At 43.2% G+C, this 114,400-nt stretch overlaps 4 protein-coding genes across 5 annotated transcripts; 1 reads left to right on the forward strand and 3 right to left on the reverse strand.

The window, feature by feature from the left end:
• Window positions 1-8,870: 8,870 nt before the first annotated feature.
• Window positions 8,871-37,017, reverse strand: LOC110501632 (MORC family CW-type zinc finger protein 3). Its single transcript, XM_036959588.1, has 18 exons — window positions 36,940-37,017; window positions 27,104-27,176; window positions 25,250-25,382; window positions 24,606-24,844; window positions 24,263-24,410; window positions 23,827-23,986; window positions 19,192-19,320; window positions 18,707-18,826; window positions 17,550-17,647; window positions 17,260-17,367; window positions 17,047-17,175; window positions 13,793-13,867; window positions 13,022-13,064; window positions 11,633-11,735; window positions 11,025-11,265; window positions 9,956-10,760; window positions 9,533-9,729; window positions 8,871-9,281 (listed from the first exon to the last, which is right to left on the reverse strand). The coding sequence occupies exons 1-18, from the start codon at window positions 36,970-36,972 to the stop codon at window positions 9,134-9,136; spliced, it is 2,982 nt and encodes a 993-aa protein (XP_036815483.1). The 5' UTR covers window positions 36,973-37,017; the 3' UTR covers window positions 8,871-9,133.
• A 1,528-nt stretch (window positions 37,018-38,545) lies between these two features.
• Window positions 38,546-85,215, reverse strand: LOC110501633 (protein dopey-2). The gene is given in 37 exon segments (XM_021579331.2): window positions 38,546-40,014; window positions 41,351-41,483; window positions 41,608-41,748; window positions 41,904-41,959; window positions 42,114-42,250; window positions 46,559-46,687; window positions 46,766-46,827; window positions 46,936-47,195; window positions 47,275-47,357; window positions 48,197-48,353; window positions 48,589-48,655; window positions 50,708-50,812; window positions 50,939-50,994; window positions 51,105-51,239; window positions 52,565-52,690; window positions 52,810-53,001; window positions 53,133-53,434; window positions 53,437-54,807; window positions 54,938-55,128; window positions 55,352-55,452; window positions 57,491-57,643; window positions 57,947-58,218; window positions 60,023-60,438; window positions 61,139-61,482; window positions 62,027-62,254; window positions 62,340-62,451; window positions 62,577-62,696; window positions 65,033-65,153; window positions 72,922-73,033; window positions 73,250-73,359; window positions 74,849-74,972; window positions 75,181-75,279; window positions 75,628-75,817; window positions 75,962-76,132; window positions 76,306-76,487; window positions 79,228-79,402; window positions 84,944-85,215. Coding segments are annotated over 36 exon segments (6,948 nt in total). The 5' UTR covers window positions 79,366-79,402; window positions 84,944-85,215; the 3' UTR covers window positions 38,546-39,762.
• A 6,594-nt stretch (window positions 85,216-91,809) lies between these two features.
• On the reverse strand, window positions 91,810-98,444 carry LOC110501636 (ATP synthase subunit O, mitochondrial). The gene is made up of 7 exons (XM_021579335.2): window positions 98,329-98,444; window positions 97,834-97,878; window positions 97,527-97,637; window positions 97,223-97,352; window positions 96,448-96,560; window positions 95,592-95,678; window positions 91,810-92,042 (listed from the first exon to the last, which is right to left on the reverse strand). Exons 1-7 carry the CDS (start codon window positions 98,353-98,355, stop codon window positions 91,932-91,934), a joined length of 624 nt encoding a protein of 207 aa, XP_021435010.1. The 5' UTR covers window positions 98,356-98,444; the 3' UTR covers window positions 91,810-91,931.
• A 3,448-nt stretch (window positions 98,445-101,892) lies between these two features.
• LOC110501634 (sodium/myo-inositol cotransporter) lies at window positions 101,893-108,156 on the forward strand. Of its 2 annotated transcripts, none has more exons than XM_021579333.2 (2): window positions 101,893-102,162; window positions 104,189-108,156. In XM_021579333.2, exon 2 carries the CDS (start codon window positions 104,461-104,463, stop codon window positions 106,609-106,611), a length of 2,151 nt encoding a protein of 716 aa, XP_021435008.1. In that variant the 5' UTR covers window positions 101,893-102,162; window positions 104,189-104,460; the 3' UTR covers window positions 106,612-108,156. The 2 variants fall into 2 exon arrangements, with proteins under 2 accessions (XP_021435008.1, XP_021435007.1); XM_021579332.2 differs by having other exon boundaries at window positions 101,900-102,162; window positions 104,406-108,156.
• The last annotated feature ends 6,244 nt before the right edge of the window (window positions 108,157-114,400 follow it).

Genomic DNA, 114,400 nt, shown 5'->3' on the forward strand with positions numbered 1-114,400 from the left:
TGCCCTTATATCCACTTTCCTCTTCCATTTTTGCGGTAATGCTGCAATTAGTTGGTTGTAATTTTGGATAGAGCAGACATTTCCATATATCTTTTGTGAAAACCTGTATCTTTGTAGTGACTGGGTGTATTTTTACAACATCCAAAGTATAATTAATAACTCCACCATGCTCAAAGGGATATTCAATGTCTGTTTTTTTGTTTTACCAATAGGTACCCTTCATTGGAAAACCTCTGGTGTTTGTGGTTGAATCTGTTTGAAATTCACTGCTCAACTGAAACGACCTTACAGATTCTTGTATATGTGGGGTGCATAGATTTTTGTGGGGTGCAGTCATTTAAAAATAATATTATACACTATTATTGCACAGAGTCCATGCAACTTATGTGACTTAAGCACATTTTAACTCCTGAAATTAGGCTTGCCATAAAAAAGTGGTTGAATACTTATTGACTCAAGACATTTCAGCTTTTCATTTTTTATTCATTTGTAAAAATGACAAAAAACACAATTGCACTTTGACATTATGGGGTATTGTGTGTAGGCCAGTCAAAAATCTAAATGTAATCCATTTAATCCAAATTCAGTCTAACACAAAACAAATGTGGAAAAGTCAAAAGGTGTGAATACTTTCTGATGGCACTATGTATTGCAGGAGTCAGGGATGAGCATGTGGTTGTGGTTTGATTCCACCCCCCCCTCCCTAAAGTGCATCAGGCAAAGAGTAGGTATTTTCTATTACCCTGCCAATCATCAAATATGCACTTGCTTTGATACTATGTGCTCTTCTAACGCACTGAATGACATTTCTGCTTCCATTTTGTTTTTGATGCCTTCCCAAACAAATAAATTATTACTAATTGTGTATGGAATTGTGAAAGTGACATATTGAGGATTCCTTAGTCAGTAAATGTTATTGGGTATTCTATGTCTATTGTATTTTCTGTAGGTTGACATTTATTGTCATAAGTCTTGCCCTGCTGGCAGAACTGAGCAGTTTCCAAAAGATTGGCTGTACAGTCAAAATTGTCCACAGTATATCGCAAAAATGAATGTAAACAACATTTCGCTTTTTGGTCTTAATTTAAGGTTAGGCATTAAGGATAGGTTGAAAATCAGATTTTATGACTTTGTGGTTGTGCCAGCTAGTGAGCACTATGCAGAGCTGCCTCCAGTACACGAGTCATCTCAATAAATGACAACCTGCATATTTTCTTCTCAAATACTTTAAGAAGCTGTTGGTAATGCATTACAGCATTAATATGTGTATCTTTTGTTGCCAGTGATATATGAAGCAAGGAGTTATTTCTATTAATTGAGAGAAATAAAATCACAACACAGAACAGTGATATGTTTTGAATTTGAATAAATATAAAAAATTCCCAAATAAATAATACATTCAAAACAGTTGCATTGTAAACATAGCTGTTAATTGCAGAGCTTACATCCCTACACTAATCTGAGAACTCCTGTTCCTGACGGCATTCCAGGAAAGTTCACTGTGGTCCCCTGTAATCAAAGAGAAAATCATCATCCCGGGAAAAAACTAACACGATTCCAGAGCCTCCATCCACATTGGAGTAGTAAGTCTGTGTGAGAACGAGGTGTTAAACTCAGTAGTGAGAATACAGTAGACAGCACAGGTCAAAAAGTGATTGAGGACCTATTTTATGTGTCACGTGCTTATGCCCATATACAGTGCCTTGCGAAAGTATTCGGTCCCCTTGAACGCCCAATTTTTCAGTTTTTGATTTGTTAAAAAAGTTTGAAATATCCAATAAATGTTGTTCCACTTCATGATTGTGTCACACTTGTTGTTGATTCTTCACAAAAAAATACAGTTTTATATCTTTATGTTTGAAGCCTGAAATGTGGCAAAAGGTCGCAAAGTTCAAGGGGGCCGAATACTTTCGCAAGGCACTGTATGTATGTACATCATGTCCTTCCATTCTCCTATGAGTGAGTGCTTATGTAACCTGATAGTGCATCTGTTTATGGTAAAGCATGTGTTTGCACACACACATCTTCCCTGAACCACTTCTCTTGTGTAGAGAGGAACATATCGGGGGACAGACAGAGAGAGCCAGAGATTTCATTCATTGAAGATAAATACACTTTAGTTTTTTTTTTTTAAACTTCATATTATTATAAAATGTTAATACATAAATGCTATTTATATCCTTTCAATGTTTACATGTATAATTATTCTTCCTTTATTAAAAAATTATGTTATCAGCATTGTTCTTTGCTTGTAACCATATGTCATTAGCCCCACCCCTGACGCGACAGATCCTTGTCAACACACACACACACACACACACACACACACACACACACACACACACACACACACACACACACACACACACACACACACACACACACACACACACACACACACACACACACACACACAGCAGGAGACAGAGATTAAATTAAATATCAGGCTATGTAAATTACATTTTAAAATCTTTAGTACCTAAATGCATACACGTTATTATTGAACAATCCTTCATATACATGTTTTATAAGTAATTCCTTTCTTCAAGAAAAAAAGGCATTGGGAATTATCTATGGTAAACCAACACCTCGATCTGTCTCTAAATCCCCATCATCAAGATGTGGCTGGTTCAGACACGGTCTCTTCCCCCCATGATCTCCAGCGCCTTCCAGGTTTCGCATGTTTTCATTCCCTGGATAGATCAGCCTTCTTGACTTTAGACCCAGGTTATGTCTTGAGGACAGAAGCGCCAATCGATGCAAAAGTTCACGGTTTTGGAAAAGGGCACAAAATAGTTGACCTCTGTGTAGGCTTTTGAAAAAACATACGAACTAACTGATTTGGTGGCATTTAAACTATTGAATTCGGGACTACCTAAAATTGTAATTTTGGAGTCTGGACTATATGCCACTGAAGAGATTCTTATGGCTTTCAAATCATCTCATCTGCAGACTTCCTCTTCCAATGCGTACCCCGGCAGGTTGTTCCCCTGAGGGCCTGTTCGATCTGACATTGGCTTAAGACTTGCTCTTTCTCTCATCCGCAACGCAGGAGAAAAACACCCTGTTTTTGGTTGAAAAGGGGTGTTGAGGCTGTCGTTTTGTGAAAATCTTCACAGTTGAATCATTGGGTTGGAAAATGTAACCCATATGTCTGTCACTCATATCCACCACACCATTAACACAATCAGGGGCCTCACAAAGAATGGCTTCGAGGGTTTTGTCATTGTGTTCATGACAGGGACACAACACACTGACAATTGGTCTAGGAGACAGGTTTTATTTATTTAGAGTCTTCTGTGGATTATCTCTCGAGGTTTCTTGTCACTCGTAGTGTCCCCCCCCCCCACCCGGAAATTACTGTTTCATATACATTATTACTAAATAGCAGAGACTCACTACTCTACTCTTTAAAATGTTCAAACACATTCCACAGTTCACTACACAATCATATTGACAGCTTTAATGCAAACACATGCTTTACCATAAACAGATGCACTATCAGGTTACATAAGCACTCACTCGATAGTGTGAGAACGGAAGGACAGGATGTACATACAGTGGGGCAAAAAAGTATTTAGTCAGCCACCAATTGTGCAAATTCTCCCACAAAAAGATGAGAGAGGCCTGTAATTTTCATCATAGGTACACTTCAACTATGACAGACAAAATTAGAAAAAAAATCCAGAAAATCACATTGTAGGATTTGTAATGAATTTATTTGCAAATTATGGTGGAAAATAAGTATTTGGTCAATATCAAAAGTTTCTCAATACTTTGTTATATACCCTTTGTTGGCAATGACAGAGGTCAAACGTTTTCTGTAAGTCTTCACAAGGTTTTCACACACTGTTGCTGGTATTTTGGCCCATTCCTCCATGCAGATCTCCTCTAGAGCAGTGATGTTTTGGGGCTGTTGCTGGGCAACACAGACTTTCAACTCCCTCCAAAGATTTTCTAGGGGTTTAGAACTGGAGACTGGCTAGGCACTCCAGGAACTTGAAATGCTTCTTACGAAGCCACTCCTTCGTTGCCCGGGCGGTGTGTTTGGGATCATTGTCATGCTGAAAGACCCAGCCACGTTTCATCTTCAATGCCCTTGCTGATGGAAGGTTTTCACTCAAAATCTCACGATACATGGCCCCATTCATTCTTTCCTTTACACCGATCAGTCGTCCTGGTCCCTTCGAAGAAAAACAGCCCCAAAGCATGATGTTTCCACCCCCATGCTTCACAGTAGGTATGGTGTTCTTTGGATGCAACTCAGCATTCTTTGTCCTCCAAACACGACGAGTTGAGTTTTTACCAAAAAGTAATATTTTGGTTTCATCTGACCATATGACATTCTCCCAATCTTCTTCTGGATCATCCAAATGCTCTCTAGCAAACTTCAGACTGGCCTGGACATGTACTGGCTTAAGCAGGGGGACACGTCTGGCACTGCAGGATTTGAGTCCCTGGCGACGTGGTGTGTTACTGATGGTAAGCTTTGTTACTTTGGTCCCAGCTCTCTGCAGGTCATTCACTAGAACGGTTTGGTTCTGGGATTTTTGCTCACCGTTCTTGTGATCATTTTGACCCCACAGGGTGAGATCTTGCATGGAGCCCCAGATCAAGGGAGATTATCAGTGGTCTTGTATGTCTTCCATTTCCTAATAATTGCTCCCACAGTTGATTTCTTCAAACCAAACTGCTTACCTATTGCAGATTCAGTCTTCCCAGCCTGGTGCAGGTCTACAATTTTGTTTCTGGTGTCCTTTGACAGCTCTTTGGTCTTGGCCATAGTGGAGTTTGGAGTGTGACTGTTTGAGGTTGTAGACAGGTGTCTTTTATACTGATAACAAGTTCAAACAGGTGCCATTAATACAGGTAACGAGTGGAGGACAGAGGAGCCTCTTAATAAAGAAGTTACAGGTCTGTGAGAGCCAGATATCTTGCTTGTTTGTAGGTGACCAAATACTTATTTTCCACCATAATTTGCAAATAAATTCATTAAAAATCCTACAATGTGATTTTCTGGATTTTTTTTCTCATTTTGTCTGTCATAGTTGAAGTGTACCTATGATGAAAATTACAGGCCTCTCTCATCTTTTTAAGTGGGAGAACTTGCACAATTGGTGGCTGAATAAATACTTTTTTGCCCCACTGTATATGGGCATAATCACGAGACACATAAAATAGGTCAAAAATCACTTTTTGACCCGTGCCGTCTACTGTATTCTCTCTCTCAGTAGCCCCACAGTTTAAACCTTTTCCTGCAGTGGGCTAAATCAGGGTCACAGTGTTTCTTAGTAGTCTTAAACAAATCTACTTTGAGACAAAAGTATACACCTCATACACATGGTTATAGCCTTATAAAAACAGAACACCTGTACCGTGTCAGAGTTAAAATGTATTTTATTTTGAGTTTGCATCCCAAAATTACACTTATAATAACATTCCACCCATAACTTCTTGAGTGTAGGGGGCAGTATTTTGAAACTGCCTATTTCTGCCTATCGGTACCCATTTGAAACTGCCTATTTCTCAGGCCAAGAAACTAGAATATGCATATAATTGTCAGATTAGGATAGAAAACACTCTAAAGTTTCCAAAACTGTCCAAATATTGTCTGTGAGTATAACAGAACTGATATTGCAGGCGAAAACCTGAGGAAAATCCAACAAGGAAGTGCTGTTTTTCCTGAAAGCTCTCTGTTCCATTGGATGCCTTACCTCCATTTAAAGGTATATCAACCAGATTCCTTTTCCTATGGCTTCCTCAAGGTGTGAACAGTCTTTAGACATAGTTTCAGGCTTTTATTTTGAAAAATGAGCGAGAAAGAACCCATCACGTCGGAACCCCTCGAGCCTGTGGATTTCTGAACATAACGCGCCAAACAAATGGAGGTATTTTGGATATAAAATAATCTTTATGGAACAAAAGGAACATTTATTGTGTAACTGGGAGTCTGGTGAGTGCAAACATCCGAAGTTCATCCAAGGTAAGTGATTTAATTTATTGCTCTTCTGACTTTCGTGACCAATCTACTTGGCTGCTAGCTGTTTGTAATATTTTGTCTACTGAGAGAGATGTTCTTACATAAACGCTTGGTATGCTTTCACCGAAAAGCTTTATTGAAATCTGACACACCAGGGGGATTAACAACAAGCTAATCTGTGTTTTGCTATATTGCACTTGTGATTTCATGAAAATGAAATATTTTTATAATTTAATTTGAATTTGGCTGTGAGCTGCCCAGGAGGAGACACATTATTTACAAACAATTGAGGGACGGCAACTGGTAAGTCAATTTAAATAAATTAGTATAAAAATAAATGATGAAGAATAAAATCAAGGCGAGTAACACATAAAAAAGGTACCCAGTCTTATAGAGAGGAGGCTATTTACAAGTCTTATGAGAACTAGGACGAGGGCGTGACGGTACCATGGAAAGCCCCGCTGACAGCTGACTCTAGGCATTTAGAAGAAATGTCTATGTGGTCAGCAGCCACTACAAAATAACACAAGGCATTTTTGAATATAGGGTGTTATTTATATGTAAAGCAAGTAGTGGCAAGAGAACCGTTGACGATACATAAGGTGTATAGCAAGTAATGACAAGAGAATCGTTGAAGATGCACATGGGTAATAGTACTAGGTGAATGTGAAAGTTGTGTGATTTTGAGAAATTACATATTAAACTGAAATTTGGATAATAAGTTTGAAATTTGATATCAAGCTGATAGAAATGTGGATAAGAAATATATTGAAATGATTAGTATTAAGATTGACATCTGGATAATAAGCTGATTGAAATTTGGACAATAAGAGGATTGAAATTGAGCTATTAAGTATTTAGTGAATGAGAGCTGTCAGGGGACTAGTAAGTGTGAATATGGAGTGAATGTGAGCTGAGTTTGCCAGTTCTGTGTGAGCTGATCTATAACGTTATCTACAGTAGAGGTTAACATGTGTCAGAAATCTCTTAAGAGACATCATGTCTCAGGGGATGTCTCGATTAGTAACAAGGAAAACATGTTTAGATTACATGTCTCGATTTGTAACAAGGATAACACCTCTGAGGGTAACATGACTCATTTTGATTATATGACGATAACATGTCTCATCAGTGGAGTTTCATGTACACTACCGGTCAAAAGTTTTAGAACACCTACTCATTCTGGGGTTTTTCTTTATTTTTACTATTTTCTACATTGTAGAATAATAGTGAAGACATCAAAACTATGAAATAACACATATGGAATCATGTTGTAACCAAAAAAGTGTTAAACAAATCAAAATATATTTTATATTTGAGATTCTTCTAATAGCCACCCTTTGCCTTGATGACAGCCTTGCACGCTCTAGGCGTTCTCTCAACCAGCTACCAGATTGACCTAGAGTGTCCCTGTGCAAGAATTTCCACAACACCACCATGGTCATGGAACAAAATAAACGTTTTTAAAAAGTATACAAAACATTAGGAATACCTTCCTAATAGGAACACCCCCCCCCCCCTCTCTCTGAATGGCACACATACACAATCTATATCTCAATTGTCTCAAGGCTAAAAATCCTTCTTTAACCTGTCTTCTCCCCTTCATCTACAATAAACAAAGTGGATTTAACAACTGAAATCAAGAAGGGATCATACCTTACACCTAGATTCACCTGGACAGTCTATGTAACGGAAAGAGCAGATGTTCTTAATGTTTTGTATACTCAGTGCATTCGGAAAGTATTCAGACCCCTTGACTTTTCCCACATTTTGTTACGTTACAGCCTTATTCTATAATTGATTAAATAGTCCCCCCCCCCCCCCCACATCAACCTACACACAATACCCCATAATGACTATGAAAAAACAGGTTTTTAGAAATGTGTACAAACTTATATGAAAAAAAAGGAAATATCACATTTACATAAGTATTCATACCCTTTACTCAGTATTTTGTTGACAGCAATTACAGCCTCTCAAACTCTGTCAGGTTGAATGTGGAGCATCGCTGCACAGCTATTTTCAGGTCTCTCTAGAGATGTTTGATCAGGTTCAAGTCCGGGCTCTGGCTGGGCCACTCAAGGACATTCAGAGACTTGTCCCGAAGCCACTCCTGCGTTGTCTTGGCTTTGTGCCTAGGGTCATTGTCCTGTTGGAAGGTGAACCTTCGCCCCAGTCTGAGATCCCGAGGGCTCTGGAGCAGGTTTTCATCAAGGATCTCTCTGTACTTTGTTTCAGCTCATCTTTGCCTCGATCCTGACTAGTCTCCAAGTCCCTGCCACTGAAAAACATCCCCACAACATGTTGCTGCCACCACCATACTTCACCGTAGGGATGGTGCCAAGTGTCCTGCAGACGTGACCTTTGGCATTCAGGCCAAAGAGTTCAATCTTGGTTTCATCAGACCATGGTCTGAGAGTCCTTGGAGTGCCTTTTGGCAAACTCCAAGCGGGTTGTCATGTGCCTTTTAATTGGGAGTGGCTTCCGTCCAGTCACTCTACCATAAAGGCCTGATTGATGGAGTGCTGCAGAGATGGTTGTCCTTCTGGAAGGTTTTCCCATCTCCACAGAGGAACTCTGGACTTGTGCCAGAGTGACCATCAGGTTCTTGGTCACGTCACTGACCAAGGCCCTTCTCCCCCGATTGCTCAGTTTGAACGGGCAGGCAGCTCTAGGAAGAGTTTTGGTGGTTCCAAACTTCATCCATTTAAGAATGATGGAGGCCACTGTATTCTTGGGGACCTTCAAAGTTGTGTGCCTTTCCAAATCATGTCCAATCAATTTAAAATACTACAGGTGGACTCTAATCAAGGATGATCAATCTCAAGGATGATCAACGGAAACAGGATGCACCTGAGCTTATTTTCGAGTCTCATAGCAAAGGGTCTGAATACTTATGTAAATAAGGTATCTGTTTTTTATTTTTAATAGATTTGCAAAAATTACTACAAACCTGTTGTTACTTTGTCATTATGGGGTATTATGTGTTCATTTCCTTTTTTTGTTTGTAAAAAAAATCCCTATAAAACAAGTTTAAAAAGTGTAAAAAGGTAAACGGTAGGCAGGAATTATCTGTGACTATCCCCAAGTCTGCCTCACCTTACAGAGTAAGATGGATGACAACCCCTCCATCCATATCCCGCCCACAGGCCCCTACACAGGCCCCATGGACTCCACGTCAGTAAGAACCTGGTCGAGGATTTCGTCAATGACTGAACAGTCATAGTTTACTTGTTCGAGGTCCAGTGCTGGGACAAACGTGACCAGGAGACGACCAACGCTCCTCCGAAGCTCCCTCAGTCTGCGAGAGAGAGAGAGAGAGAGAGAGAGAGAGAGAGAGAGAGAGAGAGAGAGAGAGAGAGAGAGAGAGAGAGAGAGAGAGAGAGAGAGAGAGAGAGAGAGAGAGACAGACAGACAGACAGACAGACAGAAAAACTGATTGTCAACATGTACACTGTCAGAAATGAATACTGAAGGAAACAATCTTATCCTCACGTCTGGGGCGTATCCGAGGTTGAGACATTAGCAGCACTAGTGGCCTCTCCGTCTCACCTCTCTGCCTGGTCAGCTGATGTCTGAGCGCCCTCGCTCTCCTGTTTCTCTCTCAGCTGTTTCTCTTTCTCCTGTTTCTCTCTCTCCTGTTTCTCTCTCTCCCACTCTTGTTTCTCCCTCTTCAGCTCCACCACGTCCTGCTGCAGTGTCTCACAAAGAGACCAGAGGTTGCCCCTCTCCTCCTCTATAATCTCAACCTGTAAATTGGGGAGCAGGCAGGGTCACAGAGGGGATGGATGACAAAAGATTATGGGGAGAGGAAGGAGATATCAGATAGACACCCTGGCAATGTTCTTTTGCACACTGCATTGTCCATTTAACAAATACTAACTGTACCGACAGCTGCTGGGCAAATCTTACTCATTAAATATTAACAGCATACAAATATATATGAGGCTACAAGATGGCCAGCTGGTGACTGACCTTAATCCTCTCCGACTGCTCTCCTTCTTCCCCTCCTCCAGTCTGACAGGCCTGGTGGCAGTGCTCTCTCTTCACAGTGGCCTGGGAGAGCTCCTGCATGCTGCCCTCCAGGTTATGGAGCTGCGAGGTCAACTTGTTGACTTGCTCCTTGAACTGGTCCCTCTCGTGGGCTGCAGCCTGCATGAGCTCCAGCAGCTGGTCCTGCTGCTCCTGGGCCTCTGACAGGTTACGGAAGTCAATCATAGGATGGTCTGATGGGTTTGGGGCGGATGGACCAGAAGAGGATGGGCCAGCAGAGGGTGGGTTGTGTGTGGAAAGGCCTGGTTCGGTTCTGTCCCTACCTTTTTCCTCCTTCTCCCTTTTCTCCTTGTGCTCCTCATCTTCATCCTTCACTTTTCTCCTGATCTCTGTCTGGGTGGTGATGCTCACCTGCTCTGAAGAAGGTGGTGGAGGGAAGTAGCTGGTCGCCGCAGTTCCCGTCTCCACAGAGCTTGTTCCTGTGCAGCTAGTTTTAACGTTGCCAGTGCCAGAAGATGTCTCCATGGCCCTGCTCTCTGATTTTACCATGGCAAGGTCAAAGGTTGCCTTCTTTTGAATAGGGGTGCTGTTGATCTCCAAGATCATAATGTCATCGTCATCCATGATGTTATCGTCGTCATCGTCAACAGGGATGACGACTGATGTGGATGACATGGTTGTTTCAGCAGCCGGTGATACAGTCTCCATGGGGGTGTTGTTGTGGAAACCATTCAACCTGGGTTTTTTTGTCTCAATTTCAGGGGTCATGGCCAGGGTTCTCTTCATTCTGTAGAGAGGGTATGGGGGCTTATCACTTGATGCACTATTGAATGAATAATGATGATTATTGACAGAAATTATCTGTCCCCTGTGGCAATGATATGAACTACAAACACTATGAGAGAGAGAGAGAGAGAGAGAGAGAGAGAGAGAGATAGAGATAGAGATAGAGATAGAGATAGAGATAGAGAGAGAGAGAGAGAGAGAGAGAGAGAGAGAGAGAGAGAGAGCGAGCATTCAAGGGAGGAGAGACCCTACCTAGTGGGCCTACCTTGGGTTTGAAGGGGTTGACGCGGCCGTAGAGGTTGAAGGGGCTGGAGGGGTTGACGGGGGCGGAGGGGTTGACGGGGCCCGAGGGGTTGACGGGGCCCGAGGGGTTGACGGGGCCCGAGGGGTTGACGGGGCCGGAGGGGTTGACGGGGCCGGAGGGGTTGACGGGGCCGGAGGGGTTGACGGGGCCGGAGGGGTTGACGGGGCCGGCGGGGTTGACGGGGTCGGAGGGGTTGAAGGGGCTGGAGGGGTTGACAGAAAGGGAAATGTTTTTGGAGGAAGGGCTGGTCCCTACATCTTAGCCATGTTCTGTTATAATCTCCACCCGGCACAGCCAGAAGAGGACTGGCCACCCTTCATAGCCTGGTTCCTCTCTAGGTTTCTTCCTAGGGAGTTTTTCCTAGCCACCGTGCTTCTACACCTGCATTGCTTGCTGTTTGGGGTTTTAGGCTGGGTTTCTGTACAGCACTTTGAGACATCAGCTGATGTAAGACGGGCTTTATAAATACATTTGATATGAAGAGACGCACATGTATATCAATACCGACATCATTCAAAACATCCCCATCAACATAACACATGCACACACAGCTCGTACAGTAGACTTACATGCTTTGGCGAGGCAAGAGATCCTCTGGTGCTTCAGAGTCTTGTTCTTCTGAGCCAGAGCCTTAATCTGCATCTGCTCTGCCTTCTTCTGCTCATCTTCATTCTGACACACACACACCAGGGTAGTTTGGGTAGGGTACACAACATATTAGGGAGAACAAAACATTTGTGGGCATAACATTATCATCAACCAGGGTGTGACATACACTACATGACTAAAAGCATGTGGACACCTGCTTGTCGAACATCTCATTCCAAAGTCATGGGCATTCATATGGAGTTGGTCCCCCCTTTGCGGCTATAACAGCCTCCGCTCTTCTGGGAAGGCTTTCCACTAGATGTTGGAACATTCCTGCTGGGACTTGCTTCCATTCTAGCCACAAGAGCATTAGTGATGTTGGGCGATTAGGCCTGGTTCGCAGTCAGCTTTCCAATTTATCCCAAAGGTGTTTAATGGTGTTGAGGTCAGGGCTCTGGACCTCACTTTGTGAACAGGGCATTGTCATGTTGAAACAGGAAAGGACCTTCCCCAAACTGTTGCCACAAAGTTGGAAGCACAGAATAGACTAGAATGTCATTGTATGCAGTAGCGTTAAGATTTTCCTTCACTTGAACTAAGGGGCCTAGCCCGAACCATAAAAAACAGCCCCAGACCATTATTCCTCCTCCACCAAATTTTACAGTTGGCACTATGCATTTAGGAAGGTTGCATTCTCCTGGCATCTGCCAAACCCAGATTTGTCCGTCGGACTACCAGATGGTGAAGCGTGATTTGTCACTTCAGAGAAAGTGTTTCCACTGCTCCAGAGTCCAATGGCGGTGAGCTTTACACCACTCCAGCCGACGCTTGGCATTGTGTATGGTGATCTTAGGCTGGTATGCCGCTGATCGGCCATGGAAACCAATTTCATGAAGCTCCCGTAGAACAGTTATTGTGCTGACGTTGCTTCCAGAGTCAGTTTGGAACTCGGTAGTGAGTGTTGCAACCGAGGACAGACTTCAGCACTCGACGGTCCCGCTCTGTGAGTTTGTGTGGCCTACCACTTCGCTGCTGAGCCATTGTTGCCCCTAGACATTTCCACTTCACAATAAGAGCAATACAGTTGACCGGGACAGCTCTTGCAAGGCAGAAATTTGACAAACTTACATTTTTTTGTAAAGGTGGCATCCTATGACAGTGCCACATTGAAAGTCACTGAGCTCTTCCGTATGAGCCATTTTACTACTAATTTTTGTCTATGGAGATTGCATGGCTGTGTGCTCGATTTGATACACCTGTCAACAATGGATGTGGCTGAACTATCCAAATCCACTAACTTGATGGGGTTTCCACATACTTTTGCTTATGTAGTGTATACACTGACGGACAGACACACACAGACAGCTAACCTGTTGTCGTTTCTTATCCTGCTTCATTTTGGTGTTCCTTTCACTGTGAAACAGAACACAGATTGACTGACATATAAAAAAAAACTGGCACCATCTAGATTTGATTGAACATGAAAATCAGTAATTGCATTCATCTTACCTCCTATACATTCTATAAAATAGCCTATATACAATGTTAATGCCTTGCCTACTGTGCTGCTAAATGAAGGCAAAATCTCACTTGCATATGAATCTGTCAAGTCAACCGTTTTCTTTGGGTTTTACACTTTTCTAGTCTAAACACCAGCTCATTTGTCCTCATAAATATGCAAATGCCATTTGACATGTGACTGCAAGCATGCAGTTGACTATGCCAGCTAGCTATTTTGCGTTTGATAGTAAGCCATTTTTTTGTCTAACATGTTACACAAAAAAATGTTTTACCTGCGTCGAGTAAAACGTAAACGGCCCAGCTTCTACCAAATGCAAGTATTGTGGTGGGAAAACTCTCAGCATCATGAAAACTCAAGCAACTTGTGCCGCGAGCCAGCATGGCAAACATGTCACGATTATTTTGCCTACATCAATAAATCATACAAAGCACTTTATTGTCAATCTTAACACATTTTGTGCAAGGCCTAACGTTGTTTTTTCACTCCATGCATAGACAAAATAACGATGCATGTTTCAGCCTCAAGGTTCATTATCTGCAAATAGCCTACATGTTCAGTTATGCATTACAAATATATTTAGATGCAGCATCCTTGATACAGTATATGGTTGGGTTCTCACTATTGCTTGTAGGTTTTCTGGTATGAAGGTTGGTCATCATCGGAGTCTTCAGGTTCTTCCTCTACCGTGCAGCTCCTGGAATAGGGGATACTGAATGTCTATATACTGTAGTGGCAACGTCAACACACACAAATGCATGCACACTGGTTGGCAAGTAGGCATGCACAGACAATATACACTGAGTATACAAAACATTAAGAACACTTGCTCTTTCCTTGACATAGGCTGACCGGGTGAAAGCTATCACCCCTTACTGTTGTTACTTGTTAAATCCACTTCATCAGTGTAGATGAAGGGGAGAAGACAGGTTAAAGAAGGATTTTTAAGCCTTGAGGATTATGTATGTGTGCCAGTCAGCGGGTGAATGGTCAAGACATACGATTTAGGTGCCTTTGAACAGGGCATGGTAGTAGTTGCCAGGCAACTAAGAACTGTAACGCTGCTGGGTTTTTTACACTCAACAGTTTTGTCATGACTGTCCTGTGAGAATCCAAATAGGTCAGATCAGCTTTGCAATTAATAACTTCAACCAGACTACCTCTCACCCGCAGAGGGGGAGACTGGTGGGGGTTAACACCTCACACCCTGTTGTAAATCAAGGACAGAACACTCAGACCTTCCCTATCCAAATCACCCAAGGAATGTGCTTTGTTTCAAGAATACTTTTTCCCACCAAAACTCTTAACTCGTTCAAAAGTAACTACTGGAACAATATTTCTAACATAGAAAGTTGGGAATGATCTGAGGCAACTTAACTTCATTGGGATAGGGGGCAGCAACTTTTGGATGAAAAGCGTGCCCAGAGTAAACTACCTCCTACTCAGTCCCAGATGCTAATATATGCTAATATATGCATATTGGATAGAAAACACTCTGAAGTTTCTAAAACTGTTTGAATGATGTCTGTGAGTATAACAGAACTCATATGGCAGAAAAAAACCAGAGAAAAAATCCAAACAGGAAATCTGAGGTTTGTCGTTTTTCAACTCAGCCCCTATTGAAGATACAGTGGGATATTGGTTATGTTGCACTTCCTAAGGCTTCCACTAGATGTCAACCATCTTTAGAACGTTGTTTGAGGCTTCTACTATGAAGGGGGGCTGAATGAGAGGGGAATGAGTCATAGGTCTGCCTGAGTCCCACGAGCTGACCATGCGCGGTCATGAGAGAGTTAGCTCTCGTTCCATTGCTTTTCTACAGATAATGGAATTCTCCGGTTGGAACATTATTGAACATTTATGATAAAAACATCCTAAAGATTGATTCTATACATTGTTTGATATGTATCTACGACCAGTAATATACGTTTTTTGAATTTTCGTCCGACCTTTCTGCTGGAAGTTGCACGCGCTTTTCGATTTGTTTACCAAACGCCCTAACAAAAGGAGGTATATGGACATAAATTATGAACTTTATCGAACAAATCAAACATTTACTGTGGAACTGGGATTCCTGGGAGTGCATTCTGATGAAGATCATCAAAGGTAAGTGAATATTTATAATGCTATTTCTGACTAATGTTGACTGCGCAACATGGCAGATATTTATTTTGGCTGGTTTGGGCTCTGAGCTCCGTATTCAGATTATTGCATGGTATGCTTTTTCCATGTTCAAAGGCACCTAAGTGTTTTTGAAATCTGACACAGCGGTTGCATTAAGGAGAAGTTTATCTAAAGTTCCATGCATAACACTTGTATTTTCATCCACATTTATAATGAGTGTTTCTGTAAATTGATGTGGCTCTCTGCAAAATCACTGCATGTTTTGGAACTGAACATAACATGCCAATGTAAAATGAGATTTTTAGATATAAATATGCACTTTATCGAACAAAACATACATGCATTGTGTAACATGAAGTCCTATGAGTGTCATCTGATGAAGATCATCAAAGGTTATTGATTCATTTTATCTCTATTTGTGATTTTTGTGACTCCTCTCTTTGGCTGGAAAAATGGCTAGGTTTATTCTGTGACTTAGTCGTGACCTAACATAATCATTTGTGGAGCTTTTGCTGTAAAGCATTTTTTAAATCAACACTGTGGCTGGATTCATGATAATTGTATCTTTAAAATGGTGCCTAATACTTGTATGTTTGAGAAATTTGATTTATGAGATTTCTGTTGATTTGTATTTGGTGCCCTGCAATTTTATTGGCTGTTGGCGAGGGGTTCCGCTAGCAGAACGGGGTTAGCGGAACCCCATTCCCAGACAGGTTACCACTAATATATTTTTTGGTAGTACTTTTTGTGATGTCATTAAATATGTTATAAAGGAAATACTGTAACTTAAAGTATACACACTACATGTATGAAGTTTCCATCCTCTGTGTTGTGCATGCTATATGAAAATGATGAAAGTGTTTTTGTTATGAAAGGGATGTGATTTGAGAAACTATAGGAGGAAATTGTTTCTATAACTGTCCACAGTAAGTAGTCACCACCCCCTTGAGTGAGGTCAGAGAGCGTGTCAAGTTGATGGAACCGCTCATTTTGAACAAACTGTATAAAATTATGGGTTAAGAATTAACATACCAGACCAGAGAGACTGCAGCTTTACGTTTAAAGTGGTTTGAACTCTGAATCTCAACACGAGGTAGAGACAATAAAGTCCCCTCCCGGACAATCACTGGTACGGCTGATTAGCTGTCCTAAGTAAAGTATCTAGAAACGCAAATTGAAGTGGAACCATTCTACTACTCTGCTCAAACCACTGTAGTACACTACTCTCATCACCCCACTGGGAACCATCGACACGGCTGGCTAGCCTATCTTCAAAGAAGCATCTTCCAGAGCGAATGGAAGGAGAATACATTTGTAGGTCTGTTCAGGACTACACGACAAGTCACCGGATACCAGACGACTGCAGAGGAGAACAACAGAGAAACCCCTTTTGGACAATCAGAGACTTACAAATGTGCCGTGAAAAGGCCCTGTCCACTGAGAGAAACCAAGGATTTTCACGTTAAAAAAATGTGGGAAGCATTGGAGTCAACATGGGTTAGCATCCCTGTGGAATGCTTTCGACACGTAGTCCATACCATAACGAATTGAAGATGTTCTGAGGGCAAAATGGGCGGGTGCAACTCTTAAATCAAATCAAATTGTATTTGTCACATGTGCCAAATAAAACAGGTGTAGACCTTACCGTGAAATGGTAAATTACAAGCCTGTGGTGTTCCTAATGTTTGGCATACTCAGTGTATTTTATAACACCTGTTATAAGTATTATTGTTTGATCTAGGTGGGACTCACCTGAACTGGGGGTCAGGGTTCATGTGGCAGAACCACTCCTTTGGGAGCCGTTTGCAATCAATTCCATCTGGCAGCTTCCTCCAGCGCAGGCAGGTGTCACACTGCACCCAGTTCTGGTCTGGACGTTTCCTATGGATGTAGAGATACACAGAATAACCAGTTAGAGGAGGGATGGAGAGAGGAGAAAGGAAAACAGAGGAGTGTTTTACTTACATGGTGTCTTCCACTGGTGTGGTGCTGCTAGGATCTTCTTTATTTCTCTTAAAGCGCATCTCTTTCCAGTAGTCCTCCAGCTTTACCCCCAAGTTGTTGATGGTTTTCCTGCACATAGAAAATAAGAAATAAACAGACAGTTCACCTAGTGCTGATTTATTCAACTAGATTATTGAAAGTACACCATCTTTAAAGTGAGTGTGGGCAGATTGACGATAAATAGTTTTGTTTTATTGAGTGGAAAACAGTTCCTCAGGACATGTTCTTGAATGGAGCACTCTCCTCATTACCTGTATTTGTCAGTATTGTCAAAATCCTGCTTGTTGTGGGTGGGCTCCAGAAAGTTACACTCGATGACCCCAATAACCCCGAGACCTTGGTTGTTGGCCTGAGGGAGGGGGGTAGAGGTGGTTATGGGGTCAGTGACAGGATATACAGTGCATTCGGAAAGTATTCAGACTGCTTCGCCTTTTCCACATTTTGTTACGTTACAGCCTTATTCTAAAATTGATTGAATTGTTTCCCTTAGCAATCTACAGCGAAAACAGGGTTGTATAATTTTTTTGCACATTTATTACAAATAAAATATATCTTATTTACATAAGTATTCAGATCCTTCGCTAGAGACTCGAAATTGAGCTCAGGTGCATCATGTTTCCATTGATCATCCTTGAGATGTTTCTACAACTTGATTGGAGTCCACCTATGGTAAATTCAATTCAATTGGACATGATTTGGTAAGGCACAAAACCAAGCCATGAGGTTGAAGGAATTGTCCGTTGAGGATCGAGGGAAAGATGAACGGAGGAAAGTACAGAGAGATCCTTGATGAAAACTTGCTGCGGAGCACTCAGGACGTCAGACTGGGGCAACTTCCAACAGGACAACGACTCTAAGCACAAAGCCAAGACAACGCAGGAGTGGCTTCGGGACAAGTCTCTAAATGTCCTTGAGTGGCGCAGCCAGAGCCCGGACTTGAACCCGATATAATCTCTGGAGAGACCTGAAAATAGCTGTGCAGTGACGCTCCCCATCCATCCTAACAAAGCTTGAGAGGATCTGCAGAGAAGACACTCCCCAAATACAGGTGTGCCAAGCTTGTAGCGTCATACCCAAGAAGACTCAATAATGTGATCGCTGCCAAAGGTGCTTCAACAAAGTACTAAGTAAAGGGTCTGAATACTTATGTAAAATGTGATATTTCATTATTTCTTTGGAAAAAATAAAAACCTGTGTTTTCTTTGTCATTATTATTGTGTATTGTGTGTAGATTTATGAGGGGAAAAACAATTTAATCCATTTTAGAATAAGGCTGTAACATATTTTTGGGGGAAAAAGTCAAGGGGATCTGAAAACTTTCTGAATACAAGTCCCACAATAGAAGCATCTGAGTACCACAATGGATGGCAGTCATTTTTCTTATGCACATGCACATACACTATTATACCTTGAGTTGAATGCCCACTCGCTCATAGGCTTTGATAAGGCGGTTTTTGTGGTACATCATGATGCCGTATTGGTCCTTGCACTTGGTGTTGTACCCAAAGGTCACGGGGATGCGTCTGTTCTGGTATAGGACTTAAGGACAACTCAAACAGAAAGGAGAGCAGTGGCATATATATATATATCCTTTTCCCCTTTTTGAAAAATATCATATTGTATCACTATGTTGAACATGAACATCCAACTATGGAATACATTTAACTTATAATTAGCTAACGATAGGTAACTGATTATTGCAAGCTTATAATGTATTGCGTCTATAGCAGTGACTGATGGTATGTCTTGTATATAGAGCATACTACCCATATTTTCCTATTTCTAATTTCCCTCCAAATGCAAACAAAAGTTGTGTCGTCTCGAGGATATGACAACATGCGCACGCACACAGACTAAATCCATCCAGAGAGGCCCCGGGGTGAGGAAGGATACCACAAAGTTGGGCTTGTAATGGTCCTTAGCAATGCAAGCCAGGCTCTTGGAGATGAGCTCAGTCTTCACTTTCTGACCTCGAATTATGATCTGCATCCGGGGCTTCAGGTACAGAATACTGCAGTATGCCTGAGAACACAACAACACTTTGATAAACAATCAAAATATGAAATATTTCACACATACAAAATTATAAAACTAGTCAAAGGACGAGGTTCACACATCTTGCATAGTCTTCACATTTTGCTGCCTTAGAATTAAATAAAATGGGATTAAATTAGATATTTCTTGCTACACAACCTACACTACATTTTCAAAGTGAAAGAAAAATTATAGAAAATGATTGTCACGACTCCTACCGAAGGTAGCTCCCCTTCCTGTTCGGGTGGCGCTCGGCGGTCGTCGTCACCGGCCTACTAGCTGCCACTGATCCCTTTTCCCCTTTTCTGTTTATTGGTTTCACCTGTGTTTGTTTTAGGCTGATTGGTCAGGCTTTATTTACCAGCAGGCTTGCCTGGTTGTGCGGGATTGTTTGATGTACGTGTGTACACGTCTGTGGGTCATGGTTTTCCCATTTGCTTGGGTTTTTGCTGGACTGTTCAAGTCCCCCGTGTTTGGGGCATTTGTTTTGGTGGGCGCCCCGTGTTTTGTGGGGTTGGCGTATGTTCACCGTTGTTGTGCATTAAACGGTATTAGCACTAACCTGAACTCTGCTTCCTGTGCCTGACTTCTCACCCACTACACCCCGGACATTACAATTTTCCAAATGAATAATAGATTGCATATGTCTTCACACCCCAGAGTTAATACTTGGTGGAAGCACCTTTAGCAGCCATTACAAGCTGTGAACAATTTTAGATAAGATTCTACATCCGAAAGCACATCCGAAAGTATTCAGACCCCTTGACTTTTTCCACATTTTGTTACGTTACAGCCTTATTTTAAAATTGATTAAATATATTTTTTCCTCATCAATCTACACACAATACACCATAATGACAAAGCAAAAACAGGTTGACATTTTAGCAAGTTTATAAAAAATAAAAAGCTGAAATATCACATTTACATAGGTATTCAGAGCCTTTACTAAGTACTTTGTTAAATTACCTTTGGCCACGATTACAGCCTTGAGTATTCTTGGGTATGACGCTACAGGCTTGGCACACCTATATTTGGGGAGTTTCTCCCATTCTTCTCTGCAGATCATCTCAAGCTCTGTTAGGATGGATGGGGAGCGTCGCTGCACAGCTATTTTCAGGTCTCTCCAGAGATGTTCGATCGGGTTCAAGTCTGGGCTCTGGCTGGGCCACTCAAGGACATTTAGAGACTTGTCCCGAAGCCACTAATGCGTTGTTTTGGCTTTGTGCTTAGGGTTGTTGTCCTGTTGGAAGGAGAACCTTTGCCCCAGTCTAAGGTTCTGAGGGCTCTGGAGCAGGTTTTCATCAAGGATCTGTCTCTACTTTGCTCCGTTCATCTTTCCTTAGATCCTGATTAGTCTCCAAGTCCCTACCACCGAAAAACATCCCCTCAGCATGATGCCGTCACCACAATGCTTCACCGTTGGGATGGTGCCAGGTTTCCTCCAGACGTCATGCTTGGCATTCAGGCCAAATAATTCAATCTGGGTTTCATCAGACCAGAGAATCTTGTTTCTCATGTTTGAGAGTCCTTTGGGTGGCTTTTGGCAAACTCCAAGCAGGCTGTTGTGACAGGTTAAAGGAAATATTCATAGCGTAACACTGTCATGTGTATTTTACTGAGGAGTGGCTTCCGTCTGGCCACTCTACCATAAAGGCCTGATTGTTGGAGTGCTTCAGAGATGGTTGTCCTTCTGGAAGGTTCTCCCATCTCCACAGAGGAACTCTGGAGGTCTGTCGGAGTGACCTTCGGGTTCTTGGTCACCTCTCTGACCAAGGCCCCTCCTCCCTGATTGCTCAGTTTGGCCGGGTGGCCAGCTCTAAAAAGTCTTGGTGGTTCCAAACTTCATACATTTGAGAATGATGGAGACCACTGTGTTCTTGGGGACCTTCAATGTTGCCAACATTTTTTGGTACCCTTCCCCAGATCTGTGCCTCGACACAATTCTGTCTCGGAACTCTACGGACAATTCCTTTGACCTCATGGCTTGGTTTTTGCTCTGACATGCACTGTCAATTGTGGGACCTTATATAAACAGGAGTGTGCCTTTCCAAATCATGTCCAATCAATTTAAGTACCACAGGTGGACTCCAATCAAGTTGTAGAAACATCTCAAGGGTGATCAATGGAAACAGGATGCACATGAGCTCAATTTCAAGTCTCATAGCAAAGGGTCTGAATACTTATGTAAATAAGGTATTCCTGTTTTTGACTTGTAATACATTTGCAAAAAAATGTCAACTTGTTTTCGCTTTGTAATTATGGGATATTGTTTGTAGATTGATAAGGGAAAACATTTATTTAATCCATTTTAGAATAAGGCTGTAACGTAACAAAATGTGGAAAAAGTCAAGGTCTGAATACCTCCCGAATGCACTGTATAAGTACATACAGTTGAAGTCAGACGTTTACATACACTTAGGTTGGAGTCATTAAAACTCGTTTTTCAACCACTCCACACATTTCTTGTTAACAAACTATAGTTTTGGCAAGTCTGGTTAAGACATCTACTTTGTGCATGACACAAGCGATTTTTCCAACAATTGTTTACAGACAGATTATTTCACTTATAATTCACCGTATCAGAATTCCAGTGGGTCAGAAGTTTACATACACTAAGTTGACTGCCTTTAAACAGCTTGGAAAATTCCAGAAAAGTATGTCATGGCTTAGAAGCTTCTGATAGGCTAATTGACATAATTTGAGTCAATTGAAGGTGTTCCTGTGGATGTATTTCAAAGCCTACCTTCAAACTCAGTTCCTCTTTGCTTGACATCATGGGAAAATCAAAAGAAATCAGATAAGACCTCAGAAAAAAAATTGTAGACCTCCACAAGTCTGGTTTATCCTTGGGAGCAATTTCCAAAACACCTAAAAGCACCACGTTCATCTGTACAAACAATAGTTTGACCCCAAAGTTGTGGCAAAATGGCTTAAAGACAACAAAGTCAAGGTATTGGAGTGGCCATCACAAAGCGCTGACCTAAATCCCATAGAAAATTTGTGGGCAGAACTGAAAAAGCGTGTGCGAGCAAGGAGGCCAACAAACCTGACTCAGTTACACCAGCTCTGTCAGGAGGAATGGGCCAAAATTCACCCAACTTATTGTGGGACGCTTGTGGAAGGGTACCCGAAACGTTTGACCCAAGTTAAACAATTTAAAGGCAATGCTACAAAATACTTACTGAGTGTATGTAAACTTCGGACCCACTGGGAATGGGATGAAAGAAATTAAATCTGAAATAAATATTTATCTTTACTATTATTCTGACATTTCACATTCTTAAAATAAAGTGGTGATCCTAACTGATCTAAGAGAGGGGATTTTTACTAGGATTAAATGTCAGGAATTGTGAAAAACTGAGTTTAAATGTATTTGGCTAAGGTGTATGTAAACTTCCGACTTCAACTGTATGTATATGTATATATGTATATATATATATATATATATATATATATCAGTTTATTCATTGTTTTTGTCCTCTCACTCAAACCCTCATCATTTTTTTTGTCTTTTGCACCTACCCCAGATTTTCCAGGAATTTTCTTATCATGTTACTAAATGTATGATTTGGTTTTCAACGAATGCGGCGAAAAGTACAGTAAATGTAAATGTAGTAAATGTAAGTGTATTGATATGATATTTAAGTGTCATACACCTACCGGTTCCCAGCCCAAATGGGCTTCCAAGACACTACAGAACAAAATGTCATTTTACAAATGATATGAATAGTACAGCTATCATCTAGCCACACTTCACAAACAGTACATTTATCATTCTCCTCCAGGCATTGTTAACAAACTGAGCAATCTCAAGCACGCCTTGTCTGAAACAAAATTCAAGCCTCTGCTCGTCTCGTAACGAGAATCCTTCAGGGTTATCAACAACTAAAAACATGTCTCAGATCGTTATACAGAGGGCAATAAAACACTAAATGGACTTTGTTTTCGAATTTTCCCAAGATCACACAGCAGGCAAAGTCTTTCCTCTTCAGGCACTCTGTTAAATCTACCCATCTCTACAGCCAGAGGGAGGGTGACGGATCGGCACAAACTGACCTTTAGATTTTTGTTAGGTTCAGGCAAACATATGGTTCAGGGGTGTCGTTCTCTTTGATGAGAGTGTACGTTCTAAGTTTAGGTTTAAAGCGCAATGTTTGGATTCAGTCTTGTGTCAGGTGAAATGTTGTGTCCTCAACATTGGTCTAATAGTTTTCCCATAATCTCCTAACTTTTCCCTTTCAATTGCTAGCATGGTTATGCATATAGGGTTAATCTGGGAAAGTTTCTAGAATTTTCTTTACACTGAGAAAATCTGGAGTGGGTTGTGAAGATCAGTCAGATTGAATTTTAAGGCAGCAAAATGTGAAGACTGTACAAGGGGTGTGTAGACTCACTGTATTTGAAGCAGTCTTAGAAGTTCTAAGGTTGACAAAATGCAAAATGCTGTATGGTAAATCAATAACATTATAATCAGTGTACTCAGTCATCACTTACACGTAGCGAGTAGTAACTCTCTGGTTTTGTGAGCAGCTCTGACTGTATTGCTCTGTATTGCTCACTGGTGCTCTCCAACCCATCCAATGGGACATCTAATGGGATTTTGATGTCGTCGCTGAATGACGTGAAATCAAATTCTGTCGGTCGTGCTATCGTCCTGTGGACAATAACAAACACTTACTGTATAGACTCTTACTCAACAGCTGACCTTGCTCCACACTTGCTCCACACTTCAAAAAAGGCCTCTCTGCCGACCCCTAATGGTGGAATTTTAGGTTTTGATTATGGAGAAAACAGAAGTGAAACTGAAAATTCGACCAAGGGCATTCATAGAGGCAGAGGGAGAAGTGATATTTGAAAGTAAAATCCCACATAGCAAAACCCAATAGATGTGGGAGAAGGAAAAGGAAGAGAATGCGTGTGTGTGTCTGACCTGCGCAGGTTCCAGACGATAATGCGTGTTCCCGAGGAGCCTGTGGAGCTGATGGCTTTGAGCTCTTCGAGTAGCTCGTTCTCTGTATTAAAGATAGAGTAGTGCAGGATGTCCTGCAGACTAGCCTTGTGCTTCTCATTCACATTGAGTGCACCGGAAGTCAAGGACAACACACACAGGGACAACACAAAAGGTCGATAGACAAATAGCTAACAGTATTTAAGGTTGGCACTATAAAATAACGTATATGCACATCTATAGAGGGATCTAAATCCAACCTGTTTGGAGGTGATGACAGTTTGGGCACTATGTGTATGTGTATAGTCTCTCTATAAAAGGATATACTTATACTGGCTGTGTGGGACACATTGGAAGGAGATGATGGGCACAATGATCTCGTCTGCTTTGATCTGTGCCAGGTAGCTCTGGGAGAGCATGCCTACTTGCATGGTGTCTCCGTCTTGCGACTTCGAGAACACAATGGCATCTTTCCCCAGACGCATGGACCCGGACTTGAAGCCGTTACCATAGAGACCAATCGGGTGCTTGCCATTTATGACTCTCTTATCACTGTAACCGAAGCTGAAAGAGAAAAAGAGAGAAACATGCTATTTTTGTGTACATCAATCGTAAACGTGCATTCTTATAGTACAGCATAAGACTTGTCCCTGGTTTGTTCCAGGGACATCCCTTAGGATGTTTTAAGGACGTGCTCTGAACATCTGTTTTTCCAGTCTTTAAAACATAAAATAATGGTCCTAAAGGAACATTCTCTAGGGGACTTTTGCCTAGTTCCCTGTAAGTTCCCCTGACATTATGGAGGACCGTGTCAGAGCGTTTTTAGGACATTCTCAGAACATTCATCAATATACCAGTTGTCAGGATGTCTTGTGATGGTCCCAAGGAAGGTCTCTGCAGGACTTTTGTCTAGATCGAACCTGATTTACCCTGCTATAGTAGTGGTAGTCGTTGAAAAACTGTCCATACCTGAGCATCTTGTGCATCTTTTCATAGTCCAATCCATTTCCATTGTCCATGAAGATGAGGCAGTCTTGCTTTTTGATCTGGGTCTTATCAATCCAGAACTGCTTGGCGTTAACATCAGGATCATAGGCATTGTCTGGTGAAAGATATAGAGATAGAGGATGTAAGCATAGGTGCATACACAGAATACACTGAAAATTACTTTGGCACATAAAGAGTATTGTTATTACAGTATGTTGCTATGCAAATAACCAGTCCATTTCATAGTGTAGATGATAAAACCCCATACTAGACTACCCATGCCACCTTCTTATTGCTTTTCAATGAGAACAAGACTATGGCCAAGCCTGCACATCCACGCCAAACCCGCCTAGCAGTCCAAGCCAAACCATCCACCTACCAGCTGTGTTGCTACTGCTGTGGAAAACTACCACACCACGAGGGGTTTAGACCCCCCCCCAGAAATTCAACATTCAAAATGGTGTCATGTAAAGTGTGATAGATAGAACATGTCCCCCTTTGTTGATTGTGCAATGTGAACCATTAAGGCTTGGACACACCGGTAGCGTTTGCAGACCAAGAGTACATACTGCTGAACAAAGTGACAGCCTTCATTTGCATATTGACTGCAAATCAATTCGTTATCTAGAAATGTTGACGCCTACTGGGGGTTGGTCCCAACATCACAAAAAGATTAAAGAAACTGGGAAACGAAAGGCAAACCGTCATTCGGTGGAATGTGTTTTCTCCTTTAGAACAGCCTGTCTGGGACAGCTGTCACGGAGGATGCAACCCCAGCCTCTTATACTGATGCTATATCCTCAAGACACCACTGTAACATCAGGCTAACACAAACATGTGGTCTGGTCTCCCACTCTCCCCAACTATTTTCAAATCAATCCCTCTATTAATCCAGCCATCTCCTTTTCACATTTCCTCCCTACTGCAATTTTTGTACTACTATGTTTTATTGCAGAGCCCACCCTCTCTCCATTATTCTGTCTGGAGTAGTAGGCTTGAATCCAAAGGCCTGTCCAAAGCCATAATGGTAGGGGTGGGGAGGGTTGTCAATGTGTGTGTGTGTGTGTGTGTGTGTGTGTATACTGAATAGATGGGAGACACTGGCTGATGAAATATATGAATATATCCAAAGCATTTATTGCTCCAGGTAGAGGTAAAAAGACAGAGAAATAGTGTGATGGGTTAAGAATAGTGAGGATATGGAAGGAAATCAAGAGTGTGAGATACAGGGACACAGAGAAAGATGGAGATAAGAGAAGGAGAGATTGATGGACACATTTATTAATCTCTGCATTTAGCAAAAGAGTGCCATCTGCACTGCTATTTTAGTTATCAATTAATCTGAGTATTTGCTCATTGATTTCATTTTTGCGACCATCAGGTGACATCCCTGGGACAAACCGGAAACTAGTCAAAAACCTCCAGGGGTCCATGACAACGTCTAAATAACATTCGGTGGACCTTCAGGGGACAATGACACAACATCCCAAGAACGTCCTCGGTGACATACTCAGGACCAACCGGGAACTAGACAAATCCACCAGGGGACCATGACACAACGTCCCAAGAACATCCTAAAAAGTCCTTGGGGACATCCCCAGGACCAAGCTAGAAATAAACTAAACCTCCAAGGGACCCTGACACAACATCCTGACGATTTTAGGTGACCATTTCCCAACGACTCATTATTGTTTGCAGGGAGGGCATTACCACTAAATAAATGAATAGGGACATTTTAGGTGTGCCTTAGAATGTTTTATCCCATCAATGCATATCAGGGTTAAAAAAGGTAGGAAAACACTGGTTTTGTGATTGGACAATATGCCGATGACTCACCTATTAGTTCAGCGATGGCGCTGAAGGGCCAGGTGTGGCTGGTGGAGTTTGTGTGGAGGAACATTGGACATAGCTGTAAAGGAAGGGGCAGAGGATTAGAGTTACACTATACAAATGCTGACAACATGAAATGGGATATTATTGTTGCGTATTACCACCTCCTGGGTTAAGTTAGGCCTACTCTTGCCCTTAGTTTTATTGTATTTTTATTTAACCTTTATAAAACTAGGCAAGTCAGTTAACAACAAATTCTTATTTTCAATGACGGGGACGGGAGCCTGGGATAAAAAATGTATGCAATATAAATAAATATAGGACAAAACACACATCAACAATAGAGAAAACACTACATAAAGAGAGACCTAAGGCAACAACATAGCAAGGCAGCAACACATGATAACACAGCATGGTAGCAACACAACAGAACAACATGGTAGCACACAACATGGTAGCAGCACAAAACATGGTACAAACATTATTGGGCACAGACAACAGCACAAAGAGCAAGAAGGTAGAGACAACAATACATCACACAAAACAGCCACAACTGTCAGTAAGAGTGTCCATGAGAGACGGAGATAAAACTGTCCAGTTTGAGTGTTTGTTGCAGCTCGTTCCAGTCGCTAGCTGCAGCGAACTGAAAAGAGGAGCGACCCAGGGATGTGTGTGCTTTGGGGACCTTTAACAGAATGTGACTAGCAGAACGGGTGTTCTATGTGGAGGATGATGGCTGCAGTAGATATCTCAGATAAGGGGAATGATGCCTAAGTGGGTTTTATAAATTAGCATCAACCAGTGGGTCTTGCAACGGGTCTACAGAGATGAACAGTTTACAGAGGAGTATAGAGTGCAGTGATGTGTCCTATAAGGAGCAATGGTGGAAAATCTGATGGCCGAATGGTGAAGAACATCTAGCCGCTGAGAGCACCCTTACCTGCCGATCTATAAATGATGTCTCCGTAATCTAGCATGGTCATCTGAATCAGGGTTAGTTTGGCAGCTGGGTGAAAGAGGAGCGATTACGATAGAGGAAACCAAGACTAGATTTAACTTTAGCCTGCAGCTTTAATATGTGCTGAGAGAAGGACATGGCACCGTCTAGCTATGCTCCCAAGTACTTGTATAAGGTGACTACCTCAAGCTCTAAACCCTCAGAGCTAGTAATCACACCTGTGGGGAGAGAGGCATTCTTCTTACCAAACCACATGACCTTTGTTTTCGAGGTGTTCAGAACAAGGTTAACTTCTTGGTGACAGGGGGCAGTATTTTCACGTCCGGATGAAATGCATGCCCAAATTCAACTGCCTGCTACTCATCCCCAGAAGATAGGATATGCATATTGTTAGATTTGGATAGAAAACACTCTGAAGTTTCTAAACCTGTTTGAATCATGTCTGTGAGTATAACAGAACTTATTTAGCAGGTGAAACCCCGAGGACAAACCATTCAGATTTTTTTTTGAGGTCACTCTCTTTTCAATGTATTTCATTGGTAATCCAGATTTCTAAGGGACCTTCTTGCAGTTCCTATCGCTTCCACTGGATGTCAACAGTCTTTAGAAATTGTTTGAGGTTTTTCCTTTGTGTAATGAAGAGGTACGGCCATCTTGAATGAGGGTCACTTGAAGTGTACTGTTAGATAGCGCGTGACCAGAAAGCTAGCTACAGTGTGTTTTCCTCCTGTATTGAACACAGATCATCCCGTCTTCAATTTTATCGATTATTTACGTAAAAATATACCTAAAGTTGTATTACAAAAGTAGTTTGAAATGTTTTGGCAAAGTTTACAGGTACAGTAACTTTTGAGATATTTTGTAGTCACGTTGCGCAAGTTGGAACTGGTGTTTTTCTGGATCAAACGTGCCAAATAAATGGACATTTTGGATATATATCGACGGAATTAATCGAACAAAAGGACCATTTGTGATGTTTATGGGACATATTGGAGTGCCAACAAAAGAAGCTCGTCAAAGGTAAGGCATGGATTATATTTTTATTTCTGCGTTTTGTGTCATGCCTGCAGGGTTCAAATATGCTTTTCTCTCTTTGTTTACAGAGGTGCTATCCTCAGATAATAGCATCGTTTGCTTTCGCCAAAAATACTTTTTGAAATCTGCCATGTTGGCTGGATTCACAACAAGTGTAGCTTTCATTTGCTATCTTGCATGTGTGATTTAATGAAAGTTAGATTTTTATAGTAATTTATTTGAATTTGGCGCTCTGCATTTTCCCTGGCTTTTGGCCAGGTGGGAGGCTAGCGTCCCACATATCCCAGAGAGGTTAAGGGTAGAGAAAACGTGTTGGACACTAAGAAAGTACTTAATACAAAATCCGGAGAGAGGCCAGCTGAGTATAAGACTGTATTATCTGCATATAAATGGATGAGAGAGCTTCCTACTGCCTGAGCTATGTTGTTGATGTAAACTGAGAAGAGCGTGGGGCTTACGATTGAGCCTTGTGGTACTCCCTTGGTGACAGGCAGTGGCTGAGACAGCAGATTTTCTGACTTTATACACTGCACTCTTTGAGAGAGGAAGTTAGCAAACCAGTCCAAAGACCCCTCAGAGACACCAATACTCCTTAGCCGGCCCACAAGAATGGAATGGTCTACCGTATCAAAAGCTTTGGCCAAGTCAATACAAATAGCAACACAATATTGCTTAGAATCAAGGGCAATGGTGACATCAAGAGGACCTTTAAGGTTGCAGTGACAGATCCATAACCGGAGCGGAAAGCAGATTGCATACCAGAGAGAATACTATAAACATCAAGAAAGCCAGTCAGTTGATTATTGACAAGTGTTTCCAACACTTTTGATAATCAGGGCAAAATAGAAATAGGCCTATAACATTTAGGATCAGCTTGATCTCCCCCTTTAAATAAAGGATGAACCGTGGTTGGCTTCCAAGCAATGGGAACCTCCCCAGAAAGGAGAGACAGGTTAAAAAGGTTGGAGATAGGCTTGGCGATGATAGGGGCAGCAACCTTAAAGAAGAAAGGGTCTTAACCATCTGACCCAGATGTTTTTTGGGGGTCAAGTTTAAGGAGCTTCTTTAGCACCTAGGACTCAGTGACTGCCTGCAGGGAGAAACTTTGTAGGGAGGCAGGAGAAAAAGAGGGAGAAGCATCGGGGATAGTCGCATTAGAAGGGGTGGGATGGGAAATGTTGGACGGGCAAGGAGGCATGGCTGAGACAAATAGGATTCCTGACTTAATGAAGTGGTGATTAAGGAGCTCAGCCAAGTGCTTCTTGTCAGTAACAACCACATCATCAACATTAAGGGACATGGGCAGCTGTGAGGAGGAGGGTTTATTCTCCAGGTCTTTAACCGTTTTCCAGAACTAGGGGTTAGACCAACAGAGAGACTGCTCCTCAAAGTAACTAACTTTGGCCTTCCGGATAGCCTGAGTGCACTTATTTCATATTTGCCTAAACGATAGCCAGTCAGCCTGAGTATGCGTGTGCCGAGCCTCTCGCCAAATGCAATTATTAAGTAACTCTGCAAGATCACTGTTGAACCAGGGGCTGAACCTGTTTTTAATTCTCATTTTCTTTAGCGGGCATGTTTGTTAACAATTACCACTGAAAATATCAAAAAGGAAGGTCCATTGTCTTCGACAGAGGGGATCAAGCTGATTCTATACCATTTTACAGATGCCAGTTCATGAAGGAAGGCTTGCTCATAAAAGTTTTTTAGCAAGCGTCTATGACAAATCAGGACAGGTAATTTCACTGAGCAGCCATTACGAGCACAGGCTGTAAAATAGTGATTGCTAAGGTCATTACAGAAAACACCAGACTGATACCTATCAGAATTATTTGAAAAGGATTACATTGAGGAGAGTAGCCTTTTCTGGGTGTTTGGAGTCATACCTTGTGGGATTGGTAATAATATGAGAAAGATTTAGGGAGTCCCATTGTGGTTTAAGCATGTCCCAGTTAAGGTCACCAAGCAGAACAAATTCAGACTTTGTGTAAGGGGCCAGGAGAGAGCTTAGGGCATGTAGGGTACAGGCCGGTGCTGATGGAGGACAATAGCACCCAGCAATAGCCAACAAAGAGCTATTTTAATGCTTAAAATCAGAAAATCAAATTGTCTGGGGACAGACTTGGTGGAGACAACCGAGCACTGAAGGTGATCCTTGGTAAAGATTGCAACTCCACCACCTTTGGAAGATCCATCTTGCCGAAAAAGGTTATAACCAGAAAGGTTAACATCAGTGTTCAAAACAGTCTTCCTTAACCACGTCTCAGTAATGACCAACATCTGGATTGGAGTTGTAAACCCACACTTTCATTTGATCCATTTTAGGTAATAAGCTTCTAGTGTTAACGTGCAGAAAACCCAGGATTTTATGAGAGCAGAAATCAGTGAATCAGATATCAGAGCACAAGTCAGAATTGGGGCTAGCAACATGAGGTGGGCCAGGGTTAGGTGGGCCAGGGTGTACATGCACATTTCCAACAGTAATACAATCAAGGCACGGCATAGGACAGGGAGAGCTCTGCATTGCTGATGTATGTTACGTTCCCCAGTTCTTGTGTTGTGGTTTTGTTTGTATGTGTGTGTTTCAGGATGGCTTCCTGAAATTCCCCCAAGCAGCTGATTGGTCGGCCCCATTGCTAATTGGAGCTGACCCCGCCCTCTCGTCAGAGGATACAGCTGTATCCAATTACAGACTCCTTCTCCAGCTGGAAAAAGCCAGTGTTCCTTTGTTAGAGAGAGATTATTAATATGTCCTGTGTTGGTTGCTGCTGAGAGACTAGAGCTGGTTGGTATGTCCTGTGTTGGTTGCTGCTGAGAGACTAGAGCTGATTGGTATGTCCTATGTTGGTTGTTGCTGAGAGACTAGAGCTGATTAGTATATCCTGTGTGGGTTGTTGCTGAGGGAGCGCTGATTAGTATATCCTGTGTTGATTGTTTCTCAGAGCTAATTGTTATATCATGTGTTGGTTGTTGCAGAGGTATCATTTGTTGGCAGTATTTTAGTCGGTCCTGCTAAGGTATATCTATGACAAAAGGACTGTTTTTGATTATAGTAATTGTTTGTATTCTGTTTCATTTGTTCCCAGGGTGGAAGGCACCTAGGGAGTGCATAGGCAAGAGGCCTGCGGGCATGCATAACCTGTAGTATTTACTGTCTATACACACTAGGTAAGACCTGGGCAGACCACCCCCTGTATTTTGGTTAGTGCACCAGGTGGTGCAAAGTTAGGTAAGTAGTGGGTAGGCAGTTAAGGTAGGAGAGGGGACTTTGACATTTTACTTTCTTTGCTTTGGTTCTGTTCACCAAGTGAAATCCAAGCAGCAGGCAACGGGAGTAGGTGGGAGAAGCTTTAATTTCTGGAGGCAGATTTCTTGTAGAAAATGCCAGTGAATGGTCTTTGAACAGTAGGAGAGGGCTTCAGAGGACGCTTTAAAGGCCTTGACACCATTTACTTCACACCTTAGTGCTAATTGGATTTGTATCTGGTCTGTCCTTGCAAGCCTGGGAGCCTTAACTCGGCAGTCAGTTTTGACCTGGAGCGAAGACCATGCTGAGGAGGGTAGCATCCTGCACATGTGTCTGCTGAAAAATCCAAGTTTATCTAACTTTAAATCTATCCTTTTGTAAAAAAAACTTGTTGAAAAATGTGAGAGCTCATATGCAGCTCTGTCACGCTCTCTGATGGGGACGTGCCTATCATGACTCCAACTGCATTGCATTACATCATTCCATGTTCCTACATGCCGTCAGATGCAAATAACCAGACGCTTCCCAAACGCTCTACGCTTGCGATACGGTTTTGGAAATAGGAAAGATACACTGGCAATATTCGTGTCCAATCTGTGTAAAAATCTAGAAATCAAATACAATCATCGTACCAATAGTTGCTTCTATTACATTAATGTCCTTAAATCAATATTACTCCACAAAAGCTTTACAGAGGAACGGAAACAACTACTTCAAGGTCTGAGCCAGTGAAGTCACTGATTGAAATGCTCCTATCATGCACTGCTAACTAGCTAGCCATTTCACACTGGTTACACCCACCCCCCCTTCCCCCCTTTTAACCTCCTAGTTCTCCGCAACAACCAGTAATCCGGGTCAACAACACCAATGTAACAGTCTTGCTTCTGTCCTTCGCCCCAACCTGGGTTTGTACCACGGACTCTCTGAACACGACTGCCTCTGACAAAACATCATTACCTATCGCTCCACAAAAGCTGTGGCCCTTGCAGAGTAAGGGAAACAACCACTTCAAGGTCTCAGGGTGAGTGAAGTCACTGATTGAAATACTACTAGCGTGCACCGCTAACTAGCTAGGAATTTCACACCAGTACACTCAGACATTGCATGCATCAACCAATGGTTGTGTGTCACATCATAGACTGTGCCGTTGGGAACCAGATTGCTATAGCATATGATGTGGTTAGCTGACATATAAAATACCTATCCAGACATTGTTTAAATCTGGCATGTGTCAGCAACTCCTGGGCAGAGGAACGTGACCTATGTCTCTATGAGACGCCATCATTGCTGACTGACTCCCTTGGCTTCAAATGCATTCAAAGATGGTGGATAATTGAAGATGTCTTACACTGTCCGTTTACCATTGTAAAAAATGGTCACAGTTCCGGTCTACTAAAAGGGATACTTCGGATTTAGTCAATTAAGCCATTTTTCCAACTTACCCAAAGTCACACAATGATACCATTTTTATGTCTCTGTGTGTAGTTTTAGCTGAGCACAATTGCTAGAAGTCTCCAGGAACTACTAGCTAGCTCCTTTCAAGCAGGGAAATATACCTAACTACTCCAAAGTTGGGTGGTTGATCCATCGTTCAGAAACATATCTTTTCCATAAAATATATTTCAATTTTCAAACTAGATAAAGAGTTATCAAAAGCAATCACTTTTGCATGTGAAAAATCCTGAATCCTACTCATTACTCCATGTGCTTAACCTACATCATTTTTGTTTTGAGTTGAATTTCACCAGGTTCATATATCAATATGTTGTGTTGATTTGTTATGCATGCCTGCATCCTGGGAGAAGGGGAGTGTGTACTTACGTTTTGCCCTGCGTGCTCAAATCATTTCTGATGCACTGAGAGAGGTAGGCATGCTTTTTCTGTCTTCAGAAAAGTTTGATTCTTTTAAGTACAAAGTCATACACAGTGTTTTGTTCATGAATAATGATGTATATTTAGAGGCTACTCATAAGTGTATGGTATTGTTAAGATGCACTTGTAATTGTACTTTTTAGGATGATATCAACATTCTGAATTCAACATGTGGTTAATAGCTAGCTAAGGTATTAGCAGGATATTGTATGTGTGAACGATGGCTAGCTCCTCGAATGATCCCAGTCCCTCCTATTGTGTATCTGTTGTAGAAAGAGGTGACGATTCTCAGAACATATGTTCTCTACAAATGTTTTATTTCCTTTTGGATGCAGGTATGTGGTTTTATCAATGTAAAATATGTTATGTATAATAAGGAGAGAGTGTATTAATTTTTGTATTCGAAAATCATTTTTGATGCACTGAGAGAGAAAGAGGCGACGATTCTCAGAACATATGTGCTCTACAAATGTTTTATTTCCTTTTGGATGCAGATGCAGGATGCAGAGAGTCAGTTCTGCTTGATTAAAACTACCTGATCTCCAAAGTCCACGTTTATTGTCTCAATCAACCACACACAACGCAGAGTTACAGCGGTGCAGTATAGCACCGGTTACACTAGCTAGCTAAGAAGTGTGCACTAGCTAGCTGCACAATCAACAGTAACGCCCTGGACCAGAGCTTGTACGCCGACTGGTAGCACACTGACGCCCTGGAACAAAGCTACCGACTAAAGCAAAACACTCCACCAACAAATATCTGCAGGTTGCGTGTGCACATACCATTTGAGATGCAAAAATACCATCTGAGAAGCACCTGCATGCACTTTGAAGTTCGCAGACCAAGCAGCGTCAGCATGCATAATCTGTAGCTGGATGCTTCGCCAATCTGGAGGTTTGTCACTATCTGCGCAAGCAGAAAATCTGTAAATACCGCCTATTTCTACAATTTATCTCTTCAAATACGAATTTAAACCTAACCTCAACCGCAATACTAACCTTTACCTTGAATTAAGACCAAAAAGGAACATTTTGTATTCATCAATTTTGACTTTGCCTCTGGACTGTCTAGTAGTGGGAACAAATCTGGCACTTTGATTTGGAGAAGTGAGTGTTGGAGCTAGAAACACACGCATTTCGCTACACACGCAATACCATCTGCTAAACATGTGTATGTGACCAATAACATTTGATTTGATTATTCTATATTATGCTAATTTCCCTATAGTAGTCAGAACGTGTTACTACATTACAAAGATGAACGTTTTCACCACACACAAATGAAAGGAAATACACATCCCCTTTACCTTAGATTGGTGATCTAATACAACTTTAATACAACCTTACCGCGAAATGCTTACTTACAAGCCCGTAACCAACAGTGCAGTTCAAGAAGAGTTAAGAAAATATTTATCAAATAAAGTTTCATAAAAAAATGTTTTAACACAAAATAACAATAACAAGGTTATATACAGGGGGCGATGTTGTTAGTATTACTGTTTATAGTCATCACGATCTCACAAAATCGATTGCTTAAAATATATCAATATCTTTGGTTTAGTACCACTGTTTTTGTCATTCGAACCAGTTCAAACTGGGACAGAATACGCTTTCAAGACAACTGGGAACTCGGAAAAAAAAACGAGGTCGAATCATGATGTCAGTGATCTTCAGGTCGGAAAGAAGGAGTTCCAGAAAGAGGCCCGTGTTCCCGACTTGGAATTCCGAGTTTTTACGATTTTTCCCAGTCGGAGCTCGTTTTTTCCCGACTTCCCAGTTGTCTTGAACGCACTGAATTCGGAAGTCGGAAATGTTCCAGTTCAGAGTTCCCAGTTGTTTTGAATGCGGCATTGGAAATGGAGCTGTCATTTTCAGACCACCGTGGCTAGAAAAACAAAATCGGGCGATCCTCCCGTAATGTGATCCGAGGACTTTTAAGTCATGGACTTAAAGGTTTATCATTGAAATGAATGCCAACCCCTGTCGCTATCTAGAAACCATTATGAGGTGGTGATTTGTTTAAATTATCCAGTAAAAAACGTGTTGTTTCCTTGCCATCTATCGACATAACGTTCTCACAGAAATATAAGTTGATACATGGCTACGACAGGTTGTCATATCTTGACAGACAGAAGTAGTAGCCTATACCAAAGTTCTTTGCGTTTGTCTGTTAGATGTGTGCAAACCGTACATGTCCCAGCGGTTATTGTCCCAGTTCTATTGACTTAAACAATATCGACGTGACTGGTATATTTGCGCGCATGATTTATTACAGTAGAACAAGCGAGTGCAGGTTAGAAGGTAGGCTACGAATTTGCCAAATACAAATAATCTAAACACAAGTGTGATACGTGTGTGTGTGTAGGCAGTAACTTTTACGTATTCGTCTTCAAAAGATCACAATTTATTTCAACATATTGATTATTAATTTGGATATTTAAAACCGGCGCTTGGACAGTGGGCCATAAATAAAAAAGCAACAGTATAAAAAAGCAACAGTATCATTTTATATATGTTTTAAGAATATAAACGGTACTTTACATACTTTTTCAACAGGATTCTACTTTATCAGGTAAAAACTACTGATCGAGACCAAAAACGTGCTATGATTTCGATGATTAGTTTAATCACTATAATCAGAAGCAACTGCACATCATTTACTTCTACATAGCACAATGTCAACAGGTTGTGGCTAGATACTGTAAAAGTAAAATATCATGTTAACGCCTACCTTACTTATAGGGACTCCTCTCTGCGACGCCATCTTCTCCGAAATGCAGAAGGGAAAACATGCACAAGTCTAGCGCGAGGGAACCACCCAGCTGGGCCAAGTGGGTGTGTTGAATAATAATGCTGCGTTCATAACCAAGTGGGGAGGTGGTAATTACAAGTTAAATGTAGACATGAACAAGTCTAGAGCGAGGGCACCATCCAGCTGGGCGAGCGGGTGTTTTGAATAATAATGCTGCATTCATAGCCAAGTGGGAAGGTGATAATTACCAGTTAAATGTATTCACTTCCTTTGAACGCGTTGAAAAATGCCGATTCACACAAGCTCAACCATAAACTAAAAGTACAGATATCATGATTGTAAACAACATATAGTGTTACAAAAACATATTCATATTGCTTTTTATAAATAATGTTTTGTTGTATTTAACTGACTAAAATGCTATTATCTAGGTAATTTCTTTAGTAGATGTCAGAGGTCAGCTTGTGGGACAAGTCAGGGGTGCTTTTAGTTCGATGGAACAATTGCTACGTTGCGGAACAGTTTGTACTGAACTACATGTTTCCCCAAAATGTTCTGGAACAGACTTTGAGGTACGTTTGCTCCATTTGGTGGGTGTAACTGGACACTCCTTGGAGTGTTGAAGAATAACTTAATTTATCTGTTTATTCATGAACCAATTGATATTAATTTAAAAGAGAGACGCTGGTATTGACCCGGAACACAAACACCTGCCTCCCTAGATTATTAATTTTTTTCCCACCTTTATTTAACCAGGTAGGCTAGTTGAGAACAAGTTCTCAATTGCAGCTGCAATTGGCCAAGATGGCCAAGATAAAGTAAAGCAGTTTGACACATACAACAACACAGAGTTACACATGGAATAAACAAACAAGTCAATAATACAGTAGAAAAGGTCTATATATACAGTGTGTGCAAATGAGGTAGGATGAGGGAAGTAAAGTAATAAATAGGCCATGGTGGCGAAGTAATTACAATATAGCAATTAAACACTGGAACGTTAGATGTGTAGAAGATGAATGTGCAAGTAGAGATACTGGGGTGCAAAGGAGCAAGATAAATAAATAAATACAGTATGGGGATGGAGTAGTTGGATGGGCTGTTTACAGATGGGCTATGTACAGGTCCAGTGATCTGTGAGCTGCTCTGATTGCTGGTGCTTAAAGCTATTTAGGGAGATATGAGTCTCCAGCTTCAGTGATTTTTGCAGTTCGTTCCAGTCATTGGCAGCAGAGAACTGGAAGGAAAGCCGGCCAAAGGAATCATTGGCTTTGATAAAGTTATAAAACCTGCATACATTATGCTATTGGGATCCTGAGTGGCGCATCAGTCTAAGGCATTGCATCATAGTGCTAGAGGCATCACTACAGACCTGGGTTCGATCCTGGGCTGTATCACAACCGGCCGTGATCAGGAATCCCATAGGTCGGCGCACAATTGGCCCAGAGTCATCCGGGTTAGGGGATACAGGTTAGTTGAGGTAGTTTGTACGTAGGGGTAAAGTGACTATACATAGATAATAAATAGTGAGTAGCAGCAGTGTAAAATCAAAGGGGGGTAGGGTGTCAATGTAAATAGTCTGGTGGACATTTTTAAATGTTTTTATTTGCAGACCATGATATATTAATTTGGATATTAACAAGTAATCATTTTCAGGAGGTCAAACATTTACATAGTTTAGTTAAGCATTCACATTTGAAGAATAAAATTGTGTTGAGTGGTAATGGTGTATTCATGACAAGTGGTAAACTGAACCTCTGAGTTAATTTACATTTGTTTGCATAGAGCTTCCTATTGGTTGACTCTAGAAACTTGGGCCTCATCATTCTACAACTAGTTTCCAAGTCAAATTTCAGAGATTCTGATTTGCTTTGAAAGCACCATATGTCCAAACATTCCACAAAACACCTAAAAATAGAGACTCCCCATGAACAGATACCACACATTATTTAACTTATTAGATATCTAGAGGTATTACTGTGCACACAAATCACATTAAAGAATTTACCCACAAATAAAAAACTGTGACATGATTGATGACAAGCAGAGCTTTTTAAACATAAAAAAATCAACCATCCTCTATTAAAAGCCTTAGAGGTCCCATAGTCACTGACCAGCAGGTATACTCATCTACTCCTGTCTCATTGGAATATATTACAACATATGCTAATAGTAGGGAGCAGCTTTGCAGAGCAATTAGTAGTCAGTACTGCTGTCCCACTCTTTGGTTACAGTGGTGCTTCTTTTATGACCAGTGTCACCTCAAAAAGCTAGCTAGTATCAGTACTACTCTTATTTTAAGTCAGCACATTCAGACTTGTACTCAGAGAGAGCCTAATTTTCAAAATGTATTTTTAACTAGACAAGACAGTTAAGAACACATTCTTATTTTCAATGACGGCCTAGGCACAGTGGGTTAACTGCCTTGTTTAGTGGCAGAGCGACAGATTTTTACCTCGTCAGCTCGGTGATTCGATCTCGCAACCTTTCGGTTACAAGTCCAACGCTCTAACCACTAGGCTACCTGCCGCCCCAACTGCCATTCCAGTTTGTGTCAGTTAATTCTAGATTATTTTAGAGTATCTCAAAATGTAGAATATCCTATATAGACGTGTTAAATCTCAACCAAGTAAGGTAAACAATTCAAAATTCAAAAGAACATCCCAAAAGATGACCATTTAGCTGGCATATGCCTACAATACAACATCGCTTTCAGTGGTTGTGCCCATTCTACACATTCAATTTCTATGGTTCTAGTTCTCATTTCCTCTACGTTCTAAGATCTAGATCCTTGGTGGAGTACTAACTCTCCATGGAGTCTAGGAACTCTTCCTCAGTGATGTGCTCCAGTCTCTTCAGGACTTGGTCAGCGTTGGCTAGAGGGTAGTCTGTCACAGGGTAATCTGGAGGGCTGCTGGGTGAAGTGCCCTGGAAGGAACAGCAGAGTGTATGGAGGAAGGGAGCAAGCTGGGTGATGGAGGTGAGAAAGCGACGGGTGAGGAGGGGGAACTCCAGATGCTCCGTAGAGGACTCCTCGCTCAGCCCGTTCAGCATCTGGAATGAAAAGACGTGCTCATCAGAAAGGGACGATGGGACCGCATGATTGAGTCAGCTCGTTATCACAGTGTATATAAGGACGTGATATTTTTCTCGATAACAGTGTGTGTGTTCAAATCCAATTATAATTGTCACATGCACCCGAATACAATGGGTGTAGACTTGTCCATGAAATGCTTGCTTACAAACCCTTCAACGATGCATAGTTAAGAAATAATAATAAATAATAAAATAGTAACACATGAATAATATACACAAGAATGGAGGTATATCCAGTGAGTACCAGAACCAGATCAATGTGCAGAGGTGAGAGGTGACCAAAAGTATGTTGACACCTGCTCGTTGCTTCCAGACACAGTTTGGAAGTCGGTAGTGAGTGCTGCAACTGAGGAAAAAAACATAGCACCCGGCAGTCCCATTCTGTGAGCTTGTGTGGCCTAACACTTTGCGGCTGAGCTGTTGTTGCTCCTAGACATTTCCACTTCACATTAACAGCAATTAAGAGTTGACTGGGGCAGCTCTAGCAGGGCAGACATTTTACAAACTGACTTGTTGGAAAGGTGGCATCCTATGACAGTGCCACGTTGAAAGTCACTGAGCTCTTCAGTAAGGCCATTCTACTGCTAATGTTTGTCTATGGAGATTGTATGGCTGTGTGCTTGACTTTATACACCTGTCAGCAACAGGTGTGGCTGAAATAGCCAAATCCACAAATTTGAAGGGGTGTCCACATACTTTTGTATATAGAGTGTTTTTGAGGTAGATACTGTATGTACATGAAGGCAGGGTAAAGTTACTAGGCATCAGGATAGATAAGAGTCAAATAAAGAATAGAGTAGCAGCAGCATATGATGAGTGTAAAAGTATGTGTGTGTGCGTATGTGCGTTTGTGTTGGTATGTGTGTGTGTGTGTGTGTGCGTATGTGCGTTTGTGTTGGTATGTTTGTATGTGTTTGCGTTGTCGATATGCATGTGTGTGTGAGTTTTGTGTGAGAGTGTCTGTGTGTGTGTGGACATGTTTAACTATACTTGTGGGGATCAGAAGTCCCCACAAGAATAGTAAATTAACAAACATTTCACCAACTGGGGACATTTTGTTGGTCCCCACAAGGTCAAATGCTATTTCTAGGGGGTTAAGGATAGAATTAGGTTTAGGAGCTCGGGTTCGTTTTAGGGTTAGGAACTAGGGTTAGGGTTATGTTTTCAGGTTAAGGTAAGGGCACTGGTTAGGGAAAATATGATTTTGAATTGTACTGAATTGTGTCCCCACAAGGTTAGTCGTACAAGAATGTGTGTGTGAGTGTGCATAGTGCAAGATAGGGTGTTCCCTTACTCCGTAGCGTTGGTGTAGTGCCTCTAGTACTTTGACAATATGGGGTTTGCACTCCTGCTCTCCCTCCAGGATACTATTCTCTGGGCCACTGTAGCAGCTCATATCCACTTCTGGAACAAAGGCCCAGCGATACCTAGACACACACGCACACACCAGACACACACACACAAGAGCAGAGAGAATGAAATGCAATTGTAATCATTCTAAGCACACCCTACATACATGCTAAGCAGATACTAAGCCGGTGAGGCTCTTACATCTGAAAGAGGGGCATCTTCTCTGTGGGGAAGGCCAGGGCGGTGTCCAGGAACTTGCAGGCAGACAGGTACATGTCCAACTCTGGCTGGGGGAAAGCCAATGGCCCATTCCCCATGGCCCCACGTACAACTTTAGTCAACCTGACAGAGAAAGACAGTAGAAGGAGAACAGATAAAAAGCAAGAGACAACACAATAAGTCTGAATGAAACATAGTCAAGATATTCACATGATACACTGCCTGATACATTGACGTTATATATGTAGATAAAATAATGGATGGGTAGACTGACTCACTTTGACACCTCTTTTTCTTCCAACAAGGCTTTTTCCAGCCGAACAAATATTCGGATCTGACAAACGGAGAAAAGAGACACCATTAGAAGACAGGACTGGACAAACACTAACAAACACTTTCTTTTTACATGCCACAATGCATGTAGGTGTACATGTCAGGAAATCAACAGTGACCGGAAGTGATGTCATCAGTGTGGGGTTGTTCCTCACCAGTTCTGTGACCATGATTGGCCAGAGGGAGGTGAGGTGCTGGGGGGAGATCCGCAGCACAAGAACACGGAATGTCAGAAACATCTGAGCAGAGACGGAGGGCGTCTGACCCATACGCAGAGCCTCTGTCAGCCGCTCTGAGTGAGGATGGGAGGAGAGATCATCATTACATTTAGGGATGGGTACAGTTATTTGAATATTCATATATCTGAACAAACATAGGTATTTGATTACTTGAGTAAGAGAGTATTCATTTTTTAAATTGGCTTTTTTTTTTAAAGGCCTTGTCTGAAATGTAAATAAAATCAGTGGAAGCTACCCAGAGGAGGAAGGGGAGATCCATAAAACATAAAAATAAATTGTTGAACATTTAAAAAGTTATCCTTTTTGATAAAACTATTCACACCACCAAATAATTGATTAAAATACACATTTTTGCAATGAAGGTCTAAAGTAGCCTCAACATCACTCTGTAGGGTAGCACCATGGTGTAACCGGAAGACAGCTAGCTTCCGTCCTCCTCTGGGTACATTGACTTCAATACAAAACCTAGGAGGCTCATGGTTCTCACCCCCTTCCATTGACTTACACAGTAATTATGACAACTTCCAGATAACGTTCTCCAATCTATCAGAGCTCTTGTAGCATGAACTGACATGTTGTCCACCCAATCAAAGGATCAGAGAATGAATCTAGTACTGAAAGCATAAGGTACAGAGCTAGCACTGCAGAGCATAAAATATGGCGACTAGTTGACTCAGAGAGAGAAAGAAAATAGTTGAACAGTGTTCCAAAATGAAGAAGCCATAGAGAGATCGAGAGCGATTTCATAAAAAAATAAAAAAACATTTTCAGTTTCACCTATTTAGCTAGCAAATGCAGCTAGCTAGGTTAGCCTACTCAAACACCCTTCTCAAAAAGAGCGATGCTATGTTAGCTAGCTGGCTATGCAACACAACACTGAAAATCTTCGAAGTCAAGGTAAGCTTTTGGTTTGACAAATTAATTTCCCAGTGGCCCGCTGGTGTCAGTGCTAAACTGCTTACTGACTGTACACCAACGATACTGCATGATGGTATTGGGTTTACTAAATCAAATCAAATTTGATTTGTCACATGAGCCAAATACAACAGGTGTAGTAGACCTTAGTGAAATGCTTACTTACAAGCCCTTAACCAACAATGCAGTTAAGAAAAAACCTTCATTTAAGAGCAGCAGTAAATAACAAGAGTGGGGCTATATAAAGGGGGTACCGGTACAGAGTTAATGTCAATGTACGGGTGCACCTGTGTCGAGGTAATTATGTACATGTGGGTAATAACAGAGTAGTTCCGGGGGGGGGGGGGGGGGGGGGGGCAATGCAAATACTCTGGGTAGGCATTTGCTTAGCTGTTCAGGAGTCTTATGGCTTGGGGGTAGAAGCTATTTAGGAGCCTATTGGACCTAGACTTGGCGCTCCGGTACTGCTTGCTGTGCGGTAGCAGAGAGAACAGTCTATGACTAGCGTGGCTGGAGTCTCTGAAATTTTAGGGCCTTCCTCCGACACCGCCTGGTGTAGAGGTTCTGGATGGCAGAAAGCTTGGCCCCGGTGATGTACTGGGCCGTATGCACTACCCTCTGTAGTGCCTTGCGTTTGGATGCCGAGCAATTGCCATACCAGGAAGTGATGCAACCCGTCAGGATGCTCTCGAAGGTGCAGCTGTAAAACCTTTTGAGGATCTGAGGACCCATGCACATCTTTTCAGTCTCCTGAGGGTGACTGTATTGGTGTGCTTGGTCCATGTTAGTTTGTTGGTGATATGGACGCCAAGGAACTTGAAGCTCCCAACCTGCAGCCCATCGATGAGAATGGGGGCGTGCTCAGTCCTCCTTTTCCTGTAGTCCACAATCATCTCCTTTGTCTTGATCATGTTGAGGGAGAGGTTGTTGTCCTTGCACCACACGGTCAGGTCTCTGACCTCCTTCCCATAGTCTCATCGTAGTTGGTGATCAGGCCTGACCGTGCCTGACCGTGCAGTCAAGAGTGAAGAGGGAGTACAGGAGGGGGCTGAGCACGCACCCCTGAGGGGCCCCCGTGTTGAGGATCAGAGTGGTGATGTGTTGTTACCTACCCTTACCACCTGGGGGCGGCCAGTCAGGAAGTCCAGGATCCAGTTTCAGAGGGAGGTGCTTAGTCCCATGGTCCTTAGCATAGTGATGAGCTTTGAGGGCACTATGGTGTTGGATTTTGAGTTGTAGTCAATGAATAGCATTCTCACATACTGTAAGTGTTCATTTTATCCAGGTGTGAAAGGGCAGTGTGGAGTGCAATAGAGATTGCATCATCTGTTGGTGCGTTATGCAGATTGGAGTGGGTCTAGCATTCTCACATACAGTTGAAGTCGGAAGTTTACATACACTTATGTTGGAGTCATTAAAATTCATTTTTCAACCACTCCACAAATTTCTTGTTAACAAACTGTAGTTTTGGCAAATCGGTTAGGACATCTACTTTGTGCATGACACAAGTAATTCTTCCAACAATTATTTACAGACAGATTATTTTACTGCATCACAATTCCCGTGGGTCAGAAGCTTATATACACACAATTTTACTAGGCAAGTCAGTTAAGAACAAATTCTTATTTTCAATGACGGCCTAGGAACAGTGGGTTAACTGCCTGTTCAGGGGCAGAACGACAGATTTTGTATCTTGTCAGCTTGGGGGTTTGAACTTGCAACCTTACTAGACCAACGCTCTAACCACTAGGCTATCCTGCCGCCCCAAATTGACAAGAGTATTAGTGAGGACTGGCACTGATGTTGGACGATTAGGCCAGGCTCGCAGTCGGAGTTCCAATTCATCCCAAAGGTGTTCGATGGGGTGGAGGTCAGGGCTTTGTGCAGGCCAGTCAAGTTCTTCCTCACCGATCTTGACAAATCATTTCTGTATGGACCGCACTTTGTCCATGAGGGCATTGTCAAGCTGAAACAGGAAAGGCCCTTCCCCAAACTGTTGCCACAAAGTTGGAAGCACAGAATCGTCTAGAATGCCATTGTATGCTGTAGCGTTAAGCTTTCCCTTCACTAGAACTAAGGGGCCTAGCCCGAACCATGAAAAACAGCCCCAGACCATTATTCCTTCTCCACCAAACTTTACAGTTGGCACTATGCATTGGGGCAGGTAGCGTTCTCCTGGCATCCTCCAAACACAGATTTGTCTGTCGGACTGCCAGATGGTGAAGCGTGATTCATCACTCCAGAGAACACGTTTCCACTGCTCCAGAATCCAATGGCGGCAAGCTTTACACCACTCCAGCCGATGCTTGGCATTGCGCATGGTGATCTTAGGCTTGTGTGCGGCTGCTCGGACATGGAAACCCATTTAATGAAGCTCCCGATGAACAGTTATTGTGCTAATGTTGCTTCCAGAGGCAGTTTGGAACTCGTAGTAGTGTAGTGAATGTTAAAACTGAGGACAGACCATTTTTACGTGTGACGCGCTTCAGCGGTCCCATTTTGTGAGCTTGTGTGGCCTACCACTTCGCGGCTGAGCCGATGTTGCTCCAAGATGTTTCCACTTCACAATAACAGCACTTATTGTTGACCGGGGCAGCTCTAGCAGGGCAGAAATATGATAAACTGATTTCTTGGAAAGGTTGCATCCTATGACGGTGCCACGTTGTTGAAAGTCACTGAGCTCTTCAGTAAGAACATTCTACTGCCAATGTTTGTCTATGGAGATTGCATGGCTGTGTGTTGATTTTATACACTTGTCAGCAACGGGTGTGGCTGAAATAGCCAAATCCATTAATTTCAAGCGGTGTCCACATACTTTTGAGTGTATATATAGTGTAGCTGGCTAATGTAGCTAGCTTCTTTACAACTATTTGATGTAGTCAAGACAGGCACTACCAGCTGGTATGATAGGTAATCTATGGCAGCAACAAGTTTGTCAAACTAGTGCAAGTCGGTTTGGAACACACCCGCTGAAATCTGTCCAAAATAAGCCCAATGCGTTTCTATGGGCTTATTTTGGACCTAAGCTTGGTCGCCCACCTTTGGGACAACGAGCATGAGCATCTCGTCATTATATACAGATCTCTGCTGTCACACACACTGGCCCCTGCTCCTCTCTCGCCCTACCCTTCTGCTGAAACAAGCAGAGCACAGCAAACCGGCTCTATCGAGTTGCACGAGCAAGTCTTAATTAATTTATTTTTGTCAAGTTAACAAAATTGTACATGTATTTGGACTGTCCGGAAATCTGAAAAAATAAAGATATTAGAATACTGAAATCATTTAAAATGCCCATCCCTAATCATATTGACCGTATAACATTTCACACACACACACACACACACACTCACATTCTCTACACACTCAGACACACAGCAGCAATGTTCATGCAAAGCATTCAGTCACACACACAAAGAAATGCCTAAATACACAAAAAGCACACCCACCTTGGATGAGGGGCAGGTAGAGGTGGTACTGGTCTAACTCTCCACTGAACATAGCAAAGGCCTGACGCTTCAGTAACATGGGCTTCTGCTCTACACTGGGAAACAGCTTCAGAGAACTGCTCTGCATGCCTGCAATACACACACAAAGTTAACACGCACGTGCGTACACACACACACACACACACAGGGTTGGGTGGCTCTACTTACTCATGAGGTCTTTGAACATGGTCTTCTCATGGGTCAGCAGGTGGTCGATGATAGACCTCCAGCTATAGAAACAGGTCAAACAGTCAATTTCTTGATCTGATGATAATAATGTCAATATTTACATGTAATGTACATGTAATGTACACACGCACACACAAATCCAATCTTACTGGGGGGTGCAGGAGACGTCCATGGTGAAGAAGAGGGGGTCCATGTAGAGTTCGAAGGCCTCTTTCCTCCAGGCCCTCTTGGTGTAGGCGTACCCACTCAGATTGCTCAGAAGCTGGGCACCTGCACCAAAACTGGGCATGTTGTAGGCACTGTGGTTCTTCAGGTAGGGGAAGACGTAGTACATGAGGCGAGAGATGAGAGGGACGGCTTTCTCCTTCTCATCACTGCGATACACCATGTCCAGGAGAGGGGCTAGAACCTGCAGAGGAGGAGGGTCTGTCATATACAGAAACACATACATAGGCGTGAAAACCATAGTTGCACACAAACATACTTACCTCTGCCAATAGCACTAGGGCTTGCACACTGTACACAGAAGGGGCTGAGGAAGAGACCATGGTGCTGGCCTGAGCCTCAGAGTCTGGAGAAGAGAAGACAATTGAGGAGAAAGGGAAAGAAGGAGATGGGGACAGAAGTGTTGTTACTCATAAATATTTATGACTTTCTTCTTTAGTGCGTGCCGAGGACAGACCCAAGGCTTAACCTTCTCAGGGTATCAGGAAGGAACTCTATCTCATACTTTAGACCACATCCTGAGTCTACCCATGAAGTACCGATGCCAGTGAAGCTGCAGTGCTCTTACGTCACTGGAGGAACTAGTCTGGTTGCCATGGTAACAGCAGAGGAGAGAAGTACTTCTCCCAATGCACTTTTGGGAGAAGTGTCCTTCTTCCTCCCTCGATCACTACACTGAGGGACTAAGAGGGGAAGTGCTGTATTTCCATGGTTACAGTATGGGTCTGTGGACTCTCTCAGTCCACTCTAATGTAGACCTGAAGAGAGATGAGGACAGAAAAGGTTCAATTAAAAAAACAAAACAATGAGGAGAGAAGAGAGGAAAGGAGACCGTTGGTTGAGGTGGGCCCTATCTCAGCTAATGTGGAACGTGCATAAGGGGGTCAGAGTTTGGTTGCCACAGTTACAGAGGAGTGTCATGCCCTGAGGGTTTAGGATGTGAGCATCTCTGAGCCAGTTTGAAGCCTAATCTTCTGCTTCAATCAAAGGTCAATTGAATGTCCGCTCCAGTCCGCACCTTCTTGGAAAAGTGTGGACATATAGAGACAGGAGTGGACATTTGATATTGCATCATTTCTTTAGAGCGGACCAATCAGACCCCAAGGTGTAAACTAGACTTGAGTCTGTACTTGGTAGAAACCAGGGATGACTACAGGTGAGTGGGTGTGTGGTATCCATGGTTACCATAGAGGTCCAGGTCCAGCTCGTCGGATGGCTCCTCTGTCTCAGGACACACCTGAGGCTGGTTCTTGACCTCCAGGTTACGGCTGAGCCAGCTGGTCTGCTCCAGAGACGACCCCGCCACCCCGCCCACAGCCTCTAGGATCTTCTGGGTCACCTCCTACATGGCATCACCATCATTACCACCATCATCATGCATCTCACACTGTACCCTTTCAATCTCACACTGAAGCCTAATTTACACCTTTCACTTCAATCAAATGTCCGCTCCCTTTCGCACAGGTGTGCAAAGTGGGGTTTCTGAATCCGTGAGGACAGACCTCACGGATGATGCGGAAGAGAAAGGTGAAAATTAGGCTGAAGCCAGGATGGTGATACTGTGACCTATGTCTTACCTGCATATCCCTAGTGTACTTCTTATTGTCTAGGTTGGGGAGCCGGTTTACAAAGTCATTGAGGATTCTGTGGTAGGAGAGAATTAAAATAACAGTACAATTATAGATTGGTAGACCAGAGTGCAATAATATCTTATTGATTATGATACAGTATCAAACCAAAGCACATCTGAGAGATGTGTGACGTTCTACTTATGTTTGCTAAAAACATATAGGAGAAACATTGTTTCCAACAGGGAGTGTTATGCTAGGAACAATATCTATAGTAATAAATCAGTATGACCAGAGATGAATGACTGATAACCAGTGGTGTAAAGTACTTCTGTAAAAATAATTGTAAGTACTACTTAAGTAGTTTGTATGGGTATCTGTACTATACCCATACAAACTATGATTTATAGTATGATTTATACTTTAACTTAAGTATATTAAGTATATTAAGTATATTTTAGCAATTACTTTTCCATTTGATACTTAAGTATAAACTCAGCAAAAAAAGAAACGTCCTCTCACTGTCAACTGCGTTTATTTTCAGCAAACTTAACATGTGTAAATATTTGTATGAACATAAGATTCAACAACTGAGACATAAACTGAACAAGTTCCACAGACATGTGACTAACAGAAATGGAATAATGTGTCCCTGAACAAAGGGGGGGGGGGTTCAAAATCAAAAGTAACAGTCAGTATCTGGTGTGGCCACCAGCTGCAGTGCACCTCCTTCTCATGGACTGCACCAGATTTGCCAGTTCATGCTGTGAGATTATACCCCACTCGTCCACCAAGGCACCTACAAGTTCCCGGACATTTCTGGGGGGAATGGCCCTAGCCCTCACCCTCCGATCCAACAGGTCCCAGATGTGCTCAATGGGATTGAGATCTGGGCTCTTCGCTGGCCATGGCAGAACACTGGAGGAAATCACGCACAGAACAAGCAGTATGGCTGGTGGAATTGTCATGCTGGAGGGTCATGTCAGGATGAGCCTGCAAGAAGGGTACCACATGAGGGAGGACGATGTCTTCCCTGTAATGCACAGCATTGAGATTGCCTGCAATGACAACAAGCGCAGTCCGATGATGCTGTGACACACCGCCTCAGACCATGATGGACCCTCCACCTCCAAATCGATCTCGCTCCAGAGTACAGGCCTCGGTGTAACACTCATTCCTTCGACGATAAACGAGAATCCGACCATCACCCCATGTGAGACAAAACCGCGACTCGTCAGTGAAGAGCACTTTTTGCCAGTCCTGTCCGGTCCAGCGATGGTGGGTTTGTGCCCATAAGCGACGTTGTTGCCGGTGATGTCTGGTGAGGAACCCTACTTACAACAGGCCTACAAGCCCTCAGTCCAGCCTCTCTCAGCCTATTGAGGACAGTCTGAGCACTGATGGAGAGATGGTGCGTTCCCGTTGTAACTCGGGCAGTTGTTGTTGCAATTCTGTACCTGTCCCGCAGGTGTGATGTTTGGATGTACCGATCCTGTGCAGTTGTTGTTACACGTGGTCTGCCACTGCGAGGACAAGGAGCTGTCCGTCCTGTCTTAGGCATCTCACAGTATGGACATTGCAATTTATTGCCCTGCAGTCCTCATGCCTCCTTGCAGCATGCCTAAGGCACATTCACGCAGATGAGCAGGGACCCTGGTCATCTTTATTTTGGTGTTTTTCAGAGTCAGTAGAAAGGTCTCTTTAGTGTCCTAAGTTTTCATAACTGTGACCTTAATTGTCTACCGTCTGTAAGCTGTTAGTGTCTTAATGACCGTTCCATAGGTGCATGTTCATTAATTGTTTATGGTTCATTGAAAAGCATGGGAAAAAGTGTTTAAACCCTTTATAATTAAGATCTGTGAAGTTACTTGGATATTTTTTATGAATTATCTTTGAAAGACAGGGTCCTGAAAAAGGGACATTTATTTTTTTGCTGAATTTATTTAACCAAATACTTTTACTCAAGTAATATTTTACTGAATGACTTTCACTTTTACTTGAAGGTATCTTTACTTTTACTCAAGTATGACAGTTGGGTACTTTTCCCACCACTGCTGATAACGGTTTATGGACATTGGACAACAAATAACAGTACATGTGTCAGACAGACAGGAAGTTGCTGACTCACCCCAGCAGCAGGAAGTGTCCGGGCGGGGCCAGGTTGAGCTGCACAGACTCTCTGAGAAGAGTGAGGAGGGGCGCCATGTTCTCCTGGAGCGCCTGTGCCGGAATACTACCACACACAGGGAGAGGAGGAAGGTGAAACACTTTTAAATGCTATCGCATATAGGCAAGAACTAAAGTGTATTACTAACTACATGACACTGTGAATCTCTGTGTTGTTGTTGTAGTTTGTTACCTCTGAATGTAGGCATAGCTGAACTGTAGCATGGGGATGTCTACCAGGGTGGACTTCTGCCACACAGAGGAAGGAAACAAAAGGGACTTGCATCAACTATGACCTTCACATTACCACCGTGTCATTTATCTCTGGGTTAAACAGTCAAATGTTTAGGTGTATGTACCTGGTCTCGTTTGATCTGGTGGGGTTTTTTCACCACCTCTTTGACCATTTGCAGGATATGTTCTGTACTGAGAGTGCCCAGGGACTTCACCAGATCCACGATGGTCAGACGAGACTCACTGGCCACAGGTAAGATCTAGATTGAGATAGAGGGGGGGGAGAAGGAGGGAGAGAGAGTGAGAGGGAGAGAGAGAGGAATGACTATGTGTGTCACCTTCTTGTTGTCATGTAAACCGGGGTGCGTGATGGAATGTACACTATATGTACAAAAATATGTGGACACCCCTTCAAATTAGTGGATTCTGAAATTTCAAAATCGAGCACACAGCCATGCAATCTCCAAATAGAAACATTGACAGTAGAATGGCCTTACTGAAAAGCTCAGTGAATTTCAATGTCCGTCATAGGATGCAACCTTTCCAGCAAGTCCGTTCGTTCAATTTCTGCTCTACTAGAGCTGACCTGGTCAACTGTAAGTATTGTTATTGTGAAGTGGAAATGTCTTTGAGCAACAACGGCTCTGCCGAGAAGTCCACACAAGCTCACAGGACGGGACCGCCGAGTGCTGAAGAAAAAAAATTGTCTGTCGTCATTTGCAACACTCACTACCAAGTACCAAACTGCCACTGGAAGTAACGTCAGCACAAGAACTGTTCGGTGGGAGCTTAATTAAATGGGTTTCCATGGCCGAGCAGCCGCACACAAGCCTAAGATCATCATGTGCAATGCCAAGAGTCAGCTTGCCGCCAGTGGACTCTGGAGCAGGGGAAAAGCATTCTCTGAGTGATGAATCACGCTTCACCATGTGGCAAACGGAAGAATGTGGGTTTGGCGGATCCAGGGGAACTCTACCTTCCTGAATGCATTGGTGTAAAGTCTAGGGCGGTTTTTCTTGGTTCAGGCTAGACCCCTTAGTTCCAGTGAAGGGAAATCTTAACGCTACAAAATCCAATTACACTCTAGACAATTCTGTGCTTCCAACTTTGTGGCAACAGTTTGGGGAAGGCCCTTTCCTGTTTCAGCATGACAATGCCCCTGTGCACAAAGCAAAGTTTATACAGAAATGGTTTGTCGAGATCGGTGTGGAAGAATTTGACTGGCCTGCACAGAGCCCTGACCTCAACCCCATCGAACATCTTTGGGATGAATTGGAACGCCGACTGCGAGCCAGGCCTAATCGCCCAACATCAGTGACGACCTCACCAATGCTCTTGTGGCTGAATTGAAGCAAGTCTCCGCAGCAATGTTCCAACATCTAGTGGAAAGCCTTCCCAGAAGAGTGAAGGCTGTTATAGCGGCAAAGCGGTGACCAACTCCATATTAATGCCCATGATTTTGGAATGCGATGTTTGATGAGCAGGTGTCCACATACTTTTAGCCATGTAGTGTATGTGTGTGTGTGTAGCCTACATGTCCCACCCGCTTATTGCTAAATAAATAATGATGTTTTAAAGCACTCACTTTGTTTTTGGTGTGTCTCCTCCTGTTCCTCCGGCTGCTCCACACAGCTCCCACTGAGGCCATTAGCTGCACCCCGTACTGCCCCGTCAGAGGAGTCAGGAACTCCAACACACGCTGTCTCAGGGTCTACACACACACACAATGAGTAGTACCATCAGAGAGTGACACACAAATGCACATGCAAAACATATCATAGCACTAGTGTCCATAAGAATGCACACACACACAAACACACACATACATACCTTGGAGCTCCTGAAGTAGACAGAAGTAGAGGTGTGTCTGGCGGTCTGGGAATAGTCCGAGCCCCTACTCTGGGACTCCTCCCTCTTGACCACACCCCACAGCAGAGCCATGCTACTGAGCATGTGCGGCAGCTCCTCAATCACAGCGTTGCGGGCGTTCCGGACGTCTGCAGGGTCACAAGCCACCAGGGACTGAGAGGGCGGGAGAGAAACATTTAAAAGTTTTCTGCATTCAACTCTGTGTCTCTAAGTGTGTGGCACAGTAATCCACCTACATGTAGCCAAACCAGCAGACTGCATGGATATGTGTGAGTGTGCCTCACCTTCTTGTTGTCCAGTAGACAGTGGTGAGTGAGTGTGGTCAGTCCCTCCAGTAGGGTGAGAGGATAATCAGGAGCGATGTTCTCCTTCCTGCCAATCAGACTCTGTGTAGCCTTCCCCCCGTCGTGATCGTACTGTTTGACCAGCTCGTCCAGGTTCCTGCACATCTGAGTGATGAGAGGAGCCACGATGATGCCCAGCGAGCGCCCCAGGTAGGGCAGAGACGAGCAAAGCAGCGCCACCCAGTGGGGGTGCATGGCATAGCCGTACTGCGGCTGCAAAGCCCGGGCTGCAGCAGACAAAACATCCCCTGGGCTGTGATGGGCTGGGTTTGGACGTACTGAGCTGCCTTGATGGACTGTTGGAACAGAACCGCTGTCTGCCATTCCCGTGCTAGTGCTGAGGAGGCAGGGGAGTCACGGGGCTCATCGGAGTGCAGGGTCGAACCAGACTCCCCTGGCCACACGTGGTACTCCAGGACGATGAGGGCCTGTAGGAGCTTGAGCAGCTCCATCTGTAAGGGGTACTGCTCTTGTCCCCCTCCCCCTCCCAGATTCACCAGGCTCTCCTCAGACAGACCCACCTGTTCATCTAACAGATCTACACCCCCCATGGCAGAGCCCTTCTCCGTTCCTCTCTGGCTAATGTACATGGAGGCTGAGAGGGTGAGGAGGGCGTACTGCTGCACCTTACACCTGGCCAGCAGCTTACAGATGGGCTCTGGGCTGACGCCAGCCTCCCCCTGCGTGGAGGTGTCTCCCTGGCCCCGCGCCACGATCCCCAGCTGGGTCACCAGGCGGGTCAGCACCCCCACGCTCTTCACCTGGACCTCCCTGTTCCCCTGCAGCTCCCTGGGGTCCAGAGTGAGGTAGGATGGGTAGTGGGAGCGCAGGAACTTCAGGCACAGGGACACCATCAGCTCGATGAGCAGGGAGAGGGGACTGGAGGGCGAGAGTAGGCGTCCGTAGAAGCCTCTTCCGTCCTGGGCCTGCTGGTGGCGCTGGAGCAGGTTGGAGACCAGATTGAGGTGTGCAGCTGAGCTGGTGTCCAGGGAGGTGGAGGAGAGGGCATTCACTAGAGGCTGCTGGGCACTGCTCCTCAACAGGCTGTCCAGCAGGGCCAGGCCGTGGAGCAGACGGGGCCAGCCGCCGGCCACAGAGTACAGCAGAACATGGCGGAACATAGAGTCGATGGCTTCCCGCTTCTCACGCTCCTGTTTGAGGAGACGTGACCGAGCCATGGCTTCAAGCTCCAAGTCCTCCTCCTCCTCGCTCGACAGCGAATCGGATGCCTGCGTGTGTTCCGATTCCATCCTCCTCAGGCCGTTGACCATGCTTCCTTCTTCTACACTACTACCGTAAGGGGCGGAGCCAGAGCTAGAGTTCTCAGTGGAGACCTGGACGCCGCTCGACTCGGTGTGTACACTCTCCTCCTCCTCCACTTCCTCCGGTTCGTCTTCTTCCTCTGTAGCTTCGCTATCGCTGCGAGACACCCCCGTGGAGTCGGCCGGCGGTTGGGTTGTCTCCGGGTCATGTTCTAGCTCCCCCCACAGGGCCTCCCGGTCCACCAGGATCATGTGACCCAGTGTACCTTCATCTGTTTGGGTGCTGGTTGTTATGGCGTTCGCGTAACCGTTGGTAGTGCTTTGAATTCTGCTCTTTAAATCTTTCAGAATACCTACAGAGAGAAAGATATTTCTGAGCATATCAAAACACACACACACACACAAACAAACAAACACACTAGGAGAGCAACATCCCTAATCACTCCAACAATCTCCACTTCACCCATCAAAACACACACATACCTGCGGTGAGGTTCTGTTTGACACTCTGGATGGTGCAGCGCTGGGTGGAGGGGTGGAGCAGCAGCAGCAGAACAGGCTCCAGGATGCGGACCACGTCCTGCATGGAGAGAGCCCTGACCAGCCAGCACTGGGCTGCAGCACTCACAGAACCATCTGGGCTGTTCAGACAGTCCACCACCACACACAGAGACCTGGGACAGAGATACACAGTCAGTCATAGAGAGCTGAGAGACACACGCACAATCTTAAATGGTGACCAGAGAGAGAGAGAGAGAGAGAGAGAGAGGAGAGAGAGATAAGGAGATAGATACACATCCCATCTCCGCAATCTGAGGAAAAGGAGAACAGGTTCACCATTGTAGTAAAGAGTGATGTTGTAGTAAACCACTGACCGCACTTCAGCTCTGTACTCACCGGTCAAATGAGCGGTTCATAGACATGGTCCGGTTTGACTGGATGTCCCTGGTCAGGTGCCACAGCACTGAGAACCTGTGTAGGGCCTCCAACCGTACAGCCTGAGGGACACACACATCATTTACATGTTAGTTAAACACACAGGATAACTTGCTCTTAGTCATATCATATGAGCATGGCTTCGTGTATTTGTTCCTAGTCAATGTAAGGTGGATATGTGTAAAACTGGGTTTCTTAGTTACAGGGCCTTGTTTAAATATGTTAGGGATCCTGTAGGGCAGGGGTAGGCAACTCGATTTCTGTCGGAGTGGATGGTTGGGGGGCCGGAACAAAATTCTAAATGATACACTACAAATTGACCACAACAGAGCCCAAAATGAGATTGTATTTGAAAATCTATTCAACCCTAGTTCCCAAAATGAGATTTTATTTCACACCTTGATTACATTGATCACGTCTCTCTTTTTTGGGGGAGGGGGAATCTTGGGAACTAGGGTTGAATAGCGGGAACCGGGTTACCTTTTCAAAGAATAAATAACTGCGAGAAACTGGTAAATTATACCCTACGTGCTGCTGCCATGTTGCGTTATTACCATGTTGCTGCTATGTTGTGTTGCTACCATGTTGTTGCCATGTTGTGTTGCTACCATGTTGCTGCCATGTTGTGTTGCTACCATGTTGTTGCCATGTTGTGTTGCTACCATGTTGTTGCCATGTTGTGTTGCTACCATGTTGTTGCCATGTTGTTGTCATGTTGTGTTGCTACCATGTTGTTGTCATGTTGTGTTGCTACCGTGTTGTTGTCATGTTGTGTTGCTACCGTGTTGCTACCATGTTGCTACCATGTTGTTGCCATGTTGTGTTGCTACCATGTTGCTGCCATGTCGTGTTGCTACCATGTTGTTGCCATGTTGTGTTGCTACAATGCCATGTTGTTGTCTTAGGTAGTGTTGTGGTGTCTCTCGTCGTGATGTGTGTTAATGTTCTATATTTTGTATTTTATTTTGTATTTTTAAATAAAGTTAAATTAATGAAAATAATCATCTGCATTATCGATCATCAACGCTCAGGGTGGGGACAGACAGTGCATCTCATTAAGCTATGGAGCGCAGTTCACAAAACATGTATCATCTTCTCATAGTAACTTATTTTCTTGTGACAAGCCTACATTTGCTACAGCAAAGCCTATGCTACAGTATATAATATAAGGACTCATTTACACATCACCAAGGGGTCACCTTACTTTTTAATTGTAGCCTAAAGATAATTTTGGGATATTTGCATCTGCAGAGTTTTAAAACAGCCTAACACTCTAATATAATTGCTTTAAATCAGAGCGCCCTTGAGCACTCTCTGTCGTTTTCTCTCTCCTTCAATTCCAATCAAAATACAAAATAGATATTCCTGTTCACGATAGAAAGATAAATATATAGATGTCCTAGCCTACCTCTTTCAGGTAATAAATTCATGAAGCCTTATATTTAGCTCATGAATGAAAGGTTATGCATACAGTTATAACTTATTGCTCCTGCTCAATACGCACCTGCGCTCTGCTGGCCTCTCCTTAAAAAAAACACTCCTTAGCTCGGAGTCCCGGGAAAAGCTAGACTAAGCACCATGGGCTATGTATTGGATGACGGCACAATAATTTGGGCTTCTTTGGGCTCATAAAATGTCTAATGTAGGGTACATAAAATGTCTTTAGTGTATGACTCATCAGGCTCAGGCTTGAATTTTCATGCTGATCAAAGCTTGAATGAAATCCAGACATATTTATATGCTTTAGAATGGCACTTCCGGTTTTGGCAGGAAATACCAGATTACCTGGAAGAAAACTGATTTATCCCCGGGATGGAACATTTGTAAAACACCGGGAAAACTCTATTGGGAAAATATTTCCTAAATTAAACACATTTTTAGATGAATTCCAGGATATTTTACAGTATCTTACCAAAACATATATATTATTTGTTTAACAAAAAACTTTGGAGGGCCTAAACAATTCACTTGTGGGCGGGTTTTGGCCCGTGGGCTGCCTTTTGCCGACCCCTGCTATAGCGGTATAGGATGGATCTTTGCTGTAGGCGTGTAGTGCACAGTTTGTCTTGATAGTACAGTAAAATCTTGTGTGCTCTGTACCTTGTCTCTGTGCAATAAAGCCTGGCAGATGATGTCCTCACAGATGGATGCGGAGGGGGCCAGGCAGTGGAGCCGATAGAAGAGCTCTACACAGGAGGTGTGCTGCTCTCGACGCTCCATGTCCAGCTGACACCACAGCACCTGGGCCACCCGCTGCATGGGGTCACAGAGTTCTAAGGTTAGAGGTGAGGATGATTGGTGTTCATTTGGATCAACTGAAGGCAGCAGCATCATATGACGAACATTCTTGATCTGGTGAGGTAATAGGCAGTGGACATAAAAGGTGATGATGCTGTTGTACAAGTGAGTTTTACAGATGTCATCTTCAGTAAGGAAATTGACATATTTCATCATATCATATAGTAACACGTCGGACCAGCAAGGCCCCCTTATATGTTCCCTCTTCACGTGGCAGTAATACAAGCCACCTGCCATGGCAGACAATTGTTTCCTGACCTGGTAGAAGTCTGTGCCCTGCTCGATGGTGCTTAGCAGACCTGGGTAGATGGGGGGCATAGTGACCATCTGCAGCCGCCCACTGAGAGGGTTAGCGTCGCTGGCCTGGTAGCGCCTGGTCTTGTCCTGAATGACCAGGGCCAGGGACCGTGAGTGGTTGATGAGCTCCAGCAGAGACGACATGGCCGTGTGCTGCACGTGGTAGTCCCTCGACAGGCAACACAGAGTCATCAAGGACCTCAGCCACACAGGCAGGCTGTCTACGTCACTGCCTGAAGAGAAACACATTCCGTTTAAGTCGGAGGTTTACATACACTTAGTTTGGAGTCATTAAAACTAGTTTTTCAACCACTTAACAAACTATAGTTTTGGCAAGTCGGTTAGGACATCTATTTTGTGCATGACAAGTAATTTTTCCAACAATTGAAAACAGACAGATTATTTCACAGAATTCACTGTATCACAATTCCAGTGGGTCAGAAGTTTACATACACAAAGTTGACTGTGCCTTTAAACAGCTTGGAAAATTCCAGAAAATGATGTCATGGCTTTAGAAGCTTCTGATAGGCCAATTGACATCATTTGAGTCAATTGGAGGTGAACTTGTGGATGTATTTCAAGGCCTACCTTCAAGCTCAGTGCCTCTTTGCTTGACATCAAGGGAAAATCAAAAGAAATCAGCCAAGACCCCAGAAGAAAAGTTGTAGACCTCCATAAGTCTGGTTCATCCTTGGGAGCAATTTCCAAATGCCTGAAGGTACTACGTTCATCTGTACAAACAATAGTGTGCAAGTATAAACACCATGGGACCACGCAGCCGTCATACCGCTCAGGAAAGAGACGCATTCTGTCTCCTAGAGATTAACGTACTTTGGTGCGAAAAGTGCAAATCAATCCCAGAACAACTGCAAAGGACCTTGTGAAGATGCTGGAGGAAACCGGTACAAAAGTATCTATATCCACAGTAAAACGAGTTCTATATCGACATAACCTGAAAGGCCACTCAGCAAGGAAGAATCCACTGCTCCAAAACCACCATAAAAAAGCCAGACTACAGTTTGCAACTGCACATGGGGACAAAGATGGTACTTTTTGGAGAAATGTCCTCTGGTCTGATGAAACAAAAATAGAACTGTTTGGCCATAATGACCATTGTTATGTTCGGAGGAAAAAGGGGAGGCTTGCAAGCCAAAGATCACCATTCCAACTGTGAAGCACGGGAGTGGCAGCATCATGTTGTGGGGGTGCTTTGCTGCAGGAGGGACTGGTGCACTTCACAAACTAGATGGCATCATGAGAAAGTAAAATTATGTGGATATATTGAAGCAACATCTCAAGACATCAGTCAGGAAGTTAAAGCTTGGTCGTAAATGGGTCTTCCAAATGGACAATGACCCCAAGCGTACTTCCAAAGTCGTGGCAAAATGGCTTAAGGACAACAAAGTCAAGATATTGGAGTGGCCATCACAAAGCCCTGACCTTAATCCTATAGGAAATGTGTGGGCAGAACTGAAAAAGCATGTGCAAGCAAGGAGGCCTACAACCTGACTCAGTTACACCAGCTCTGTCAGGAGGAATGGGCCAAAATTCACCCAACTTATTGTGGGAAGGTTATGGAGGGCTACCTGAAACATTTTACCCAAGTTAAACAATTTAAAGGCAATGTTACCAAATACTAATTGAGTGTATGTAAACTTCTGACCCACTGAGAATGGGATGAAAGAAATAAAAGCTGAAATAAATCATTCTCTCTACTATTATTCTGACATTTCAAATTCTTAAAATAAAGTGGTGATTCTAACTGACCTAAGAGAGGGATTTTTTACTAGGATTAAATGTCAGGAATTGTGAAAAACTGTGTTTAAATGTATTTGACTCAGGTGTATGTAAACTTCCGATTTCAACTGTAAGATAAAAACAAAAAACATGTTGGTGACTTCACATTCAAAATGTTTAACGATTAGGAAAGTATATCAGGGCGCATCATAAAGTAGTCAAATCAACCCTATTAGTAAAGCCGTATTCGGGTATGGCTAAACAACTATTATTGGGTAAAAGTTCATACAGTGACCTCACCTGTATGGTTGAACATGTCATTATAGAGCCCATGGCTCTCCCCCTCACTCAGGTACAGGGGGAAGGTGGTAGACTCCAACAGAAGGTGGCACGCTGCCGTGAACGCCTGTCGACACTCCTCCGAAATCTCCGCTCTGCTCCGGGGCATGTACCCTGCCCCCCAGTCCACCCCTCCTCCCGCACACCTTCGCCCCTTCTTCCTCTCTGTAGGGGGGTCTGGGACAGGGGGGTCTGAGGTGGCACGTGGTTTGTGTTTGTTGGGGGTGAAGAGCTCGGCTAGCTTGTCTTTGATCTGGGTGGTGGTGATCTGAGGGCCCTCCCGGAACGAGGACTTCCGACCAGGGGAGAGGGCAGCGGGGTCGGATTGTACAGCCTCCTCCTGCCCCCTGACATCCTCCACCTGAACGAGCAGGTACCTGGGAGGGGAGAGAAGGTGGGAGGGCAGAGAGAGAAAGAGAGTTGGAGAGAGAGCAAGGTAGACAGCGAGATAGAGAGGGAGTGTTCTGGACCTGTTAGTTGTTTAGCACCCCATAGTGGCAGTTTAAGTTCAGCAGTCTAGAATTTACCTGTTTGTTTCATGTGACAGGAAGCAGTTTCAGAAGTGAAGCAATGTGTAAGATGTGCAAGTGTGAGTAGTTACAATCCTTCAACATCCTTCTTTATAAGCTTTGAATGACACAATGTCTGTAAGTACATTTGTTTATTAACACAAGGTAAATGTTTATCACATAGTTTTCATGTTTCTGTAGAAGATTAATAATTGAGTTAGCTGTTAGTTACTTTGCGTTAGCTTCAAGGCTATTTCTCCCTAGGGATACCTAGCTGAGTAATATTAAGCAAACAGTTGCATTCTCGTAACTTTATTTTATATTTGGCTCTAGATTGAGTACTCTTATTCCTTATTTCATACATTTAGTTCAGTTATTGTGGAAGACATTCTGTGCTTTATACTACTGTAACTGAAAACATGCACATTTGTGTTTGTTGCAGTTAGTGTTTAGCTAACTGGATAAGGGCTACTGTACATTTAGCGAATCCAGTATAGCGAGAGAAAGAGACAGATAAAGATTGTTAGAGTTGATTATTATGTTTCCCTGATGTGATACTGTTCTCTACCTGCTGATGATGAAGGCCAGGATATCCTGCAGATACTGGGTTATGGTCTCCACACTGCCCCCCTTCCTCCACACACCCTCGCTCTCTTTCACAATCCCTGCCTCCTCAGGGCCCAGGCCCGCCCCTGGTAGGAGGTGCAGCTCTGACGGCGAGGCGCTGATGCCCAATCCACTGTCTTCAGACCGAAGGGGCAGGAAGGGGCTTTCTCCCTCTCCTGGACCAATCTCGTGCTCCATAACCCCATTCAGTTTAGGTTCTTCCTCTGGTTCTGTGTTGTCATGGTTACCATTAACCTTACCAGCGTCTTCATCATTATCCTCCTCATCACTTTCCTTGTCATTGTACTGTAGGGTAGAAAATGTATGATCCAACCAGATTATCACCATTGAGGGAGAGTGTAGTATGACCTAAAAAGACTGTTAAAGAACCATCTCCTTGTCCTTAAACTTCTCAAATATCCATTAATTTTCAAGGAGAAATCCCATCACGGTCCAGTCAGTGACTGAACAAAGATAGAGATCAGTGGGAGCTGTGTCTATGTGACAGATAGACAGGTCAATGTTACAGCTGGACTCCAGACCTTGGCAAAAAAAACTATTACATCTGAATGGACAGTGAAGCATGTGATTGGCCGGCCTGTGTACAGTCAGGATCGAAGATCAAGACAAGAGTAGTACAGTACCCTACCAGAAATGTTATCCCTCGGTCAGACAGATCCCCTCCCAGACAGTATCCTGACCTAAGGGCACAACATCCTGACCTAAAGGCCTGTCTTTTCTGAAGTACCTCTGTAATGCTGCATCCTTAAGTCCCATTTTTCTTCTACTCTCAATACATGCCATAGCTTATCTGAACCACTGCGCGCACACACACACACACACGTCTGACCTGAACATATTCAAAGCTCTCCTCCTGTGCCTCCACTTCCTGTGTCTGTGACTCCTCCATGTCCATATAAGCCACGGGCATCTGGATCTTACTGAGCACCTTGAAGCAGGCGTCCAGGCCTTGCGTGAGCTCCAATAAGTCCAGGGTATTCATGTGGGTGCAGAGCGTGTGCAGCATGCGACACAACATCTGGGGCAGGAACTGAGACTGGATGTCAGCATGGAGCTCCTATTGGACCAGACACAGAGAAACGGACCAATCAAAGAGAGAGACACAGAGAAACCAACCAATGAGAGAGAGAGAGAGAGAGTACCAGAGGGATAACATCCATTAGAAATATGATGAGGGTGGAGATCTCTGTGACAGAGGGAGCAGGAGAGGCACTCTGATACTGCAGAGTGGGTAGCGGCAGGTCAGCTAGGCCACTATGGAGACAGAGACAGGAAGAGAGAGAGAGCAGTTAAACAATGTTTGAGAAATATGCTTTATAACATTAAAGCTACTATGACTATTCCAGAGGAGGTACAGTAAGGGTCAGTAGAGGTGTTACCTGAGGCAAGTGCAGAAGTGGCAGGTCATGTAATCCCACAGGAAATCACTGTTCATGGAGCTCACCAGCATGTTCACTGTCTTTATGATCTCTGACGCATTCTTGTTTTCTTTTATTTTACTGCACAGACAACACAATACAAATACATCCTCAAAGTCACTATCATGTCATTCTCTTTTTAGAAAAATCTTAGGAAATAAGGACAACCATTCCCAATAAATAACATTCATTTATATATCAGTTTATTCTCCACTTACAGTGCCTTCAGAAAGTATTCACAACCATTTACTTTTTCCAACTGTTGTTGCGGTACAGCCTGAATTTAAAATGGATTCAATTGAGATTGTGTCACTGGCCTACACACAATACCCCATAATGTCAAAGTGGAATGATGTTTTTTGGAATTTTTTACAAATTATACTGTTCAAAAATGTAAACGGAACAATGTATAATAGTTTACTGAGTTACAGTTCATATAAAGAAGTCAGTCAATTGAAATAAATGCATTAGGCTCTAATCTATGGATTTCAGTTGTCTGGGCAGGGGTGCATTAATGGGTGGGCCTTGGCGGTCATAGACCACCCACTGGGGAGCCAGGCCCGGCCAATCAGAATGAGTTTTTCCCCACAAAAGGGCTTTATTACAGACAGTCATACTCCTAGTCCATCAGTTGAAGAAGCCGGATGTGGAGGATCTGGACTGGCATGGTTACACGTGATCTGCGGTTGTGAGGTCGTTTGGAAGTTCTGCCATATTCTCTTAAACGACATTGGAGCTAGTTTATGGTAGAGAAATTAACATCCAATTCTCTGGCAACAGCTTTGGTGGACATTCCTGCAGTCAGCATGCCAATTGCACACTCCCTCAAAACTTGAGACATCTGTGGCATTGTGCTGTGTGACAAAACTGCACATTTTAAAGTGGCCATTTATTGCCCCCAGCACAAGGTGCACCTGTGTAATGATCATGCTGTTTAATCGGCTTCTGGATATTCCACACCTGTCAGGTGGATGGATTATCTTGGCAAATGAGAAATGCTTACTAACAGGGATGTAAACAACTCTGTGCACAAAATTTGAGCAAAATAAGCTTTTTGTGCATACTATATGGAAAAGTTCTGCTATTTTTTATTTCAGCTCATGAAACATGGGACCAACACTTTACATGTTGCGTTTATATTTTTGTTCAGTGTAATTCAAATAAAAGTTTATTTGTCACGTGCGCTGAATACAGCAGGCTTAAGCCCTAACCAACAGTGCAATTTGTAAGTAAAAAATAGGTATTAGGTAAACAATAGATAAGTAAAATGACAGTGAAAATAACAGTATACCGGTACAGAGGTAATAACAGTGGTACCGGTACAGAGTCAACTTGCGGGGGCACTGGTTAGTTGGGCTAATTAAATATGAAAAGCTGAAATGTCTTGAGACAATAAGTTTTCAAACCCTATGACAAGCCTAAATAAGTTCACTTTGGATGGTGTATCAATACACCCAGTCACTACACAGATGCAGACGTCCTTACTAATTCAGTTGCCGGAGAGGAAGGAAAACGCTCAGATTTCACCATGAGGCCAATGGTGACTTTCAACAGTTACATAGTTTAATGTCTGTGATAGGAGAAAACTGAGGATGGATCAACAACATTGTAGTTACTCCACAATACTAACCTAATTGACAGAGTGAAAAGAAGGAAGCCTGTAAAGAATAAAAAATATTCCAAAACATGCATCCTGTTTGCAACAAGGCACTAAATACTGCAAATAATGTGGAAAAGCAATTCATTTTTTGACCTGAATACAAAGTGTTGTGTTGGATTTGCCCCAAACACATTACTGAGTACCACTTTCCATATTTCCAAGCATAGTGGTGGCAGCATCATGTTATATGTATGCTTGTAATCGTTAATTAATCAAATGTATTTGTAAAGCCCTTTTTACATCAGCAGATGTCACAAAGTGCTTATACAGAAACCCATCCTAAAACCCCAAACAGGAAGCAATACAGATGTAGAAGCAAGGGGAGTTTTTCAGGGTAAAAAATAAATGGAATGGAGCCTAGCACAGGCAAAATCCTAGAGGAAAACCTAGTTCAGTCTGCTTTCCACCAGACATTGGGATATTAATTCACCTTTCAGCAAGACAATAACCTAAAACACAAATATACACTGGGTCAAATATACACTGGAGTTGCTTACCAAGAAAGGGAATGTTCCTGAGTTCTGACATAAATTTGCTTGAAAATCTATGGAAAATGGTTGTCTAGCCATGATCAAGAACAAATTTGACAGAGCTTAAAGAATTCTGAAAAGAAAAATGGGCAAATGTTGCGCATTTCAGGTGTGGAAAAATGAAATCCATTTGAATCTCACTTTGTAACACAACAAAATGTGGAAAAAGTCAAGGTGTGTGAATACTTTCTGAAGGCACAGTATCTCTTCCGCACCGGTCTTCTCACCTGGTTAGTTGTTTACCCGTCAGGCCAGTGCTGGTGATAGACTCCTCTCCCAGCATCTCTCTGCAGTAGCTGTAGAACGCTCTCACTGCCTCCAATAACACACTGTCCACCACCAGAAGACCTGTTAGAGACCACCATCATCACTACACACTGTCCACCACCAGAAGACCTGTCAGAGACCACCATCATCACTACACACTGTCCACCACCAGAAGACCTGTTAGAGACCACCATCATCACTACACACTGTCCACCACCAGAGGACCTGTTTAGAGACCACCATCATCGCTACACACTGTTCACCACCAGAGGACCTGTTAGAGACCACCATCATCGCTACACACTGTTCACCACCAGAGGACCTGTTAGAGACCACCATCATCACTACACATTGCCAACCACCAGAGGACCTGTTAGAGACCACCATCATCACTACACACTGTCCACCACCAGAAGACCTGTCAGAGACCACCATCATCACTACACACTGTCCACCACCAGAAGACCTGTTAGAGACCACCATCATCACTACACACTGTTCACCACCAGAGGACCTGTTAGAGACCACCATCATCACTACACACTGTCCACCACCAGAGGACCTGTTAGAGACCACCATCATCACTACACACTGTCCACCACCAGAGGACCTGTTAGAGACCACCATCATCACTACACACTGCCCACCACCAGAGGACCTGTTAGAGACCACCATCATCACTACACACTGTCCACCACCAGAGGACCTGTTTAGAGACCACCATCATCGCTACACACTGTTCACCACCAGAGGACCTGTTAGAGACCACCATCATCGCTACACACTGTTCACCACCAGAGGACCTGTTAGAGACCACCATCATCACTACACATTGCCAACCACCAGAGGACCTGTTAGAGACCACCATCATCACTACACACTGTCCACCACCAGAGGACCTGTTAGAGACCACCATCATCACTACACACTGCCCACCACCAGAGGACCTGTTAGAGACCACCATCATCACTACACACTGCCCACCACCAGAGGACCTGTTAGAGACCACCATCATCACTACACACTGTCCACCACCAGAGGACCTGTTAGAGACCACCATCATCACTACACACTGTCCACCACCAGAGGACCTGTTAGAGACCACCATCATCACTACACACTGCCCACCACCAAGAAGTCCTTAGAGAGACTACCATCATTATCATCACTACACACTACCAGAGGTCCTTAGAGAGACTACCATAATCATCATCATCATCATCATCACTACACACTACCAGAGGTCCTTAGAGAGAGTACCATCATCATCATCACTACACACTACCAGAGGGCCTGAGAGGGACCACCATCATCATCATCCTCTTCATCACCACTACACTATCTACGAGCAGAGGGATTGAGACAGATGAAGAGAGATAGAAGGGAAGGGGTGGGGGGAGAGAGATAAGGCCTGAGGGAGGGGAGGTGTGTGTGTTTAGGCCTGAAGGTGTCTGCATGCTTCCCATCCGAAACGGTTTGTGCATACAGTGCATTCGGAAAGTATTCAGACCCCTTCCCTTTTTCCACATATTCTTACGTTACAACCTTATTCTAAAACATATTAAATATATGTTTTTCCCTCAATCTACACACAAAACCCCATATTGACAAAGCAAAAACAAGTTTAGACAATTTTGCAAATGTATTAAAAACAGATACCTTATTTACATAAGTATTCAGACCTTTTGCTATGAGACTCGAAATTGAGCTCAGGTGGATTCTGTTTCCATTGATCATCCTTGAGAGGTTTCTACAACTTGATTAGAATCCATCTGTGGTAAATTCAATTGATTGGACATGATTTGGAAAGGCACACACCTGTCTATATAAAGTCCCACAGTTGACAGTGCATGTCAGAGCAAAAACCAAGGCATGAGGTCGAAGGAATTGTCGGTAGAGCTCTGAGAAAGGATTGTGTCGAGGCACTGATCTGGGGAAGGGTAACAAAACAATTATGCAGGATTGAAGGTCCCCAAGAACACTGTGGCCTCCATCATTCTTAAATGGAAGACGTTTAGACCCACAAAGACTCTTTAAAGAGCTGGCTGCCGGGCCAAACTGAGCAATCGGGGCCCTACTCGGCATTGGTCAGGGAGGTGACCAAGAAACCGATGGTCACTTTGACAGACTTCCACAGTTCCTCTGTGGAGATGGGAGAACTTTCCAGAAGGACAACCATTTCTGCAGCACTGCACCAATCAGGCCTTTATGGTAGAGTGGCCAGATGAAAGCCACTCCTCAGTAAAAGGCACATGACAGCCCTCTTGGAGTTTGCCAAAAGGCACCTAAAGACTCTCATACCATGAGAAACAAGATTGAACTTCTTGGCCTGAATGCCAAGCGTCACGTCTGGAGGAAACCTGGCACCATCTCTACGGTGATGTGTTGTGGCAGCATCATGCTGTGGGGAAGTTTTTCAGCGGCAGGGACTGGGAGACTAGTCAGGATTGAGGGCAAGATAAACGGAGCAAAGTACAGAGATCCTTGATGAAAACCTGCTCAAGACCTCAGACTGGTGGCGAAGGTTCACCTTCCAACAGAACAACGCCCCTAAACACACAGCCAAGACAGAGTCCGGACTTGAACCCGATCGAACAACTCTGGAGAGACCTAAGAGTAGCTGTGCAGCGACGCTCCCCATCCAACCTGACAGAGCTTGAGGATCTGCAAAGAAGAATGAGAGAAACTCCCCAAATACAGGTGTGCCAAGCTTATAGCATCATACCCAAGAAGACTCGCTGGTGTGATGCCAAAGGTTCTTCAACAAAGTACTGAGTAAAGGGTCTGAATACTTATGTAAATGTGATATTTATATTTTTTTATACATTTGCAAAAATGTATAAAAACCTGTTTTTGCTTTGTCATTATGGGGTATTGTGTGAGGATTGATGAGGGGGGAAAAAACGATTTAATAAATTTTTGAATAAGGCTTTAACGTCAAGGGATCTGAATACATTCGGAATGCACTGTATATTATGATGACATTTTGTGAAGTTTTTTGTGAAGTTTTGATCTTCGGAAAGTGTTTTTTCGGCTGTTCGTGCACACTATTTTTTTTTTAGGCAAGCCGAAGTCTACTTGCCTTCGTCGGTGGTTGGTCAACAGTAGGAATTCTTCAATTCTTCAATGTTGTCATTCAACGAGAGACAAATATTTTTCATGCAAATTTTTCACTTGTACTGCAACAAACATCTTAGTTAGATGTAAGATCTCCTCAGCAAAAACTTTAATGACATTTCTTGAGTTATCTATTTTTAGTAAATACTGTTGCAACTTTTTTCTATTTTTTCAAGCGGTCTTTTAAGGGAGTATGCGAGCACACTCGTTCGACTAGGCACCAGCCGAACCGAAGCATTCGGAAAGCTTAAGGGAGGTGAGGTGTGTGTGTTTGGGCCTGTGGGAGGGGGGGTGAGTGTGTTTGGGCCTAAGGGTGTGCTTCATTCTATAGCTAGAGGACTCCTGATATCTCCAGGAGTGATGAGTATAATATTTTTCTCTATCTGTTGTTGTCTAGTACCGTCTTTTTGCTAGCTAGGGCCATTTACTTTAAGTGCTGCCTGTCTTCCCAGTAGCTTACTTGGTGTGTGAACTGCTGACTGCTCATAACTTGAAGATGATTATTGACACATAAACCAGGATTAAGGGGCAAGGCAATTTGTGACTCTTATTGTTTTCATAATCAGTAGCTGTATTGGAGGGAGTGGTTTCTCCTCTCCTAGGCAGTCAGAGATTAGTACCGGGATGTGTGCTCTTCACCTTTGCAAGTAATTAGTATTAGTACTTCAGACTCCCCTGATTTCTAAGCGGCGGTCTAGTCGCAAAACGAAGATGGTCAACGAAACAAAAACGGTTCTGCTGAGTTGTTCGAGGAAGGAAAGAGAGGAAGGATCCATCCACACCACTCTCTCACTTAAGTATCTTACCTAGTTATTTTCAGATCTCATTTTGCTCTTTTGTAGCTTTGACAACTACAATATGTGTGTGTTTTCTATACCTGTTCGCTCCTCTTCCTGGAGGCTTTACAGATGCTCCCCACCCCTTGGCTACAACCCATCTAATTTGGTGTACCCTGCACGCACAACCCTGGTCTCTGGCAGCGTTTGGAACTACCAGAGCCTATGCTGCCCTTCAGTCCTTTTACTTTTTGGCCCTGACGGAGACATGGATCCCCCCAGAGAACACTGCTACTCCAGCTCTTCTCTCTTCATAGTTCGAGAGCATCTGGTCGTCACACAGGACTACTAATTTCTCCTAAGTGGAGACGTTCTATCATTTCAATTCCATGCGGTCACTGTCACTTGTCCACTCAAGCTTTACAAAGATGTCACCTATTGCCCTCCAGGTGTCCTTAAATAGTTCCCCAATGAGCTTGACACCTTGATTAAGCTAATTTCCTGACGATGGCTCACCGCTCTTCGTACTTGGCTACTTTAACCTAATTTCTTTCCAACTCTCTCTTTCCCCTCCTTGCCTCTTTTGACCTCACACTTTCCCAGTCCCCTCCCAATCACAAGGCAGACAATATGCTTGACCTTATCTTTACTAGAGGCTGTTTGCCTACTAATCTCACTGCAATCCCCCTCCAGGTCTCTGATCCCTATTTAGTTTCCTTTTCTGTCGCCCTTTCCTCCAACCATAGCCACCCAGCCCCTACCCAGATGATCATGCGCCATCGCAATCTTTGCACTCTCTCATCTTTCCCTTCTGCTAAATCCTTCTCCCTCCTGTCTCCTGATTCTACCTCTTCAACCCAACTATCCTCCCTTTCCGCATCCTATTACTTGCCGATAAATCGGTCGACCTCTAGTGCATGGCCGATAAATTAGGGCTGATTTCAAGTTTTCATAACAATCGGTAATCGGCCTTTTTGGACAACGATTATGGCCGATAACATTGCAATCCACGAGGAGACTGCATGGAAGGCTGACCACCTGTTACGCGAGCGCAGCATCAAAAGGACCTGTGGCTGCAATGAGCCAAGGTTAAGTTGCTTGCTAGCATTAACTTATCTTATAAAAAACAATCAATCTTAACATAATCACTAGTTAACTACACATAGTTGATGATATTACTAGGTTAACTAGCTTGTTCTGCATATAATCAATGCGGTGCCTGTTATTTTATCATCGAATCACAGCCTACTTCAATTTCGCCAAACAGGTGGTGATTTAACAAAAGCACATTCGCGAAAAAAGCACAATCGTTGCACAAATGTACCTAACCATAAAGATCAATACACTGAAGTATATATTTTTTAAACCTGCATATTTAGTTAAACAAAATGCATGTTAGCAGGCAGTATTAACTACAGAAATTGTCACTTCTCTTGTGTTCAGTGCAAGCCGAGTCAGGGTATATGCAGCAGTTTGGGCCGCCTGGCTCGTTGCGAACTGTGTGAAGACCGTTTCTTCCTAACAAAGACTAATTAATTTGCCAGAATTTGACATAATTATGACATAACATTGAAGGTTGTGCAATGTAACAGCAATATTTAGACTTAGGGTTGCCACACGTTCGACAAAATACGGAACGGTTCCGTTCCGTATTTCACTGAAAAAATAAACGTTTTGTTTTCTAAATGATAGTTTCTGGATTTTACCATATTAATGACCAAAGGCTCGTATTTCTGTGTGTTTATTATATTATAACTAAGTATATGATTTGATATTTGATAGAGCAGTTTGACTGAGCGGTGGTAAGCACTTTACTGCGTTTGCCAGCAGCTCTTAGCAATGCTTGAAGCACAGCCCTGTTTATGACTTCAAGCCTATCAACTCCCAAGATTAGGCTGGCAATACTAAAGTGCCTATTAGAACATCCAATGGTCAAAGGTATATGAAATACAAATGGTATAGAGAGAAGTAGTCGACACGTCATAATTCCTATAATAACGACAACCTAAAACTTCTTAACTGGGAATATTGAAGATTCCTGTTAAAAGGAACCATGTTAAAAGGAAGCGTTCATATGTTCTCATGTTCTGAGCAAGGAACTTAAATGTTAGCTTTTTTACATGGCACATATTGCACTTTTACTTTCTCCTCCAACACTGTTTTTGCATTATTTAAATCAAATTGAACATGTTTCATTATTTATTTGAGACTAAATAGATTTTATTTATGTATTTTATTAAGTTCAAATAAATCTGTTAATTGTTCATTCAGTAGTGTTGTAATTATCATTATTACACACATACATATTATAAAATCGGCCGATTAATTGGCCCTCCAATAATCGGTATCGGTCAACCTCTAACTTGCACTGTACCCTTTCCTCCCGGTCGGCTCGGGAGGAAAGGGGACTAAATTTCCGGACGACCTATCAGCCTTTCACTCCCTCCTCTCTACCTTTTCTTCCTCTGTATCCACTGTGAACTCCAACTTCAATCACTCTAAATGTCAAGCTTCTGCCTCTAATCCTAGGAAACTCTTTTCAACCTTCTCCTCCCTCCCTAATCCTCCACCCCCTTCCCCTACGTGGAGGACTTTGTCAACCACTTTAAAAAGAAGGTTGACGACATCCGCTCCACATTCACTCAGCATATTGAGTCCACTGGTCCCACTCACACATAATTACCCTACGCCTTGACCTCTTTATCCCCTCTCTTTCCAGGGTGAAAACTTGAGACTAGTGAGGTCCGGCCACCAGACAACTTGCCCACTCAATCCCATCCCCTCTCCATATCTCTTGAGAACTTCTCCCATTCCTCATCAACTTATCCCTGACCACTGGCTGCGTCCCACTGGACTTAAAAATGGCCTGAGTCGCTCCCCTCCTCAAAGCAACACTCGTGGCTCCTCTGATGTCAAAAACTGCAGACCGGTATTCTTTATTTTATTTTCAAAACATTGAGTGTGCGGTCTCTGACCAACTCTCTTGCCATCTCTCTCAGAATGATCTTCTTGACCTTAACCAAGATGGGTAACTCAACCAAGACTGCTCCTCTGTGTAACAGAGGCTCTCTGCACTGCCAAAGCTGACTCTCTCTCCTCTCTCATCCTCCTAGATCTATCCACTGCCTTTGACACCATGAACCATTAGACCTCTCCACTTTCTCAGGCTGGGCGTCTCAGGCTCTGCACACTCTTGGATTGCATCCTACCTGGCAGGCTGCTTCTACCAGGTGACGTGAAGAGGATCTGTGTCTGCACCAGGTGGCAACACATCTCTGCGTGCCTGGCAGATACACTCCCCCGTTGATAACTCCATGGTGTCGCCCTACCAGAGTGCAAAGAACCTTGGCGTGACCCTGGACAACATCAAAGCAGTGACTCGCATCCTGCAGGTTCATGCTGTACAACATCCATAGTGTATGAGCCTATCACACATAGGAAGCGCCGCAAGTCCTTATCCAGGCACTTGTCATCTCCCGTTTGGACTACTGTAACTCGCTGTTGGCTGGGCTCCTCACTTGTGCCATCAAACCCCTGCAAATTATCCAGAATGCTGCTGCCCTCCTGGTGTTCAACCTTCCAAAGTTCTCCCATGTCACCCCACTCTTCCACACAATCCACTGGCTTCCAGTCGAAGCTCGCATCCACTACAAGACCATCGTACTTGCCTACGAAGCAGCAAGAGGCACAGCCACTCAATACCTTTAGGCTATGCTCAAACCCTACACCCCAACCCGAGCACTCTGTTCTGACACCTCTGGTCTCTTGGCCCTCCAAATTATGAATGTGATATGTGGTTGTCTCACCTAGCTATCTGAAGATGAATGCACTAAACGTAAGTCACTCTTGATAAGAGGGTCTGCTAAATTACTAAAAAGTAAAATGTAAGGAAGAAGAGGTGTGTGTGTGTGTGTGTTTAGGCCTGAAGGAGGGGAGGTGTGTGTGTGACTACCTACCTATCTCTGGCTTATCCATTAGGCTGATGATGATGCGGAAGGGTCGGAGATAACCAATCACGCTCTCCGGGTCTGCCTCCACATCTTTCTGATTCAGGATGTTGATCAAAGCCTAAGTACAGAGAGACAGAGTACACACATACATACACAAGGTTACACCACCGGTTATTGACAGAAACAATGTGACCTTGGATTCAATGTTTTCGTATTTGAATGAGTGACTTGCGTTTAAAGGGCAGGTGTTTTTCGAGAAGTCCTTTGTGAGGTTTAATCCTCTGTAACAGTATGATTTATATAACTGCTCGACAGTAGTGTTAGTGTGTCTGACCTGCACTAGGAGTTCTCTGGAGTGGGTCTTGAAGTAGAAGGCTGTGTGTTCCTCCATGGAGATGGAGAGGTCAGGGTCTGCAGCAATCATACCTCCCTTAATGTCTGTGCCTGGCGAACAGCAACACACACACAGACAACATTTTGTTGTTACAGCCTAAATAGAAAATTGCTTTAAAAAATAAAAATAATTACTGACCAACACCCCATAAAGTGGAATTATGCTTTTCAAAATGTTTACTAATTAACTACTAATAACACTGGATGGTGTATCAATACACCCAGTCACTACAAAGATACAGGTGACCTTCCTAATTCAGTTACCAGAGAGGAAGGAAACCGCTCGCCTGCTAGCTGGCTCCTGTGTAACACTGGAGCCAGCCAGCAGGCGTACAATAGCCAACTCTAAAGCTGATTGGTTGACACTAAATTTTCATTTCCATTCACTTCAAGCTACAAGCGCCCGCACTGTTGATTCTGAAGGCCTGAGGGCAGATTTTAGACCCCTGGCAACTCATGATGGCTGAATATGATTGGATAAAATATCTAACATAAAGACCAGCCCTCCAAATCTCAACCAGGGGCTGGAAGCAGTGCAACCAAGAGGAAAGCTATGAAATGAAGAGTATAACTCTTACTCTGGGGAATAATTTAATACATATTTGTGGGAAAATATATATATTTTTTAATTATATTCTGATGATGTTTAGGCCAGCAGCTTGCTGGCCCTGACGGCCCACCACTGGGTTATGGGTATGCTTGCAACCGTCATGGACTGGGGAGTTTTTCAGGATAAAAAAAAATACATTGAATGGAGCTAAGCACAGGCAAAATCCTAGCAGAAAACCTGGTTCAGTCTGCTTTCCACCAGAGACTGGGAGATGAATCCACCTTTCAGAAGGATAATAACCTAAAACACAAGGCCAAATCTACACTAGTTGCTTACCAAGAAGACAGTGAATGTTCTGGAGTGGTCAAGTTACAGTTTTGACTTAAATCTACTTGAAAATCTATGGCAAAATCTGAAAATGTTTATCTAGCAATGATCAACAACCAATTTGACAGAGCTTGAAGAATTTTGAATAGAATAATGGGCAAACGTCGCCCAATCCAGGTGTAGAAAGCTCTTCAGAGACTTGCCCAGAAAGACAGCTGTAATCGCTGCTAAAGGTGCTTCTACAAAGTATTGACTCAGGGGTGTGAATACTTAAGTAAATGAGATCTCTCTGTATTTCATTTTCAATACATTTCTAAAAACATGTTTTGTGTGTAGAAAGAAAATATATATATTTAATACATTTTTAATTCAGACTGTAACAAAGTATTGAATAAGTCAAGGGGTATGAATACTTTTTGAAGACACTGTATAATAAGTCATACATTTTTGTCTCTGAAAGGCAAGGGGTAAAGAATTGAAGCTATATGGATAAATGTATTACCTAGACTTTAACGACATTAGCTACTAAAGCAACTCAAGCTATTATTAGCTACACAGTGAACTATATTCAGGCCTATTGCTAGAATAGGACTCAAAGCCATAACTTCATTACATGTGGGTGTGTGTGTGTGTGTGTGGTGCATGTCTATCCACAGTAGCTACCTAGCAGCCAGGCGTAGAGGCGTCTGTTGAGGGACATGTCTCTGCGGAGCAGCGTGAGGGAAGCAGCAGACACCACTGTGATCGTGTCCTCCCTGGTCATAGGAATACTGCCTTCTGTTGGATCCTGAGAGAACAACAGGTACAGAGGGGGCACAGGGAGGAGGAAGAAGGAGTTAATGAAGAGGGAGAAGGAAACAGTAGTGGATGAAGATAGAGAGGCAGAGAAGGAAGAGTTGGAGGAGGAGCGAGGGGAAGTGGAGGAGGAGGACAGGGTGGATAAGCTGAAAAAGGTGAGGTGGTGAAGGAGGTGAGGAGGAGGAAAAGTTACTCACCAGGCAGGTGGCCAAGGAGAAGAAGTATAGCAGGATCTCCAACATGTTCCTCTGCACCAGAACATTAGAGTCCTGCAGAGACAGACACAACGCCTTCATCTGGAAGAGAGAGGAAAGGAAAGGGAGATACCTAGTCAGTTGTACAACTGAATGGCTTCAACTGAAATGTGTCTTCCGCATTTAACCCAACCCCTCAATCTGAGAGGTGCGGGGAGCTGCCATCCACGTCTTCGGTGCCCGGGGAACAGTGGGTTAACTGCCTTGCTCAGGGGCAGAACGACAAATTTTTACCTTGTCAGCTCGGGGATTCGATCCAGCAACCTTTCGGTTACTGGCCCAACGCTCTAACCACTAGAGGGAGAGACAGGTTCTACAACATATCCAACATGGCAGACACATCCCAACACTCATACTCATATTAACATGTGGAAACACACATCAACTCACCACCAAGCGGTTGTTATAGCCCAGCATGCATCTCTGCTGGCGCGGTGGGGTGAAGCGGTCGAAGTGTGTGACAATGAAGAGAGAGGCGGGTAGCCGGACCAGAGGGCTGACCAACACACTGCCCCACAGAGCCCCATAGAACACTTGCTGGCCCACTAACAGAGACAGCCTCAGTAGCAACGCATCCGTCCTGGACAAAGAAGGGAGAGAGGGAGAGAGACCAAAGTTTAAGATAGTGGGAAAAGGAAGAGGATATGTTATATTATGCAAATATTTATGGGAGAGCTATTTTTTAGCTCTGTTTAGATACACAGGTACATGTGTGTGTGTGTACCTGTCATAGACATCAGCCCCCTCCTCCAGGCCAGGCAGTAGTCCAGTGATGAAGGCCTGTAGGCTGGGCAGTAAGGCCCTCTGTAGAGGGAGGTAGTAGCGCTCATACAGCGTCAACAGGGCTGGCTTCACCGCCATCGCAGCATGGCCCAGCAACGGGAACAGTCCTGAGCTAAAACACACATGGCAGAGATCAATACAACACACTAACTCATACAGTACAGGTGAACAACACACAAATCCCCCAAAAACACACTAACATTGTTAATAGGCCTTCAAACAAATCAGGACAATAGACAGGCATGCACATGCACACACACAAAATGGGTTAGACTGGTCCCACACCTGTAGATGAAGAGGTCCTTGGCCAGCCATTTGGTGCCGATGATCTTGAAGATGATCTCATAGGTCTCTAAGGCCTTGAGGTGCACTCCACTGGGCAGGGCCGGGTGCAGACACTGGGCCAGACGCTTCCCAATGATCAGCCTCTGGGGCAGCAGAGAGTAGCGCAGGTTACTTTGCAGGGCCTAGGGGGACGGACAGTGAGAGATATGCCAGTGGTGCGTGTTAGTGGTATGTGTTTTAATGGATATCAAATAAATATGTAATTCATTGGTAATTATTGTATAGTTACCATGCTACTTTGTAATTTGCTTTGTTTACTTGACAGATTAATGCTAAAGTGGCCTGAAAGAATCCTCATTCATTCCCACACAGCACCTAGACACACACAGATCAAGACACGGCCATTCTACCATAACACTCCTTAGCAAACATCCTTCTTCCTAAATGTGTCACAAGCAGGGACCTACTAGTGTCCAAAGTCCCACTTGGGTGGAGCAGGGGACAGAGAGTCAGGCCATGTATTCTGGGCTACTGAAGTAGAACAATTTACGAGAAACTTGAAACGGAGTGCCTGCAAAAGCAATCTATACACACTATATGATAGGTCAATGAGAGTTTGAATAATGTGTTTGGTAAATACATTATTCAGTGAAAGGGACAGTCTATCATCCTCTCCATTGAATGCTTGGGGGATAAGTGAATCAACACTGATGTAGGATAATTTTTAGAAACTCAATTGATAGATTTGGAATGTTTTCCATCTCCCAGTCCACTGATCCTGGAGCCAGATAGAACCAGGTGCAACCATGGCAATGCCAGCAAGGCCAGATAAGTGACTGCAGGTAGTGACTGGGCTCAGAGCCAGAGAGTCACTCACACACAGACACACGCCCATGAACTCTTACACACATACAGTGCCTTGCGAAAGTATTCGGCCCCCTTGAACTTTGCGACCTTTTGCCACATTTCAGGCTTCAAACATAAAGATATAAAACTGTATTTTTTTGTGAAGAATCAACAACAAGTGGGACACAATCATGAAGTAGAACAACATTTATTGGATATTTCAAACTTTTTTAACAAATCAAAAACTGAAAAATTGGGCGTGCAAAATTATTCAGCCCCTTTACTTTTAGTGCAGCAAACTCTCTCCAGAAGTTCAGTGAGGATCTCTGAATGATCCAATGTTGACCTAAATGACTAATGATGATAAATACAATCCACCTGTGTGTAATCAAGTCTCCGTATAAATGCACCTGCACTGTGATAGTCTCAGAGGTCCGTTAAAAGCGCAGAGAGCATCATGAAGAACAAGGAACACACCAGGCAGGTCCAAGATACTGTTGTGAAGAAGTTTAAAGCCGGATTTGGATACAAAACGATTTCCCAAGCTTTAAACATCCCAAGGAGCACTGTGCAAGCGATAATATTGAAATGGAAGGAGTATCAGACCACTGCAAATCTACCAAGACCTGGCCGTCCCTCTAAACTTTCAGCTCATACAAGGAGAAGACTGATCAGAGATGCAGCCAAGAGGCCCATGATCACTCTGGATGAACTGCAGAGATCTACAGCTGAGGTGGGAGACTCTGTCCATAGGACAACAATCAGTCGTATATTGCACAAATCTGGCCTTTATGGAAGAGTGGCAAGAAGAAAGCCATTTCTTAAAGATATCCATAAAAAGTGTTGTTTAAAGTTTGCCACAAGCCACACCAAACATGTGGAAGAAGGTGCTCTGGTCAGATGAAACCAAAATTGAACTTTTTGGCAACAATGCAAAACGTTATGTTTGGCGTAAAAGCAACACAGCTCATCACCCTGAACACACCATCCCCACTGTCAAACATGGTGGTGGCAGCATCATGGTTTGGGCCTGCTTTTCTTCAGCAGGGACAATGAAGATGGTTAAAATTGATGGGAAGATGGATGGAGCCAAATACAGGACCATTCTGGAAGAAAACCTGATGGAGTCTGCAAAAGACCTGAGACTGGGACGGAGATTTGTCTTCCAACAAGACAATGATCCAAAACATAAAGCAAAATCTACAATGGAATGGTTCAAAAATAAACATATCCAGGTGTTAGAATGGCAAAGTCAAAGTCCAGACCTGAATCCAATCGAGAATCTGTGGAGAGAACTGAAAACTGCTGTTCACAAATGCTCTCCATCCAACCTCACTGAGCTCAAGCTGTTTTGCAAGGAGGAATGGGAAAAAAAATTCAGTCTCTCAATGTGCAAAACTGATAGAGACATACCCCAAGCGACTTACAGCTGTAATCGCAGCAAAAGGTGGCGCTACAAAGTATTAACTTAAGGGGGCTGAATCATTTTGCACGCCCAATTTTTCAGTTTTTGATTTGTTAAAAAAGTTAGAAATATCCAATAAATGTCATTCCACTTCATGATTGTGTCCCACTTGTTGTTGATTCTTCACAAAAAAATACAGTTTTATATCTTTATGTTTGAAGCCTGAAATGTGGCAAAAGGTCGCAAAGTTCAAGGGGGCCGAATACTTTCACAAGGCACTGTATAATATGCATGCTGTTGAGTTTAAAATTGCTGAAAGTAGCAAAAACAATTTCCTGCTTTGTTTACAGAACGTTTAAACTGACACTTCCACATGCAAATGCTCTCAATGCAAACCAACATACACAAAATAACTAATAAAACACTAATGGCAATACACTGATCAAGAGACCAATGGCCTGTCTAACTTGTCAATGCAAAAAAATAAGCAGTGCTCTTCTACTCTGCCAGGACACGAACACACTGAGGAAATGCAAACCAGGATGGAAATACAACTGAATGCCCCACTGAGTAATTTCATCTGTCACACCATGGGTGCAACTCAATAGTATAGAGTGTCTGGATGTCTGACCTCCAGACTCAATATATTGTACCAGCCTTGCCATCCATACCTTGTTGAGTTTGCCCAGAGAGGAGATGAGGTCAGCCCACTCGCTGGACGACTCAAAGTTCCGCAGGGCTTTCTCGATGACCGCCGCGTAGCTACGGTAACGGTAGTCATTCTGCAGCTCCTGCTCCTCGGGATCCATGATGCCTCACTCACACCCCAGCATACTCAGCCTGTGTCTGGGGAAAGGGGGAGGAAGGGGAGCAGAGGAGGATAGGGATAGAGGGGGAGACAGAACAGAGAATTGTTGTCAGACATGAATCCCTACACCAAAATCATGTCCAATAGGCTACATGTACTTGAAATGTTTTGATACGGTGTAACCTAATGAACACAACCCTGAACCCAGATCTCTGTTTGTAGCATGTTGCAGAGGGGTTTCTCTTGCAAAAGTGGTTTGATATGCTCACAGTCACACGTGCACACACACATGCAGGAATCACAATGTGCTCAATTATGATTGGGTCTGCCCTGTGCTGGTCTGCCTGGCCTGTCTTGAATTCTGAGAAAGAAGGGAGAGGGAGGAGTGTGTACAATAGACAACTGGTATTTAGGACACAAGGCGAATAATTCCTGTTTACCCCTATGTACACGTGCTCCCAGAGGAATAAACATCAGGGCCCATATTCACAAAGTGTCTCAAGATAGAAGTGCTGATCTAGGAGTAGTTTAGCCTTTTAAATCATGATGAATAAGATGGGAGCACTCTTACTCTTGAGATGATTTGTGAATACTGGAGCAGATAACGCCCACAGATGCTTGCTATGACAACCAGTGGGATAACGAGTCCTTTGAAAGATCTCAAATGGAAACCTCATCCTCGATATGCTTAGGCTTAAAGTCAATAAAACCATTTATTCAGCTAGCAAAAATATTTGGTTTAACTGTATTATGATCAGATGGCTCTTCTGCAGTGGCATAGTTGTTTTGTGTGTGTGTGTGTGTGTACTATGTATTATGCCAATGTAATAGAGCAGAGAGAGAGGGACTAACAGAGACAGGACAGGATTAGAGCAACAGAGACATCTGGACTTACTTTGGGAGAGAGAGAGGCTTTAACATGGGCAAGCCTGCCCAACACGTGCCTGACAACACACACACACACAATATTATGCTTATAAAAACACAATATCACGCCATGTCAGTACAGTAGCAGGTCAGCTTACCTCTGGAAATAATTCCTCCATTAACAGAATAACAGTGAGGAAGCAATATAAAAACTCAATGCCTTGAGCCATGGAAACAGGAGAGAACATGGTGCTGCTGAGCAACAATAACATGGCAGCCAGTAACCAAGTCAGAGTAAATGTCAACAACAAAGTGGTCTACCAATACATGCTCTACCCTAATCACTCTGTCTGGGGTATACCTGCACACACCCCAAGCTCAGAACCCATATCCCTCCCCTCTATATGTGTAATAACCTAGCTCTCTGTGTCTGTGTGTTAGAGGCTGTGTGTATAGTGAGATCACAGGCACACTCAGTCGGGTTGATTAAATTAGGGCCATCTCAGGTCAACATGTCTAGTCTGGGTTCTAATGGACAGGAGCTAGCTAGGGGCTGCTTTTGTTTGTTTGCCAGCCTTAGCATTCTTTATCTGTCTGACTCCTCCACAACATTGATCTGCAATGTGTTTCCTGGAAACAAAATGAGCAGACACACTGACACACACATGGATTGACTTGATAATTGACTAGGACTATCTCCTTTAAATCTAGGCCTATTTCTGTCTCTGTTTCTCTCTAAACCTTTATCTCAGACAAGCTTAGGGATTTGTAGACAGAAAGGTTGACAAAGAGACAGACGGGAAAGTTTGCCGATGGCACGACGGTGGTAGGCCTGATCACCGACGATGATGAAACAGCATATAGGGAGGAGGTCAGAGACCTGGCAGTGTGGTGCCAGGACAACAACCTGTCCCTCAACGTCAGCACGACAAAGGAGCTGATGGTGGACTACGTGAACCGAAGAGCTGAGCACGCCCCCATTCACATGGACGGGACTGTAGTGGAGCAGATCGAGAGCATCAAGTTCCTCTGTGTCCACATCACTAAGGATCTATCGTGGTCCACACACACCAACACAGTCATGAAAAGGGCATGACAATGCCTGTTCCCCCACGACAACACCTTAAAAACCTCAAAATGTTCTACAACTGCACCATTGAGAGAATCTTGACTGGTCCAGTCCATCACTGGGGCTGAACTCCCTGCCATCCAGGACCACTATACCAGGCGGTGTCAGAGGAAGGCCTTTAAAAATTGTCAAAGACTCCAGCCACCCAAGTCATACTGTTCTCTCTGCTACCGCAAGGCAAGCGGTAACGATGCACCAAGTTTGGAACCAACAGGACCCTGAACAGCTTCTACCCACAAGCTATAAAACTGCTAAATAGTTAGTTAAATAGTTAAAGTTGCACTATGCAGAAATCGCGCTGCCATTTTGTGGTTGCTAAAACTAATAGTTTGCCTAATTTCAGTTTATGTGACAAAATAAGCTAGTATAGTGTAGAGAATCATTGTACCATTTAAACCACTGCGAAATATATTTTCCATAACCAAAAATATTGTTGTTTCATCTGGTGTATAAAACCGAAAGTAAAAGACACAAAAACAAAACTTAAGAAGGGGAAGCACAGTAACAGTGCAAATAGAACAGATCTACCGCTTCTTAGACTTGCTTTCAAGTGGAATTATTACTCACATTTCTATATCAATTTGGTCGGGTCACCCAAAAAGTTAGATATTGCCACTTTGACCAACTAGCTACCAGGACTATCCGCATTGACCCTTTTCGCACTAACTTCTTTTGACTCATCACATACACTGCTGCTACTTTTCACTATCTGTCACGTCATTCCTAGTTATATGTACATATCTATTACTTCGTACCCCTGCACATCGACTCGGTACCCCTAGTATATAGCCAAGATCATCATTACTCGTTGTCTATCGATTATTACGAGTTTTTACTTTTCTATTATTATTCCTCTATTTTCTTTCTCTCTGCATTGTTGGGAAGGGCCCGTAAGTAAGCATTTCACTGTTAGTCTACACCTGTTGTTTACAAAGCATGTGACAAATAAAATTAGATTTAATTTGAATTGGAGTAAGAGAGAGAGAGAGAGAGCTATAAGGAGGAGTATTATATCACTGAGAGTGGAATCCTGGCTTATGAGTAAGCAGAAGTGGCGTTGACAGAAACTTACACATCATGTCCTCATCTCCTGACCGACCCTGAATAACACACCCTCACCCACTAAATCACTCCCAAACTCAACGCATTACACAGATTAACTGACTTACTACTTTTGTACAAACACACACACACACACACACAGACACAGTATTACTTTAGCATGTAAGTGAACTGACTGACTATAGTCTGTCTAGCTCTGGTCAGATATCAGAACAGATAAGATGTGAATTGAATATTCTCTATCACAGCTGTGGCCATTGGACTAGGGCAGACCCCAATTAGTCAACTGGTTGATTGGTTGAGCTCCACTTTAATACAGATTCTGGATCAGAACATCTCCTTTAAGAGGCTGGGTCAGTGCTATCCCCAATCTGAGTGAAAAGGCCAGCCTCATTACAGCTGCTGACACATCCACACATCTTCAGTCAGGTTCATTTTTTCCCCCTTTCTGTCTCAATCTCCCACCTTCTGCTAATGTGGTATGTTCTCTCCTGACAGAGAAGTGAAGAAGAAAAGGGAATACCTAGTCAGTTGTACAATTTAATGCATTCAATTGAAATGTGTCTTCCGCATTTAACCTAACCCCTCTGAATGAGAGGTGCGGGGAGCTGCCTTAATCAACATTGGCGCCTGGGGAACAGTGGGTTAACTGCCTTGCTCAGGGGCATAACTACAGATTTTTACCTTGTCAGCTCTGGGATTTGATCCACTGGCCCAACACTCCTACCTGCCAGGCTACCTGATTTGTATGCAATGTGAACGTCAGGTGCAGAAATACAGGCTGCCTGCATAGCACAACCTCAAGCCTGTCAAGTGACCTACTAAAACCCTCTGCAAACATATTACCCTGTGGATACAAATATCTTTCACAAAACTGATTTTATTAGCTTCCTGGAATATTTATCTAGTCATAAACTAATGTTTGAATTCAAACAAGGAAATGTAGATATTTAGGCCTACATTGCGTTAATACTGAAACGCATTGCTGTGTAGCCCAAAGTTGCATTTCAACACACAATAATACCTGGAGCGGCCTATCAGACACTCATTCGCCATCTCATGAACATGCTGATAGGGAGCTGGGAGTGCTTGTGGTAGGCCTGCAACGTTTGCTCCTGAAGGGGAAAGGAGACTGTGTGTTTAGAGGGTGGACTCACTACCAGCTGATTTAGGGACACAAACCCAATAGGCAATGCAAAGAGATATCAGTCACCTGATTGTGACACCATGAAACTGACTACCATATAGCATATAAATATGCCTTTTGAGACTAGGCCTATAAAAGGAATAGGACAGGCTAGAACTTCTAGGATGGGACAGACACTGCTGTTAAAGACTGAGTCATGGCAGCGCTATGGCTCTGAATGTGACTCTATAGACCTGACTGCATTATGTAAGATGGCCTCGTCAAAGAGCAAATCAGGGATTTCCATCTGTCTGTGTGTGAGAAAGAGAATGAGAAGGAGAAACGATTTCATCCAATTAGATGTTGTTGGCAATGTATACTGAACAAAAATATAAATGCAACGTGTAAAGTGTTGGTCCCATGTTTCATGAGCTGAATAAAATATCTTTCCATACACACAAAAAGCATATTTTTTGCACAAATTTCTTTACATTCCTATTAGTGAGCATTTCTCCTTTGCCAAGATAATCCACCTGACCGTTGTGGCATATCAAGAAGCTGATTAAACAGCATGATCATTACACTGGTGCACCTTATACTAGTAACAAAAAAAGGCTACTCTAAAATGTCATACAACACAATTCCACAGGTCTTAAGTTTAAAGGGAGTGTGCAATTGGCATGCTGACTGCAGGAATGTCCATGAGAGCTGTTGCCAGATAAGTGAATGTTCATTTCTCTACCATAAGCTGCCTCCAACGTCGGTTTAGAGAAATTTGCAGTGCATCCAACAGGCCTCACAAAATAGCAGACCACGTGTAACAATGCCAGCCCAGGACCTCCACATCCTGCTTCTTCACCTGCAGAGAGCTAGCTGAGACCAGCTACCCGGACAGCTGATGATACTGACGAGTATTTCTACCTGTAGTAAAGCCCTTTTGTGGGGAAAAACTCATTCTGTTTGGCTGAGTCTGGCTCCCAGGCCCACCCAAGATTCTGCTGCTTCTTCATCTTTCCAATGTTGTTTATAAAGCTCCAGACTCAGTGCAACAATGTTACAATAACTGAGATGAAATGGTTGTTGATGTTGCAGAGAAATAATTAAAATAGCGTGAACGCGACACTGCATCATGTCCCCGTTGTCCACCGAGTCAAAGGAATTAGGGTAGCACTATATTTAGATAATATTGATTCACAGCAGGAAAACGTGAACTGGGGAGAAAACACAAGCCAATTAAAATTGAAATATGGTGATTTCAATGTGCTATATCCAGTGATTTATAGGCCTATATTATTAGCTACACCCCGTCAATTTTTATTCTCACCAAACCGGGACCAAATGTTGCGGTAAACAAAAAAACACAAGGTGCATCATATGGGTGCATCAATGACTCACCAACTGCAAAACAAGCTCGGGTTTGAGCTGACCATTCGCGTGCGTCCAATAAATGTCACTAAATCCCGGGAAACCGGCAAATGTTAACGGTTCTGGGTGTAGCGTCCGTTCTGTAACTGAAGCTTTGAGAAACCGTCAACCAACCGTTAGGTGGGGGGGGTGCGTTTCCAATTTCTCTCGTGCAGATCATGCTAAACGCAACAGGGTGGAAAGCCCAAACTCAGCTGATTCACAGAGAGCGATTGGAGCACGGAGAGCGCACTTCCTGATCTTCGGAGGGGTGGAGTGTGGAGCTCCTTGACAGTTTAGGTGCAGTATTTATCTTCACAAGCTAAAAGCCCCTCACAATGTCAGTTAATAGTATTCACAATTAATGAATAAGCGATTCAGCCGAGTTAGGTAAACCTGTTTCTTGAGTTCAGCGTTCAAATCAGAAATGATGTATATTTTTTCACTGGCACTCCCTGTGTTGGTACATTCCAGGATATGCGACGTTTACAAACCTCTCACTTCACTGTCAGATATTTGGTCAAAGCTGGGTTAAAGAGCATTAACAAAAATAACTGCAAACATACTGTATCTGTTTCTTTGTTATTTAATAATTGTGTATTACATTGAACAGTCCTTTTTGAGACAATGAAGTGACTTGTTTAATCAAATATAATACTAGCTATTCAGTGCACAACCTATCCTCTGGCCCTGTAAACAAATGAGACACATTAACATGGTTGTTTAATGTAGGGTGGCAAGGAGCCTAGTGGTTAGAGCGTTGGCCCAGTAAGTAAGGTCACTGGTTTGAATACTTGAGCCAACAAGGTGAAAAATATATAATTTGCACCGTACTACTATGGCTGTCCCAGTAAAACAACATATTTCACTGCACCTGTAATAAGGTGTACAGGTGTGTCTAACCCCTCCGCGGGCGTCCTAGTCCCGTTGGTATAGGTAATATCAGCCCGGGCAGCAGGGGTTTAGCTGGATCCTCTCTGGGGTGTCTCTAAGAGCCATCAGGCCTATTTTGGACAACCCATAGCCAGAATTTGGCCAGCTCTTGCTGACGTGGTCTCCAGCTTTGGCCTCGGCAACAAAGCACTTCATCAGAGCCACTAGCTCCTCCTCTGCGATGCCATTTCTGCAGGGCCTGGAGGTCCAGAGAACACACATGGAGAGGAAGAAGCTCATTGCACATGTTACTGGTGGCGAAGAATTTGGTTTAGAGAATGTGTTCTACTTGGCTGCCGAAGGATGCAGGGTCACCTTCTGGACATAGAGGGAGCTATTAGTTTACTTTAAATGTTACTGATTCCCAGGCCAGCTGACACACAATAACTATTGCACAATGGCTGCATTTAGACAGGCAACCCAACTCTGTTCTTTTTTTACTAATTGTATTTTGACCAATCAAATTAGCTCTGACAAAAATTTGATGTGGGAAAAAAAATCAGAATTGGGCTGCCTGTATGAAAGCAGCCAGTGTGTCAGACTGTGTGAGTGAAAGTTAAGTCATTAATAATGTGCAGTTACGTCTTGGGGCGATGCGTGTGTTGTTGATTAGCACATCCAGACCCCCGTACTCCTTCATGAAATGCTGCCATGCCGCCAGGATGTCAGCCAGGTCTGTAATGTCCAGTCTGGGCTTGAGTCCCTCCCTCTGCAGATCCTCCACAACCACGGCCCCCCTCTGGACGTCCCAGGTGCTCAGATACACATCCCATTTAAAGCCCTGGCACAGTACCTGCACTATGGCTAACCCCAGGCCCCACGTGGAACCAGTGACCAGAGCCACCTGTGGGCCAAACATCACCTCAAAAAGAGAAAGAAATCAAAAGCAATAGATTCTGAAAGCTACAGAGCAGGGGTATTCAGATTTTTCCCTTTGAGGTTCAGACTTCTGTTATACCGGATAATTAATTGCACACACCTTGGTGTCCCAGTTCTAAACCCTTCCCTGATTAGAAAGGGAAAAAAACTGTGGAACTGGCTTCAAGGTCCAGATTTGAATTTGAAGGCCATAGATTCTGAGCTACCGGGAAACACATTTCCCGAGTTAAACGTTTATGTCCTCAATATCAATTAAAAGGTATGAAACACTTTATAGCAGTGATTTTTTTATTTATTTAACTAGGCGAGTCAGTTAAGAACAGATTCTTATTTAACTATGACAGCCTATGAACAGTGGGTTAACTGCCTTGTTTAGGGGCAGAACCTTTCGGTTACTTGCTCAACGCTCTAACCACTAGGCTACCTGCCGCTCCAGTGATCACAAATCCAGAGAGCTAGTTTGTCAGCTGTTGCTCTGACCCAGCATTAGCATTCCTTATTCAACTCCAGCCACCCAATACATGGACTGTTCTACATGCTACCATCCAGCAGGCCGTACTGGTGCATCAAGGCTCAGACAGACTCCTAAACAGTGCTTATCCCCTCGCCATAAAACTGTTAAATGGCTAACAACTACTAACTCTGAAAAAAAATCTCCCTCTCAGAGTATCCACACTGACTCTATCCTGTGCACATTGTGAATAAACGTTGAAACTTTAATCAAGGTTCATGGTAGTTTAATCAGTTGTTTTAGTGATGGCCTATAACATTAGCCGGCACGCCCGGAGTATGCTGCTATGCAGTAAAAAATGAATCATCTAACACCTCCACATAATCTAAACATACATTAAAACGGAATTACCAGAGGAATTTAAGCAGTAGGCTATATTGTAGGAGTATGGTGACCCCTAAAGTCTACACAGTCACTTGACCTTGTGGTCACCAGTGAATAAAGAATATTTATGATTCAGATGTACAGTGCATCCGGAAAGTATTCAGAAACCTTGACTTTTTTGGCATTCTGTTACATTACAGCCTTATTCTAAAAATGTATTAAATTGCCCCAACCCACACACAATACCCTATAACGACAAAGCGAAAACAGAAGGACAACCACCTCTACTGCACTCCACCAATCAGGCCTTTATGGTAGAGTGGCCAGACGGAAGCACATGACAGCCTACTTGGAGAAACCAAGATAGAACTCTTAGGCCTGAATGCCAAGTGTCTCGTCTGGAGGAAACCTTGAACCATCCCTACGGTGAAGCATGGTGGCAGCATCATGCAGTTGGGATGTTTTTCAGCGGCAAGGACTGGGAGACTAGTCAGGATTGAGGGAAAGATGAACAGAGCAAAGTACAAAGAGACCCTTGATGAAAACCTGCTCCAGATCGCTCAGGATCTCAGACTGGGACAAAGGTTCACCTTCCAAAAGGCCAATGACCCTAAGCCACAGCCAAAACAACGCAGAAGTGGCTTCGGGACAAGTCTCTGAATGTCCTTGAAACCTGATCGAACAACTTGACAGAACTTGAGAGGAGACAAATGCAGAGACAAATGGAAGAAACTCCCCAAACAGGTGTGCCAAGCTTGTAGCGTCATACTCAAGACTCGAGGCTGTAATCGCTGCCAAAGGTACTTCAAAGTACTGCGTAAAGGGTCAGAACACTAATGTATATGTGATATTTGTTTATTTTTAATACATTTGTAAGAATTTCTAAAAAACAGTTTTTGCTTTGTTATTATGGGGTGTGTAGATTGAGAGGGAAAAAAAACAACTTAAATCAATTTTAGAATAAGGCTGTAACGTAACAAAATGTGGATAAAGGGGTCTGAATACTTTCCGAAATCACTGCATCACCAGTGTGAATGTAAAATTGTTAAAGTAATATGGAGCACACCCCGGGCTATGCAGAGCTGTTAAGGGATTTTTTTTATCAATAATGACTAATTATGTATACATTTCAATCAGGACTGACTAATCAGAATACTATTATGTTACTGTATAGATGTATGAATTTTCTTTTAATCCTAGTACTGAATATAATGTGTGTAATTATAATCAAGAATTAGAACAATGACTGTCTGTTCCTTGGTAGAAACTAATTAACTTATCGTCAGACTGGCTAGAATGCTGAGTGTATTAATTTAATGCAACATATAGGAATTTAATTCCTCTATTAAGAGCATAGTATGGACGGATATACCAAGAAGTGGCAGAGCATATTCCCATGAATGAGAGGAAACACTAATTGCTACATTCTGATATTAATATCTTTTGAAGTCAAAAGAGAAAATACATTTAAGCAATAAGGCCGTGGGGTTATACCAAAGCTAAGGGCTGTTCTTGCAACACGGAGTGCCTGGATACCACCCTTAGCTGTGGTACTGTATATTGGCCATTCACCACAAAGCCCCCCAGGGTGCCTTGCTATTACAAACTGGTTACCATCATAATTAAAAAACGTAAACAAATACATTTGCATCATACCAGCATCAAACTACCCAGTTTATAATTAAGCAATAGGACCTGAGGTGGTGCGGTATATGGGCAATATACGACGACTATGGGCTGTTCTTATGTAAGACACAACGCGGTGTGGCTTTGGTACATGGACCCACCCCGAGGAGCCTTATTGCTATTATAAACGGATTACCAGCGTAAGCAGTAAAAATAAATATTTGGTCATACCCATGTTATACAGTCGGATTCAGCCAAATCAGAATTCAGGGCTCGAACCACCCAGTTTATAATTCCGATTATGGCACTAATGTGGTACATCAACTGCATCATAAATGATCCAAACTGATAAACAGGCATTTTATATTCCCTCCACCAGCAACAACCAGTCTGCATGGACACAGAAATATAAGTCTTTGCTAGGTAAACTGCCGTCTTATCTCAGCTCACTGGTCACCATAGCTACACCCACCCTTAGCATGCGCTCCAGCAGGCATATTTCACTGGTCATCCCCAAAGCCAACACCTCCTTTGGCCGCCTTTCCTTCCAGTTCTCTGCTGCCAATGACTGGAACAAATTGCAAAAATCACTGAAGTTGAAGACATATCTCACTCACTAACTTCAATAATCGGCTGTCAGAGCAGCTTACCGATCGCTGCAGCTGTCCACAGCCCATCTGTAAATAGCCCATCCAACTACCTACAATGGGGCAAAAAAGTATTTAGTCAGCCACCAATTGTGCAAGTTCTCCCACTTAAAAAGATGAGGCCTATAATTTTGACAGACAAAATGAGAAAAAAATCCAGAAAATCACATGAATTTCTTTGCAAATTATGGTGGAAAAAAAAGTATTTGGTCACCTACAAACAAGCAAGATGTCTGGCTCTCACAGACTTGTAACTTCTTTAAGAGGCTCCTCTGTCCAACACTCGTTACCTGTATTAATGGCACCTGTTTGAACTTGTTATCAGTATAAAAGACACCTGTCCACAACCTCAAACAGTCACACTCCAAACTCCACTATGGCCAAGACCAAAGAGCTGTCAAAGGACACCAGAAACAAAATTGTAGACCTGCACCAGGCTGGGAAGACTGAATCTGTAATAGGTAAGCAGCTTGGTTTGAAGAAATCAACTGTGGAAGCAATTATTAGGAAATGGAAGACATACAAAACCACTGATAATCTCCCTCGATCTGGGGCTCCATGCAAGATCTCACCCCGTGGTGTCAAAATGATCACAAGAACGGTGAGCAAAAATCCCAGAACCACACGGGGGGACCTAGTGAATGACCCACAGAGAGCTGGGACCAAAGTAACAAAGCCTACCATCAGTAACACACTACGCCGCCAGGGACTCAAATCCTGCAGTGCCAGACGTGTCCCCCTGCTTAAGCCAGTACATGTCCAGGCCCGTCTGAAGTTTGCTAGAGAGCATTTGGATGATCCAGAAGAAGATTGGGAGAATGTCATATGGTCAGATGAAACCAAAATATTACTTTTTGGTAAAAACTCAACTCGTCGTGTTTGGAGGACAAAGAATGCTGAGTTGCATCCAAAGAACACCATACCTACTGTGAAGCATGGGGGTGGAAACATCATGCTTTGGGGCTGTTTTTCTGCAAAGGGACCAGGACGACTGATCGGTGTAAAGGAAAGAATGAATGGGGCCATGTATCGTGAGATTTTGAGTGAAAACCTCCTTCCATCAGCAAGGGCATTGAAGATGAAACGTGGCTGGGTCTTTCATCATGACAATGATCCCAAACACCTCCCGGGCAACGAAGGAGTGGCTTCGTAAGAAGCATTTCAAGGTCCTGGAGTGGCCTAGCCAGTCTCCAGATCTCCACCCCATAGAAAATCTTTGGAGGGAGTTGAAAGTTCGTGTTGCCCAGCAACAGCACCAAAACATCACTGCTCTAGAGGAGATCTGCATGGAGGAATGGGCCAAAATTACCAGCAACAGTGTGTGAAAACCTTGTGAAGACTTACAGAAAATGTTTGACCTCTGTCATTGTTATATACCCTTTGTTGGCAAAGTATTGAGATAAACTTTTGTTATTGACCAAATACTTATTTTCCACCATAATTTGCAAATAATGATTTTTTTTTCTCATTTTGTCTGTCATAGTTGAAGTGTACCGATGATGAAAATTATAGGCCTCTCATCTTTTTAAGTGGGAGAACTTGCACAATTGATGGCTGACTAAATACTTTTTTGCCCCACTGTAACCTCATCCCCATACTTGTTTTGTTTTTTTCTGCTCTTTTGCACACCAGTATTTCTACTTGCACATCTTCATCTGCACATTATCACTCCAGTGTTAAATGCTAAATTGTAATTACTTTGCCACTATGGCCTATTTATTGCCTTACCTCATTTGCACACACTGTATACAGATTTTTCTATTGTGTTATTGACTGTACGTTTGTTTATCCCATGTATAACTCTGTTGTTTGTGTCACACTGCTTTGCTCGATCTTGGCCAGGTCGCAGTTGTAAATGAGAACTTCTTCTCAACTGGCCTACCTGGTTAAATAAAAGGTGAAATAAAAAATTTAAATAAAAGGCATTACAAATACACTTTGTATGTTACAGAATATTTTATTACGAACACAACTAGACAGGATTTTAGCGGACATAGCGCTGTATAGGTGGCAGGAAGCAGAGAAACATTCCCATGACTCTCTGGAATGGACAATGGACTTAACTATCTCTGATGATCTTGGTCAGTTTGTGGATCTTTGTCTTGGTGGACATGTCCACATACTTATCTCCTATGCTGACAATCATACCACCCAGGATGGAGGCATCAGACTGGAGGAAAGAGAAAAGTAATACAAGTTAAAGCACCATTCAAACCATTGGCATATCAACATGTTCCAGATTAGTCCTAGCCTGACAGTCCTAAGCCTTTGCATATACCAGGTGTTAGGTAGGGCAGGGCAATATTGACATAATATATCACAGTATTTCTCATTTGAAGGTATTTGATGTTTCTGAATAATACGAGTTCTAGGCTATGCTTTATGGGTAGTGCATGACCCTAGAATGGCAAAACATGAATTCGAAGTTGTTTTTATAAATGAGCTTTCTCCATCCTGATTGCTTCATAATGTTCAACCAAAAAGAACAGGACAAATCTGACAGCGAAGTAGTCCCATTTGTAGAACATTGCACAGAAATCAAAAATCCTCTTTGGTAGCCTCCAACTCTGCTACTCGACCAACGGTTCCCATTTGTATAGTTATTTATTACATTTCTCCATTCACTTCCAGCATTTATGAATTTCTACAATTTTCTGCACTAATTTGTTATTACACTGAACAAAAACGCAACATGCAAAGAGTTGGTCCCATGTATCATGAGCTAAATTTAAAGATCACATTTTTTCAGATGCACAAAAATCCTCTCTCTCAGATGTTGTGCACAAATCTGTTTAGAACCCTATCACAGCCATGCCAGCCCAGGACCTCCACATCCAGCTTCTTCACCTGCGGGATCATCAGACCAGCCACCCAGACAGCTGATGTAACTGTGGGTTTGTACAACTGAAGAATTTCTGTACAAACTGTCAGAAACCGTCTAAGGGAAGCTCTCGTTGTCCTCACCTGACTGCATTGCGGCGGCGTAACCAGTGGGCAAATGCTCACCTTCGATGGCCACTGAGAAGTGGCCTCTTCACGGATGAATCCCATTTACAACTGTACCGGGCAGATGGCAGACAGCGTGTATAGTGTCATGTGGGCGAGCATTTAGCTGATATCAACGTTGTGAACAGAGTGCCCCATTGTGGGGTTATGGTATGGGCAAGCATAAGCCACGGACAACAAACACAATTGCATTATAGTCGATGGCAATTTGAATGCACACACACCGTGACAAGATCCTTAGGCCCATTGATGTGCCATTCTTCCGCCGACATCACTTTATGTTTCAGCATGATAATGCAAGGATCTGTACACGATTCCTGGAAGCTGGAAATGTCCCAGTTCTTCCATGGCCTGCATGCTAACCAGACATGTCACCCCTTGAACATGTTTGGGATGCTTGGATCCAAGTGTACTACAGCGTGTTCCAGTTCCCGCCAATATCCAGCAACTTCAGACAGCCATTGAAGAGGAGTGGGACAACATTCCACAGGCCACAATCAACAGCCTGATCAACTATGCGAATGAGATGTGTTGCGCTGCATGAGGGAATTTGTGGTCACACCAGATACTGACTGGTTTTCTGATCCACTCCCCTACTTTAAAAATATGATTTTTTTAAGATATTTGCATTCCCAGTCATGTGAAATCCATAGATTAGGGTCTAATGAATGTATTATTTCAATTGATTAATTTCCTTATATGAACTGTAACTTGGTAAAAATCACTAAAATTGTTGCATTTATATTTTAGTTCAGTGTAGTTTTATTTTCCTTACATCTTTTGAAAATGTTTGAATTTTTCTTCCACTGACAAGTATTTTTGTGTATTTTGTGTATCGTTGACCAAATATGACATCCATTTGAATCCCACTGTGTAAAAACAAAATGTTGAGGGCTGTGAATACTTTGAAGGCACAATAAGAAAATGTCATGACAGGCCTGAAGGAAATAGCAAATGTCGGTTAACTTTCCAAATGTCAACAAAACACACTGGACAAGGTGGGATCATTTTGTGTCTGTAAAATGCAAGAAATGGTAGAAATGCTTTCATGCACAAATGTTGATATAATCATATCAAAATAAACTTGGGAGTCACGCTATGGTGTTGTGTGGTCCTCCGACTGACTCAGGAAAGGATGCAGTTTATTAGGCTACAGCTAAAATAAATGAACTTCACAGGGTGGTGAAAGTGCAAGGTGATGAGCTTGATGCTCCTTCCCAATAAATATTGAGGGTCTTATTCTGGTGACATGATCGACGCTTGGCTGCAGTTTAAAAATATAATAATCTTGCGCGTCCATAATATGTCAAATGATTCGTAAACAGGTGTTCACCAACAGTGAAAGGCTTCACCGAAAAAAATAGAGGGGAAAAAAGAAATTCTCATGTAGGCGATACCCGCACCTACCATAAAAGGTATTGATCAAAACAGTCACAGTCGAACACAATGGCTAGGCACTCCTCAATTTGGGCATATCCTCCTTTAGATCCATCTCCCTTGCTCTTTGTAAGAGGTGAGTCAGGTTGTGGTCATAGTCCTGCACGGCTTCTTCCAATGTAGCACCACAGCCGTATACCAGGATGTCATCAGCCATAACACTTATTCCTGAAGTGCATCCTGTTGCCTTTGCTGATATTAGTCTGCAGCTGGTTTCACTCCAAAAAGGTAACCGTGTCCATCGGTATCTACCATTGGGGGTCCAAAATGTGGTGAGGTAACTTTTCTCTTCATCCAAACAACATACCTGCCAGTACTCGTTTTTTTGCATCCTTTCCCAAAGATTTGTTTTTTCCAGGCTAGGCAGTACCTCTTCAATAGTATGTATTTGGTAATGTACCCTACATAAGGCTTTGTTCAGGGCACTTGGATCAAGGCAGACTTATTTTGCCTGGCTTTTCCACCACAATCATGTTGCTTATCCACTTAGTAGGTTTGGTGACCTTCGTATTGACACCCTGTTCCTCCATTGAATCAACAGCCTTTAGTATCGTTTCCTTCAGTGGAATGTGGATTTGGCGGGGAAGCTGTTGAACTGGTCTGACAGACACATCCACCACTAGGTGGAGCTCACCTCACAGAGCCCCCAACCCTTCAAAAATGTCCTCAAACTGTTTCAGTATCGCCTCTGAGGTGTTCAAGTGTGATGGGACATTTCGTTTTTCCTTTAGTGCTGACACTGGTTGAGCTGTATTAACTTAAGCTTTTCACATGTTTCTGCTGAAAGGAGAGGCTTTTGCAAGGTGTTCACCATTTGGAACTTTAGCACATAGGTTTCCCCTACTGCTGAAATAACCGAGCCATCGTACAGCCTTAGCCTTGCTTGGTTGTGGCTGGAGAGCATGTGCCAAGACCAAAGTGGGCACCTTCACTATATAACTAAAAATGTGTGTATGACAAAACCATCAGTAGTTTAACATGCGATGGAAACCCATTTAACTTGTATTTTCTATTCACTACATGAGAATGTAACCGCAAAAGTTATTTATGTGCACTACGTCATCACGCACAGCCTTTTAGCCACATCTAATCAATTTGATTTAAACATCTCTGTTGGGAGAAAAAAAAAATGTCTGTGAATGAATACCAGTATATATATATATATATATATATATATATATATATTTTTAACAGTTTACCGCCCTGCCCTACCAGGAGTTGACAGCAGATAAATCCTTATTGTGCCAACGAGGACACGAATTGAGTATGGTCTCACCTTGGTCTCTAATATGAGTGTTTCTCCCTTTGCCAGGAAGCCGTTCAGAGCCACCTTCAGCTCTGCCAGGTTAGCCTCATCCAGGGGCTGTGTCATACACACAAAGATCAAATCAAACACTATAACAACTAATATGGAACTCGGGTTGACAACTATATACAGTTGAAGTCGGAAGTTTACATACACTTAGGTTGGAGTCATTAAAATCAAAAAATCATGTTGTGGGGGTGCTTTGCTGCAGGAGGGACTGGTGCACTAAACAAAATAGATGGCATCATGAGAAAGTAAAATTATGTGGATATTGAAGCAACATCTCAAGATATCATCTCAAGACAAAAATGGCTTAAGGACAACAAAGTCAAGGTATTGGAGTGGCCATCACAAAGCCCTGACCTCAATCATATAGAATATTTGTGGTCAGAACTGAAAAAGTGTGAGCGAGCAAGGAGGCCTACAAACCTGACTCAGTTCCACCAGCTCTGTCAGGAGGAATGGGCCAAAATTCACCCAACTTATTGTGGGAAGCTTGTGGAAGGCTACCAGAAACATTTGACCCAAGTTAAACAATTTAAAGGCAATGCTACCAAATACTAATTGAGTGCATGTAAACTTCTGACCAACTGGGAATGTGATGAAAGAAATAAAAGCTGAAATAAAATCACTCTACTATTATCCTGACAATTCACATTCTTAAAAAAAAAGTGGTGATCCTAACTGACCTAAAACAGGGACTTTTTACTAGGATTAAATGTCAGGAATTGTGAAAAACTGAGTTTAAATGTATTTGGATAAGGTGTATGTAAACTTCTGACTTCAACTGTACAACCACAGTGTGTATGGTGGTGGATCACCGTACATGTGCGGTGGTGACAGTGCAGATGACCTCGCCACGGTGAGCGCTCATCATTTTCGCAAAGGCGCCAACTACATCTGCGGTCAGGGTCAGACGGCCATTATCTGCCAACACAGCTGAGGAGGAGAGAGGGGAACAATGAAACTTCAGTGGCTTAGCCAGCAGCCACAAATAATATTTGCACGAACGGCATTTGCATTCAGTAACATTAGTAAGAGTGAGGATGTACTCATAATAAAAGCAAAAATACTCAACTATTTCTCCTAATCGCTCCTTTGTATCACTAATTAATTAAGATCATTAGTGAGCAGTAAACAGTACTCTTAGCTGACGTTTACTTTATATTCCGGTTACAACTAGCCAACCAAAAGGGTAGGTTGTCACTACTTACCACAGCAAAAATCATTACTACAATTTCTCTTAAAATTTGATTTTAAACCTAAAATGTAACCACATTGCTAACCTCATGACTAACTCCAACCTTAAATGTAGACCAAAAGCACATTTTTGTTTTCATGAATTTACACAATTTTGACTGTCTGTGGTAACCAGTGAAAAAAAAAAGGTATGGAGTGACATCCATATTGCTTTTTCCATTTCAGGTGGTCAAGAGAGTCAGAAGACAAGGAAATTAAGCAGTTTGGTAGATGAGGCTCTTGACAGCAGAAAAACAATGTCATCCTCCCCAAACCGGCCCCATTTATTTTTCTTACACAACAGCAGTTTCCAGAACAAGAGTGCACTGTGGAGTATGACTTAGTTAGGCTGGGCGACTCACTGATGAGGTTAACTGATATTGGGGAGAGATTTGCCTTCGTCATGGCATCACCAAAGAACTTCAGCTTGAGGCTGCGCTTGACATGAGGGTTCATCACAATACTGGACAGCTTGGGGTCCTTGATCAGAGCCTGGTAGAGAGAATGACAAGAGAGAAAGAGAGCTGGTCAAAAATGATAGTGGCCGCATCAGTGCCTAACAAACTAATGAATGTTTCCCTAGTTAATAGAGAGTGTATATACACATTACACACAAGTGGACAGAGAGTACTAAGACAGGAGAGAGAGGTGCAGTGGATAACTCACCGACAACGTCCTCATCTCCTTCTCTACTTGTTCCAGTTTCTTCTGCTTGCTGGCAGCAGAGAACAGGGCTGTGGCATAGCGACCTCCGACCCCATACACGTCGATAGGGGGCTAAAATAGAAAACGGACACAAACATAAGGAATAACCAACCACGTACTTGAACCACAGAGCAAATGAACACTGACATTGCTCAAGCTGTAGCGTGCGTGAGAATCATATTACCAAAGGACGTGATCAGCCATAGAACAGAATATTGCACTGATCAAATGACAAGGGTAATTTGAAGTTGAACTTCATAATTCTTACCCTGATCAATGCTTGTCGGAGAACCGACGTGCTGAATTGACGCACCTGAAAAAGGATAGAGATGATAAAGGAAATGATTAATATATAACAGTGACGTCTGGAGTGGAGTAGCTGTTAGTTAGCAAGCTATCAAAATCGTTTTGAACTAGCAAAAATCTTGACCACATGTTCCACAATGTCATGCGCCTGTCTTATGGACAACAGTAAATAGTCATGTTATTGCTCCGTAGCAAAATGACAAATAAGCATAACTAGGTAGCTAGCTATATTCAACAAGCTAGCGGGCTGTTATTAACATTAGCTAGTTAACAGTAGCGGAGCGGGCTTGTCAAGTTCACAGAAGGCCTCGCGTGTTGTGCGTTGAAAACTATTTCTGCGCGACATCAAAACAATGCACACTGATCCATTTTGTGGCAATTAATAATATACATACATTCTCAAATTAAAAACCCAGCCATGAATCACATAACATTCACGTTCATCCGAAAGTCATACCTGCAGCCCCAGTCCTAATGCTGCCATTTTTTTCAGACTGTAGGTCAACTTCTGCGCATGAAAGCTGGTCGCAAAAGAAACACGTATATTCTGAAGCGAGAAGCATTATGGGAAACGTGGTTTGTATGTCGATGTAGTGGAAATGTACTTCCTGAAAGTGTAGCATATGGATAAGCAGCTCAGACAAGCGCTACGAATATGTTGTGGAGCACTCAGGACCTCCTCGGTGGTAGCAATGCAGGTACAGTTGGGAGAGATGCCGTTAAAGTTAAGATAGACAGCAACTAACCATGACATATGGGTAAATCGACAAGGACATAAGGTTGCATATCCTACAAAAAATGGTACTCCTACAGTAATGGGAACATGAACGAAATTTGAGTACAAGTTTTGGGTGGATAAGCAATGGCATGGCGAGAGAGATGGGGTTGATTGGGAAGGAGTTTAGCCCCTCTGTGTTTCTTCCTGCTATCCCACCTTGGTTGCACAGGAGGTTGGTGGCACCTTAATTGGCGTGTGGTAATGGCTGGAGCGGAATAAGTGCAATGGTATCAAATACATCAAACATATGGTTTCCAAGTGTTTGATGCCATTCTATTTGTTACATTCCAGCGATTATTGTGAACCGTCATGCCCTCAGCAGCCTCCACTGCTTGGTTGCTCCCTCAGCTAGGGATAGATCTAGGTTGCTTGAGAGGGTAAGAGTTGTTAAGGAAGGAGAAGATTCTGTTGTAAGTGAACATTTAAAAACACAATACTATGCTTTCTTGAATATATTCACAGATGGATCTATAGACCCTAAAACTGGGAGGACAGATGCAGCTTTTAGTGTTCCCGAGTCATAGGTGGCAGTGACAAAAAGAACAAAGGATCATTTATCTGTTTACACAATGGAGTTGCTGGCCATACTCTTGTTTGCAGAGTGGGTGGAGGAGCCAGACATTGTAGTGATCTACTCTGACTCCTGTGCAGCACTGATAAAATTAAAGTCATTTGTGTCTCAGAGCAGACAGGATGTGTTGTATGAGGTTTTGCAGTGCTTGTGAGACAGATTGTGGTATTTGTGATGTTCCTCTGGGCACCAGCTCATGTGGGAGTAGAGGGGAATGAGGAGGTGGATGTTATCACCAAGCAGGCTCTTAAACATCCTAATTTTAAGATGGAATTGTCAATCAGTAAAGAAGAAGCCAAGGGGTTGATAAAAACAGTAGTTAAAAAGAAATGTCAAGAGTTGTGGAAAAGGGAGAGAAAGGGAAGACACCTGTATAAGATACAGGAAAAGGTGGGGGCATGGAGGTCCTCAGGTTGAGAGAGAAGGGGTGTGTAATCAGAGACTGGGACACACAAGGCTCAATAGTGTGTCCCACCTTTGAAATTGGTAGGACAACTGCAGACTGGGAGGTGTGATCATTGTCAGGAGGAGATGGAGACAGTGGAACACGTTCTATTTCAGTACCAGCAATATGGGAGGGAAATTAAGTGATTGTTATTCGATTTAAGGAGTGATGGGGTTGAAGAGCCAACATTAAGTGAACTGCTGGGGAAATCTTCAGGGGATGTACTATTTAATTATGTATTTCGTTTCCTTAGGGGGATGAGAATATTGGGTAGGATTTAGACCTTCCCTGTCTCTGGTCCACACTCCAGTCCAGTTGGTGGCGGTAATGGCACCTTAAAGTTGGTTGCCAACTGCCATAAAAAATACAGAGAATAAGAAGAATTTACTTCCTAGACCTAAAAAAATTGTAAGTGGAAATTCACTGTCCTTGTCAGATACACGTTGGCAGACAAGCAACCAATTTCATTGGTTTAAGCTATGTGGCTCAGTTGGTAGCGCATGGCGTTTGGAATGCCAGGGTTGTGGGTTTATGAAGTCGGTCTGGACAAAAAGCGTTTGCTAAATGACTCAAATGTAAATGTGTGGGACTATACTATTTCCTCATCAAGGCCATATAGTTGGCTACTTATCAGGTTCTCAGAAAGTGTTAAAAATTAGGCCTATGTAATTAAAATAGGAGCTCCATTTTATATAAAGCTTATAAGTGCATTCTTGCTGATATCACCTCAAGTATGTATTGACACAGGCCTAGTTGTCCCAACATCACCTGTATGAAGATACTGTCAGACTGTGTCAGTATGTAGTTTAGGGTCTGAGTATAGATTGATCCACATTGTTTATGCATTTCATTCTCACAGATGCACAGTGACACAGCCAAAGTGGCTTCTCCAGACATCTTATGCACCTTTCACCATGATAAAACATGCCACTTATGTGTGCGCTGAACTGAAGGGGTTATCATTGCATACAGGCCAGCATATCTTGACTAAGGTATAATTTTAATAGTCTTACATTTGTCACATCCTACATCAGACAGAGCCTATTTATTTATCAGAGAGAATGGCAGGCGCTAGTCACTAATCAAAATGCGTAAGGTTACCTGTGTGGTTCCTACGCCTGTGCCCAACGATTGAATACCCTCACACTATAAATTGACGTAAACTATGGACGCACTGAATGGGCTGTCACACCAGCTGTCACTGTACTATGTTATTGAGACTGCAAATAACTTTAATAACTTATCAAATGCATCCCGTTTATCTCCCCCATATGCTATGACATTACATTCTAGATAGATGCATGAGCTGTATGTAGCCTGTTTGGAGGTCAGATTAGGCTATATGCCGATATACACTTCTGGAAAGTTGAACACTTTGAAGGAAGATTACAAGGGTTTTACAAGTTAATATATCAAAAAGTGCCCGTTTCTAGATTGTTCAGTTATTACCATTCCACTGTTAAAGCTCATTATCAACCAGGATATGTAAACTAGTCGGTTAATGAGGCAAAGTGGGGATTAAGGCAATTTCGACCCAAGTAGCCTAACAGGTTGAATGTCATGAGGAAAGCCAATCCCCTGTTTTAAAACAAAGGTTCACTTACAGTAGTATGCATTCTGAGTCTGTTGTTATCCGAAAAATTCATTTGTGCCTCAAAACAATACGGTATTTCAATTCCAGGCTACTAGAATTATAACAATAAACAATGGGCGTGTTGCATTTGAAACGTCACATGTGTATTACCAAAGATTATGGATAAACTAACAAGATACTATATGTCTCCTCGCCCTAACAATGGGAGTCGGTGTCCACAAGCGGCATGGCGGGCTGTCTAGCGCCCGCCAATACGTTCTTTGGATTGGTGGACAAATCTCATTATTGTCATTTTAAAAAATATAATAAGGGTTGTTGACGTCAACCGTCTGTATTCAATGGAGAGAGATGCTATACTACTAGCCGCATGTTATGAATATGCATATACATCTCGAGGCAACTCAAATGTGTTTTTCTCAAAGTAGCCGGGGTGTCACGTGTCCAAAGCAGTACATCAGCAACAACTTAAGCATTACGAAACTTCTATTCAATCAAATAAACATCACGTAGCAAATAAGCCTTTTATTTTTTGTTGTTGACCAAATTCGACACTCATTGAGCTACATACAAAACCTTGCTTGGTGGCCGAATCAACGAAGAAGAAAAAAATTCCGCCGAATGGGCCTCTCTCTTCCGCCTCCTCTCTGTTATTACACATGAAGGGCGTGGCAATGGGGAAGAAGCAGAGTCGATGCTTATAAAGTGCAGCTAGCTACCTTATGTGTTAAACCTAATTGCTCTGAAGCGGAGGACACGAACTATCTCTACATCGGAAGAACTGACGCAGGAAGAGACGTATACCTATTATCGCCAGAAAAGCAGGCTCAGACAGTCGCATCCTGAACTTGTGGTTTGATGTAGCCTACATTAGCTACAATATAGCGGAGTATTGTAATTGCAATGGTGAGTGTGTGTTTTTGTGATGGCCGCCCGTTTTAAATTGTAGCCTAGATAATGTAACTGACGCTAGCAAAGCAGAAGGGACAAAAGATGGTGATGGGGAAAATGTAAAAAGCAGGTCGAGCGCTTAATTTACTATTGTGCATTGGATGTAAATTAATTGAATGTAGGCTACTAGGTCAGGGTCCTATACTATTCTATTTGACGAATTCAACCACTTGTTTTACTCAAACTACATATATAGGCTACCTCAATTAGATATACTCTCCTTGGCATTGCGGAAGATGCGCGTACTCTTTTCTAGAATATTCCGCAGCTGTTGTGTAGCGTGCCACATTTCGTGATAATACTTTGACTACATTGTACTGATCCTCACATCTTTCTTACCAGTATCATGTCGATACCATTTCTTCGAAGTAGATAAGGGAAGACAAGTTTAGGTCTAAAATAAGGCCATAGAAATGCATTGTGCTTATTTTGGAAAGATATTGACAAGAGGGAAACCTCCTCTCTGAGCTGGGACGAAAACTAGCGCAATGGATTATGGTCATTGTAGTTAATTACCACGTTTCCGAGCTGAACTTGGTAGAATATTTGCTCAATGAGAACTACATTTCTCGTTTATTATTTGATTTATTTCTAGAGGAACGGCACGTTCGGCTCTCAAAAAACAAAATGTATTTCAAGTAATTGAATCGACGTTGGTCAATTAGCTGTTTAATAACAACAAACAATATTGCAGCAACAAAACCAACAATTGGTTAATCGGTCAGCATTAGCTGTAGACGATGATGCTGAAGGTGACCAGAAATATTAATATAAAATATCTTATTGTCTATTAAATAATTAGCAAAGCTTGCCTCTGGGATAATGACTTGGTTGGGGCTGATGATGTAATCATAATGCGTCTGTCATGATTGAAAATTATTGTGTAATACATGAATGAATGAATAAAACATGATTTAAAAAAAATATATATAATTTTTAATATCTATATTTAAATATATAATTACACTCCTTATTTTACCACTTGGCTATGTAGGCATTTTTGATCTCTTCACATGGACTGAGCTGCTAGACTTTTTGGTTTGAAGCTCTGAGATGGACATGGCTCTTTCTCTTTTAGGTTTAGCCACTATTTAAGAGATTGGGGTGAGGGCTAGAGAAAGTTACTGTAAATACGGTATTTAAATCTGTTACCATGCCCAGTTTGAGTGTGAATAAAGTAATCTGATCAAGCTCTGTTTTGATGACCTGTTTCTCAGAAATGTTGCGTGTGTCCCCTTCGGAAAGTATTCAGACCCCTTGACTTTTCCCACATTTTGTTACGTTACAGCCTTATTCTAAAATGTAATTAAATTGTTATTTTTCCTCGTCAATCGCCACACAATACCCCATAATGACAGTAAAACTTATGTTTTTTTTGCAAATGTATTCAAAATTAACTGAAATATAACATTGACATAAGTATTCAGACCCTTTGCTATGAGACTCAGAATTGAGCTCAGGTGCATCCTGTTTCCATTGCTCATCCTTGAGATGTTTCTACAACTTGATTGGAGTACACCTGTGGTAAATTCAATTGATTGGACATTATTTGGAAAGGCACACACATCTTCTATAGAAGGTCCAAATCAATGTGTAAATAGCTGTGCATCGACGCTCCCCATCCAACCTAATGGAGCTTGAGAGGATCTCCAGAGAAGAATGAGAGAAACTCCCCAAATACAGGTGTGCCAAGCTTATAGTGTCATACCCAAGACTTGAGGCTGTAATCACTGCCAAAGATGATACAACAAAGTACTGAGTAAAGGATCTTAATACTTATGTAAATGTGATTAAAGTTTATTTTTAATACATTTGCAATGTCAAAATGTCTACCTGTTTTTGCTTTGTCATTATGGGATATTGTATGTAAACTGAGAGTGGGGGACAATTTAATCAATTTTAGAATGCGTGTCACCTTTCTTGGTTCCCATCTGACACAGGCTCTAATCAGGTGTTTGTCTTTGTCTTTGCTGTCTTGCAGGAATGTAAACTCTAGGCTATACTAGACCAGAGGCCTGCTGCATCCTCCCTTAAAACTAGTGTTCTCAGTGCAGGTGGATTACACCCCCAAATGCAGACACCCCTAGTGAATTTGGCCTGACGGTGGATACTACAGCTTCCATCCAGACAGCAAACCAAAGGATAGAGAATTTTTATTGCTCTTCTGTTACGCTAAAACTTGGCTTTGACTTTTGCAGGGTTCAAGGGAGTTTTTCAGCCGTTTTGAACCAGTGGTTCCGTTTAGCACTCACAATGAAGATGGGTACGGCTGTCATGGAGGCAGCAGACATCGCTGTGGTGGTGCTGTACTTCATCCTGGTCCTGAGCATCGGGTTCTTCGCCATGTGGAAGGCCAACCGCAGCACGGTGAGCGGATACTTCCTTGCGGGACGCTCCATGACATGGGTGGTGATCGGAGCGTCCCTGTTTGTCAGCAACATCGGCAGTGAACACTTCATAGGCCTGGCTGGGTCGGGAGCAGCCAGCGGCTTTGCTGTGGGAGCATGGGAGTTTAACGCTCTTCTCCTGCTGCAGCTGCTGGGCTGGGTCTTCATACCTGTGTATATCCACTCTGGTGTGTACACCATGCCGGAGTACCTGTCCAAACGTTATGGGGGCAATAGGCTAAAGGTGTACTTTGCTTCGCTTTCTGTGCTGCTCTACATCTTCACCAAGATCTCTGTGGACTTGTACGCTGGGGCGCTTTTCATCCAGGAGTCACTGGGCTGGAATCTCTACCTGTCTATCATTCTGCTCATTAGTATGACCGCACTGCTTACGGTCACCGGCGGCCTGGTTGCGGTCATGTACACAGATACCCTCCAGGCCGTGCTGATGATTGGTGGAGCTCTCAGCCTGACCATCATCAGCCTGATCAAGGTCGGTGGTCTTGAAGGGGTTCGGACCAAGTACATGCTAGCTGTCCCAAATGTAACAGCTATCCTGGCCAGTGGGAACTTCACCCACTCGCCCTCCTGCCGCATCGAGCCCAAGCCAGACTCCCTGAGGATCCTCCGGGGCCCGTTGGACGAGGACATCCCCTGGCCTGGCTTCCTCTTAGGTCAAACTCCAGCTTCCATCTGGTACTGGTGTGCTGACCAGGTTATTGTCCAGAGGGTGCTGGCTGCCAAGAACCTTGCCCACGCCAAGGGCTCCACGCTGATGGCTGGCTTCCTGAAGGTCCTGCCCATGTTTATTATCGTTATCCCCGGGATGATATCCCGGATCTTGTTTGCAGATGAGATTGCCTGCATTGGGCCAGAGCACTGCCTGGCTGTGTGTGGCTCTAAGGCGGGGTGCTCCAATATTGCATACCCGCGGCTGGTCATGGCAGTGATGCCTGTTGGACTGCGAGGGCTGATGATGGCTGTGATGATTGCGGCTCTCATGAGTGATCTGGACTCTATCTTTAACAGTGCTAGCACTATCTTCACCCTGGACATCTACCAGAGTGCTAGGCGTGGTGCGTCCCATAAAGAGCTGTTGTTGGTGGGCCGGCTGTTCGTGGTGTTTATGGTGGTTATCAGCATTGCCTGGGTCCCTGTCATCATCGAGATGCAGGGCGGCCAGATGTACCTGTACATACAGGAAGTAGCCGGATACCTAACCCCGCCCATTGCCGCCCTCTTCCTGCTGGGTGTGTTCTGGAAGCGCTGCAACGAAAGGGGTGCATTCTGGGGCGGTATGACCGGGTTTGCGCTGGGTACCACCCGGCTGACCTTGGCGTTTATTTACAGAGAGCCTCCCTGTGACCAGCCAGACGACAGGCCTTTCTTCATCACACATGTCCACTACATGTATGTGGCTGCTGGACTGTTCTGGGTGTCTGGACTGGTGGCTGTGGTTGTCAGTCTCTGCAACCCTCCTCCAGATAAGGAGCAGATCCGCACAACCACATTATGGGGCCTGCGTAACATGGGAAAGCTTCTCCTCAAAGACCGTGAGGAGATGTACAAGTTGACGGATAAGAGCCCTTTGCAGTTGAATGGAGGCCTCTATAAGGATCTGCCCCCAGACATCTGCAATGCTAGGTGTCTAGATGGGGAGGACGTCAAGCTGCTAGCTCCGCCTTCTGACTTTGACCCCGCGACTCCCAGTGGCGAGACAACCCCGGAAATGACACTAGCAACGCCCACCACCCAGTTTGATAACGGGCACCCAGGGCTAGTGCATGCAGAGGAAGGTTGTGGGGATGAGGAGGATGGGAGGTGCATGCAGCTGTTGGAGTGGTTCTGTGGGTTTAAGGAAGCGGCATATGATGCCCATCCCAAAAGGACAGCGGAGGACGAGAGAGCCGTTATGGAGATGCTGTACGAGCCACCCAGAACCAAACTGCTGCTCAACTGTGGCCTGTTTCTCGTCTGCTCATTGGGAATATTCCTATTTGTCTACTTCTCTCTATAGACTGGGCCAAAGGAGGGGTTGTTGGGGATTGTTTCAAGGGAAGTTACAATATTCTAATATTTTATGAATCTGAAGTTTGTAATATTTACAGTGCAGCTTCCTAACAAGGATTCACTGAGCTTTTTGAAATCGTTTTCTTTTGAAACGATTAAATCTTCTGTCTAGTCTCCAAACCACTTCAACTCTATCCTGTACTTGTCATTTTTGTAAAGTGCTTATTGTTAATGTGACTGACATATCTATTGTGATTTATAGAACTGTGGTATGTGTTTGGTGACATTAGCATTATTTATATTCACTTTTTATATTTCCTTGAACAGTTGTTTCTGTGCTAAAAGTGTTATTGGGACCATTGACTTTGATGTTAGCTATAGCACACCCATATATCTGAATGTCTATGTACTCTGAACATGTACTGTATGTGGTTTACGAATAGTGTGTTCAGACTTTCCATGTACTGCTATGTTACTATATCCATATCAGCACAAGTGGTTAAGCTGGGTGAATTCCTTGTTTATTACAGCTTAATAATGTGCTGCTGTGTTATTCCACCTGCTTTTCTATCGAGAAAGTTTAAGAAACCATTTTAAGGCCTTTTTGTTATGCAGAGATTACCTCAAAGTTGCACTAAAGCCATCACCCTCTACCACAGATGGAGAATAAACTATCATAAGTGTTTTCCTTTCCTATTAGCATTGTTGTTGATATGGTGATTACAAATGCTTAGAATTTTTACCAAATTATTTAGTTAATGTTTGTCCTATTACTTTTTATTTTCTGACGTTTCCAATTCTTAAGAATACCCAGGTGAGTTGCTGTAGAATTTGTAAAAATGATGTTCTTAAGTATAAAGATGAAAGTATGTATGACAGTTTGTCAACATGAAAAACTCTACTTTTTACTATACACTTATCGTAGCATTCCAATAATTGAACATACAGTATCAATGCTGGTAGTTTGTGATTAGGTTAATATTATCTATTTCTTACTGTTTGTCTGAATGTTGTATCTTCCACAGTTAATGTCATGACATTTGTTCAGTAAGCTATTTTGGTAACTTAGTGACAACACTAAAACCAAGCCCTGTTTTTTTGTGGGTCTTTTGTTTGACCTTTATTTATACTGAACAAAAATATAAGCTGACAAGGTAAAAATTTGTCGTTCTAACCCTGAACAAGGCAGTTAACCCACTGTTCCTAGGCCGTCATTGAAAATAAATAAGAATGTGTTCTTAACGGACTTGCCTAGTTAAGTAAAGGTAAAATAAAACTAAACGCAACATGCATTTGAGTGAAACCTCTTACCAAATGTGTCTTAGTGTTCAATGCTGAAGAAAATGTTTTTGTTTTTCAAGAAGGCAAAACGATGCCAATTTGAGCAGTGAATGCTATGGTTATTATTAAGCCTTGCTATTAATTGGATAATGTTTTGTAGTGAAATAGTGGCAACTCTTCAATAGCGTACCTAATGGAGATTAATTTGCAAAGTAGACATGCTATTTCAGACCTGTAGTTGTTTTGCTGAAAATTAAAGCTTCGCTAACCATCCCTGTTCTGAGTCTGATAAAAGGAGGATTACAGGCTGACTACACCACTCACATCGCAAAATATATTTTGAAATCTATATTATTCAATTATTGCACCCACACTGCTCGCGTGTGCCAAACGAGCGTCTGCGTTGCTAAAATAGAAGTCGGTTCTATTTCTGACGCAGATCACGCTGCAATTCCTGCCTCTCCCATCTCTTCATTGGTTCATAGAAGCAGGTACCCACATGCCATCTCCTTATTGGTTATACCCACGTGGGTAACTGAAGACGAACAAGGTCGGTGGCGGTAATGCACCTAATTTATGAAAGTTGCCAATCGCAATATAAAGTCAAGAGAAGAAAAGGCCTGGAAGGATGAGAGATGACTAGATTCGGTTGACGTTTTATGTATGGATTAATTGGTGGAGTAGAGGACCATGTGCATTTCAGGTAAATAGGACAAAGTAGCTAGCAAGTGCAAGCTAGCTAGCTAAATTGTCATAAATGTTTAATGCTTTTCGACCTGTCCTCAAATTAATATAATTGGTTCAGAGTTTGATATTTTAACCTGCATGTCGTGATCGCGTTTGGTGTGGGGGCGGACAAAATACATTTATTTAAGATGGCGCACATGCACAGCCAGTTATAAAGGGAACACTAAAATAACACATCCTAGATCTGAATGAATGAAATATTCCTATTAAATACTTTTTTCTTTACATAGTTGAATGTGCTGACAACAAATTCACACATATTATCAACCCATGGAGGTCTGGATTTGGAGTCACACTCAAAATTAAAGTGGAAAACCACACTACAGGCTGATCCAACTTTGATGTAATGTCCTTAAAACAAGTCAAAATGAGGCTCAGTAGTGTGTGTGGCCTCCACATGCCTGTATGACCTCCCTACAACGCCTGGGCATGCTCCTGATGAGGTGGCGGATGGTCTCCTGAGGGATCTCCCAGACCTGGACTAAAGCATCCGCCAACTCCTGGACAGTCTGTGGTGCAACGTGGCGTTGGTGGATGGAGCGAGACATGATGTCCCAGATGTGCTCAATTGGATTCAGGTCTTGGGAACGGGCGGGCCAGTCCATAGCATCAATGCCTTCCTCTTGCAGGAACTGCTGACACACTCCAGCCACATTGTCTTGCATTAGGAGGAACCCAGGGCCAACCGCACCAGCATATGGTCTCACAAGGGGTCTGAGGATCTCATCTCGGTACCTAATGGCAGTCAGGCTACCTCTGGCGAGCACATGGAGGGCTGTGCGGCTCCCCAAAGAAATGCCACCCCACACCATGACTGACCCACCGCCAAACCAGTCATGCTGGAGGATGTTGCAGGCAGCAGAACGTTCTCCACGGCGTCTCCAGACTGTCACGTTTGTCACATGCTCAGTGTGAACCTGCTTTCATCTGTGAAGAGCACAGGGCACCAGTGGCGAATTTGCCAATCTTGGTGTTCTTTGGCAAATGCCAAACGCCCTGCACGGTGTTGGGCTGTAAGCACAACCCCCACCTGTGGACGTCGGGCCCTCATACCACCCTCATGGAGTCTGCTTCTGACCGTTTGAGCAGACACATGCACATTTGTGGCCTGCTGGAGGTCATTTTGCAGGGCTCTGGCATTGCTCCTCCTTGCACAAAGGCGGAGGTAGCGGTCCTGCTGCTGGGTTGTTGCCCTCCTACGGCCTCCTCCACATCTCCTGATGTACTGGCCTGTCTCCTGGTAGCGCCTCCAAGCTCTGGACACTACGCTGACAGACACAGCAAACCTTCTTGCCACAGCTCGCATTGATGTGCCATCCTGGATGAGCTGCACTACCTGAGCCACTTGTGTGGGTTGTAGACTCCGTCTCATGCTACCACTAGAGTGAAAGCACCGTCAGCATTCAAAAGTGACCAAAACATCAGCCAGGAAGCATAGGAACTGAGAAGTGGTCTGTGGTTATCACCTGCAGAACCACTCCTTTATTGGGGGTATCTTGCTAATTGCCTATAATTGCCACCTGTTGTCTATTCCATTTGCACAACAGCATGTGAAATTTATTGTCAATCAGTGTTGCTTCCTAAGTGGACAGTTTGATTTCACAGAAGTGTGATTGACTTGGAGTTACATTGTGTCCATTCTATTTCTATGCATTTATTAATCTTTCGATTAACTTTTGAAAAACTGGATTGATACGAAAGAGCTTAAAACGTTTTCTTTTTCCGCTAAATGTTATTTTTATGGGTTTACAAATAAAGTTCCTGTGGAAAATAAGTAAATGTATTTCTTTTAAATGTAAAGGGTATAAAAATAACATGGTTGTCATATGACAAGTTCATAAATCACTGTCTTCGGTCCAAACACTTAGACACACCCTCGTCCACTTGCCCTTGGGGGAATCCCCGTCGCTATCTTGGCGGGTGGTCCAAATGATAAGCCGAGCAAGGGATGTTTGCCTCGTAAGCCCCTCAGCCCTCGTTTTTAGTCGGCTTTGCGTGTACAATTATGTTAACTCTGGGGCATGAAACTCCCCATGATTGTACATCCGCAAAGAAAAGTCAGCAAAAACTTAACATCAATGGATAAGTCAACATACATGTAAATAAAAACGAAAACAAATAAGTTAATTTGTGCTGCTAATGCACGATGGCACAAACACTTATCGTAAATGTGTTGTTTTTGGTTGTCTTTTGGAAATTGTACAAAATAAACATTTCCCTTCAGAAGTTCCAGCTAGACAGGCAAACGTTAGTTATCTAATTAATTTGCTAGCTATCATACAGTAGGCATATATTAAATATATAATTTATTAATATAAGTGGACATGCGCTCATAATTTACCTGTAGCGTATAAAGCACCCACAAGCTACTGGTGGCTGAAAACACAATCATTGCAGGATGAACGATTGACAAATTTCTGGCCAAGGGTGGTCCATTTTAAAAACAATCATTCATTCCTCCCTTGCCCTGCAAGTGTATACTCGTCAAATGTCATGATACGTCATCAAATGTGTCCACTTAATTTGAGGGCTGAGGGGATAGGGTGTGTCTTTTAAGTGTTTCCCATGAATCCCTTGGGCGTAGTACCTCTGTGGCACCTGACTGACGGGTTATGTAACCCTATTATTCATTTGTTCCAAGGCTGGAGGGGATTGGATGATTCAAGGCTTCTTTACAGATGATCATTTTCTCAGGAATGTCTCACATCAGCTCTCCAATTTCAAGTTGTATCTTTCACAAGTACAGTGAAATGGTTAACTTGCCAGATCTAACCAACAGTGCAGTATTCAATATCAAAATAGTAGAACAAACCAAAAAATACAAGAAATAAGACCAGAAGCTAAACTCAGGGGAAAAAAGAAACGTCCTCTCACCTACAGCTGGGTTTATTTTCAGCAAACTTGACGTGTGTAAATATTTGTATGAACATAAGATTCAACAACTGAGACATGAACTGAACAAGTTCCACAGACATGTGACTAACAGAAATGAAATAATGTTTCCCTGAACAAAGGGGGGTCAAAATCAGAAGTAATATCTGGTGTGGCCACCAGGTGCATTAAGTACTGAGGTGCATCTCCTCCTCATGGACTGCACCAGATTTGCCAGTTATTTCTGTAAGATATTACCCCACTCTTCCACCAAGGCACCTGCAAGTTCCCGGACACTTCTGGAGGGAATGGTCCTAGCCCTCACCCTCCGATCCAACAGGTCCCAGATGTGCTCAATGGGATTGAGATCCGGGTTCTTCGCTGGCCATGGCAGAACACTGACATTCCTGTCTTGCAGGAAATCACGCACAGAACGAGCAGTATGGCTGGAGCATTGTCATGCCTGAGGGTCATGTCAGGATGAGCCTGGAGGAAGGGTACCACATGAGGGAGGAGGATGTCTTGCCTGTAACGCACAGCGTTGAGATTGCCTGCAATGACAACAAGTTCAGTCCGATGATGCTGTGACACCACCCCAGACCATGACGGCACCGCCCCAGACCATGACGGACCCTCCACTTCCAAATCGATCCCATAGGTGACGTTGTTGCCGGTGATGTCTGGTGAGGACCGCCTACAAGCCTATCTCAGCCTATTGCGAACAGTTTGAGCACTGATGGAGGGATTGTGCATTCCTGGTGTAACTCGGGCAGTTGTTGTTGCCATCCTGTACCTGTCCTGCAGGTGTAATGTTCAGATGTACCGATCCTGTGCAGGTGTTGTTAAACGTGGTCTGCCACCATGCTGTCCATCCTGTCTCCCTGTAGTGCTGTCGTAGGCATCTCACAGTACGGACATTGCAATTTATTGCCCTGGCCACATCTGCAGTCCTCATGCCTCCTTGCAGCATGCCTAAGGCATGTTCACGCAGTTGAGCAGGGACCCTGGCTATTTTTCTTTTGGTGTATTTCAGAGTCAGTAGAAAGGCCTCGTTAGTGTCCTACGTTTTAATAACTGTGACCTTAATTGCCAACCGTCTGTAAGCTTTTAAGTGTCTTAACAACCATTCCACAGGTGCATGCTCATTAATTATTTATGGTTTATTGGATTTTTACGAATTATCTTTGAAAGACAGGGTCCTGGTTACTGAGTTTATATACAGGGACAGTGCCAGCTTTCTCCCTGCCTCCTCCATATCTTTATCATGCTCCACTGTTTCTTCTCCCTCTCCCTCTGTAATTTTCCACAGTAGAGTGACATTCCTGACGTTTGCAGTAAAACACTGCTTTTAAGTCAAACAAATTGCTTCATACTTTGTAAACATGATTATAGAATACACAGTCAATGGACGGCCTGATGAGTGAGTCCTACGCTATGAGTGATGTTCCATGGCTCAATGAATGAACCAGAGGACAGCTTATAATAATGTCTGGAACGGAGTTGATGGAATTGCATCAAACACATAGAAACCACCATGCATATGATCAACACCTTTGTACCACACTCATATGCGTTTCAAGCCTATTTCATTTCTATGGAAGCCACACAGGAAATTGCGACGGGGATGATACACATGAACACTGCCTCGCTAATACAAGTAATGCTCCAGGGATTCTGAAAGGGGACAGGTGACAACGTAACAGAAGCTCATTGTCATCATGGTGTTGACCAAACCAAGCCACAACCTCACCTATTGGACTATTCACATAAATATATCGTTGTCTGATATTCCTACAAGTATCTATATTTAGCTGGCCATGCTTCAAAATTGCTGTTAATATTCTCAGCCAGCCTAATGAATACCTGTTCTTGGTTGACTAAGCTCCCTGTTTCACCTGAGTGTGTACATGCTGCCTGCAGGGTGGTATTTGACCCTCTGCTGCTGCTGTGTCAATGGTGTCTCAGTCTCACATTCTCAAAGTGAGTGAAATCCACAGGATGTAACTGTTTCTCTCATTGGTTGGGATCAGTCATCTGCCCCTCCCCAGCAGAAACCAATGATATCGTCATCCTCGGTGGAAAAGTACTGGCAATCAGGCCACTCTTTGTTTATTGTTGTTTATTACATTAGTGTTCGTTCTTTTTCCTGTTATTCTTGTTGGTAAAAATGTAGGTAGCCAATATTACAAGTATATTACATTTAAATACACAATATTTTAAGAAATCATTATAGTATGTTAAAGTCAATTACACCACTTATCAGTCTAGCTCCGGAATTCTGTTCTGCCTCCATGAAGACGCTCATGACAGGGTTGAGAAGAATCGCCTCAAGGTCTGGTTCTGACAACACTACACCAATCTCGTCACAGCAGGGCCAGACGCGAGAGCTCCTCTGAACTTGTCTAAATCTCTTGCGTGAAGGTTAACTTTTTCACGCAGTAGTCACTTTCCATGATGTGTTAGAGACCGACAAAGCTGGATGGATTTTGGTGCTCTACCTGCTGTCTGTCACTCAGCAGAGGTTCAACTGCAGAGCCATCTGAGCCCACTCCCCACCAAGCTTAGAGAGAAATTCACTGGGAACATCACATCATCCTAACAATACTTGTGTGTGTCAAAGCCCATCAGAGCCCACTCCCCACCAAACTGAGAAGGAAATTCACTGGGAACATGACATCAACAGTGTTCCCTGGTTAGTCAGTGACTTGAATGATAAAATAAAAAAAATATTAATTTGATATGCAGTACTCTGTACAGTAAACTTCCTTATGTGATTGAGAATGTCCTACACCAGTGAGTGAGTCATTGATCAATGGTTATTAGAACATAAACAATTCCCAGGTATTCCCACTCATGGGGGTGACAGTCCGGAATCAACCACGGCGGGAATGTGGTCC

This window comes from Oncorhynchus mykiss, chromosome 22 (assembly GCF_013265735.2).
Source record: "Oncorhynchus mykiss isolate Arlee chromosome 22, USDA_OmykA_1.1, whole genome shotgun sequence".
Lineage (NCBI taxonomy): Eukaryota > Metazoa > Chordata > Actinopteri > Salmoniformes > Salmonidae > Oncorhynchus > Oncorhynchus mykiss.

Coding starts and splice junctions, on each gene's coding strand:
- LOC110501632 (XM_036959588.1), bottom strand. CDS start 36,972: ATGGCGTCGCAGAGAGGAGTCCCTATAAGTAAG. Junction 13,065..13,792: donor CAGAAAACCTACAAGCAATA/GTGAGAACCCAA, acceptor TCTGTTTCACAG/TGAAAGGAACACCAAAATGA. Junction 11,736..13,021: donor AGGATAAGAAACGACAACAG/GTTAGCTGTCTG, acceptor TGTGTGTGTCAG/AATGAAGATGAGCAGAAGAA.
- LOC110501634 (XM_021579333.2), top strand. CDS start 104,461: ATGAAGATGGGTACGGCTGTCATGGAGGCAGCAGACATCGCTGTGGTG.
- LOC110501636 (XM_021579335.2), bottom strand. CDS start 98,355: ATGGCAGCATTAGGACTGGGGCTGCAG. Junction 97,638..97,833: donor TCCGACAAGCATTGATCAGG/GTAAGAATTATG, acceptor TTTCTATTTTAG/CCCCCTATCGACGTGTATGG. Junction 96,561..97,222: donor AATATCAGTTAACCTCATCA/GTGAGTCGCCCA, acceptor TCTCCTCCTCAG/CTGTGTTGGCAGATAATGGC.